The 144,179-nt window shown below is 46.2% G+C and overlaps 1 protein-coding gene across 1 annotated transcript; it reads right to left on the reverse strand.

Moving 5' to 3' along the window:
• Positions 1-140,132: 140,132 nt before the first annotated feature.
• FAM43A (family with sequence similarity 43 member A) lies at positions 140,133-141,309 on the reverse strand. Its single transcript, XM_040428328.1, has one exon. The coding sequence runs from the start codon at positions 141,282-141,284 to the stop codon at positions 140,133-140,135; it is 1,152 nt and encodes a 383-aa protein (XP_040284262.1). The 5' UTR covers positions 141,285-141,309.
• Between the last annotated feature and the right edge of the window lie 2,870 nt (positions 141,310-144,179).

The raw sequence follows: 144,179 nt of genomic DNA on the forward strand, positions 1-144,179 counted from the left end.
CTTTTATTTTAAAAGCCTGCCCCGTATGAGGATGATGAAACTCAGGACCCTTGATAATGTGAACATTGAAGACAGTGGAGACAAAAGGAATGTACCCTTCTTCACTGTCCTGTATATTGGGCAGACTAGATGGGCCAAATGGTTCTTATCTGCCGACACATTCTATGTTTCTATGTCCTCAATGTGCTCTGTCTAAGTGTTTCACCTTTGCCACCCAGATCGGCATACACCAGTTTGTCCCTAAAACTGGGGTTCCTTTTGTTACAAATCAAGGGGGGATTTTAAAACTCCTCAGGATAGGCCTTGGTCATTACTGGCTAATCCCTCAGGCTGATGTTAAAAACTGAGACTTTAGCCAATGTATTCCAGTCAGGAACACAACAGAGCCCCTTTGCACCACCGTCAAGGTATCTCAGTGTGGCATGCGTCCTACCAGTAGACTACCTATGGTGTGTGAACACAGTCTGAGAGGTGCTAAGATACAACTTGCATCCAAGCTCCCACATACCTCCATAGTGAAATCACTCCTGTAGTGGGAGAGATGATAAGGCTGCAAGCCCCACCTATAACAGGCCATGTGACACAGGTTACCAGGTGCAACAGAATGCTACCAGCAGTACGCAATGGCGCATTCTAAACATATCAAGAAAAATAACTGAAAGAAAGTGGCCTAAATGGGAGGAAATGCTCAAAAACACCAAACACTGTAGCGCGTTTATAACCGGGGGAGCAATTTCTCTGCATGTTATCCATTGCTAACGGCCACACGGACCACATGCACCACAAAAGCATCCTACACAAGATGGGATAATGTGTGGATGCGAATATAAAAATACATAAATCACTGCGAAACGTGCACCACAATGATATGCAACTGACAACACTGGTTAATTCCTCAAGCTGACGTTAAGAACTGAGACTTTAGCCAATGAATTCCTGTCAGGAACACAACGGAGCCCTTTTGTACCACTGTCAAGGGCTCCGATGTGTTCCTGACAGGAATACATTGGCTAAAGTCTCAGTTCTTAACATCAGCTTGAGGGATTAGCCAGTGTTGTCAGTTGCATATCATTGTGGTGCCCCTTTTCTCAGTGATTTATGTATTCTTATATTCGCATCCACACATTATCCAATCTTGTGTAGGATTCTTTTGTGGTGCATGTGGTCCGCTGCCGACATCCTCCATTGTATGCATTTTTGCTGGGGATTGCCTCCCCCGGTTATGAACACGCTACAGTATTTGGGTTTTTTGAGCATTTCCTCCCATTCATGCCACTTTATTTCAGTTATTTTTCTTGGTCAATATATGCCAATGCCTCCTAACCACATTGTCAATTCCCGTATTGAAAGGGTGGAATTTGTGTACATGTGCTATTCTCTGTTTATCCCCTGATTCCCTGATACGCGGGGATTGCTTGTACCAAAATGGACTCAGCATACCCCCTCTCAACAAACCTTTTAGTCATCTCATCCAATCTAAAGTCCTGTCTCACGGGATCTGAGACCACACGTTTGACCCTCTGAAATTGAGATTTAGGTATAGCTTTCTTGCACGAGGGGGGGATGGGCACTGGTGTAATGAAGGATGCTGTTTCTGTTTGCCGAAACGTGTCAATATTTTATATATATTGCAAGAAGATGAAATAAATGAATACATTTTGAAGTGATATTGTTGCTATACAACTATATAATGTACGGCGCTGTGCTTGGAAAACACGGAGAAGGCCGCAGAGCTCACAGGAGCACCAATGTCTTCTCAAACAGCTGATCGACAGGTGTCCCGGGTGTGGAACCCCCACCCATCAGATACTTATGGCCTATCCTGAGGATAGGTCATCCATTGTAAAATCTTGGAAAACACTTTTAATTAACTCCAATAGATTCAAATTTGTCCTGGTCATGTGATTACACAAAAGTACCGTATACAACTTATTACAAAAATACAGCTTTGATGGTGCCTGTACACAATCAGGTATGATCAGGTTCTGCTTAGGTTTTTGACAGAGTTTTGGAAGATAAAATTGTTCAATAGATGAATTCAAAAAAGAGAAGTGGAACATTTTCATTAATATTTATACCTTCAAAACTGCATGAAAAAATCTGAACAAAACCTATCCTTCTAGCAAGGAGCCTAGCTAAAGGCTCGAGGGCCCTGGTGCAAGAGTTCAGCTTAGGCCCCCTTCCCTCAGTGCTTTGTAGTGAGGGTCAGGAAAGCACATAGTCTTTGTGCTGCCCGAGGCAAAAATTGAAATGGTACATCCCCCCCTCATAGCTAAATTCTTGACCTAACCCCTTCCCTCCAGACAGTGGTGTAACTTCATCAGCATGCACTTTCTATAATACTGGTGTCTTCTTATGCACCACATGGGTTTTTGCGCCCCTCAGACTCCAGGGCCCAGTAGCAACTGCTACCTCTGCACCCCCTATAGCTACGCCCCTGCTTCAAGCATGTAAACATCATTGGTTGCACTACTAAAATCTCATACTAGAAAGATGTAACAAGACCAGCAGTGACATGCCATTTCTCTAATATGACAAAGGTTGCAGATATGTAACACCCCAGAGTGGTGTTACCACTTCTGTACCTTGCTACTGTCTTTATTGGTCTAACCTCATGCCATCTTATGCATTTACAGAATTCCAGGTCCTCCACACTGTGCATTTCTAATGTTATGTAACTGTTTATGTAATGTGCCTTGTTCACCAGCAGGTGGCAGCAAACACGGCAGAGCTATACTTAGATAGAATGAATTGGAAGGTTCCATTCTAACCCCCCACCCCCCTCTGGAGAGAGTCCTACTTCTTGCAGGAAGGTTGGGGCAGAAGTTCTAGTCAGTCTAGCTTACCCCCTGCTAGGGGAAAGGTGTGTAGGGGCACGTCTCTGCTGGCCATGGAGGCCAAAGCTTGAAGCCTCAGGAGCCAGGAGGAAAGTTCCCTGGCATAACCTAGAGTCAGACTACAAAATGAAGTGCAGCATACAAAATAAGCTGAGTTATACAGCCAGCCTTTCAGTACAGCAGAGTCAGAGAGAAACAGATATAGCACAGTGGAGTTTGCCTGCCAGTTTCATGCTAAGGCTTGCTGGAAGACAAAGCCTGTAAACCATTCTGGAGAACGTTTATGCGAAGTAAAGCTGCCATTGAACTTCATCTCAAGGTCTGGACTCAAGTTATTCTTTTATCCCTCAATTATTCCCCCCTATTTGTTGCTTTGGAGCCAAAGCCTGGGGTCCAGCGGTATCCAGGTAGGAGCACCATGACACACATAAAGAGCCATTTTAGGCCGTAACATACCACTCTGCATTTCCTACACCTGGGACGCGTTATATAGAGGGCCGTGGGGAAGCCCCTTGCAGATAGGTCCCCTTTAAGTCCTGTAAATTGTGAGATTAGGCCATCATGGACTAAACAGTTTTTCCAGCACATCCCACATATTTATCATTTATCATGTAGAGAAAGTTAATACAAGCCACTTATTAATGTATTTGGATTGTCCATATTGCTTCTTTTGCTGGCTTCATTAATTTTTCCATTACATTATACACTGCTCATCTCCATAGTTATGACCAACCTGCAATCCATCAGCAGTGGTCGTGCTTGCACACTATAGAAAATAATCTCCAGCCTATGTGCGCTCTTATGGTCCCAGCCTTCAGAGAGGCCAGTGTTTTTTCCTATAGTGTGCAAGCACGGCCACTGATGCTGGATTGCAAGTGTATAATGTGATGGAAAAAGGAGTCTAGCCAGCAAAAGAGGCAATATGGACAATCACAATACATTAGTAAGTGGCTCGTATTAACTTTCTCTACATGATAAATTCCACTTGCAGAAGTGAGACAACCCCTTTAACCTCTTTCAGATCCTGCCATTTTTCACCTTCATGACACTGCCAAATTTAGCAAATTTGACATGTTACTTTATATAGTAATAACTTCAGAATGCTTTTACTTATCCAACTGAGGGCTCATGCACACGACCATGTGCTGGCCGGGCCTGTATTGTGGCCCACAAACAGTGGGTCTGCAAAATACGGGCCCCGTCCGTTTTTGCACTGCATCACGGATATGGACTCATTCACACGTTCGTGTGTATTAGCCCTGATTCTGAGAATGCTTTTTCGTACTTCATGTTGGGCTACCTTCACACGAACGTATTTTGTTTCTGTGTCCATTCCGTGTTTTTTTTTTTGCGGATAGGATGCAGACCCATTCATTGCAATGGGTCCGGAAAAAATGCTATCCATATCCATATGTCCATTCCATAGACCCGCAAAAAAAATCCAAAAGTGCTATCCATATCCATATGTCCATTCCATAGACCCGCAAAAAAAATAGAACATGTCCTATTCTTGTCCATTTTGTGGACAAGGAGAGGCATTGTTACAATGGATCCGCAAAAAAACGGATGCCATAGGGACATCATCCGTTTTTTTTGCGGATCCGCAATTTGCAGACCGCAAAACACATACGGTCGTGTGAATGTAGCCCAAGTGGTAAATTGCAGTCAGTGGGGGACATTTATCAATAATGGTGTAAATTTCAACAAAAAATACTAATGTTACAAATCAAAAGTGGTGCGCACCACTTTAAACTTGATTATCCGCCTATTTCTCTCAATTTGCGGCATTTTAATGCCAATAGCACTAAAATGCAACTTTTTTAAACTGAAAGGTGCCATTTCAGCCAACTCCCCTGCCAGAAGGCACTTGCAACTTTTGATACATATTTGTGACTTTTCCAGTGGAAAATATTTGTCTCAGACTCTGGATGTTTTTGTTATTGTTTTGTTTTTGTTGAATTTACTGAGAAAACCCTGCTGTTTAGCTCATTTATATTTGATAAAAATAAACGCATCCTGTTTTACTACTTAGGCTACTTTCACACTTCCGTTCAGAGCGGGTCCGTCTGATGTTTCCTCAGACGGATCCGCTCCTATAATGCAGACGTTTGTATCCGTTCAGAACGGATCTGTCTGCATTATAACTTAGAAAAATTTCTAAGTGTGAAAGTAGCCTGAACGGATCCGTCCAGACTTTACATTGAAAGTCAATGGGGGACGGATCCGTTTGAAGATTGAGCCATATAGTGTCATCTTCGAACGGATCCGTCCCCATTGACTTACAGTGTAAGTCTGGACGGATCCGCTTGCCTCCGCACGGCCAGGCGGACACCCGAACGCTGCAAGCAGCGTTCAGGGGTCCGCTTGCTGAGCGGAGCGGAGGCTGAACGCCGCCAGACTGATGCATTCTGAGCGAATCCGCGTCCACTCAGAATGCATTAGGGCTGGACGGATGCGTTCGGGGCCGCTTGTGAGCCCCTTCAAACGGAGCTCACGAGCGGACACCCGAACGCAGGTGTGAAAGTACCCTTACCTATCACTTGTTCCCACAATGAGTTGGTTTTCTTTTCATAAATGCCACTTTTTGACAATAGTCTCATCTTTATGCCATAAATAATATACAACTTTTTACATCACATAAGTTAGCTTAATTGTCCACAACAACTTGAGCCATTTCTGCTGATAAGAGGATGATAAAGGAGGTGTAATCATTGGTGGACTGGCCATAGACCCTACAGGGGTCCATTTGGCCACCTGATCCCTCCTCACCTCTGCTGGCTGGGTACATAATACTGGGGTCATTATTCGAGGAAGTCCAGGCAGCATGCTGAAGGTAGCATTGGCTTGGTGTTGTGGCCCACATTTCACCTTCTAATCCGCCTGCACCATATCCATATTAGAGACAACTGGAAGAGGACAGAACATGGCAGCTATTGATGGCCAACCCAGAGGGACAGCTTCTGGGGATAAATTTTGTGCTACACTGTGATATTTCGTTCTGTGGGATGGTATTCTGGCTGCACTAGGGTATCACTGACCATGCCTACTTGTATTGTCCCCATCTACTTGTGCTGGCCCACTTTCTGTCAATCTGGACCCACCTACAACATTGGAGCCACTTTTTAGGTTTTTTTCCAGGGCCACTTTAGGTTTCCAGTCCACCCCTGGGTGTAATATATGCCAATTTGATAGCCCCACCCACTTTGACATTTATAACTCATTTCTGGCGTGATGCATTCTTTATGGTGAAAATTCTGGAGAAAACAGATATATTTGGCGCAAATCAAAGTGCCATTCTTTTTGGCGCATTGTAAGCCATAATTCTGGTGCAACTTGCTTAGTAAATGTCCCCCAATATGTTTTACCTTTTACCTTTAATTTATAAAACAAATCCAAATCTTACAGATTTGGAAAAAATCACTGTTTTCTAAATTTGAATTTCTCTACTTTTAAGATAGATGGTGATACCTTATAAAATAGTTATTAATAGTTTTTTTCAATTTTCACTCAATGTCTTCCCAGGGCCATAACATTTCTATTCACGTAGCCATATGAGGGCTTGTTTTTTTCAGGACAAGTTGTACTTTCTGATGGCACAATTTAATATTGTTTACGATGTAGTGGGGCGCTGGAAAAAATTCCAAATGGGGTCAAATCGGAAAAAAAAAGCAATTTTACCACAGTTTTATGGGTTTTGTTTTTACGGCGTTCCCTATGCAGTAAAACTGACTTGTCACTTTCCTTCTACAGGTCAGTACGATTATGATGATACCACTTTTGTGTAGTTTTTCTTGTTTTTTAATGCTGAAAAAAAATTAAAACCTTGAAAAAAATAGTTTTTTTTTCATCTCTATATTCTGACCTATAACTTTTTTGTAGTTATGTGTACGGAGCAGTGTAGGGCTCATGTTTTTCCTGGCAATATGTTCTTTTCATTGATACCATTTTGGGCAGTGTAGGACTTTTGATCACTTTTTATTCAATTTTTTTTGTGGGAGTTGAAGTGACCAAAAAGGTTACGTGATTTGAATTTTTATATATTTTTATTTATTTTTTATTTAAAAAAATTAGGTTTTTTTTATACTTTTTTTATAGCTGCCATAGGGAACTTTAACAAGCAACCATCAGATTGCTTCTCTCATAGACCCCAATGCATTAACATTGGAGTCTATGAGGATTACACTGCACTCCTATGGAGTTCTGCCAGCCATTGATCATTCAGGAACACCGAGGCTGCCGCACTCACAATCTGACTCCCTGATCCCCGCTAGGGGGAGCCGGTGCACACCCAGAAGCACACGTTTGATCATAGCATCTGAGGGGTTAAATGTACAGTACAGACCAAAAGTTTGGACACACCTTCTCATGCAAAGAGTTTTCTTTATTTTCATGACTATGAAAATTGTAGATTCACACTGAAGGCATCAAAACTATGAATTAACACATGTGGAATTATATACATAACAAACAAGTGTGAAACAACTGAAAATATGTCGTATTCTAGGTTTTTCAAAGTAGCCACTTTTTGCTTTGATTACTGCTTTGCACACTCTTGGCATTCTCTTGATGAGCTTCAAGAGGTAGTCCCCTGAAATGGTTTTCACTTCACAAGTGTGCCCTGTCAAGTTTAATAAGTACGATTTCTTGCCTTATAAATGGGGTTGCGTTGAGGAGAAGTCAGGTGGATACACAGCTGATAGTCCTACTGAATAGACTGTTAGAATTGGTATTATGGCAAGAAAAAAGCAGCTAAGTAAAGAAAAACGAGTGGCCATCATTACTTTAAGAAATGAAGGTCAGTCAGTCAGCCGAAAAATTGGGAAAACTTTGAAAGTAAGGGCTATTTGACCATGAAAGAGAGTGATGGGGTGCTGCGCCAGATGACCTGGCCTCCACAGTCACCGGACCTGAACCCAATCGAGATGTACCGCAGAGTGAAGGCAAAAGGGCCAACAAGTGCTAAGCATGAAGCTCATCAAGAGAATGCCAAGAGTGTGCAAAGCAGTAATCAAAGCAAATAGTTTTGATGCCTTCATAGTCATGAAAATAAAGAAAACTCTTTGAATGAGAAGGTGTGTCCAAACTTTTGGTCTGTACTGTATGTGATTGCTGTTATCATACATTAGCCTCGGGTGTCTGCTGTTTAAATCTTGGGCACTCTACCACACACCTTTCAAATTTGAAGTTTGTGTAAAAATGCAGAATGACACTTTTTTTGTAGAAGTAATCCCCCCAAAAGATCTTAAAGCCCTATTTTGCATCTTTTCAAAGCCAGAATTCTGGAGTACATGGCTTGATAAATTTATTAGCTTCACCTCTCAATATTCAATATTTTTAATGTTGTGACTGATCAGTGTGTATTATTTATATATATATATATATATATATATATATATATATATATATATATATCCATAGAAAAGGTCAGGCAGCACTCCTCCTCATGCAGCTGTAGCTTTAAGGTGCCCGCGGTGGTCCCCCGATACAGGACGATGAAACAACAAAAGAAAATCCGCAGCACTCCTTGAAGTAAAAAACGTGTAGTTTTATTCACACATGTCGAAAAATAGACAACGTTTTGGTTCTCTCACAGAACCTTTCTCAAGTCAAGTGAACATAAAGTGCATACGTGCATATATAAATACATCTCCACATTGTTACCAATTAGTTCATCAACCAATCAAACAACAGTGCACTCCCCTCCTCGGATAAGCTACAATTCATAAAATTAACTCCACATGTTAACATAGATGCCGAGGACTCAGTATGGTTATTCATATTTCAAATCGTGATAATTCATCAACATGATAAGTGTATACAAGTGCATAAAGTAAAGTGCATTGTGCAATAAAAAACTTAAGTGCAGTAATACCTTGCTGGGAGTTTCTGTATAGGAATAGAAGGAGAAGGCGTCTTAACTTCTGTGGAGGCACGCCACTCTTCCGCGTCTATTCCTCCTCAGTGCGCATGTGTCAGTCCTTCCCCCCTTGTGAAGCAGTACATAACCACCATGCGTCATCCATAGGGGGAGACCCAGCGTCGTGACGTCCGATCGACTGTGCCAGCGTCCAACACGCACGTCATACGTGCGCCCGTGCGCCGCAGCAGTAGACAGCGCCACGTCACAAGTCTATTCAGCCATTTTACAAACGGGCACTCATTTGGACAATACCTTGCGCTTCTATTTCTTCTATTCCCTATTACCAGAGACTATCACTCATCTCAGGTAAACGCCTGAATTAAAAATTCAAACAATACATATCTGAAAACACATCGCATATTCACGTAAATTGATCCCTGTAGCTTCCCTTGGGTTCACCCCATACAGCATGCATAATACATCAGAGCATAAGCACTACGGAGGGGTATTAACTGACCATTCCTCCTGTCACCCTAAATTCGACATTTAACCCTTTGGGTTTCAGAGTATCAAGCCTAAAAATCCACCTGAGTTCAGTTTTCTTTAAAACGTTTAATCGATCACCTCCTCTATCTAATGGTTTTACATGATCCAAGATCATAAATCTAAATGGGTGAGAAATAAAGATACAAGTGATGACGTTAACTCTAGCCAGTCTGGAACTTTTTTAGGAACACGTGTTGCTATGGGAGACGCCCCACCAGAAGGGGAGGTCTCAGACACAGAAGATCTGGGAAAAACCAGAGCACAAAGATTAATGAGGATCAACAACTCCAGACAGATGAATACAACAAAGAAGAAGTAGAGTCAAATGTAGTGGTAAACATTTCATCTTATACACTGACTGAGCATGAATTGAAGGTATTGAACAAAGGATTGTCCTTTTGCCCACAGGCTAAGCCCGATTGGTTTCAGTTGGAACTAGACTTGAACCGCCTCTTCAGGAATCTCAAACTGAGGGTGTGGTTCGACTCTGGTTCCTCTGTGGCCACAAATACTAATGAGGTCAATACACCAGATGGTGGAATGACCTTGAAACAATTTGGTTTGCATTTAAAAAGTGATTTTGTTCCTATGGTAAATTCACATGCCCTAGAGTGTTTTATCGAGGCAGTTAAGAGAGATGTAGCCCTGTTGAGAAACAAAACCAAATCTGACGCACTTGTAAAACCAAATATCACGGCACAGGAAATGTCTGCTTTAGAGAGTTTGTCCAGGAACCCCGATCTCACCATCAAGCCTGCGGACAAGGGTGGTGGGATCGTGGTTATGGACACCTCGCAGTATATAAAAGAGATACAGAGGCAATTGGAAGAACCTGGTGTCTATGAACCATTGGTCAGGGACCCCAGATTCGACATTGCTAGGAAAATTGAAGCACAGTTGAATACAGCGATACATAATGGCGTCATTGATGTGCAGTTCAAGGAGTTCTTGGTGGTGAAGTCTCCAGTTATACCCACTATATATGTATTACCCAAAATACACAAAAGGCTGATTGACCCTCCGGGACGGCCAATAATTTCAGGCAGGAATTCGATTTTTTCTAATATTAATATCTTCCTAGATAAAATTTTGAGGGAGTATGCTATGGGTGCTAAATCATACATCAGGGACACTGGAGACTTCATCACCAGGATCAAAGGGATGCAGGTTCCGAAGAGGGCGATTTTGGCATCTTTTGACATTGTGTCATTATACACCTCGATTAGTCACGGAAAGGGTTTGGCGGCTGTAGCGGATATGCTGGGACAATCAGAGTATTCCGCTCCAGTTCGCCAGTTTGTACTGACACTGTTGGAGCTGTCTCTGAGGAACAATTATTTCATGTTCCAGGGACAGTTTTATTTGCAGACGATGGGCGTGGCGATGGGGTCCAATGCCGCGCCCACGTATGCGAATATTTTTGTGCGGTCATTTGAGGAGCGTCTTGTCTATGTATCTCCCCACTTCAACCAGGTTTTGACGTGGTGGAGGTACATAGAAGATATCTTCCTCATTTGGTCCGGCACCATGGAGCAGCTGATGGACTTTGATGTATTTTTGAACTCCCTTGATCGGGAGATCCAATTTACGTTAACGGCATCGGTTGACCGGGTGCAGTATTTGGATACGCAGGTGTACATTAAGGATGACCAAATACATATGGATTTGAATATTAAGTCCACTGATAAAAACACATTATTGCATTTTGCTAGTGGACATCCAAGAAGGATGGTAAATTCCTTACCGTTTAGCCAAATGCTTAGAGTACGGAGAATAGTGGATAAAGATGAGAATATGAATTTGGCATTGACTAACATGGAACAATCCTTCATAAACAGGGGTTACCCTAGAAAGTTAGTGAAAAAACATGCTGACAGAGCAAGAAAAATCCCTAGAGAGGAGTTGTTAACCTTAAAAAATAGACAGGCTGGCGACAGATTACCTTTTGTGTCGTCATATAATGAGTTGAGTCCAAATATTGAAAGGATAGTGAGGCCCCATTGGGGGCAACTAAGTAGTGGTCACCCCAGTATAGCCGCCTTTAAAAATCCGCCCATGATGGCATATAAAAGAGCAGGGAACATTAGGGATAAGGTTGTACACTCTAGACTGCCCGAAAAGGGTCAGTTTAAACAGATGTATTTGAAGACAAGGCGCACAGGCTCTTTCCCGTGTCTGGGATGTGTGAACTGTAAACTGATGGACAAAGGATCGGTGTTCGCACATCTAGACACAGGGAAAGTCTTTAACATAAGACATTATCTCACTTGTGATTCGTCATGGGTGATATATGTTTTGTGGTGCCCTTGCAAAAAGCTCTATGTGGGTGAAACCACATGTGACATGAAAACCAGGTTGAATAACCATAGACAGTCCATTAGAAATAAAAGAAGAGATTTGCCCGTGTCAAAACACCATAAGGAAAATGACCTGAGATTTATGATCTTGGATCATGTAAAACCATTAGATAGAGGAGGTGATCGATTAAACATTTTAAAGAAAACTGAACTCAGGTGGATTTTTAGGCTTGATACTCTGAAACCCAAAGGGTTAAATGTCGAATTTAGGGTGACAGGAGGAATGGTCAGTTAATACCCCTCCGTAGTGCTTATGCTCTGATGTATTATGCATGCTGTATGGGGTTATCCCAATGGAAGCTACAGGGATCAATTTACGTGAATATGCGTTGTGTTTTCAGATATGTATTGTTTGAATTTTTAATTCAGGCGTTTACCTGAGCTGAGTGATAGTCTCTGGTAATAGGGAATAGAAGAAATAGAAGCGCAAGGTATTGTTCTAATGAGTGCCCGTTTGTAAAATGGCTGAATAGACTTGTGACGTGGCGCGGTCGACTGCTGCGGCGCACGGGCGCACGTATGACGTGCGTGTTGGACGCTGGCACAGTCGATCGGACGTCACGACGCTGGGTCTCCCCCTATGGATGACGCATGGTGGTTATGTACTGCGTCACAAGAAGGGAAGGACTGACACATGCGCACTGAGGAGGAATAGACGCGGAAGAGTGGCGTGCCTCCACAGAAGTTAAGACACCTTCTCCTTCTATTCCTATACAGAAACTCCCAGCAAGGTATTACTGTACTTAAGTTTTTTATTGCACCATGCACTTTACTTTATGCACTTGTATACACTTATCATGTTGATGAATTATCACGATTGGAAAAATGAATAACCATACTGAGTCCTCGGCATCTATGTTAACATGTGGAGTTAATTTTATGAATTGTAGCTTCTATGTTAACATGTGGAGTTAATTTTATGAATTGTAGCTTATCCGAGGAGGGGAGTGCACTGTTGTTTGATTGGTTGATGAACTAATTGGTAACAATGTGGAGATGTATTTATATATGCACGTATGCACTTTATGTTCACTTGACTTGAGAAAGGTTCTGTGAGAGAACCGAAACGTTGTCTATTTTTCGACATGTGTGAATAAAACTACACGTTTTTTACTTCAAGGAGTGCTGCGGATTTTCTTTTGATATATATATATATATATATATATATATATATATATACATACACACACGGTGGATATAAAAAGTCTACACACCCCTGTTAAAATGTCAGGTTTCTGTGATGTAAAAAAATTAGACAAAGATAAATCATTTCAGAACTTTTTCCACCTTTAATGTGACCTATAAACTATACAACTCAATTGAAAAACAAACTGAAATCTTTTAGGTGGAGGGAAGAAAACAAGAAAAACTAAAATAATGTGGTTGCATAAGTGTGCACACCCTCTTATACCTGGGGATGTAGCTGTGTTCAGAATTAAGCAATCACATTCAAAATCATGTTAAATAGGAGTCAGCATACACCTGCCATCATTTAACCACCTCCGGACCGCCTAACGCACAGACGCGTCTGGAAGGTGGTTGATTCATTCCTCCTGGACGCGCCGGCGCGTCATCTCGCGAGACGCGAGATTTCCTGTGAACGCGCGCACACAGGCACGGAAGGTAAGCGAGTGGATCTCCAGCCTGCCAGCGGCGATCGTTCGCTGGCAGGCTGGAGATGTGATTTTTTTTTAACCCCTAACAGGTATATTAGACGCTGTTATGATAATAGCGTCTAATATACCTGCTACCTGGTCCTCTGGTGGTCCCTTTTGTTTGGATCGACCACCAGAGGACACAGGCAGCTCAGTAAAGTAGCACCAAACACCACTACACTACACTACACCCCCCCCCGTCACTTATTAACCCCTTATGAACCACTGATCACCCCTGATCACCCCATATAGACTCCCTGATCACCCCCCTGTCATTGATCACCCCCCTGTCATTGATCACCCCCCTGTAAGGCTCCATTTAGAGGTCCGTATGAATTTTACGGATCCACTGATAGATGGATCGGATCCGCAAAACCCATACGGACGTCTGAATGGAGCCTTACAGGGGAGTGATCAATGACGGAGGTGATCACCCCATATAGACTCCCTGATCACCCCCCTGTCATTGATCACCCCCCTGTCATTGATCACCCCCCTGTAAGGCTCCATTCAGACGTCCGTATGAATTTTACGGATCCACTGATAGATGGATCGGATCCGCAAAACACATACGGACGTCTGAATGGAGCCTTACAGGGGAGTGATCAATGACGGAGGTGATCACCCCATATAGACTCCCTGATCACCCCCCTGTCATTGATCACCCCCCTGTAAGGCTGCATTTAGATGTCCGTATGATTTTTACGGATCCACTGATACATGGATCGGATCCGCAAAACACATACGGACATCTGAATGGAGCCTTACAGGGGGTGATCACCCCATATAGACTCCCTGATCACCCCCCTGTCATTGATCACCCCCTGTCATTGATCACCCCCCTGTAAGGCTCCATTCAGACATTTCTTTGGCCCAAGTTAGCGGAAATTATTTTATTTTTTTCTTACAAAGTCTCATATTCCACTAACTTGTGTCAAAAAATAAAATCTCACATGAACTCACCATACCCCTCACGGAATCCAAATGCGTAAAAAGTTGTCTTTTGCCGAGATATTTCTCTTACCCAGCATGAGTATATGTAAAAAGACACCCCAAAACACATTGCCCAACTTCTCCTGAATACGGTGATACCACATGTGTGACACTTTTTTGCAGCCTAGGTGGGCAAAGGGGCCCACATTCCAAAGAGCACCTTTAGGATTTCACAGGTCATTTACCTACTTACCACACATTAGGGCCCCTGGAAAATGCCAGGGCAGTATAACTACCCCACAAGTGACCCAATTTTGGAAAGAAGACACCCCAAGGTATTCCGTGAGGGGCATGGCGAGTTCCTAGAATTTTATATTTTTTGTCACAAGTTAGCGGAAAATGATGATTTTATTATTTATTTATTTTTTCCTTACAAAGTCTCATATTCCACTAACTTGTGACAAAAAATAAAAACTTCCATGAACTCACTATGCCCATCACGAAATACCTTTGTGTGTCTTCTTTCCAAAATGGGGTCACTTGTGGGGTAGTTATACTGCCCTGGCATTTTAGGGGCCGAATGCGTGAGAAGTGGCTTATCTGTAAAAAAATGGCCGGTGAAATCCGAAAGGTGCTCTTTGGAATGTGGGGCCCTTTGCCCACCTAGGCTGCAAAAAAGTGTCACACATGTGGTATCGCTGTACTCAGGAGAAATTAGGCAATGTGTTTTGGGGTGTCATTTTACATATACCCATGCTGGGTGAGAGAAATATCTTGGCAAAAGACAACTTTTCCCATTTTTTTATACAAAGTTGGCATTTGACCAAGATATTTATCTCACCCAGCATGGGTATATGTAAAATGACACCCCAAAACACATTGCCCAACTTCTCCTGAGTACGGAGATACCACATGTGTGACACTTTTTTGCAGTCTAGGTGGGCAAAGGGGCCCACATTCCAAAGAGCACCTTTAGGATTTCACAGGTCATTTACCTACTTACTACACATTAGGGCCCCTGGAAAATGCCAGGTCAGTATAACTACCCCACAAGTGACCCCATTTTGGAAATAAGACACCCTAAGGTATTCCGTGAGGGGCATGGCGAGTTCCTAGAATTTTATATTTTTTGTCACAAGTTAGCAGAAAATGATGATTTTTTTTATTTTATTTTTTTCCTTACAAAGTCTCATATTCCACTAACTTGTGACAAAAAATAAAAACTTCCATGAACTCACTATGCCCATCATGAAATACCTTGGGGTGTCTTCTTTCCAAAATGGGGTCACTTGTGGGGTAGTTATACTGCCCTGGCATTTTAGGGGCCGAATGCGTGAGAAGTGGTTTGAAATCAAAATCTGTAAAAAATGGCTGGTGAAATCCGAAAGGTGCTCTTTGGAATGTGGGCCCCTTTGCCCACCTAGGCTGCAAAAAAGTGTCACACATGTGGTATCGCTGTACTCAGGAGAAGTTGGGCAATGTGTTTTGGGGTGTCATTTTACATATACCCATGCTGGGTGAGAGAAATATCTTGGCAAAAGACAACTTTTCCCATTTTTTTATACAAAGTTGGCATTTGACCAAGATATTTATCTCACCCAGCATGAGTATATGTAAAATGACACCCCAAAACACATTGCCCAACTTTCCTGAGTACGGAGATACCACATGTGTGACACTTTTTTGCAGCCTAGGTGGGCAAAGGGGCCCACATTCCAAAGAGCACCTTTCGGATTTCACCGGCCATTTTTTACAGATTTTGATTTCAAACTACTTACCACACATTTGGGCCCCTAGAATGCCAGGGCAGTATAACTACCCCACAAGTGACCCCATTTTAGAAAGAAGACACCCCAAGGTATTCGCTGATGGGCATAGTGAGTTCATAGAAGTTTTTATTTTTTGTCACAAGTTAGTGGAATATGAGACTTTGTAAGAAAAAAAAAAAATCATCATTTTCCGCTGACTTGTGACAAAAAATAAAAAGTTCTATGAACTCACTATGCCCATCAGCGAATACCTTAGGGTGTCTACTTTCCGAAATGGGGTCATTTGTGGGGTGTTTGTACTGTCTGGCCATTGTAGAACCTCAGGAAACATGACAGGTGCTCAGAAAGTCAGAGCTGCTTCAAAAAGCGGAAATTCACATTTTTGTACCATAGTTTGTAAACGCTATAACTTTTACCCAAACCATTTTTTTTTTACCCAAACATTTTTTTTTATCAAAGACATGTAGAACAATAAATTTAGAGAAAAATTTATATATGGATGTGTTTTTTTTTTGCAAAATTTTACAACTGAAAGTGAAAAATGTCATTTTTTTGCAAAAAAATCGTTAAATTTCGATTAATAACAAAAAAAGTAAAAATGTCAGCAGCAATGAAATACCACCAAATGAAAGCTCTATTAGTGAGAAGAAAAGGAGGTAAAATTCATTTGGGTGGTAAGTTGCATGACCGAGCAATAAACGGTCAGAGTAGTGTAGGTCAGAAGTGTAAAAAGTGGCCTGGTCATTAAGGGTGTTTAAGCTAAGGGGGCTGAGGTGGTTAAAGTCCCTCTGATTAACCCCAAATAAAGTTCAGCTGCTCTAGTTGGTCTTTCCTGAAATTTTCTTAGTCGCATCCCACAGCAAGAGCCATGGTCCACAGAGAGCTTCCAAAGCATCAGAGGGATCTCATTGTTAAAAGGTATCAGTCAGGAGAAGGGTACAAAAGAATTTCCAAGGCATTAGATATACCATGGAACACAGTGAAGACAGTCATCATTGTGTGGAGAAAATATGGCACAACAGTGACATTACCAAGAAAATTGATGAAAAGACAAGAAGAAAACTGGTTTGGGAGACTACCAAGAGGCCTACAGCAACATTAAAGGAGCTGCTGGAATATCTGGCAAGTACTGGCTGTGTGGTACATGTGACAAAAATCTCCCATATTCTTCATATGTCTGGGCTATGGGGTAGAGTGGCAAGACGAAAGCCTTTTCTTACGAAGAAAAACATCCAAGCCAGGCTATATTTTGCAAAAACACATCTGAAGTCTCCCAAAAGCATGTGGGAAAAGGTGTTATGGTCTGATGAAACCAAGGTTGACCTTTTTGGCCATAATTCCAAAAGATATGTTTGGCGCAAAAACACTGCACATCACAAAAAGAACACCATACCCACAGTGAAGCATGGTGGTGGCAGCATCATGCTTTGGGGCTGTTTTTCTTCAGCTGGAACTGGGGCCTTAGTTAAGCTAAAGGGAATAATGAACAGTTCCAAATACAAGTCAATATTGGCACAAAACCTTCAGGCTTCTGCTAGAAAGCTGAACATGAAGAGCAACTTCATCTTTCAGCATGACAACGACCCAAAGCATGCATCCAAATCAACAAAGGAATGGCTTCACCAGAAGAAGATTAAAGTTTTGGAATGGCCCAGCCAGAGCCCAGACCTGAATCCGATTGAAAATCTGTGGGGTGATCTGAAGAGGGCTGTGCACAGGAGATGCCCTTGCAATCTGACAGATTTAGAGTGTTTTTGCAAAGAAGAGTGGGCAAATCTTGCCAAGTCAAAATGTGCCATGCTGATAGACTCAAAAAGACTGAGTGCTGTAATAAAATTAAAAGGTGCTTCAACAAAGTATTACTGTAACGGTGTGCACACGTATGCAACCATATTATTTTATTTTTTAATTTTTTCTTCCCTCCACATAAAAGATTTCAGTTTGCTTTTCAATTGAGTGGTACAGTTTATGGGTCACATTCAAGGTAGAAAAAGTTCTGAAATGATTTATCTTTGTCTTATTTTTTTACATCACAGAAACCTGACAATTTAACCGGGGTGTGCAGACTTTTTATCCACTATATATATATATATTATCAACAGATGGCTGTAAATTATCATTCCTTGTATAAAATATAATGCTATTGCTGATTTATGTCTTTTAGTCTAAGCTGGCATATTGTTTGTTCTGCTTCAGTAAGAAAAGAACCAATAAAAAAGAAAAACTATAAACCTGTAAGAGCAACTGGCTACATAACCATAAAAGTATCAAAATACAATATTCTGTGAGGAAACTAGAAGACAAAACCCATTTTCTCAAAGCACATAATGTACTAATAATACAAAATACTGAAGATTTCTCACAAAACAGTGAAAGGACAAAAAATGATGACTGTGGGTAAAATAGACTTCTCACTCTGAATGCAAAACTGCAGCACAGTATCTTTTGGAAGGTTATTGCAGAGCTTTTGCTGTTTCATTTCTGCCTTAACATGTTCTCACATTCTATTTTAGCAACTTAGTAGAAGTGAAAACGCCCAAAACCTCAAATCTGCTGTCTATGGAAATAGAGGATGATAAAAACACAGCAGTCTGTTAGATCTCTACTGCCAAACAGCCCTATATATGGGTGTAATAACCTTATATCATATGAAAGGATGAAGAAAATGTCTGACAATTACACAAAAAGATAACAAGAAACGGAACTTCTACTTTTCTGCCAGACCATTGACATAAGATTGACTCTTGAAGTGAAACACTTCTATTTAGTTTAAAATAGTTTTAGAAAATTGGACAAAGAAATATTACAAATTGTAGGACTGCAAGACCAAATGAACCCTGTCCAGGGGGTGGTTAAGAAGACAGCGGCTAAGTATACAGTCTATCATGAACAACAGAAAGACATTAAACTAAAAATAAAAACAATAATAACATTGGTCCCAATGAAAAAGACATAAAATTATGTAGCATTGTCAATTATCCCAAAAGATAATGGAAAAACGTAAGTCATGTTTCGGCCTCCATCAGCCCAGATGGGATCTAGCACTCCCCTACTTCATAATGCAACATAAGCTATCCTATGCAAGGAATGGGAGGAGGAAAGCCAATGCTGCCATAGTTTCATATAGGCATCCATCGTATCATTTTGAATTGCGGTAATTCTCTCATAGATGGCCATTCTATCCATTCTTTGTATGACTTTGGAGATATTAAGCGTATTAGTACGCCATTTTGGAGCTATACGAATATGAGCGGCTAACAAAAGGAATTGTGCCAGTTTAAATGGAGCATGTCTCAATCCCAACGGTCTTTCCCCAAGCTGGTAATTTGTAGAATGATGTACCCAGTATATCCGCTATGACAGAACATATGTTAGTCGAGATTGTGCTAACAATAAGACAGGCCCACCAGATATGGTACATCGATCCAATAAAATCACATCCTTGAAAACAGAGACCGAGGGGTAAAAAAGATGTAACCACTCACAAACTATGTAGGTCCTGTGGAGAACTTTAAGTGATGTTTCAACCAATGAGACCTGCCAACATCCCCTACTGATAGTCTCACAGCAAGTATGCCATTTGAAAAAAGGCAGTGTACAATGTATATCCTCCTCCCACTTATTCATAAAAAGGTAGCTTATGTTTACTTATTGGAGTATTTAGTAAGTTATATATTCGAGACACCAATCCCACCCTTTCAAATAGAATGAAACGCTCAAAAGGAGAGGACTGAACATCCAGAGGTGCCCTGTACGTGGTCTGCCAAAATGATAGGATTTGCAATAATATTTGGTTTATAATTGTTCGGAGGACAATAACTTCCCCCTACTAAGAAAATAATGTAGGCGTGTGAGACCTTTGGAAGACCACCAGGAGTAGGCCCTGGTATCCATACCCGGAGGAAAGTCCGGATTATGCAGTAAAGGGATAAGGGGGGGGGGGGGTCGCTTAGATTGCAGTCCAAACTTAAAATGTGCTGATCTCTACATCTGGATAGCATAAAAGGTCAGGAAGGCCTTAGTTTTAAGGTCAGTTGGAAGTGAGTCTGAGCCCCAAAATAACATGGGACAAATGAAAGGGGCTATTAGGGAAGACTCTATATTCACACATACAGGAGGTGAGTGAAGACTATGAATAAGGAGCAACTGTGTGAAACGCTTCTATTTAGACTTTGAGTGACTCTCAAAGTCTAAACAGATAAAGGAAGGCAGACCGAAATAAGGCCCTATGTATAGCACTGCATTATGTTTTTACTTGATATGATAGATATTATAAGAGAATTACAAAAAAGATCAAAATATCATGTCTGCTCAACCCAGGGCCACCTTCAGCAGCTAAAAATTGTTTAATAAAGAGGTTCTCTACTTTTACTTAGCTATACTTATGGTAAATATGGTTAGAAATTATATACTATGGACACCCTTGGGGAATTTTTTTTATTGTTGCATTCTACTTATCTTAGGCTACAAATCCTTTTTCCAATGGGTCTTTAGTAAAAAATTCAACACAGTTTGTTTTCTACAGTTTCACTGCATCTGCAGGCTGTTGTTTCTCTGTCTCAGTGTATTCTTTCAGCTCGATCTGTAGCTCTTATCTCTAGTTTCATGACAGCTCATAGAGAGTCAACCTATGTTCTTATCAAACTGAAAGGGGTATTCTGGTTAGACCAAGTTATCCCCTACCCTCAGGATTCGGGATAAATATTAGATCTGTGGGAGTCCTACCTCTGGGAACCCCCAGCGCTGTACTCGGCTATCTCTGGAACTCCCATAGAAATTAATGGAGTGGCCATGCACAACCGGCTGCTGCGTTCCTTTCAGGGGGGCTGGAGGGCATACGGTGCCCCATTCTTGTGATTGGTGGGAGTCCCAGCTGTAGGATCCCCACCGATTTAATAGTTATCTAACCGGAATACCCCTTTAAATGAGTGCTTATGAGCTGTCAGGAGTGAAGGGATAAGATCTACACATGGAACATGCAAATCAAAGAGAGGGAAAAGCAACAGTCTGTAGGAGCATTGAAACTGAAGGCTGTAAAAGGCAAATTTGTAAATTTGAAATAAGGACCAATTGGTAAAATTATTTTAGCCCAAGATAAGTAGAATGAAATAATAAAAGAAAACTACCTTCAAAGGTGTCTGTAGATTTTAAGTCCTTTGTAGCATACTTTCCTCTGGCAATGTGCCAATGTTGACTTAAAAGGATATTTCAATATAAGCAAGTAAAGCTTATTTTTTGTACAATGAAATGTTAAATATTTTTCCAATACACTTTCTGTATTAAATCCTCTTGGTTTTCAAGATCTCTGCTTGCAGTCATTGAACATGAACCTTCCTAGTTTACTTCCAGTTGGTAGTGGTCATGTGATAGGTGCAAGATTGTTTCTCAGGCATAGCTTTAATAGCTAGTTAATACAATAACAAGTTCTCGGCTCAGTATCACACTAGGTAACCTTTCAAATACATGCATTTTAAAATTCTATATGAAAATGTTTAGTACCAGTATATAGCAGAAATCTAAATTAATCACATAATACCACCAGGTATGTGCATGGGCTTTATACTAAGAGATAACAGCCTTTATAATAATGTAACATCCAGACTGGAAAGTTGCATACAAGTAAGAAGTATCTGAAAAATTGACCATAAGGCATCATATCCAGGTCTGAATAATTTTCTGATTGGACTCTTTGATAACTGTAGTGTAACTCCAGCAAGCCAGGCACCTGGGGGTCTGTGCTTGCCCGTTTCAATGGAGCGGTGGTCATACATGGGCGCTGCAGCTCCATTCAGTTCTATGGGGCTGCCAGAGATAGCCAAGCAATTGTACTTGGCTATTTTCCGCAGTTCTATAGAACAAAATAGTGCAGTAGACACTCTGCTCTGTTTAAATGAAGAGCACGGCCCCTATTATCATGATTAACGGGGACTTAATCGGTCAGACCCCCGCCGATCAGATACTTATCCCCTATCCTGTAGATACAGGATATGTTGTCATAATGGAACAACCTCTTTAATCTGTAAAGAATCTTTAAGTTTAGACATCTGAGACAAAACCTTCCTTCCTACTTCCTGGTTTTAGGTGAAAAAAAACCATATAAAAATTGCAAAATGTGAACGTGCCTAAGGGCAAGTTTTTTAACATGGATTTCGGCCCCTATACCAAGCCAAAATCCATAGGAGAACTGCTTGCATTCCTCCTCCCATTGTAACTGTACTGCGATTCTTACATCAGTGGACTTTTTTAGGACACCTCGATGAGTATCTACAAGGGTATTGCCCCACTGAATGTAGCACTCAAACTACAAATCTACAGGGTGCCGAGGGTCAGCCCTAAATTTCTACCACAGATTTTTCCAATGTGTAATTTCCGCCATGTGAACTCGCCCTTATCCTACCAAGACAGCGCAGAATAGTCTGATTCTGACAAGTATCTGTTTAAACATTTTCCTTACCTAGAGGGGATGCAGAGTACATACTATTCAGCTGCACTTGCTCGCTATCCATCATTTTTATCTGGAATGCCGTGCAAGCCCTGTACACAAAACATGTGTGAAATTGCATGAGGATGTACGAAACACAGAATCTGTACTTAGGGAATCAGTCTTGGGAAAGTAGACTAAAAATTCAAAGCATTTAGCCCCAGGGATTTGTTTGCAAGATTTCAGGATCGAGCAGAAGAATGTTACTTACTTTTGTTAAACTACTGTTTGGGAAATATTCATGTGCTTGCTGCCGTGGTGTTGGAGAATTTAAGCTCTCATAAGTTATATTACTGCACGGAAACACGTCTGATGTCATGTCGTTATGTTGGTGCTTTGTGCCCGCTGGTGTCCAGTTATCTGGGACAGGCATTGGTGTCATATTACTCGGTTGGCATCTGCATTAGTGTGACCTCTGTGTCCCACGCTGCATTAGTGTGACCTCTGTGTCCCATGTGTGTGCATTAGTGAGACTTTCCCCTGCAGCACTGCAGGGGTTAATGCCCTTTCTGATACTGTTCTCAGCAGCTTGATTAATTATCTAATCAACTCACCTCCTATATAGCTGTTCTTTGCCTGTGCAATTAGGGCTATGTGCAGCACGCCAGACCTGCAGGGTATTGCGAAGTGAGGTCACGGTTATGGGCAATCGAGGGTTGCTCACTATTTGAAGGAGAACCCTGGGCAGGCATGCGGCAGTGAATGGGAGGTAGACACAAGTTCCTCTGGGGCACACTCAGTATGTAGAGACCTGGCCTGATGTTGTGTGAGGTGCCCTAGATGTTACAGGTGTTTAGAGTGCCTGAAGCAAGGTCCCTCTTGAATTTCGTGACGCCAGTGCCTGTAACGGTGGCACACCGGTTTCGGCAGCAATAAGTGAGGTACACAGGTGGTATAGTGAACCAAACGTTGCTTTACTTAAAACAGTGCAACTTTATACATCAAGATGGTAATGCAGTCCCTTATATCGAATGCTTCACAAGCAGGCTTATTTCACAAGATGGCAGGTATTAATCATGCAAGATACATGGAGGGAAATCAACAACACACTCAGAATCAGGTTGTACCTTCTCCTCAGAAATAGTGTACACTGTTCTTTAGAACTCCTGTCTGGTTTCAATCGCAAGGCCCGGATGCCTAAATGCTGGCTTATATCCTTGGTTTCAATAATCTTCCTCCAGTATTGGCACTTGCTTTGCTTTATAGATCCTCTGCTCATCAGGGTACTTATCTGACTGGTAATATCCTTACTTGGCTTGAGGGTAACTGCAGGTTTCTCCCAGGAGGTCCTGTCCTACTACTGGGGTGACTTCTGAGCTAACTGAGGCTCACTTGGACTACAGGCAGGCTAGGGTTCTTCACTAGCCTCCTGGTCATAGCTAGCAGCCAGGGCTATCAAGCTGCATGTCAGGAGGAGGCCCTCAGCATATCTCTGGCTGGTGCCTTCTCACTTCTGTCTCCACAGACTCCTGACTATGAACTCCCTCCTCCCTGTCTGGGCCTGGACATTTATACTAGGGGCTCCCTATCTCCCTCTAGTGTCTGGGATGTCTAACTACACCCTAATAGGCCTGCTTACACATAACACAGGGGAAACATTGCATATAAAAACACATAGAAAATACATTAAATGCATAGTTAAATATAAGATCACTGTCCCTTGTGAGTAGAAGTAACACGCTAACCAATTGACCCTTGTGCAGTGCCCACGCCTACCTAGTGGGACACTACATACCCCCACGCTATAACGTTGCCCGTCCTCGGCGCAACATGAAGGGGCCCTGCCCAGCTGGATACTGCACCTGAAAAAGAGAAATAATGCAAAGCAGGAAAATACATCTACATTTGCAAAAATACATAATATGTATACATCAGGCAGTTCCACTGGCTTAGGAACAAGTAACGGTGAAAAGGGGCGTCGTTCTCTTCTCTTAGGATAATGTAAGGGAACAGGGGCGCTGACCTGGTGCAGCATATCAATAATACCAGGATAGTCCATTATAATATTTCAAGTGCAAATTGTCCATAATAGAACAGTAGAACAATGCAAAACAATTAAAAGTTCTTGGAGGCTCAAAGAACAAACATGAGTCCGTACCCAGGTTCCTTTCTTCTTTATAGCAAGGGCAGAAGTACTAGATCACAGAGGCTCGCATACAGTGGAGTCCATCTCTGGGCACATTTCTTTAAAGTAGCAATATCTCAGAGGCTCATGTGCAGTTGAGTCTATCTCTGGGCGCATTTCCTTGAAATTAGGTTGTACAATAAAATAACAGCACATAAAAATAGCCCACATTATTCCAATGGCATTATATAAAAATAAGTGCTGCAATACCCTTAACCAACCTGAAAAGGGGATTAAAAAGGGTTAAAGGTGCAACATAAACATAGGCACAACTTGGCTCAATTATTGAAGAAGCAGGCAGGAGGTCCTGTAAACACACATGGCTTTGATGCAATTTTTTATTTCAGTGGGCGACCATACCACTGAGCCGTGGGTAACTGGCAGCAGCAAACAAAGGACCAAAACAAAGGACTCCTGTCCTGGAAGGGTTAAATCCTTTTGAAGTAATCCCTTGGCAAAAAGGAAATCAAATCAATGGCCTAGCAGGCCAATTCACAGGGGCATGTCAGATTCGCTGGACATCACAGTGGTGCTCCCTGGCTCTGCTTGCAGATGGGGCCTGTAGTAAGCATCCACAGGCGGATGTGCCCACAACACGGTATTGGGGGGCAACTGTAGCATAAATGGCCCCAAGATAGGTATTGGCCCCATAGGCCTAGGGGTAATCACAGTTGGGGACCGAATCGGTCCAGGCATAACAATTGTAGGCTGTGCTGGCCTAGGTACCGCTGCTGCAAGCGGTTCAGCGGATTCCTGGACAACTGGCTCTACACGTCGGTGCACAGTATAAGAGGGCCTCCTTGGGGGCCTCAACGCAGCTGCAGGTACAAAGGGTGGCTGAACGGCAGGGACAGGTACCCTTACCTCTGACCCAGCGACGTCCGAGTACTGAAGGCGGACCTCTTCCTTCCTAGGTGGCGTCCGGATTCTGGCGGTGGCAAGCTGGCGCAGTCCTCGCAGCTGTTCCTCCAGGCGGACAATCTGGTCATCCTGGCTCTCGGACTCGGGATCGCTGTCTTCCGGAGCTTCCGCTGGTACAGGTAGGGGAGTCGCATCCTGCGCAGCTGCTGCAGGTTCAGGTGACGCATCTGGTCTTTTACCCTTTCGGATGTTGTCCAGGGTCACGTGGAATCTTTCCAGGTTCTCCAACTCCTTTATAGTCTTCTCCCGGCGAGGCAGCTCAGGGGACGGATAGGGGCTCATCCATTTCTCTACTACCGTTGGCTGCCAGAATACATTCGGGCCAATGAAAGAGCCCCGCTCTTGAAACGCATGATGGGCCGGTTCTGGAGAGCGCGCTGGTTCGCGCTCGCAGCCAGTATAGTCCTCATCAGCTTCCCAGTCCTCCGGTTCTTCCTTGGGACGGGTCACGGCAGTGGCATATGGGCCTCGCAGGCCCTCGGCAGGGGTGAACTCCACTTCTTCTCCCTCGCGGAGGTTGTGCATGCGCTCAGGGAGGTAACTCCGCTTGACGGACCTCCGATTCACATACAAGTCTCTGCCGGTAGTGTAATCTTGGATAAAACCGTAGCCACGGTCCTTGTCAAATGCCACAACCAACCCCTTTCTCCTTTCCAGGCGGGGTTGGGTGTCAGTGTGGCGCTAATGAACGGTCTTTGCCAGTTCCTCATAGTATATCTTCGTCTTGGTCGTTTTCTTGATGGCGGCCTCCCGTATCTCTGTCATCAATGCTGACCACTTGAATGAGGGCTGGAAAAAGTCTCTCCAGGAGCCATAGTAGTTCTCCGGTTGCGTCCTCGGTGGCGGGCAGGCGGGTTTCTCCGGTCCTGGAGAGTAGGCCGGTGGAGCGTCCTCTTGCTCTACACCAATAACATCCATTTTCAACAGATCAGGCGCGGACATCCCAGCAGAGCAGTCTTCACTCTTCAACATGCTCGATCCTTCTCTGGAGAGCGACAGGGTGGCGCCAATAATTTCAGACAGATCCTCCTATTGCACTGGGAGGCCGCCCCCCAGGTACTCCAGTATGGGGGAGGCGGAGTCCATTTCTGCAGACATGCAAATGTCCAGACAGGGCGGTGGCGCCGACAGATAGCCTTTCCCGCACTTTTCAGCAAAAAGGCGCCAATTTTTACCGCCAATTTAGTATGAAGATGACGCAGCAGTAAATCCAAGCAAGCTAAGCGGCCATCTTTAAGCAAAACGCTGTCTATTCACGGACAGCAAGCGGTGGCTTTACAACAGTAAAACAGTCCATGCAATATAATCTTCACACCGCAAATTATCATAGTTCTTTGGCCCAGCAATTTTTCAATAAAGCATTTAGGGCTTGGTCACTTTAAGGCATATAGTAGCACACAGTTCTTGTATCCGCAATGGCGCAGGAATGTCTGTTATCCTGTTCGTGACGCCAATTTATGCAGCACGCCAGGCCTGCAGGGTATTGCGAAGTGAGGTCACGGTTATGGGCAATCGAGGGTTGCTCACTATTTGAAGGAGAACCCTGGGCAGGCATGCGGCAGTGAATGGGAGGTAGACACAAGTTCCTCTGGGGCACACTCGGTATGTAGAGACCTGGCCTGATGTTGTGTGAGGTGCCCTGGATGTTGCAGGTGTTTAGAGTGCCTGAAGCAAGGTCCCACTTGAGTTTCGTGACGCCAGTGCCTGTAACGGTGGCACACCTGTTTCAGCAGCAATAAGTGAGGTACACAGGTGGTATAGTGAACCAAACGTTGCTTTACTTAAAACAGTGCAACTTTATACATCAAGATGGTAATGCAGCCCCTTATATCGAATGCTTCACAAGCAGGCTTATTTCACAAGATGGCAGGTATTAATCATGCAAGATACATGGAGGGAAATCAACAACACACTCAGAATCAGGTTGTACCTTCTCCTCAGAAATAGTGTACACTGTTCTTTAGAACTCCTGTCTGGTTTCAATCCCAAGGCCCGGATGCCTAAATGCTGGCTTATATCCCTGGTTCAAATAATCTTCCTCCAGTATTGGCACTTGCTTTGCTTTATAGATCCTCTGCTCATCAGGGTACTTATCTGACTGGTAATATCCTTACTTGGCTTGAGGGTAACTGCAGGTTTCTCCCAGGAGGTCCTGTCCTACTACTGGGGTGACTTCTGAGCTAACTGAGGCTTACTTGGACTACAGGCAGGCTAGGGTTCTTCACTAGCCTCCTGGTCATAGCTAGCAGCCAGGGCTATCAAGCTGCATGTCAGGAGGAGGCCCTCAGCATATCTCTGGCTGGTGCCTTCTCACTTCTGTCTCCACAGACTCCTGACTATGAACTCCCACCTCCCTGTCTGGGCCTGAACATTTATACTATGGGCTCTCTATCTCCCTCTAGTGTCTGGGATGTCTAACTACACCCTAATAGGCCTGCTTACACATAACACAGGGGAAACATTGCATATAAAAACACATAGAAAATACATTAAATGCATAGTTAAATATAAGATCACTGTCCCTTATGAGTAGAAGTAACACGCTAACCAATTGACCCTTGTGTAGTGCCCACGCCTACCTAGTGGGACACTACATATGTACTGTAGATCTAGAATTAGGTCCTTCTAGCTAGCTAGAGCCTGTACAAGAGCTATTTTCCATGTTTGTTTCTGTGTATCTACCGCTGCCTGTCTCCTGGATCCTGTACTTCTACCACCTGCCTTGACTTTTGGAGTGTTTCACCGACTTGCATGAACTCTGCCAGTCCTGACCTTTGCCTGTTTCTTGACTTCATGTATTGCCTTATCCCTCTATTCTAAGAGGTACAGATGTAGTGGAGTTAATACACATGCTTTATGAGACGTGTTATCTAGACTAAATGCGTTAAGCAAACACCTTCAATTGCTTTTCAATGGCTTTTGTTTCAAGATAACGCGATGACTTAAGAAATTTGAGTTAAGGGTTTGTGTGTTAACCCTGCTACATCTGTAGCAGCCTGGTGGCTTCCCTGCAGCAAAGACCAGATACCTGTATAGGAGTTAAAAGGTATAAAATAGGGGACCACCAGGATAACGTCATCAGGACTATCCCAAAGTCAAACCGGTTGGTTGGCACTGTGGTTCCACAACAACACACCTGAACTGAATTTCACAAAAGTGGTGAAATTCCACATACGATGCATAGAATAATGAGTATGGACCTGTACATTGATGAATGTTGTCAGTTATGCTTTTTAGTGAGTATGGCCAGTTTTAGACAAGTGAGTTCTCTGCAAGAAACACACTTCAAGTTCTTTATCTTAGAAGCTGGATAAAAAAACAACCTTGGACAGTATACAATGGGCAAAAACATATTAGGACAAATGAAAATAATGATAGCACCCAATCCATCACATGACATATAAAAGTGGTGTCCAATGGACCCCATTGATAATGCAGTCTATCAGGTTGAAGTCACGTGAGACTGCATTTTTACCGGACAAAAACAGCACAGCATGTGTAGTGCCCTGGAGCAAGGATACTTTAGAGCAGGGGTACTCAACTAGTTTTATTAAAGGTCCACATACCTGGGTCTGCAGTCAGGTGAAGGTCCGAGCTGAACGCCAACAGTAAAGATGCCATGCGATCATGTGATCCATGCGCGTGGGGCGCTCTGACGTTATAGTGGAGCGCCCCGGGTAAGTCCCAGAATTAGTAATGGCCACATTAGTGCCCCAGTAAGAATAATGCCCCCAGTAAGAATAATGCACCCATTAGTGCCCCCAGTAAGAGTATTGCCCCCATTAGTGCCCCCCTTCTCTGCTTTTGCAAAAAAATAAAATAAAATTTGCATTCACCTGGCTGCGGTGAACATTCGCTGCTGACTGCAAGCTCAGGACCGGTGCTCCAACGTGATGGCGTCTTGTAGGTCCTGTCCTGAGCTTCTAGTCAGCAGGGAGTGTTCTCCACAGCGTGAGCAAATGGAGGTGGAGGTACCGTAATTTTATTAATTTTTTTACTAGCACAAGTAGCGGTGGAGGTAACGGCTGTACTAATGGGCGTTCCATGATGGAAGCGCTCATTAGTAAGGGTACTTTCACACTTGCAGAAGGACGGATCCGACAGGCTGCTCACCCTGTCAGATCCATCTTGCCACTACTTCGCCGTGCCGCTGCACTGTGCCCATCGACTATAATGGGGATGGGGCAGAGCTACGGCGCAGCACGGTGAGAGGCCGCCAGACTAAAAGTACTACATGTCCGACTTTTTCGTCTGGCGGCCTCAGGCCGTGCACTGCCATGCTGCACCGTAGCTCCACTCCCGCTATAGTCAATGGGGAGTGGCAGTCCGGCGAAATAGCGGCAGGACGGATCTGACAGGGTGAACAGCCTGTCGGATCCGTCCTGCCGCAAGTGTGAAAGTACCCTAACAGTCCTTACAGGAAAATTCTGGCACCGGCAAGGGAACTAAAATACCAGCCTTGCTGGTGAACTACTGGCCGGGTGGCAACCCAAGCCACAGAACAGACATATGATAGTTTTGTTCCGCATCCAATTCCCATTATTGGGGGATTGGATGCGGCCCCTTAATTACAATGGGTCCCCCAAGAGATGCAGACAGCACACTGTGTGCTGTCTGCATCTTTTTCCGCTCCATTGAAACTAAGGGGTCCGCATCCAATGCCCCAATAATGGGAATTGGATGCGGAACAAAACTATCATGGTTTGATGGGGCTTTATCACTTTATTTAATCAGGTTACCTAAAGAAGATGGCCCAGGGGAGATGGGAACATGACACTGGAGTCAGTGACGTGTTCCCGCCTCTCTGTAGCCCTCTCCACGCACCCCTTACTTTCCAAATGTGACATTTATTTCATTGGTGGCAGTGGTGATGTTCCTCCCCTCTCCAGCAGCACGTAAGTGTCCTTTGGAGCTTGAAGCTCCCTTATGTGCTGCCGCTGCTGCGGGGGAGGAGGGACCTGTGAGCGCGCTGAGGGAGAAAGCGCTGGTGCCTGCCTGTGGAGGGAGCCGTCTCTCACTGCGCCCCTGGGAAGGAGGAAGTTTGCCGGTAAGCTCCGCCTCCTGCACGTACCAGAGTGTGCAGGAGGAGGAGCGCTATATGTGGAGGGAGCCGTCTCTCACTGCGCCCCTGGGAAGGAGGAAGTGCGCCGGTAAGCTCCGCCTCTTGCACGTACCAGAGTGTGCAGGAGGAGGAGCGCTATATGTGGAGGGAGCCGGCCTGTCTCACTGCGCTCTGGGACAGGAGGAAGTGCGCCGGTAAGCTCCTCCTCCTGCACGGCACAGTGTGCAGGAGATAGTGATGGGAAGTTCGGATCTTTTAGGTGAATCGGTTCATTTGAATCAGCTCATTCGGATCAGAATCGGATCTTCGGTTCACTTGGCGAGTCAGACTGCTGAGCTGACTCGCAAGTGAACTGAAGACTCTAGGTGCCGGTGCGCATGCGCAGCTGCTGACTCAGTCAGTGACACTGCAGTGAGTCGGCTCTTCAGCTCTCTGAAGTTGAACTCGTCTCTGATTAGTATTGAGTGAGTCAGGAAGAGTGATTTTTTTATAGTAAAGGGAAGCTGAGGCTGACGTTGGACAGGCGGACAGGAGGAAGCTGTCACTGTGGTGTGCAATGTGAATTGTTGTCTGTTGTGCATTGTTCCCCACAGTGACAACAGTCTGACACTGACAGTAGTACAACGAACCAAGTGATGTGAAATGTGAATGCACAGGGAAAACTGTGTGCTGAACTGTGTCATCTGTCCCTTCTCTTATCTCTCTGCTCCTGTCCCTTAATCTTATCACTGCTGCAACAAGAGCCGACAGCCTCAGTGTAACCTGTTCTACAGTCTGACAGCCTCAGTGTAACCTGTTCTACAGTCTGACTCCCGGCTCTTCTAACTCAATGAATCGAATGAGTCACTAACTGAGTCGGATCTTTAGGTTCTTGTGACTCATTCCATTCATTTAGACTCCCTGACCCTGCACTACTCCGAGGACTCGAGTCAGAGCTGCTAGTGTGCTGTGCTGGCCTCGCCCCCTCAGCTCTGGTCGGTGATTGGTTGGTGGGCGGGGAAGGGTGGGGCTGGCAGAAGCAGCTTCCACTCTAAGATCATATTACTGACTCCTCCCAGTCCCGCCCTCAGGCTCCTGCTGCCAGCGTGAAGTGAGCTGAGCGTCTCTGTCAGCATTGCTGTGTGCTGTGACTGAGCTGAGCCGGTTCAAACGGATCGGATCACTCTGAACTGAATCGATTGGAGGAGCGCTCTGAAGGATGGCCGGGGTCCGGACAACTGGCGGCCGCGGTCCGTATTTGGACCGCGGTCCGCCAGTTGAGTACCCCTGCTTTAGAGCCTGGACGTGTGTGGACATTTGCCTCTATTGCTGCTATGCAAAGCCATCAACTCACTACTTTAGTGCACTTCAACGGGTTAAAGGCTCATTTAGATGAGTAGATAATCATTACGATATGAACACTAGCGATTCATGGTGGACGATCATGTAATGTAAATGTATGTAGCGAGCGACTGAACGATTGTACTTAAAACGCTTGTGAAATCATTGATGCGAACCAGTAACCTATTGTTTCTTGTTAATAAGTTGCGGCAATGTAAATGTGCATCGTGTGACCTTTCGCTGATGACTAGACCTGTCTGAACACACTCAACGATCATCATTGAAGGGAGTATATCGAATATGAACTAATTTGTACATGATACTACCTGCATGTAAATGCTTGTTATCATTGGAGTTTTGTCGGTAGGTCACTCGTGTCGTTAAGCGCCTGAACGGTCTAAATGAGTCTTAACAGTAACCCTTCTTGATAATTGCCTGCTCCTTTGGGAAATCTAAATGCACCTTAAAGAGGACCTTTCACTTGTATACAAACTAAAAACCATCTATATCAGTGGGCAGAGCGGCGCCCAGGGGTCCCCCTGCACTTACTAGTATGTCTGGGCGCCGCTCCATTCGCCCGGTATAGGCTCCGGTGTCTGCGCTCACTGGACTGATTTTTTGTATGAGGCGTGTCCCTTGCTGCAGCGCTGGCCAATCGCAGCGCACAGCTCATAGCCAGGCTAGTAAGTGCAGGGGGACCCCTGGGCGCCGCTCTGCCCACTGATATAGATGGTTTTTAGTTTGTATACAAGTGAAAGGTCCTCTTTAACTTGCAGTCTGATTTATCCCGTTGTTGGCATTTATACTGTTTGATACTGTTAAATTGCATTTTATATGATATAGTCTGTTCATTTGCACTGAATTGGGGAAAGGGTTAATGCACAGCAAGTTCAGACTCAAGGCTGTATTACACAGCCCAATGTGGCAGATGATTGTCGGGAGGGAAGCACTTCATCCCAGCAATCACCTGCTCGCTATTGGAGAAGACAGCTGCTATTACATACAGAGATCTTCTCCGCAGCATGGAGATGAGCGATCGCTATGCCATCGCTTGTCCCCATGCCGTACAGTGGTTTACCGGTGACAGATCACTATTAAACACCACAATCTGCCGCCTGCAAACAATAATTTTTCAAAGTGTCAAAAGATTTGGATTGCTCGATGATTGGGCATTTGCTCGATCATCGAGAAATCGGCGGCAGTTTTATACTGCTAGATAGTCGCTAACGAGCATTTATGCAAAGGCTCGTTAGCGATTACGGTATCTACCAAAAAATTTAGCACATGTAATACAGGCTTAAGAGACTTTGGGAATTTTTAGCCTGTTCACTGAGAAGCTTGTAATTCTCCACTGCTGTCATAAGGAACTATGCAGAGCTGAGTTTTGGATGGAAAAGCCAGACCAAGTGAACTTTCGACTGTCTCAGACTATTTACAACTGAAAACGATTTGGTCATTCCCACTGACTTGCATTGAGGCCCCATACAAATCTAAGAGGGCCATAAACTGAAACATTGTTTTTATTAGGCCAGGGGTCTAGCGCAAGAGAGGCAGCTGGGGTGCAAAGGTTTGGGGGGTGCACCCGCCGGGCAGTTGTTTGCTTATCTCCGTTGCTCCCCAGCAGCCACACATTGTGCTGCTTTCTGTGTGGGAGGAGTGTTGAGGTAATCAGCCTTCTTCACAGCCAGCAGCGCGATGTGTGTGTGACTGCGTCTGCTGCTGGGGAAGGATGTGTCTGCAAACCGTGGATCCGCAAAAAACGAAAGCCGCCCGTGTTGCCTTCCGCAATTTGCGGAACGGAACGGGTGCTGGCAATATAAATGCCTATTCTTGTCCGCAAAGCGCGGACAAGAATAGGACATGTTATATATTTTTAACGGGGCCGCGGAACGGAGCCGCGGATGCGGACAGCACACGGAGTGCTGTCCGCTTCTTTTGCGACCCCATTGAAGTGAATGGGTCCGTATTCGAGCCGCCGTTTTGGCGGCTCGGATGCGGACCCAAACAACGGTCGTGTGCATGAGGCCTTAGTCAAGCTTTAGGTCTCTTTCACACGAGCATTATGGATTGTGTCAGGATCTGTTCAGGAAAAAAAAAATGATGCTTTTGCACACAAGTTCAGTCAGTTTTATCTGTGAATGCATTCAGTGTTTCGTTTTTTTCTGCGTGGGTGCAATCAGTTTTCGATGCATGAAAAAAACCTGAAGAATAGCAATCTACATGTTCTAGCAACCATCAGTGAAAAACGCATTGCATCCGGATGCAATCCGTTTTTCACTTAAGCCCCATCCACTTCTATGGAACCACAGCAGCGTGAAAAACGCAGAATATAGAACATGCTGAGATTTTTCCTGATTGCAGAAATATTGCGTGAAAATGACGCTGATGTGCACAGACCCATTAAAATGCATGCGTCAGGATTCAGTCTGGATGCTATGCGTTTGCCCACGCATCGCACGCAAGAGGCCTTAAACTAAGTGGTTCTTTAAGCTAAAGCTACTGAGATATTATTCCTTTGGGTGGAAAAGTTGTTTCCTACTGTTTGCCTGTTTCATATCTATATTGACTCAGACTGCCCCGCGCTACATCTGACGACGAGACATGCAGTATGCAGATAACCAGAATGCTCACAGAGATAATGTGTAATAGTAATGGAAAAAAACTAAAGGGATTCTTTATATGCTGCTTCAGTAATGTTTGAGTTTCCTACTCTAATGTTCACTATGTAATACAGATAATGATGTAATATTCTAGATAACGTGAATAAGCAGTCGTTTCCCAAACTCCCTGCTTGTGATTTCCTAGAAATCAAGTCTAGTTAATAGTTAATAGTCTGCATTAAATACAGGTCATCTTATTAAAGGAGTACTGTCCTGCCTGATCTGGGGCATGGAGAGTAGCAACTGCATGCCCAGTAAGGCCTCGTTCGCACTTCAGTGTTTGGTCAGTGATTTGTGAGCCAAAACCAGGTGCTGCTCTAAACACAGAACAGGTGCAGATCTTTCCTTATACCTTATGTCTGTGGAGGCTCCACTCCTGGTTTTAGCTCACAAATCACTGATGGAAATCACTGACCAAACACTGAAGTGTGAACAAGGCCTAAGTAAGGGTACTTTCACACTTGCGTTGTTTGATTCCGGCAGGCAGTTCCGTTGCCTGATCAGGCAAACTGTATGCAAACGCATTATTACAAGAAAATTTAGACTGGCATATTCTTATTCATAATCATAGTCATGGATGCACATCCATAAGGCAAACATAATAAATAAAAAAATAATGGCTGCACACGCATATAAGCAGTAAAGCTGAGAAATGGGGATCATTCTAAATTCAAGTGGTACCATACCTACTATACTACATTACTATACTACATTATCAGGGCAGTGAAGGAACCAGCTACATTTGTACTTTGCTGAGAAGCCCCAGGCAGATGGGCGTGTGCTCAGTCTAAAAGAGGCGCCACCCTCAGATAAATATTACAAGAACATTTACCCTGGGTTCAGACCTGAGCGTTCGCGATGGAGCGCTCTGTATGCGCGATTGTACCGGCGTTTACAATCGCGCATACAGAGACAAGCGAACGCCCATTGTCGCGCGTTCCCGAAAGTCTATGTACGGGAACGCGCGACAAAACGCCCCAAAGAAGCTCAAGAACTTTTTGGAGCGTCGGGCGTTTTACAGCGCGATCGTACGCGCTGTAAAACGCCCAGGTGAGAACCATTCCCATAGGGAAGCATTGGTTTCTCCTTGTTGAGCGTTTTACAGCGCGTAGGACAGCGCTGTAAAACGCGCAAGTGTGAACTTAGGGTTAGGCATATTCTTATTCATAATCATAGTCATGGGTGCACATCCATAAGGCAAACATAATAAATAAAAAAAATATGGTTCCTTCACTGCCCTGATAATGTGGACTTGGATAAGTGCAAGAGAGGCGGTATATTAGTGATAGGGACCCGTCCGCGGAAGCCAACTTGACGCCTGGTGGATGGGCCCGACACAAGTTTGATCAAAATGTGCGCTAAGAGCTTCCATTGATCCAAATAGTAGGTATAGTACCACTTGAATTTAGAATGATCCCCATTTCTCAGCTTTACTGCTTATATGTGTGTGCATCCATTTTATTTTTATTTTTTTTATTTGTATGCAAACGCATGTCATTTTTTCTGACTGATCAGGCATTATTCAGACTGATCAGGATCCTGACCAGTCAGAAAATGCATTGCAATACCGGATCAAATTTTCCAGTGTCATCAGGCAAAATGGATCCGGTATTAATTTTTTTCACATTTTTAAAGGTCTGCGCATGCGCAGACCGGAATACCGGATCCGTCAATGCGGCAATTTGAATGTATGCATGCACGATGTTCACTGGTCACTGGACAAAGCCGTTGTGTCTATCCACACCCGATGTCAGATCATGTAGGAGAGTGCTCTGCACAAACCATTAAGGCCCCTTTTACAAGGGGCGAGTATTCCGCGCGGATGCGATGCGTGAGTTGAACGCATTGCACCCGCACTGAATACGACCCATTCATTTCTATGGGGCTGTGCACACGAGCGGTGATTTTCACGCATCACTTGTGCGTTGCGTGAAAATCGCAGCATGATCCTCTTTGTGCGTTTTTCACGTAACGCAGGCCCCATAGAAATGAATTGGGTTGCGTGAAAATCGCAAGCATCCGCAAGCAAGTGCGGATGCGGTGCGATTTTCGCGCACGGTTGCTAGGAGACGATCGGGATGGGGACCCGATCATTATTATTTTCCCTTATAACATGGTTATAAGGGAAAATAATAGCATTCTGAATACAGAATGCATAGTACAATAGGGCTGGAGGGGTTAAAAAAAATAAAAAAATAATTAAACTCACCTTAGTCCACTTGAATCCGCAGCCCGGCTTCTCTTCTGTCTCCTTCTTTGCTGATTGCAGGAAAAGGACCTGTGGTGACGTCACTCCGGTCATCACATGATCCATCACATGATCTTTTACCATGGTGATGGATCATGTGATGGACCATGTGATGACCGGAGTGACGTCACCACAGGTCCTTTTCCTGCAATCATCAAAGAAGGAGACAGAAGAGATGCCTGCTGTGTGATCAAGTGGACTAAGGTGAGTTTAATTATTTTGTTATTTTTTTTAACCCCTCCAGCCCTATTTTATTATGCATTCTGTATTCAGAATGCTATTATTTTCCCTTATAACCATGTTATAAGGGAAAATAATATAATCTACAGAACACCGATCCAAAGCCCGAACTTCTGTGAAGAAGTTTGGGTTTGGGTACCAAACATGCGCGATTTTTCTCAAGCGAATGCAAAAAGCATTACAATGTTTTGCACTCGCGCAGAAAAATCGCGCATGTTCCCACAACGCACCCGCACCTTTTCCCGCAACGCCCGTGAGAAAGAGGCCTAAGGAGGACCTGTCATCTCTCCTGACATGTTTGTTTCAGTCACAACTTGCATCCCCATTTAATAATAACCTGTAGTATATATTCTTATGATGCTATGATCTGCCATTCTACGCTGAAACCCACGTCCAAAATTCTCAGTCTGAATATAACCTTACTAGCGGTTTGCAATGACTAACCAATCAGTGCTGCCAGTGTCAGACTGTGCAGGGAAACACCCCCAATGGTAACACCCATCTCGACCTTCATTGAAAACTGCTAGCAATTTATTCATAATGTCTAGCAGGAATAATAAAGGAATGGCATATTCTACAGACATAAAAATGGATGCTCCAGAATTGTTATTACAAGGGGAATGCAAATTGTTACTAAAACAAACATGTCTGGAGAGGTTACAAGTCCTCTTTAAAGGGGTTGTCTGGGTTCAGAGCTGAACCCGGACATACCCATAATTTCACCCAGGCAGCCCCACTGATATGAGCATCAGAACATTTCATGCTCCAATGAGGAGAGCAGAATCGCGCAGGGCAAAAGCTTTTTTTGGAGATCCGGTGACGTACTGGGTTCTCCATGGGAAAAGCTAGGTGGAGGTTTCCGCTTAGCAGTAAGCCCAGTGAAGTCACCGGCACCGATGTGCCTGTAAAATGGCTAGGACACCATGAGCCCGCCCATCAGTGCATGAAATGCTCCAATGCTCATATCAGGAGGGCTGACTGGGTGAAAATGGAGATATGTCCGGGTTCAGCTCTGAACCCAAACAACCCCTTTAAAGGGAACCTGTCACCTGGATTTTTTGTATAGAGCTGAGGACATGGGTTGCTAGATGGCCGCTAGCACATCCGCAATACCCAGTCCCCATAGCTCTGTGTGCTTTTATTGTGTAAAAAAACTGATTTGATACATATGCAAATTAACCTGAGATGAGTCCTGTCCCTTACTCATCTCAGGCACAGGACTCATCTCAGGGTAATTTGCATATGTATCAAATCGGTTTTTTTACACAATAAAAGCACACAGAGCTATGGGGACTGGGTATTGCGGATGTGCTAGCGGCCATCTAGCAACCCATGTCCTCAGCTCTATGCACAAAATCCCGGTGACAGGTTCCCTTTAAGGGTGCAGCCAGGTTCATGTTCAGGTTTCCTAATGCAGTTTTGGAAGCAAAAACCATGAGTGCATTCAAAAAAGAGGAGGTCGTATCTGTCCTTAAGGCCTCATGCACACGGCCGTGTTCCACGGCCAAAAGCGGTCCATGGCAACCCGGTCGGGATTCCTTCTGACAGCAGGAGCGCACGGCGTCATTGGTTGCTATGACGCCGTGCGCTTCATGCCGCCGCTGCTGTACAGTGATACACTGGTATGATCTATACGAGTGTATCACTGTACAGCAGCGGCGGCATTAAGCGCACGGCGTCATAGCAACCAATGACGCCGTGCGCTCCTGCTGTCAGAAGGAATCCCGGCCGGATTACCACGGACCGCTCTCGGCCGCGGAACACGGCCTCGTGCATGAGGCCTTATACTGTACTTTCTAGCTTCCAGTGCATCAGGAAACCTGACCGCGTGGCCGTACCCTAAGGGCCCTTGCAGACGAGTGAGTCCGCAGCGCAACTCCCGACCTTGACTCCTAGCGCTGCCGGGGGTCACATAGCATTATATGGATTTATGATGCTATGTAACCCTTAGGCCTCTTTCACACGGGCATGTCCGGATTAGGTCCGGATGCGTCCCGGTGTATTGCGGCAAACCCGCACGAGTAGGAACGCAATTGCAGTCAGTTTTGACTGCAATTGCGTTCCGATGTTCATTTTTTATCGCGCGGGTGCAATGTGTTTTGCACGCGCGTGATAAAAAACCGACTGTGGTACCCAGACCCGAACTTCTTTACAGAAGTTCAGGTTTGGGTTAGTTGTAGTGTAGATTGTATTATTTCCCCTTATAACATGGTTATAAGGGAAAATAATAGCATTCTGAATACAGAATGCATAGTACAATAGGCTGGAGGGGTTAAAAAAAAAAAATATAATAATTGAACTCACCTTAATCCACTTGTTCGCGCAGCCGGCATCTCTTCTGTCTTCATCTGTGAGCAATAGGACCTTTGATGACGTCACTGTGTTCATCACATGGTCCATCACATGATCCATCACCATGGTGATGGATCATGTAATGAGCGTAGTGACGTCCTCAAAGGTCCTATTGCTCACAGCACAGATGAAGACAGAAGAGATGCCGGCTGCGCGAACAAGTGGATTAAGGTGAGTTAAATAGTTTTTTATTTTTTTTTAACCCCTCCAGCCCTATTGTACTATGCATTCTGTATTCAGAATGCTATTATTTCCCCTTATAACCATGTTATAAGGTGAAATAATAATGATCAGGTCCCCATCCCGATCGTCACCTAGCAACCGTGCGTGAAAATCGCACCGCATCCGCACTTGCTTGCGGATGCTTGCGATTTTCATGCAACCCCATTAATTTCTATGGGGCCTGCGTTACGTGAAAAACGCACAAAGAGGAGCATGCTGCGATTTTCACGCAACGCACAAGTGATGCACAGCCCCTCGTGTGCACAGCCCCATAGAAATAAATGGGTCCGGATTCAGGGCGGGTGCAATGCGTTCAACTCACGCATCGCATCCGCGCGGAATACTCGCCCGTGTGAAAGGGGCCTTACAGTTCTGGAATGTATTGTATATACCGTAACTGACAGCATTATGTTAGTGTTATCCAATACATTCCAGAACTGTAAGGGTTACATAGCATCATAAATCAATATAATGCTACGTGACCCCCGGCAGCGCTAGGGAGTTCAGTCCGGGAGCTGCGCTCGTCTGCAAGGGGCCTAAGAGGTTCTGTTACATGCAGTTATATTGTGACATGTAAGTGATTGTCCTCCACCACCATTATACAGTGGGATGCGAAAGTTTGGGCAACCTTGTTAATCGTCATGATTTTCCTGTATAAATCGTTGGTTGTTACGATAAAAAATGTCAGTTAAATATATCATATAGGAGACACACACAGTGATATTTGAGAAGTGAAAGGAAGTTTATTGGATTTACAGAAAGTGTGCTATAATTGTTTACACAAAATTAGGCAGGTGCATAAATTTGGGCACTGTTGTCATTTTATTGATTCCAAAACCTTTAGAACTAATTATTGGAACTCAAATTGGCTTGGTAAGCTCAGTGACCCCTGACCTACAGTACATACACAGGTGAATCCAATTATGAGAAAGAGTATTTAAGGGGGTCAATTGTAAGTTTCCCTCCTCTTTTAATTTTCTCTGAAGAGTAGCAACATGGGGGTCTCAAAACAACTCTCAAATGACCTGAAGACAAAGATTGTTCACCATCATGGTTTAGGGGAAGGACACAGAAAGCTGTCTCTGAGATTTCAGCTGTCTGTTTCTACAGTTAGGAACATATTGAGGAAATGGAAGACCACAGGCTCAGTTCAAGTTAAGGCTCGAAGTGGCAGACCAAGAAAAATCTCGGCTAGACAGAAGCGTCGAATGGTGAGAACAGTTAGAGTCAACCCATAGACCAGCACCAAAGACCTACAACATCATCTTGCTGCAGATGGAGTCACTGTGCATCGTTCAACCATTCGGCGCACTGTACACAAGGAGATGCTGTATGCGAGAGTGATGCAGAGGAAGCCATTTCTCCGCCCACAGCACAAAAAGTGCCGCTTGAGGTGGGCTAAAGCACATTTGGAATAAGGTGCTGTGGACTGATGAAACTAAAATTGAGTTATTTGGCCATAACAAGGGGCGTTATGCATGGAGGAAAAAGAACACAGCATTCCAAGAAAAACACCTGCTACCTACAGTAAAATATGGTGGTGGTTCCATCATGCTGTGGGGCTGTGTGGCCAGTGCAGGGACTGGGAATCTTGTCAAAGTTGAAGGACGCATGGATTCCACTGAGTATCAGCAGATTCTGGAGACCAATGTCCAGGAATCAGTGACAAAGCTGAAGCTGCGCCGTGGCTGGATCTTTCAACAAGACAACGACCCTAAAGACTGCTCAAAATCCGCTAAGGCATTTATGCAGAGGAACAAGTGCAACGTTCTGGAATGGCCATCTCAGTCCCCAGACCTGAATATAATTGAAAATCTGTGGTGTGACTTAAAGAGAGCTGTCCATGCTCGGAAGCCATCAAACCTGAATGAACTAAAGATGTTTTGTAAAGAGGAATGGTTCAAAATACCTTCAACCAGAATCCAGACTGTCATTGGAACCTACAGGAAGCGTTTAGAGGCTGTAATTTCTGCAAAGGAGGATCTACTAAATATTGATTTCATTTCTTTTTTGTGGTGCCCAAATTTATGCACCTGCCTAATTTTGTTTAAACAATTATAGCACACTTTCTGTAAATCCAATAAACTTCATTTCACTTCTCAAATATCACTGTGTGTGTCTCCTATATGATATATTTAACTGACATTTTTTATCGTAACAATCAAAGATTTATACAGGAAAATCAAGACGATTAACAAGGTTGCCCAAACTTTCGCATCCCACTGTATTTCTTATGAATATGTCAAGACCACACCGTTCCCATTGCTTGTCATGGATATAAAAAATATGATTCCTCATCATTTTCCTGTCCAAACAGTATAATAATTGTTATAATTGTCATTGTCAATATATATTGACAACTGGGTGTTACCAGTTAGGGGTGTGTCCCTGCATACTTTTACACAGTCCAATCACTGCCGCCAGTGCCAGACTGTTGACACCAGGGATCAGCAACCTTCGGCACTTCAGCTGCTGTAAAACTACAATTCCCAGTATGCACACTTACTTGGCTGTTCTTGTAACTCTCATACAATTGAAAGGAGGATTCTGGGAGTTGTAGTTTCCGAACAGTTGGAGTGCCGGAGGTTGCTGACTCCTGGTGTAGAAGCACGTCCCTTTGACAAGATGAATGGTAACATTCAGTGCAGGGACATAGCTATAGGGAAAGCAGCTGCTTTAGGGCCCAAACCTAGAAGGAGGACTAAAAGATTTAATTGTCAGGACCCCCTCAACAGTGTTATACAATGATATTATATACAGTGACACTGAAGGAAACGGACAGAGCGGCAGTCGGGCCTTGTCTGAGAAAGCGACCTTGACTAGCCTTAGGAGTGGGGTTTGCACATGAGTTGGAGTTGCGAACAAGTTGCTGGGGGAAGAGGGCCCATTCAGAAATTTGCTGTGGAACCCAGTCATTTCTAGTTATGCCACTGATCCAGAATGAATTTATTCATTGATATCTAGGAGGAATAACAGAGGAACAACACAAACGTGCAATGAATGAACAGTGTGGAACAGACGGAATAGCTTTACAAGCTGCTGCTGTACTGTCAGTGAGTTAAAGGATGGAAGATACCCAGGCAATAAACCACCCATCTACCTTATCGCCCCTTCCTGTTCCCCAATTAACACACAGAGACATCTTCTTGGGAAAAGAGCCTTCTCGGCCAATTTATTCAACAACATTAATTATCACTTCACAGAAAATACGTAATAACACGCATAACATATCAATTACCATAACAATTATCATAACATCTGAACCATTGAATAGGATCCTAGAAGGCAACAGGTAAGCTGTGTTCTCCACCATTCACCTCCACATGTAATATCGCCTTACCCTCGGCCGCGGTCACCGACCCGAGAGCACCGAATACTCCAACTGTAATTAGTCTCCCCTGTAGGCCCATCTGCCCACAGGAGCCCCATGCACAAGCTTACCGAACCTCCTGAGATGCACACTCCACCTTGGCATGCACCTCTTAAACCTATCATTGCCTTCCAGGACCCTCCATTACCACGCCACGAACGACCATAGGAGAAACCTCACCTATGGGAGTCCTGCCACACCCGAAAAGCCGTCTCCAGACCCTCCTGAATCCCTAAGGCCCACATGTCAATACCCACCTCATTCAGGTGAACACCATCAGACCTAAGGAACTAAAGCGATGCCGCCTCCAGCTCCCGGTGCCGCACCACAATTCCACCATGGCGCCTCACAAAACGTCCAACCTCCCTATTAAGTTTAGCCCGGGCCTTATTAAGCCGGTCAACCGACCTCGCAAAACGCCAGGCTCTCCGAGCCACAACCTCGGACCAAACCACCAACACACCCGGAACATCCGACCACAAACACAAAAGATCCAGCTTCATATCACGAATCACCTCCCTAGTACTGCGAACACCCAGGTCATTCCCCCCAACGTGCAACACAACAATATCAGGTGACCTATCTAACGAAACTGAAGCATGAAATTCCGGGAGCACCCTACCCCACAACAGGCCCCGTATGCCGATCCAGCGCACTTGCATGTCAGCCGGGTCGAACCCCAACTGCCGTCCGTTCCTCCGCACGTCCGCCCGCAATGCTCCCCAGTACACGTAGGAGTGTCCGAAGATCCAAGCCATACAAGCCGACCCTGTAAACACATAAAGTTAAAACCTAACTCACCAATCAGCGTAATAAAATACTGTATAGACAACCGAACATTGCTCCCCTTGGCACTCACAACATGTGAGTATGAACATACGACTGATAACACCTAGATTCCCACCGGCCAACACGTTTAATGGCCTCCTCCCCCAGGCCCCATCTGGCCGCCTCTGTTGCCGCCCCAATCATAAAAGAATGGGACGCAAAATCCTGAACCGGGTAACCCGCTGCGAACAAACACTTCCGAAAAACTGCAACAAACTGATACCTTGACAACGCCGACCCATCTGCATGCATCAACAACGAAACCACCAACAACTCCTCCACACACCTGACCGGGCACAAGACCGACCCAACCAAAGGGCGCAATATAATAACCACCCCTTTGCCCTCCTGATCCGTCTTAGACCTACGCAATACGCAACGCAAACCTCCCCCAGAAAAACACACATCCTGCCTCAACAAACCTTCCCCACACAACCGATTTCCCGACACCAGTTCCGACACCCTGAATGCCCTGAAAAAGGCCAAGGAAAAAGTAGCCCTAAACAAACAAACCTCATAAGGCGTCAAACACACCACACCAACCATCTCCCACAACGACTGCAACACTGCCCACGAAACCGACCTACGTGTGTCTGGCCGCGCGGCACTACGCCTATAACCCTTCAAAGCTTGCCTAACCAGAAAGCAGTTAGACACATCCATGAGACCCTGCAACCGCAACCAAAAATTGACGGCCGCCACTCGCTTGGAAACCACCGAAACAGACACCCCCGAACTATAAGACAAACCTATAAAATATACCAACAACATCTGAAAATCCTCCACTACCTCACAACCCCCCACCTGATCCAACAACTGCTCCCACTGGGACCACACTGAAGAATACGCCAACCACGTACTCCTACTCACGGACCGGCGAATCAACTCAGAGGAGACCCCAAGGCCACGTTCCAGAGCCACTGAGGACATGATAGACCCGTTTCGTCCGCATCCGGCACCAGCCCGCGAAAACGATCCCACTGAAAGCGAGAAAGTGAATCAGCAATGTCGTTATCCACACCCGGAACATGCACAGCCACAAAACAGGCATTCAACCGCAAGCCACTAAGCACTAAATGGCGAAGCAAGCGCAACACCGGGGGCGAATTAGCAGACTGACTGTTAATCGCCTGAACCACCCCCATGTTGTCACAGCAAAATCTCACTCTTTTATTCCTGAGCACGTCCCCCCACAACTCAACAGACAAAATGATCGGAAACAATGCCAACAAAACCAGATTCCTCAAAAAACCTGCCTCCACCCAAACCTCCGGCCAGGCACCAGCGATCCACTGCCCCCGGCAAAAGGCCCCGTAACCACAAGACCCCGACGCATCCGTACACAATTCCAAATCAAAACTGGACACAGGCGCCTCCATCCACACCGAACGCCCATTAAATTCCTCCAGAAAACGCTCCCACACCAACAGGTCATCCCGAACCTCAGATGATAACCGCAAAAAATGGAAGGGCCTCCGCACCCCAGCCGTCGCCATGGCCAAGCGCCTGCAGAACACCCGGCCCATTGGCAGAATTCTGCATGCAAAATTCAACTTCGCTAGAACCGACTGCACACGCTGCAACTGCACCTTTTTCACCCTCCTTAAAAAGGCAATATCCTCACGCAAGTCCGCCACCTTCTCCTCCGGCAACCGACACTCCATGGCCACACTATCTATCACTATACCCAAAAACTTAACAGACGTCGCCGGGCCCTCCGTCTTTTCCGGTGCCAACGGGACACCCAAACGACCAGCTATGCTCTCCATCGTGTGAAGTAACACCGAGCAAACTCGCGACCCAGCAGGTCCCAGAAACAAAAAGTCGTCAAGATAATGTAAAACAGAAGTCCAACCCGCCTCCTGCTCCACCACCCACTCCAAAAAGGAAGCAAACTTCTCAAACAAAGAACATGAAATTGCACAACCCATCGGCAGACAACAATCAACATAAAAACTGCCTTCCCACTTAAACCCCAACAAATGCAAACTGTCCGGATGAATGGGTAACAAACGAAAAGCGGCCTCTATATCCGTCTTCGCCAACAAAGCCCCTTTTCCAAAACGACGCACCCACCGAACCGCCTCATCAAATGAAGTATACGAAACCGAACAAAGCTCCTCAGCAATACCATCATTAACAGAACTACCCTCAGGAAACGACAAGTGGTGTATGAGCCTAAACTTGCCCGCCTCCTTTTTTGGGACCAAACCCAACGGTGACACCCACAAACCTGACAACGGGGATTCCGCAAATGGGCCAGCGACCCGCCCCGCCGCGATCTCCTTACCAATCTTCTCCGCTACCACGTCCGGCCTACGCAAAGCCGACGTCAAGTTACAGGGAGCCACAACCGGGCTGACCGAAAAACACGGGATCCGAAAACCATCCCTGAAACCAACAAACAACAAAGCCGCTGCAGCCCTATCTGGGTACCTCTCTAACCACGGCAACATCTCTTCCACCTTCACTGGCGTCGCCCCTCTTCTGCGCCCCATCAACTCCTTTTCCTCACCCCCGCTTGAAACACCGTGACAGACTGTGCGCCCCACCGCATCCGGAACACTCGTGCTTGAACCGACAGTCGGCGAGGTATCTGCAATAACCCTCATTGAACTGCCAACAGCAACCCTTCTTTTGCCCAACACCAGGTTCGGACGCCGAGGGACCCCCGGCTGCCCCACGGAAGGACTGATGCCCCACCTTCGGAGCCGCCATAAGCCGCATCCAAAGACCGATATCTTTGTGATCCCAGCGAATACTCGCCCGGACCGCCTTCCGCTGACGAAACTGCTCGTCGTACCTCAACCATGCCACACCCCCATACGTCCTATAGGCCTTTACCAATGGCATCCATGTAAACGAAAAGCGTGGAACAGTGCTCTGGCGCTTTTTCTCCCACCACACTTGCCAGAATGGCAAAAGCCTGCAGCCAATTCAAATACGTCCGCGGTATCAACCGATACCGCCGCTTCTCCTCCAATTCCTTTTTGGACTCATCAGGCCTAACCCTATCCAAACTAAACTTTTCCAACTGAAGCAAAGAGAATATCTCCACATACTCGTCCTTCCAGATCTTCTCTTTAACCTCCGCCTTCAAATGAGCCCCCAGCGGCCCCTCAAAACAGACGTAGACCTCGCCCTTAGCTGCGTCCGCCAACCGCACCTCGTCCCCGACTTTTCCTTTCTCCCCAACACCGACCGACACATCCCCAGTCCCCGGCGCCTCCACATCCGCCCCAACGCTACTCGAGCCAACCCCGCCAGACTGACACCTCGTAACACCGGACACCTCTGGAGCCCATACCACCGCAGGTGACTCCCGCACACCCGACCCCAACCTAGACAAAAGCGACACCATCCCCTCTAGCAATTCCTGCGCCAACCCCTGGCCCTGCAAAACCCCCCCCCCCCCCCCACGGATTGCTCAACAGGAGCCCGTTGCTGACCCGAAGGCCCCTCACCTGACCGGCCCTGAGGTATCCGCCCAGCAGCACGGTCCGCCCGGACACTCCCGCCATCGATGGTCCGCTCAGCTGCGCTGCCGCCGGACCGGCTCCATCCTCGTCCATCCGCCCGTCGTCAGCTCCAGAGTCGTCCTCCACTTCCGCCCGCTGTCCAGGCCCGCCGACAGGCGGCCGCCGTCTCTCGTTGCCCCCGGCAACCGATGTAAACCGCCTCCGTCCAGGCTCACCGGCAGGGGAACCGGCAGCCGCATCCGAAATACCTCCATCACTGCAGTCGTCCAGTACTGCAGCATCTCCTAGTCCAGCTCCTACAGCAACCTCGGCCTCCTGAACAAATCCAGCTGCAGTACCGGGGACAGCCACAGGTGTCGCTGCCGCGCTCCGCCCGCTCCTCTGCAGTCTCACTGAAGAACGCCGCCGGCCCTGCTACAAGGGCCGCGGCGCAACACGCACCACTGCTGACCTCACTCCAGGATCCAGGCCCCCACCGGAAGGCTGTGGGGCCGCACGCTCCTCTCCCCGCCGTGGTCGACTCGCCGCCCGCTCCTCAGGTAAGGGCCGACGCCTGGCTCGCTCCCCGTCCGACAAGGCCACAAGGGGAGACGCCGCACCTGCATAGCTCTTCCCACGCCGTGAATAGGACGAGGCGACGGGCACAGCCCGGTCCTCTCCCGCTGGTGCCCGGCGCCGACCAGGATTCCTCCCGCTGCGGCGGCGAGGCGCAGGGCTCACAGCCCTCACCGCCCGCAACGAAGGGTCCCTGCTGGGGCTCCTTAAGCGCCGCCGCACCCGTGGGGTAGCCTCAGGGCTCAGCCTCTCTGGGGGCACAGACCTCCTAGCCCTAGGGAGTGGCGGCCGGTGTGGGAACCGGACCCGCCAATACAGCTTGCAGACTCTGCTGCAACCAATCGGCCCCATGTCTCTCCGCCGCTGCCTTCACCGCATCCAATAAAACGTCCAAAGACTCCATAACTCCCAGCAAAAAATCCTTCCAAACCTTAAAACCTTCCTGCTTCTTCACAAGCTCCTGACTGATAAACTCCGCCCCCCATTCCCTTCATATACTCCCCGGGAAAATAGTTGACCGAGACCCCTCCCCACGACCTAACCTTAACCCTCAGCTGCCTGAACTTCCCCCCAAGTCAAAGAGCACTAAGCCCAGGCTGCACCCAGCTCCGTTGCTCCCAGGAATAAGGGCTCATTCAGACGGCTGTATGTTTTGTTCCGCACCCGTTCCGCATTTTTGCATTTTCGATTCATTTCAATAGGGGCGCAAAATATGCGGACAGCGTGCCTTTTTCCGTTCCGCGGCCCCGCAAAAAACATAGAGCATGTCCTATTCTTGTCCACAATTGCGGACAAGAATAGGCATTTTCTATGAGAGTGATGGCCATTTGCGGATCGCAAATTGCGGAATGCAAACGGGCCGGTATCCGTGTTTTGCGGATCAGCAACTTGCGGACCGCAAAACACATACGGCCGTCTGAATTAGCCCTTATTAGAGTGAAATAGGCTGCAGAATAAAGTTGGTGGTGCAGACGAAATAAAAGTGTTGGACTATAAAGAACCAGTATGTTCAGACTAATTACTATTTTATAAAAATTATTTAAATCCAGCAAAATCAATAGACATTAATGTAATGGGGGTAGGTATATAACAGAATATCCAGCGTTGAAACAAAAAACCCCTTAAAAATACAAATACTTTATTGGTATGCGTTAAAAAGGATCCCATAAGGGTCCACTAGATAATTACTAGTAGGTGTACACACAAGAAAAAATTGACCAATAGCCACATCCAGAAAAGAAAAATATATACCTGGGGTATGGGAAGTTATATCCCTAAATCTACCCCTATCCTATAAACCTCAGCCCAGGGAAGGCTCCTGATGGTGGAGGCCCCCTGTCCGCGTACCTATACTGCTACCCCTAACTGTACCCTAAAGGGGTGTCGCAGAGATGGCAGACAGTTCAAACCAGGTATGAGATATGGATATTAAATTACCAGCTATAAAGGTGGACTGGATGGGAAAAGAAACAAAAAAGAGACACAGAACATAGTACAGACAGACACAAAAATACACTTAATCAGGGATGACGATGTAGTCATACACCTCTGTCACCTCGACGCGTTTCACCCACGTAGATACTGTGGGATCATCAGGAGGTGTAGTTATATAGTGAATCTATACAATATTAGTGACTCAATGAATACCGGTACAAAACCGGGTCACACAGGAACAGTGCTCCAAGATATATGCCGGCTGAAAAGTCAGTTCGCAAGCACGCACACTGGAGATCAACGCTCTACGCATATATAGATAAATCAAAAGTGGGGATAAATTTGAGAATACTTATGCCTGATTCAGACTCCATCCAATACAGACAATATCATCCACGTCCTGTATCAGGCAAAAGACAATCATAAACCGCAATGAGTGTCGATATCCAGACATCTAGATGTATATACAATTACTAATGATTGCAGACTTACGGTTCTGTGGATGGGGTGGACCCAGTTAGTCAGTTCTCTGTCAGTCCCCTGTCATGATTATTCAACAGAACCCAAACTGTGAATAAGGTTTATCATCAGATATAGGCAATGATACAGCCTCTGATCAGTTAAGAAAGATGCTATACTCACATGTTGGAGTCTCCCCCTATGTTCTGTATCCCCCTGGTAGGCGATTCACATATAAGTGTGCAGGCTGTATTTAAATAGCCCGCCGCATTCTGCTGCTGATGAGATGATTGCCTTCCACCTAGATCCAATATCCTGCCGTTGGAACGCATATGCGTTCCAACAACCGGAAGTCCCGCATCCTTAAGGCAGGGCTAAGTGCTGAGAACGGGCGCCGCCCCCTACAGATACTGGAACGCAAATGCGTTCCAGGAAGCGACTTCCCAGGTGCAGGGCTGAATGGTTAGGTCAGTACCGCCCCTTCCAGGTGCTGGAACGCAAATGCGTTCCAAGGAGCGACTTCCAAGGGGCAGGGTCCTATGAGGTAAGTCAGCGCCGCCCTTCCCGATATTGTAACGCGAACGCGCCCCAAAGGGCGACATCCAGCCTCCCTCAGATCAATCAAGGTGCAGTACACTCCATATAATGTGCTCCTCCATTACAGCCATCCACATCATTACTGCCATATAGAGGAGGGCAGAATGGAGCAATAGCTATGCACTTATACAGTGCCTTACAGTAACAGCAGGTATATATTTTTCTTTTCTGGATGTGGCTATTGGTCAATTTTTTCTTGTGTGTACACCTACTAGTAATTATCTAGTGGACCCTTATGGGATCCTTTTTAACGCATACCAATAAAGTATTTGTATTTTTAAGGGGTTTTTTGTTTCAACGCTGGATATTCTGTTATATACCTACCCCCATTACATTAATGTCTATTGATTTTGCTGGATTTAAATAATTTCCATTGTTATGGCTAATTTTCTCAGTGGTACATTCTTCACTGAAGCTCTTATCAGTGAGGCTAAAGAAATTTTTTCGGATAGGGCTGTCCCGGGCCTGGTCGCATCTACCTCATGTAAACAGGTTTTTCATGAACTTTACACCAGATACAAGGACAACATCAAATCCTGGTGGGAAATCAAAACCATCGAAAGCTACTTGGAACATAAAATAGTTCCTCGGGGCCTTCGCCACCAGGTGAAACCAGCTGACCGTATTACATCAGCGGAATTGCTAGTCAAATGGGAGGAAGAACTTACTAGGAGTTCTCTTAGCCTGATGACCATCCTTTTAGAGGAAGAGAAGGCATTATTTGAGCGTACCACCGTTAAACTACAGGAGCAGATTGAACTAGCCCTTACTTTAAAAGGGGACCCTGATTTCAGTAGACGGGAGTCTTCCTTACAGACTCTGGTGGAAAGATTCCAACATCTACTGAAGGACAGGAAACATAGACAATTTGTCCGTGATTTAACAGAATTTAGGGAGAATAGAGCGTATAAACAATCTACCTCTAACAATCCCCCCATAGTCTCCGATATCTCTTCCTCTGACATTGAGTCATCGGACACTGAACCTCAATATCGTAACTACGGTAGAGGTAGATATTCTGGTAATCGAAGGCGTGGTGGGAGGAGATGGCCACATGGAGGGGGCGGGAGACGAGGGGCACCGCGGGGGTCTCAATACCAGGCGATGCCTCCGCCTCCACTATTATCTCCCTCTTCATGTTTGCCATCTCTTTCTCAATCTGTGCCCTCTTTTTTAGAGAAGGCCCAGGCTCCGTACCAACTACGGGAGCGGACCCGCACAGACAAGGCATAGCGGATGGGCTGCAAATTATTAATCTTACCTCCCGTACCTTGACTAATGAGGAAACTGAGGTCTTGAAGAAAGGTTTGTCATTTGTGCCGACCACGAACTTCTGCCTCTTCAGTTGGACCAAGGACCTACATCTATTTGGTAGGCGCCTGAAGTGGCAGAAGTTTTTCAAACAAGCCAATAAACAGACCTGTGACAGTTTGGGACTTGATGTGTCTGATTATGCCGACTTTCAGATATTGATGGATCTTGAGGAGGAGAGTAGAAAGAACCCGGGACATGGTCCATATACGGACCTCAGACCAAAAAGCAAAAGGATGCCGCCCCCACATAACTATGAATGCATAGAGATTTTTTTGCAGATGGTAATATCGGATCTAGAAAGACTTGAGAACGTACGGCCCACAAAATATAATCTATCACGGGTGGAGATGTCTGCACTCCAGTCGTTGGAACGTGACAAGTCTATAATTATAAAGCCCTCCGACAAAGGGGGAAATCTGGTGATCCTGGACCAATCCATGTATGTACAGATGTGCATGGATCTGCTTAAAGATAGGGGGGGTTATGGCACATTAGCATCCAACCCTACCATCTGTTTTAGGGCCGACCTTAAAAGTATATTGGATGAGGGCATCTGCAAAAAAGTTATATCACCTGCGGAATATGACTTCCTCCTCCCGTCGTTTCCATGCACTGCCACATTCTATGGGCTTCCCAAGGTCCACAAGGGCACTAAACCACTAAAGGGCAGACCGATTATTTCAGGGGTCGACTCACTCAGTCAAAACAGTGGCATTTATATCGATCGTGTCCTGAGTCAGTTCGTCGTGTCCCTACCTGCGTACACTAGGGACACGATGGACTTTCTCAATAAAATTGATTCCATCAATCTGGACCCGGGATGTCTCCTTGCGAGCATTGACGTGGAGTCCCTTTATAGCTCCATACCGCATGATAAAGGGCTCCATGCTGTTGAATATTTTTTGGCAACCAGGGGGACATTCTGTAGGGAACATAGTGCCTTCGTACTCAGGCTTCTAAAATTCGTCTTGACCCATAATTATTTTTTATTCAATGGGCGGTTCTTCCACCAGCTCAGGGGGACGGCAATGGGGAGCCCTTGTGCCCCCTCTTATGCCAACCTCTTCCTGGGCTGGTGGGAGGACACCCATATCTTTCCAGACCAGAACACGTGGTGGACAGACAAAATCGTTGTCTGGACACGGTACATCGACGACGTGTTTCTGGTCTGGAGAGGTGGGTCGGTTGAGTTCGGCAGGTTCATCACTGAGATTAATGAAAATAATGTGGGCCTTCGGTTTACATCCGAGATTGATCCAAAAACAATTGCCTTTTTGGATGTGCGTGTCACGATTGAGGGTGACAGGCTCACTGCCAACATGTACAGGAAGACGACCGCCACCAATTCTCTCCTGCACTGGGATAGCCACCACCCGGCTCCCCTCAAACGAGGGATACCAAGGGGGCAATATCTCCGTGCACGGAGGAATTGCTCAGATAACCATGCATTTTTTGAGGAAGCTAGGAAATTACAATCAAGGTTCAAAGAGAGAGGTTATCCGCAGACATCCCTTAACCTGGCCTTTAAGCATGCAGTGGCACAGGATCGTACTACATTACTGGTCCCGAAACCGAGAAATACGGACAGAGTGCAATCACCTCGCATTGTCTCTACGTATGATTCGGCCAATCGGGAGGTTATGGGGATACTGAATAGGTACTGGCCCATTTTGCGGATGGACCAGGACCTATCGGGTATCCTAACGGAAAAACCAAGTGTCTGCTACAGACGGGGCAAAAGCCTCAAAGACCGTTTGGTCCATAGCCATCACACTTCCCCCATTAGGGAGGGCACTTGGTTGGACCGAAAACCCCGAGGCATGTTTAAATGCGGATCCTGTAAAGCATGCAAATATGTCTCTACGGCTAAAACTATAACATGCACAGCCACAGGCCAGGTCTTTGAGATCAGGGACTTCTGCAGCTGCCGTAGCAAAGGGGCCATATACATCTGCCAATGTCCTTGCCCTAAAGACTATATAGGGAAGACGATAAGGGAACTACGCAGAAGAATCTGTGAGCATGCTAATGATGTCATCAATAAAAAAGTTACTCCTGTAGCCTCTCACATAAATGATGTGCATGGGGGGGACCCTCTTTGTCTAAAATTCTCCATTTTGGAGCTCGTACCACCGTCACCCAGAGGTGGGAACTGGGACAATAAAATCCTGCAGAAAGAATGTGTGTGGATACACCGATTTCGATCCCAAGCACCCATTGGTATCAATGAAAGGCTGACATTCAGTTGCTTTTTATGAAATCCCTATGAAATGCTACTATGTTCGTGATATCCCTATTCCGTTTCTATAAGCCCAGTCTTCAGTGACCTTGGGAATGTACTGAAAATTAGACCACATGCGTAAAGCATGGAATATAATGTTTTATCAAATTGGACTCTAGTGATTGATCATCTGATCACTGTCCTGAGGTAACCATGTATCTTGGCTACTCTCTTCTAGGATGTATACATTAAAATTATTTGTGAAATATGCCGGCATGTATGTTTTGATGATACCCGCATTATGAGAACATCTTAATTATATATGCATTCTGCTGCTGTTACTGTAAGGCACTGTATAAGTGCATAGCTATTGCTCCATTCTGCCCTCCTCTATATGGCAGTAATGATGTGGATGGCTGTAATGGAGGAGCACATTATATGGAGTGTACTGCACCTTGATTGATCTGAGGGAGGCTGGATGTCGCCCTTTGGGGCGCGTTCGCGTTACAATATCGGGAAGGGCGGCGCTGACTTACCTCATAGGACCCTGCCCCTTGGAAGTCGCTCCTTGGAACGCATTTGCGTTCCAGCACCTGGAAGGGGCGGTACTGACCTAACCATTCAGCCCTGCACCTGGGAAGTCGCTTCCTGGAACGCATTTGCGTTCCAGTATCTGTAGGGGGCGGCGCCCGTTCTCAGCACTTAGCCCTGCCTTAAGGATGCGGGACTTCCGGTTGTTGGAACGCATATGCGTTCCAACGGCAGGATATTGGATCTAGGTGGAAGGCAATCATCTCATCAGCAGCAGAATGCGGCGGGCTATTTAAATACAGCCTGCACACTTATATGTGAATCGCCTACCAGGGGGATACAGAACATAGGGGGAGACTCCAACATGTGAGTATAGCATCTTTCTTAACTGATCAGAGGCTGTATCATTGCCTATATCTGATGATAAACCTTATTCACAGTTTGGGTTCTGTTGAATAATCATGACAGGGGACTGACAGAGAACTGACTAACTGGGTCCACCCCATCCACAGAACCGTAAGTCTGCAATCATTAGTAATTGTATATACATCTAGATGTCTGGATATCGACACTCATTGCGGTTTATGATTGTCTTTTGCCTGATACAGGACGTGGATGATATTGTCTGTATTGGATGGAGTCTGAATCAGGCATAAGTATTCTCAAATTTATCCCCACTTTTGATTTATCTATATATGCGTAGAGCGTTGATCTCCAGTGTGCGTGCTTGCGAACTGACTTTTCAGCCGGCATATATCTTGGAGCACTGTTCCTGTGTGACCCGGTTTTGTACCGGTATTCATTGAGTCACTAATATTGTATAGATTCACTATATAACTACACCTCCTGATGATCCCACAGTATCTACGTGGGTGAAACGCGTCGAGGTGACAGAGGTGTATGACTACATCGTCATCCCTGATTAAGTGTATTTTTGTGTCTGTCTGTACTATGTTCTGTGTCTCTTTTTTGTTTCTTTTCCCATCCAGTCCACCTTTATAGCTGGTAATTTAATATCCATATCTCATACCTGGTTTGAACTGTCTGCCATCTCTGCGACACCCCTTTAGGGTACAGTTAGGGGTAGCAGTATAGGTACGCGGACAGGGGGCCTCCACCATCAGGAGCCTTCCCTGGGCTGAGGTTTATAGGATAGGGGTAGATTTAGGGATATAACTTCCCATACCCCAGGTATATATTTTTCTTTTCTGGATGTGGCTATTGGTCAATTTTTTCTTGTGTGTACACCTACTAGTAATTATCTAGTGGACCCTTATGGGATCCTTTTTAACGCATACCAATAAAGTATTTGTATTTTTAAGGGGTTTTTTGTTTCAACGCTGGATATTCTTTTTTTTAATTACTATTTTATCTTAATAAGCATGTGGGAGGGTCAAGGATTGCATTCCTCTGACAAAGCTTTCCAGCTTACTGTAACTCCCATCATTTATCACATAGACACACTATTCTTAGAGTCATGTTTGTTTTAGTATATATTGTACATACAAATATCACTATTCCCGTCTACACAGTCTCGCCAAATTTAGAATTGCCCATTGTCCTAAAGTCTTTTCAGACAGACACATTTCTTTCCAAGCGTCTTGTTGCATGAATCCAAGAAAAACAATGTGTAATTGTTCTAGACCTAGAGGGTATGAGTGTAATACTAGCTGCTGAGACTACTGCAAGCCCAGTCAGATCTCTGTCCTTCTGCGGTCACTTCTTTTCTCCTGCCATGTTCCCTTATAACAATCAGCCTGGAAGCAGAGAAACCTGGCCAGATATGACTGCGCAGCCACTAGTAATAACATTTCAGAGGAGTAGCCAAGCTTTCTAAAAGCTCAGATTACTGCAAACTGTGTCATTGTCTATGCAGATCATATCTGCTTCAACCTCTGCTATATTTTGGATTTAAAAATAAATGCAGTTACTTGAGAACACAGTAGCCCAGATTTACTAATGTGTCTGCGCCAAAAATCTGTCTAAAAAAGTGGACCAAATTGACACAATTTGGCGCATCTATTTTTTTAAGGGTTTGTGCAGCATTAGTACACTGCTCAAAAAAAATAAAGGGAACACAAAAATAACACATCCTAGATCTGAGTTAATTAAAAATTCTTCTGAAATACTTTGTTCTTTACATAGTTGAATGTGCTGACAACAAAATCACACAAAAATAAAAAAAATGGAAATCAAATTTTTCAACCCATGGAGGTCTGGATTTGGAGTCACACTCAAAATTAAAGTGGAAAAACACACTACAGGCTGATCCAACTTTGATGTAATGTCCTTAAAACAAGTCAAAATGAGGCTCAGTAGTGTGTGTGGCCTCCACGTGCCTGTATGACCTCCTTACAATGCCTGTGCATGCTCCTGATGAGGTGGCGGACGGTCTCCTGAGGGATCTCCTCCCAGACCTGGACTAAAGCATCTGCCAACTCCTGGACAGTCTGTGGTGCAACGTGACGTTGGTGGATAGAGCGAGACATGATGTCCCAGATGTGCTCAATTGGATTCAGGTCTGGGGAACGGGCGGGCCAGTCCATAGCATCAATGCCTTCGTCTTGCAGGAACTGCTGACACACTCCAGCCACATGAGGTCTAGCATTGTCTTGCATTAGGAGGAACCCAGGGCCAACCGCACCAGCAATGGTCTCACAAGGGGTCTGAGGATCTCATCTCGGTACCTAATGGCAGTCAGGCTACCTCTGGCGAGCACATGGAGGGCTGTGCGGCCCTCCAAAGAAATGCCACCTCACACCATTACTGACCCAATGCCAAACCGGTCATGCTGGAGGATGTTGCAGGCAGCAGAACGTTCTCCACGGCGTGTCCAGACTCTGTCACGTCTGTCACATGTGCTCAGTGTGAACCTGCTTTCATCTGTGAAGAGCACAGGGCGCCAGTGGGGAATTTGCCAATCTTGGTGTTTTCTGGCAAATGCCAAACGTCCTGCACGGTGTTGGGCTGTAAGTACAAACCCCACCTGTGGACGTCGGGCCCTCATATGACCCTCATGGAGTCTGTTTCTGACCGTTTGAGCAGACACATGCACATTTGTGGCCTGCTGGAGGTCATTTTGCGGGGCTCTGGCAGTGCTCCTTCTGTTCCTCCTTGCACAAAGGCGGAGGTAGCGGTCCTGCTGCTGGGTTGTTGCCCTCCTACGGCCTCCTCCACGTCTCCTGATGTACTGGCCTGTCTCCTGGTAGCGCCTCCATGCTCTGGACACTACGCTGACAGACACAGCAAACCTTCTTGCCACAGCTCGCATTGATGTGCCATCCTGGATAAGCTGCACTACCTGAGCCACTTGTGTGGGTTGTAGACTCCGTCTCATGCTACCACTAGAGTGAAAGCACCGCCAGCATTCAAAAGTGACCAAAACATCAACCAGGAAGCATAGGAACTGAGAAGTGGTCTGTTGTCACCACCTGCAGAACCATTCCTTTATTGGGGGTGTCTTGCTAATTGCCTATAATTTCCACCTGTTGTCTATCCCATTTGCACAACAGCATGTGAAATTGATTGTCACTCAGTGTTGCTTCCTAAGTGGACAGTTTGATTTCACAGAAGTGTGATTGACTTGGAGTTACATTGTGTTGTTTAAGTGTTCCCTTTATTTTTTTGAGCAGTGTATATTGATGACCTATCTTCAGGATAAGTCATTAATAGCAAATCAGTGGGGGTCTGACTCCCAGAACCCCCGCCTATCAGCCGTTTGAAGAGGCAGTGGCGCTTGTGCGAGTGCTGGAGCCTCTTCACTATTTAACTACACGCTGTCTAATTTTTAGCGGCAGTGCAATGCAACTGCTCGTCTGATTTTTTCCTGAGATGCTTGACTAGGGGCGGGGCTTGGTGTGAAAGGGGTGTGGCTTTATGGGAAAGGGGCAGGGCCTAAGATGTTCCATTGAGCGCCAAAGTTCCGTCAGAATTCTGGTGTAAAAATCAGTCTCAAAGTAAGCCAAGCAATAGTTGATACATAGAGAAAATGGATCCAAACAAGGTATCTGTGGATCACTACAGCTGGGTAATTAGGATAAGGTGCTCTTGGTCTATGTGACCCACCCAGTCACAAAAAGCAGAAGTACAAAGAAAATAGTAAGACCAGGCACTCAAATATGGAGTCAAAAGTGAGAACAATTTAATAGAGATTTTGCCCGAATGGCAGTATATCAGTTAAAATCAATACAATATATCAATGCAATAAAATAAAGCAGCATATAAATAAATAGATCGTATTTACACAGCAGCCTATAGATAAGGCCTCTTTCACACTTGCGTTGTCCGGATCCGGCGTGTACTCCACTTGCCGGAATTACACGCCGGATCCGGAAAAACGCAAGTGTACTGAAAGCATTTGAAGACGGATCCGTCTTCAAAATGCTTTCAGTGTTACTATGGCACCCAGGACGCTATTAAAGTCCTGGTTGCCATAGTAGGAGCGGGGAGCGGGGGAGCGGTATACTTACAGTCCGCGCGGCTCCCGGGGCGCTCCAGAATGACGTCAGAGCGCCCCATGCGCATGGATGACGTGCCATGCGATCACGTGATCCATGCGCTTGGGGCGCCCTGAAGTCACTCTGGAGCGCCCCGGGAGCCGCACGGACGGTAAGTATGCTGCTCCCCCGCTCCCCCCTACACTTTACCATGGCTGCCAGGACTTTAGCGTCCCGGTGCAAGGTATAGACCATACGCGTTTCGGGGTTACTTAGATGACCCCTTCCTCAGTGGTAACCTTGAGATGTTTCCCCATATTCTTTTATATAAAATCATGGTAAATGACAAAGTCCGAACCGGAATCACATAATCCCCAAAGAGGCATGGAAGACCCGGATTTCCCAATAGTGTGATTCCTTTGCGTCTGCTGTGCGGTTTTTTTCCCTTATGCGTTTTTTTTTTTTCGGAAATTGCGTTTTATACACCATTGCAGCTTAAATACATTATAAATAGCATTCAATGTAAAAGTTAATTAAAAACAAGCTAATATTTCATAATAAAACCAATATTTCATAATAAAACCCAGCAACCTCCATAAAATATAATTATCAATCCAGCATAGGCATCACTTTACTGATATCACGGTCAGTATTTATATCCTGCAACGTGTATAGTACAATATTTTACGCACATATGTATAACATGTCACATGCAACATCATATACGGCACATAGAGAAAGCTCATTGGCAAAAAGGAGACCAGATGTCAAAGGGCGCCCAATCACAGGAAGCCAAATAGCTCCCAGTCTGCATTTAACCCATTTGGGACCAAGGAACCAAAATCAAATATAAACTTGGATTCCATTCTTGACATCTTTTTTATCAAATCGCCACCTCTCCAATCTGGTGTCACAATTGTCAAGGCTGTATAAATTAGGCCCGTAGGGTCTTTGTTATGGCATAACTTAAAATGCTTTGAGACAGTATGATTCTCATAACCTCTACGTATGTTGGCTACATGTTCTGAGATCCTCTTTTTTAGGCATCTCTTGGTGCGGCCAACATACTGTTTTTTGCAGGGGCACGTTAACAAATAAATGACATTTTTGCTATTACATGTCAAGAAAGTTTTAATCTCATGTGAGTAGCCATTACTAGTTGAAAAAACTTTCATCGTCTTCCTGGAGAAATTTGTTATTTTACAATTAGAACAGGATTTGCACCTGAAGAAACCTTCAAAGCACAGCCAGTGATTGTCACTTCCTTTATTAGGTATTTTTACCGTAGGTGCTACTTTTAAACCTAAATTATTTGCATGTGTGCAAATCCTGTTCTAATTGTAAAATAAAAAAAATTCTCCAGGAAGACGATTAAAGTTTTATCAACTAGTAATGGCTACTCACATGAGATTAAAACTTTCTTGACATGTAATAGCAAAAATGTCATTTATTTGTTAACGTGCCCCTGCAAAAAACAGTATGTTGGCCGCACCAAGAGATGCCTAAAAAAGAGGATCTCAGAACATGTAGCCAACATACGTAGAGGTTATGAGAATCATACTGTCTCAAAGCATTTTAAGTTATGCCATAACAAAAACCCTACGGGCCTAATTTATACAGCCTTGACAAATGTGACACCAGATTGGAGAGGTGGCGATTTGATAAAAAAAGATGTCAAGAATGGAATCCAAGTTTATATTTGATTTTGGTTCCTTGGTCCCAAATGGGTTAAATGCAGACTGGGAGCTATTTGGCTTCCTGTGATTGGGCGCCCTTTGACATCTGGTCTCCCTTTTGCCAATGAGCTTTCTCTATGTGCCGTATATGATGTTGCATGTGACATGTTATACATATGTGCGTAAAATATTGTACTATACACGTTGCAGGATATAAATACTGACCGTGATATCAGTAGAGTGATGCCTATGCTGGATTGATAATTACATTTTATGGAGGTTGCTGGGTTTTATTATGAAATATTGGTTTTATTATGAAATATTAGCTTGTTTTTAATCAAATTTTACATTGAATGCTATTTATAATGTATTTAAGCAGCAATGGTGTATAAAACGCAATTTCCGAAAAAACCTGCATAAGTGAAAAAAAAACGCACAGCAGACGCATAAGAATCACACTATTGGGAAATCCGGGTCTTCCATGCCTCTTTGGGGATGATGTGATTCCGGTTCGGACTTTGACATTTACCATGATTTTATATAAAAGAATATGGGGAAACATCTCAAGGTTACCACTGAGGAAGGGGTCATCTAAGTAACCCTGAAACGCGTATGGTCTATACCTTGCACTGGCATGCTGGGACAGTAGTTCCCCTGGACTTTGGAGCTGAACGGCTGTGTTAAAGGGCTTCTATCACCCCACTAAACTGTTTTTTTTTTTTGGGTTAGTTATAATCCCTATACTGCGATTTATCCATCCATACTGTAATTAATCATTTTGGTTCAGCAGATTATGTTAAAAACGTACTTTTAAAATATGCAAATTTTCTTGCTACCAGCAAGTAGGGCGGCTTGATTGACAGGGCCAGCGGACTGGATCTTTCTTTGCTGGCCCTGTTTGCATTCAAAATCTGGCGCCTGCGCCGTACCTGTCTTCAGTCGGCGCAGGCGCACTGAGATGCAGACGCTCGCTCGGCCGCTCCATCCTCAATGCGCCTGCGCCGATGACGTCACATCTACACCCGGCGCAGGCGCATTGAGGAAGGAGCGGCCGAGCGAGCGTCCTCCTCTCAGTGCGCCTGCGCCGACTGAAGACAGGTACGGCGCAGGCGCCAGATTTTGAATGCAAACAGGGCCAGCAGAGAAAGATCCCGTCCGCTGGCCCTGTCAATCAACATGCGGAGGGGGCGTCTTTAGGATAGGAGGATGCGGTTGCTACCAGCAAGTAGCCGCCCTACTTGCTGGTAGCAAGGTAATTTGCATATTTTAAAAGTACGTTTTTAACATAATCTGCTGAACCAAAATGATTAATTACAGTATGTATGCATAAATCGCAGTATAGGGATTATAAGTAACCAAAAAAAAAAAAACTGTTTAGTGGGGTGACAGAAGCCCTTTAAGGACCGGCGAGCACTGGAGGAATCCCCGCGTAAGAAGCTCCGATCATACGAAACATAAAGGAGCCACGTGAACGGATATCCAGTTGGCGTCTGGTCTACTGCGAATATTCTAAATTCGGATAAGCAAAAGAGGACACCGGTTCGATCTAGGTAAAAATCGACACAGTTGCGTGAACAGGTGGGACGCCACCTCGATATATTATCGCACTGTGTCTTTGTGACTTTCCAAAAGTGTTTCCGATACCTGCTAATGCTCTGCTGATTGTCGGTGGGAGCAACACATAGGACTGATCACCCTATTGGAGTTATATGCGATTATACGATTAGTAACATCTATTAGAAAGAGGAATTGCGGTTTTTTTCATATCTGCTCTTTTTTTATATCTACGCCCTTTATATCTACGCTTCTGATGAATATGACTCTGGTCTGATACGCTACATCGATCGCTTTTATTTATCTATATGCTGCTGTGTATATACGATCTATTTATTTATATGCTGCTTTATTTTATTGCATTGATATATTGTATTGTTTTTAACTGATATACTGGCATTTCCGGCAAAATCTCTAATAAATTGTTCTCACTTTTGACTCCATATTTGAGTGCCTGGTCTTACTATTTTCTTTGTACATAGAGAAAATTGTCTATCCTTGCTCCAGATTTCTCATCCAGAATGAGCCCCTGTGATAAATCTGGTGCAGGTCTAGACAGCTGGTCTAAGCTTAAAGTTAGTAAACTGGCCTAGAATATCACAACATTCATCACGGGTGACTGATCGCTGAGACAGGACAAAAGAGGTCTCATCTTGCACGCAATATAATGGCTAGGTACAGGATCTGAGTTGATAGCCCTTCCTCTCTTCCTAAAGTTATATGCAGTCAGTTTAGTGCACATGCGTGTTGTGTGCATCTCTGTAACTATATGTAAGCACAAAAGGCCACATTTACTAAAACTGACATGTCTTATACCAGTCTAAATTAAGGAGGTAGTTAGATTAAGCCCATTCAAAACAGGCTACACATATATACACATGTAAGTGGTATACGTGGCTCCCCACACAAGGATAAGGTCGAAGGATAAGGCCCTTTTCACACGGGCGAGATTTCCGCGCGGGTGCAATGCGTTCACCTCACGCATTGCACCCGCACTGAATCCGGACCCATTCATTTCTATGGGGCTGTGCACATGAGAGGTGGTTTTCACGCATCACTTCTTTATTGTGCGTTTTTCACGCAACGCAGGCCCCATAGAAGTGAATGCGGCTGCGTGAAAATCGCAAGCATCCGCAAGCAAGTGAGGATGCGGTGCGATTTTCACACACAGTTGCTAGGAGACGATCGGGATGGGGACCCGATCATTATTATTTTCCCTTATAACATGGTTATGAGGGAAAATAATAGCATTCTTAATACAGAATGCATAGTACAATAGGGCTGGAGGGGTTAAAAAAAATTAAAAATAATTTAACTCACCTTAATCCACTTGATCGCGCAGCCCGACTTCTCTTCTGTCTTCATCTTTGCTGTGCATAGGAAAAGGACCTGTGGTGACATCACTGCGCTCATCACATGGTCCGTCACATGATCCATCACCATGGTAAAAGATCATGTGATGGACCATGTGATGAGCGCAGTGACATCATCAAAGGTCCTATTCCTGTGCACAGCGAAGAAGAAGACAGAACAGAAGCCGGGCTGCGCGATCAAGTGGATTAAGGTGAGTTAAATTATTATTATTATTTTTTTAACCTCTCCAGCCCTATTGTACTATGCATTCTGTATTAAGAATGTTATTATTTTCCTTTATAACCATGTTATAAGGAAAAATAATACAATCTACAGAACACCTAACCCAAACCTGAACTTCTGTGAAGAAGTCTGGGTTCGGGTCTGAGTACCAAACATGCCGATTTTTCTCACGCACTTGCATTACAATGTTTTGCACCCACGCGGAAAAAACGCAAACATGGAACGCAATTGCAGTGAAAACTGACTTGTTTTAGTGTCAAAATCGCACCATTTTCCATGAACGCACCCGGAACGCATCCGGCCACAATCCGCAACGCCCGTGTGAAAGGGGCCTAAGGGGGATTCAGTTGTAACTTAAGATCAGTGGGGGAGATTTATCAAATTGGTATAAAGTAGAACTGGCTTAGTTGCGCATAGCAACCAATCAGATTTCACCTTTCATTTTCCAAAGGAGCTGTGAAAAATGAAAGGTGGAATCTGATTGGTTGCTATGGGTAACTAAGCCAATTCTACTTTACACCAGTTTGATAAATCTCCCCCAATGGCTTTACTGCTCTCTCATGGAGCAATGAGTTTGGCTTGTTATACAGTTCTTACAAGAGGCAACTAGCCTAAAGGGGTTCTCTGGGAATTATTTAAAATAACCGCTAGCAACCTGTTCTAGAATGTGATTAAAACGGGTTTCGCCTGGCTGCTGAGCTGTGTGGGAGGAAAAGGGCCTCACTTTGTTACATTGCACTCTGACAGCCTGCAGTATAGTAGTCAGTGTTAGGCTGGGTTCTCACGGGCGTTGCGGGAAAAGATGCGGGTGCGTTGCGGGAACATGCGCGATTTTTCCCCGCGAGCGCAAAGCGTTTTAATGCGTTTTGCACGCGCGTGAGAAAAATCGGCATGTTTGGTACCCAGACCCGAACCCGGACTTCTTCACAGAAGTTCTGGTTTGGGTTAGGTATTCTGTAGATTTTATTATTTTCCCTTATAACATGGTTATAAGGGAAAATAATAGCATTCTTCATACAGAATGCTTACTAAAATAGTGATGGAGGGGTTAAAAAATAATTACCCCTCCAGCCCTATTTTACTAAGCATTCTGTATTAAGAATGCTATTATTTTCCCTTATAACCATGTTATAAGGGAAAATAATAATGATCGGGTCCCCCATCCCGATCATCTCCTAGCAACCATGCGTGAAAATCGCACCGCATCCGCACTTGCTTGCGGATGCTTGCGATTTTCACGCAGCCCCATTCACTTCTATGGGGCCTGCGTTGCGTGAAAAACGCACAATATAGAGCATGCTGCGATTTTCACGCAACGCACAAGTGATGCGTAAAAATCACCACTTATGTGCACAGCCCCATAGAAATGAATGGGTCCGGATTCAGTGCGGGTGCAATGCGTTCTACTCACGCATTGCACCCGCGCGGAAATGTCGCCCCCGTGTGAAAGAGGCCTTACTGTCAGGCTGCTCAGCCATGACGGCAAAGGGTTGCATCATTGCTATCTATTGTAGAGCAGAGTTTCTGCTCTACAATGGATCATAATTAAGATGTCATGTATTATATATGCTGTCAGGCTAAGCATCTTGACAGTAACACTCACCACTGTACTGCAGACCGCCAGAGCACAGTGTAACATAGTGAGCCTCCTCCTCCCCCCCACAAAGCCTGGCAGTCAGCCAGAACCCGTTTTCTTCACATTCTAGAACATTTGGCTAGTGGCGATTTTAAATTATCCCCGAAGAACCTCGTCACGAGGGACAAGATTAATGGTTACAACCGTCTCTCTTTGAGACCTCGAAAGGCAACAGGCTTGATGAACACACAATCTCATTCAAGAGAATCTTATGGTGTCCTAACTGCAGGCAGCATAAACTAGTGACAGATCCCCTTAGCAAAATGCTGGGTCACTTTATTTCATTTCCTCAGCTGTTTTTCTTAAATCTTGTACTGAACATCTCCATCCAGGGGCGTTGCTAGGGTCTCAAAAGATCCGGGGACCAAGCCCCAATGCATATGGCCCAAATCTCTAAGTCGACCAATCGCCGACCCCCCAACCCCCGCAGACACTAGCACTGAAGACTTCAACTTCTCTCAGCCGCCTCGTCTCTGCAGAGTGTGACACATGGACATCTTAGCTTCCTCACTTTTCTGTACCCCCAAATACTATCCAGAAGAAAAACGAGTGCTATACAGATAATCTTCCCCATAGTAATAGTGCTCCTCATAGTCCCACCAATAGTAATTCCCTTCTAGAATGCCCTCATTAGTAATACTGCCCCCTACAGTGCCCCCAACAGTGATAGTGCTCCCCAAGAGTGCCCCCATTCATAGAAGAGCCCTCCACTATTAATAATGCCCTTACAGAGCCCCCAGTAGAAATAATTATTTTGTCAAGGACAGATCTAGATTTCCCTCCAAAAAGAGGGAAAAAGAGGGGGGTGGAGAGAAGCGCACAATAGGGTAATATTGTTTACACAAACAAATAAATATAGTGTGATTTATCCACACTCACCTTGTAGTGTTGTGCTTAGATAGGCACAACTCTACTGTAAACTTGGTAATAGTAAGGTCTTTTATGCAGGGATGCAGCCGCAGATGGTTTGTTCTTTTCGGTGGGGTGTCCACTCCCCCAAAAAAGAAATTTCAATATAAAAGAAGAAGGAAGGTTTCTGCCTCGGCGCAAAGTCACTGGAGAAGACAATCTTGGTGCAAGAGTAATTCTTGGTTTTAATAGAAACAACGCGTTTCGGGGATTACAGACTCCCCTTCATCAGGTTTCATAATGCCAGTAGAAATAAGGCCCCCCTATTGTTCCCCCAGTGGTAATAAAGCTCTCTACAGACCCCTCAGTAGTATTAAGGCATCCCATAGTGCTCTTAGTAGAAATAATGCGGATCCCTACTAGAGAGCCCCCAGTAGTAATAAGAACGCCTAATGTCCCCTGGATCACCATCTCTCCTGCCCCCTCCAATATACAGTCCCACATAAATAACATCATCCGTCCCCAGCCGCCTTCAACATACAGTCCCATATAAATAACATCACCCCTCAATATTCAGTCCCATGTAAATAACATCTCTCCCTCCCCCAGACACCTTCAACATACAGTCCCATGTAAATAAAATCACCCCCTCCTCAGCCACCTCCAACATGCAGTCCCATGTAAATAATATTATCCCTCAACACTCAGTCCCATGTAAATAATATCACTCCCTCCCACAGCTGCCTTCAACATACAGTCCCATGTAAATAACATCACCCTGCCCCAGCCACCTCCAACTTTAAGTCCAATGTAAATAACATCACTCCACCCCACTTTCCCATGTAAATAAATTCCCTCCCTTCAGCCCAAACATACAGTCCCAGTTAAATAACTAAAACTCCCAACATTGCTCTCATACTGAGTAATCTACCCCTTCACTTACCTCTCCTCATGTAGCAGACCTCACCACAGCTTCTTCCCAGGGCTTCTCTTCACTGCTGAGCTGTCCTCTCCTGCACTGGTCACATGATGGTGACATCATCGCAGGTCCTTTTCAGCTACTGCACTTAAAACTGATCACATGGACTCTGATGTAACCACAGGTCCTTCAGCTCTTGCAGGGCGTTAGATTCAATTGTATTGCGATCCTGAGAATGGCAATACAGTTGTATCTAGCTGGCAGGCAGGACATTCGGGGCCTGGGACAAAACATTAGGGGCCCAGGCCCGAATGTTTTAACCTAGCAACGCCCCTGCTCCATCGCATGTCGATGGGCCCTGATATTCATGAGGTCCTGGCTCTCTCTGCCTCCTGTTGCTAATTAGAGTAGGAAGAAACTGTCAGGCAGATGGTAGAGAAAGCTGGGAGCTCAGGAATATCAGGACTCATTTGCATACGCTGGAGCTGATAGGACTTATGAGTTATGATTGATTTCCTTTAAGTGGCAACTGGCTTCCCACATAGTACCCTGAAGTCTCCCTCTTAGTGTCAGCAAAGAAGATGGCTGATGCTGCTTGTTACAGGCCACTCTCCTCATGGCATCCACTGCATCAGGGCCGGCGCCACCCATAAGCAGAGTAGGCCACTGTGTAGAGCGCACTCTTGCTGGGGGCGCCGGCGCTCTGGAGTCTGGCCGCCAGTGGCGTTGCGAGGTGGGTGCAGTGGGTGCGGGCCACACCGGGTGACACCAGTCTGATGGGGTGTCACCCGCCGGACCCAAGTTCCCCACACCACTGGCACCCGCCCCCTTGTACTTGTGTCGCTTATCTGATTCTGTACTTGCCGACTGCGTGGGTATGAGTTCAGTCACTTCGGCGCGCAATCCCGCGAGACCCGTGACCTCCCGAGGTGGGTCTCGCGGGATCACGCGCCGCAGGACCGGATTGCACGCTGAAGACACTGAACTTAACTGAACTCATGCTCATGCAGCCGGCAAGTACAGACTGTACAGGATTAGCGACACACGACGGGGAAGGGGGGGGGCAAACTACATAATGAAGGGCAGTCTAGCGGCAAAATTAACTTATGTGGGGGCAAAATTACTTAGTGGGGGGCAAAATTACTTAGTGCGGGGACAAATTACTTAGTGGGGGGGAAATTACATAGTGGGGGGAAACAACATAATGTGGGGCAGCGTGGGGGCAAATTAATGTGAGGCAGTGTGGGGGCAAATTACATACTGTGGGGCAGTGTGGGGGGCAAATTACTTAATGTGAGGGACAAATTACATAATGTGGGGCAGTGTGGGGGCAAATTACTTAATGTGGGGCAGTGTGGGGGCAAATTACATAATGTGAGGCAGTGTGGGGGCAAAAATACTTAATGTGGGGCAGTGTTGGGGACAAATTACATAATGTGGGGCAGTGTGGGGGGCAAATTACATAATGTGGGGCAGTGTAGGGGGCAAATTACTTAATGTGGGGCAGTGTAGGGGGCAAATTACATAATGTGGGGCAGTGTGGGGGCAAATTACATAATGTGAGGCAGTGGGGGGGCAAATTACATAATGTGAGGCAGTGTGGGGGGCAAATTATATAATGTGAGGCAGTGTGGGGGGCAAAATTAAATGTTTAAATGTCCCAAGTTTAAATGTCCCAATTCACAAAAAGTTATAATTAATTACCGTATTTTTCGCCCTATAAGACGCACCTGCCCATAAGACGCACCTAGGTTTTTTAGGAGGAAAATAAGAAAACAAATATTTTGAACCAAAAGGTGTGCTTTTGGTGGGTTTTGAACTAATAATGGTCTGTGGATGACACTATTATGGGGGATCTGTGGATGGCACTGTTATGGGGCATCTGTGGATGGCACTGTTATGGGGGCATCTGTGGATGGCACTATTATGGGGGCATCTGTGGATGGCACTATTATGGGGGCATCTGTGGATGGCACTGTTATAGGGGCATCTGTGGATGGCACTGTTATGGGGGCAACTGTGGATGGCACTGTTATGGGGGCATCTGTGGATGGCACTGTTATGGGGGCATCTGTGGGTGGCACTATTATGGGGGCATCTGTGCGTGGCACTGTTATGGGGGCATCTGTGGGGGCACTGTTATGGGGGCATCTGTGGGTGGCACTGTTATGGGGGCGTATGTGGATGGCACTGTTATGGGGGCATATGTGGATGGCACTGTTATGGGGGCATATGTGGATGGCACTGTTATGGGGGATCATTGTGGGGGCATCTGTGGATGACACATATATAGCATCTTATCTTATGTGTCATCCACAGATTCCCCCCCATAACAGTGTCCCTGTGTAGTGAATGGGGGCCAGCATCTGTTTCTGTAATGGCAGCAGGGCCCGATGCCTGCTTCATTCATAAAGTGGGCGGAGCAGGCGCGTGACGTAGTGAGCGCCCACCCGGTCTCCTGACTGCCAATAAGTTAGTAGTAAGTAGTTCAGCGCTAGATTTAAGATGATTGGAATACTTTAACAATACCCACAAGTTAGATATGATTACCGTATACTACAGTGAGCGGGGCCCGGTGTAGTAGAATACAGTGACTGCACCGGGCCCCGCTGCCATTACAGAAACAGATGCCGGCCCCCAGCCCCTCCTCCCTCTCAGCCTATTCACCGGACGGTCACAGCATTCGCCCCCATAAGATGCACTGCTATTTTTCCCCCACTTTTGCGAAAAATACGGTACTTCTCTACTGTAAGAATAAAGGCCAATGCATGCAGTGCGTCACGTTACCGCAAAACGAACACGTTAAGTGACCATGAAGAAGCATGCTTTTCATATGCTTCACTATATGGCACGCAACGCACAGTTAAGGAGCAGCAATACTTATACTTTCCATTGTGTTGTGTTTCGCTGTTACAGGGAACGGAACGCAACGCCCATGGTTAACCTAGCCTCTCACTGATAACTGATTAAGTAAATATGTTTTTTGCAGGACTAGAGACACTTGTATAACTGAAGGGAATGGATAGTCAATAGTTCAAGACTGAAGCTGTAAACCATTTTAAAAACTGCTGTCATTCAGCTAAGGCTATAAAAACTTGTAAACTCAGATTGTTAGCTTAAACTTTAAACATGACTATGGGCAGGGCCGGTGCAAGGATTTTTGCCACCCTAGGCAAGATAAAAATTGCCGCCGCCCCCCCCCCTTATCAGATGATCTGCCCATATCATGACATCACATATGTTCCACCCCTTTCTCAGCTTTTAAGTTAAAAGAACTGCTATGTTTCCCTTAGGGTTAATCCAGCTTCTTGTAGCTGTCTCTTTTTGCGGAACGGAATTTCGGACCCATACATTTCTATGGGATCCGCAATTCCGATCCTGAAAAAAATAGAACATGTCCTATTCTTCCCTGTCTCCATGCTGGATGAGGCATTGGTGTACATTTTGGCCAAAGCGTAATAAGCCACTCACCACGTCAAGGTGGACTTTGTGTGGCTGTCATGGCCCATGAACAGGTAGGAACTAGTGTTAGGGACCACTCAATAGAGGCGACCTTGACGTGGTGAGTGGCTTATTACGCTTTGGCCAAAATGTACACCAATGCCTCATCCAGCATGGAGACAGGGCAGAATGCTGGATGAAGAGTGCTATCACATTTGTATTTTCCGTTTGTAAATGTATTTCGCCATAGTGATGTGCACCTACATACAGGTTGTGCTGACTCAATCCCCCACATTTTTTCTTTGTAGTATATATTGGAGGCGTGGCGATCTCCTTGGAGTCATGCACACCTGACCAGTCAATCTGTCCTGGAGGCTGGTTTTAAAGTCAGTATAAAACTGAGTCTGCATATATAGCACCTACCAGTAGCCATTTGGCTCCAGAAGAAGTATATAGTGGGCTCAGCATGCATGTTGGTACTTGCATCCCTGGATCTGATGAAAGCTGTAATGGCACCGGACGGGGTTAAAAGCAGAGTGTGCTTGGCGTGCATGCTGACCTGCATTCCCTGGACTTTGTGTGGCTGTCATGGCCCATGAACAGGTAGGAACTAGTGTTAGGGACCACTCAATAGAGGCGACCTTGACGTGGTGAGTGGCTTATTATGCTTTGGCCAAAATGTACACCAATGCCTCATCCAGCATGGAGACAGGGCAGAATGCTGGATGAAGAGTGCTATCACATTTGTATTTTCCGTTTGTATATGTATTTCGCCATAGTGATGTGCACCTACATACAGGTTGTGCTGACTCAATACCCCACATTTTTTCTTTGTAGTATATATTGGAGGCGTGGCGATCTCCTTGGTGTCATGCACACCTGACCAGTCAATCTGTCCGGGAGGCTGGTTTTAAAGTCAGTATAAAACTGAGTCTGCTTATATAGAACCCTTACCAGTAGCCATTTGGCTCCAGAAGAAGTATATGGTGGGCTCAGCGTGCATGTTGGTACTTGCATCCCTGGATCCGATGAAAGCTGTAATGGCACCGGACAGGGTTAAAAGCAGAGTGTGCTTGGCGTGCATGCTGACCTGCATTCCCTGGACTTTGTGTGGCTGTCATGGCCCATGAACAGGTAGGAACTAGTGTTAGGGACCACTCAATAGAGGTGACCTTGACGTGGTGAGTGGCTTATTACGCTTTGGCCAAAATGTACACCAATGCCTCATCCAGCATGGAGACAGGGCAGAATGCTGAATGAAGAGTGCTATCACATTTGTATTTTCCATTTGTATATGTCCTATTCTTGTCCGCAATAGCGGACAAGAATAGGCATATTCTCTTAGTGCCCGCAAAATGCGGAACGCACATTGCTGCTGTCCGTGTTTTGTGGATCTGCAAAACACACATGGATGTGTGAATTGACCCTAAATGTGAGGTAAATTAGTCTCCAATGTAGTATTAATAACTAAACAATTACATAATAAACATATTGCATTGTCTACTTACCACCAGGACAATAAGATGATCTGGTCTCTGGCTGCAGTCTGGCTCTTGGTCTGGCTCTGGGGACTCCCTTGTCACTCTCTTCTCCCCCCCCCCCCCTCCCTTGTCCCTCTCATTCCAGCCCCCCCTCCCTTGTCACTCATTTTACCCCCCCTCCCTTGTCACTCTCATTTCACCCTCCCCTCCCTTGTCACTCTCATTCCAGCCCCCCCCCCCCCCTTGTCACTCTCATTTTTAAGTGAGCACTTCCTGTCAGTCCGGCCGGGTACAGGAAACAAAAGCTCCTGTACCGCGGACCGAACAGAGCTCGGCCACGGACAGCACAGAGCAGACACAGAATGACAGCGAGCGCAGGCAGGCTGCGCAGCACTGAGCCGGCGGCCGGAGATTCTTTAGAGCGGCAAGCGCTCCGCCGCTCAGGAGGCGCAGCATGAGGGGCGCCGCCGGCCGGCCGAATTTATATAACCAACTTATTTTTATTTATTTTTTTTACACTGTAACGGGCGCCCCCTGCTAAATGGCGCCCTAGGCGACTGCCTAAGTCGTCTTACTGGTGGCGCCGGCCCTGACTATGGGATTCTACTAGGGAAATCATGTTTTAAAATAAATGCCCCTTCCTGGATCCTCCCACTGCTATATCTTCAGCAGAAGATCAGCACACAAAGGAGAAGGCAACAGCTTCCTAGCCAGTAGTTCTGTGGTAATGACATGTATGTTGCCTTTCTTTCCTTCAAGGAATGTATAAAACACATTTGCATATTAAATACAGAGGAGTCGGAGTCGGGGAGTTGGAAGTACCAAAAACCGAGGAGTGGGAGTCGGACCATTTATCTACCGACTCCACAGCCCTGGTAAGTGGCACTGTTTACTTAATTATGCCCTGACTCAGCAGCAGGAATTAGCTTTCCCCTCTGAGGGAGCATCTAGCTAGATTGCATCAGCCATTTCAGTTTGGCTCTGCCTGGCCTGGCATTCAGGGCAAATGCTAGTTCAACTCCAGGAGAAACATCATTCCTATTGAGAGAACAATCCCTGACGGAAAACTGGAGAAGACATTCATAGATTGTCCAGGGCTGTTTATGCTAGCATGGGCTTTGCTGTTTAAGGCCAATATAGACTTTGATGCTTGCAGAAGGAATAACAGTCAACTGCACCTTTCACACTTATATAAATGGGTTGACCGACCATTTGCAGGATTTGCAACCCACCGTGGGACTGCAATACTTATTTTGGAGAGTTCTGCACATCCACAATCATCTTGGAAAGGTTGCAAAGGGTTAAGAAGAAGCTCATTGACTACTACTCCTATTTATACTTCTTGCAGTTTGCCTACTTACAGCAATGAGACTGCACTGTGACTTGCCTGGTAACTGTGTTTTGATACCGTTGGATGTACTACAACTTCCATTCTGAACTTTAGTAAAGAGAGACGTTTATCTTTTACAACTGGCCTGTTTACTGACTCCAGCATCATATGCCGGCCACTGCACCTACAGTCAGGTCCATAAATATTGGGACATAGACACAATTCTAAAATTTTTGTCTCTATACACCGGCACAATGGATTTGAAATGAAACGAACAAGATGTGCTTTAACTGCAGACTGTCTGCTTTAATTTGAGGGTATTTACATCCAAATCAGGTGAACGGTGCAGGAATTACAACAGTTTGCATATCTGCCTCCCACTTGTTAGGGGACCAAAAGTAATGGGACATAATAATAATCATAAATTAAACTTTCACTTTTTAATACTTTATGGCAAATCCTTTGCAGTCAATTACAGCCTGAAGTCAGGAACGCATAGACATCACCAGACGCTGGGTTTCATCCCTGGTGATGCTCTGCCAGGCCTCTACTGCTACTGTCTTTAGTTCCTGCTTGTTCTTGGGGCATTTTCCCTTCAGTTTTGTCTTCAGCAAGTGAAATGCATGCTCAATCGGATTCAGGTCAGGTGATTGACTTGGCCATTGCATAACATTCCACTTCTTTCCCTTAAAATACTCTTTGGTTGCTTTTGCAGTATGCTTTGGGTCATTGTCCATCTGCACTATAAAGCGCCGTCCAATGAGTCCTGAAGCATTTGGCTGAATATGAGCAGATAATATTGCCCGAAACACTTCAGAATTCATACTGCTGCTTTTGTCAGCAGTCACATCATCAATAAATACAAGAGAACCAGTTCCATTAGCGGCCATACATGCCTACGCCATGACACTACCAACACCATGCTTCACTGATGAGGTGGTATGCTTAGGATCATTAGCAGTTCCTTTCCTTCTCCATACTCTTCTCTTCCCATCACTCTGGTACAAGTTGATCTTGGTCTCATCCGTCCATAGGATGTTGTTCCAGAACTGTGAAGGCTTTTTTAGATGTTGTTTGGCAAACTCTAATCTGGCCTTCATGTTTTTGAAGCTCACCAATGGTTTACATCTTGTGGTGAACCCTCTGTATTCACTCTGGTGAAGTCTTCTCTTGATTGTTGACTTTGACACACATACACCTACCTCCTGGAGAGTGTTCTTGATCTGGCCAACTGTTGTGAAGGGTGTTTTCTTCACCAGGGAAAGAATTCTTTGGTCATCCACCACAGTTGTTTTCCGTGGTCTTCCGGGTCTTTTGGTGTTGCTGAGCTCACCTGTGCGTTCCTTCTTTTTAAGAATGTTCCAAACAGGGTTTTTGACCACGCCTAATGTTTTTGCTATCTCTCTGATGGGTTTGTTTTGTTTTTTTCAGCCTAAAGATGGCTTGCTTCACTGATAGTGACAGCTCTTTGGATCTCATCTTGAGAGTTGACAGGAACATATTCCAAATGCAAATAGCAGACTTGAAATGAATTCTGGACCTTTTATCTGCTCATTGTAATTGGGATAATGAGGGAATAACACATACCTGGCCATGGAACTGCTGAGAAGCCAATTGTCCCATTACTTTTGGTCCCTTAACAAGTGGGAGGCACATATGCAAACTGTTTTAATTCCTACACCGTTCACCTGATTTTGATGTAAATACCTTCAAATTAAAGCTGACAGTCTGCAGTTAAAGCACATATAGTTCGTTTCATTTCAAATCCATTGTGGGGGTGTATAGAGCCAAAAATTTTAGAATTGTGTCAATGTCGCAATATTTATGGACCTGACTGTACATGCCCTGTCTTGTATGCATATAAAACGTTACCACCAAGGGCACCACAATTACCATTCGGCAGGAGCCCCAATATTAGGGTATGCCCCGAGGGAAGAAAGGGTGTGCCCTTCTATCACTGCCCTGGCCCTAGGGAGCATCAGTGTAAGGATTACCATTGTGAATAATTACTACAGCCAGAGTCACTACCACTCCCATCCTCTACTGTACTCTTTTGGGGCTTGGGGCATACAGTCATAGCCAAAAGTTTGGAGAATTACATAAATATTGGAAATTGGAAAAGTTGCTGCTTAAGTTTTTATAGTAGCAATTTGCATATACTCCAGAATGTTATGAAGAGGGATCAGATGAATTGCATAGTCCTTCTTTGCCATTAAAATTAACTTAATCCCAAAAAAAACATTCCACTGCATTTCATTGCTGTCATTAAAGGACCTGCTGAGATCATTTCAGTAATCGTCTTGTTAACTCAGGTGAGAATGTTGACGAGCACAAGGCTGGAGATCATTATGTCACGTTGATTGGGTTAAAATGGCAGACTTGACATGTTAAAAGGAGGGTGATGCTTGAAATCATTGTTCTTCCATTGTTAACCATGGTGACCTGCAAAGAAACGTGTGCAGCCATCATTGCATTGCATAAAAATGGCTTCACAGGCAAGGATATTGTGGCTACTAAGATTGCACCTCAATCAACAATTTATAGGATCATCAAGAACTTCAAGGAAAGAGGTTCAATTCTTGTTAAGAAGGCTTCACGGCGTCCAAGAAAGTCCGGCAAGCGCCAGGATAGTTTCCTAAAGAGGATTCAGCTGCGGGATCGGAGTGCCACCAGTGCAGAGCTTGCTCAGGAATGGCAGCAGGCAGGTGTGAGTGCATCTGCACGCACAGTGAGGCGAAGATTTTTTGGAAGATGGCCTGGTGTCAAGAAGGGCAGCAAAGAAGCCACTTCTCTCCAAGAAAAACATCAGGGACAGATTGATCTTCTGCAGAAAGTATGGTGAATGGACTGCTGAGGACTGGGGCAAAGTCATATTCTCCGATGAAGCCTCTTTCCGATTGTTTGGGGCATCTGGAAAAAGGCTTGTCCGGAGAAGAAAAGGTGAGCGCTACCATCAGTCCTGTGTCATGCCAACAGTAAAGCATCCTGCGACCATTCATGTGTGGGGTTGCTTCTCATCCAAGGGAGTGGGCTCACTCACAATTTTGCCCAAAAACACAGCCATGAATAAAGAATGGTACCAAAACACCCTCCAACAGCAACTTCTTCCAACAATCCAACAACAGTTTGGTGAAGAACAATGCATTTTCCAGCACGATGGAGCACCATGCCATAAAGCAAAAGTGATAACTAAGTGGCTCGGGGACCAAAACGTTGACATTTTGGGTCCATGGCCTGGAAACTCCCCAGATCTTAATCCCATTGAGAACTTGTGGTCAATCCTCAAGAGGCGGGTGGACAAACAAAAACCCACTAATTCTGACAAACTCCAAGAAGTGATTATGAAAGAATGGGTTGCTATCAGTCAGGAATTGGCCCAGAAGTTGATTGAGAGCATGCCCAGTCGAATTGCAGAGGTCCTGAAAAAGAAGGGCCAACACTGCAAATACTGACTCTTTGCATAAATGTCATGTAATTGTCGATAAAGGCTTTGAAACGTATGAAGTGCGTGTAATTATATTTCACTACATCACAGAAACAACTGAAACAAAGATCTAAAAGCAGTTTAGCAGCAAACTTTGTGAAAACTAATATTTTTGTCATTTTCAAAACTTTTGGCCACGACTGTATAGTTACAGTTAAAAGCCACACTGAACCTCTATTAGGCTACATTCACACAACCGTACGAATGAGTCCGCATCCTTTCCGCAATTTTGCGGAATGGGTGTGGACCCATTCATTTCAATGGGGCCGCAAAAGATGCGGACAGCACAGAGCTTTGGGATGCTTGGGTGCTCTACAGAGCACCAGAGCACAATGAAAGTCAATGGGAGAACCAGAGCATTAAACCAGGCACCCCCTGCTCTGAAGAGGGGAGGGTGCCTGGTTCACAGGAAAAGGTCAGAAATGGATGGAAACACCACCGAAATGGTTCGGGAACAGCATGGGGAGGATGCCTGGATGCATCTTGTCCGAGTAGTACGCCACTTTTACAGACTGACAATAATACGCACAAAACCGAAGATAAAATCGATTTTAGAGGAAAAATTGTTAGGAAACATTCTTTCCTGTATATTTACTTGTATATAAAGTGCAAGTGCTGCCAAAAATTACAAGGAAGAGTCACTCCGATACAACCTGTATATCACATAAAGAAGGGCCTCATTCACATTGTGGTACAATTGTTCAGGTAGTGGGACTCCTACACTCATAAAGCCTATGCACTAAGTGAAAGGGCTGCCAAAAATGAAACGGCACTCCAATACACCCTTTATTACACATACAGGAGGGCATCATACACACCCTTGAAAAATTATGATTGATGGCCTGCTGGTGACCCTCAAAAACATTAGGAGCAAGGGCCTGCTGGTGACCCTCTAAAACATTAAGGGCGAGGACCTGCTGCTGATCTGACCCTCTAAAACATTAGGGGCGAGGGCCTGCTGCTGATCTGCCCATTTAAAACATTAGTGGCGAGGGCCTGCTGCTGATCTGACCATCTAAGGGCTCTTTCACACTTGCGTTGTTGTGTTCCGGCATAGAGTTCCGTCGTCGGGGCTCTATGCCGGAAGAATCCTGATCAGGATTATCCCAATGCATTCAGAATGGAGAGAAATCCGTTCAGGATGCATCAGGATGCCTTCAGTTCCGGAACGCAGCATGCTGCGCTTTTTGCTCCGGCCAAAAATCCTGAACACTTGCCGCAAGGCCGGATCCGGAATTAATGCCCATTGAAAGGCATTAATCCGGATCCGGCCTTAAGCTAAACGTCATTTCGGCGCATTACCGGATCCGACGTTTAACTTTTTCTGAATGGTTACCATGGCTTCCAGGACGCTAAAGTCCTGTTTGCCATGGTAAAGTGTAGTGGGGAGCGGGGGAGCAGTATACTTACCGTCCGTGCGGCTCCCGGGGCGCTTCAGAGTGACGTCAGGGCACCCCACGTGCATGGATGACGTGTCGCATGGATCACATCATCCATGTGCATGGGGCGCTCTGACGTCATTCTGGAGCGCCCCGGGAGCCGCACGGACTGTAAGTATACTGCTCCCCCGCTCCCCACTACTACTATGGCAGCCAGGACTTTAATAGCGTCCTGGGTGCCATAGTCACACTGAACGCATTTTGAAGACGGATCCGTCTTCAAATGCTTTCAGTTCACTTGCGTTGTTACGGATCCGGCGGGCACCTCCGGCAAATGGAGTGCACGACGGATCTGGACAACGCAAGTGTGAAAGAGGCCTAAGGGTACTTTTACACTAGTGTTTTTCTTTTCCGGCGCTGAGTTCCATCCTAGGGGTTCAAATCCGGAAAAGAACTAATCAGTTTTATCCCCATGCATTCTGAATAGAGAGCAATCCGTTCAGGATGCATCAGGATGTCTTCAGTTCAGTCTTTTTGACTGATCAGATTTTTCAGAAAACCGTAGCATGTTGTATTTTTACCTCCGGCCAAAAATCCGGAACACTTTGACTGAACGCCGGATCCGGCTTTTTTCCCATTGACTTGCATTAATGCCGGATCCAGCACCGTGTGTTCCTTCAAACCGGATCCGGCTTTTGCATGTTAAACCTGAAAAATGTGAAAAAAAAAGTTAAAGTCCATAAATTGCGGATCCGTTTTTTCCAATGCATTTTTTCATTGTGATCAAAATCCTGATCAGGATTTAAATGTAATCCGTTTTCACGTGTTTTTCCGGATCCGGCGGGCAGTTCCGGCGGTGGAATTGCACGCCGGATTCAAACAACGCTAGTGTGAAAGTAGCCTAAAACATTATGGGCAAGGGCTTGCTGGTGACCCTCTAAAACATTAGGGGTGAGGGTCTGCTGCTGAGGTAACCCTCTAAAACAGGGGTGCACAACGTTTCCTGGTTGGGGGCCACATTGCCAGAATGAACCAATGACGAGGGCCGAAATTTAAATTTAAAGGTGTATTAACAACTGAAATATTGTACTTATGGCATATTGAACACACATTATATACCATTAATGTCTAGTTACACTTCAAGGACTCCCATCTAATGGCAGAAATACATGTAAGCAGCCACAAGACATATACATACATGTCTGTTACCAAATGGTTGGGGGCCGCACAGAATGGTATCAAGGGCCGCATGTGGCCCCCGGGCCGCAGGTTGTGCGCCCCTGCTCTAAAACATTAGGAGCAAGTGCAGCCTAATAAGCATGTTGATATGATGGAGGAGGATGAGAAAAGGAAGATTGAACCATGTACCCTTTTTTGTGGTGGAAGAGGTGCATGGGAATACAGTGTATTCAATACACGATAAAAGCCACATTTAAAGTGCCTTTATGTTCAGCCGCTTTCCTCTGGTGGAGTAGAGAAGTCAGGGGAAATCCAGGCCTTGTTCATTTTAATAAGAGTCAACCTGTCAGCATTTTCAGTTGACAGGCGGATGCGCTTATCAGATATTATGCCCCCAGCAGCACTAAATACCCACTCTGACAAAACGCTGGCGGCAGGGCAGACCAACACCTTCAAGGCGTAGAGCGCCAGTTCATGCCACGTGTCCAGCTTGGACACCCAATAGTTGTAAGGCACAACGGGATCACTGAGGATGCTGACACGGTCTGCTATGTACTCCTTCACCATCTTCCAAAACTTTTCCCTCCTTGTGACACTAGGCTACGCATCAGAGTGAGGGTCCTGGCGGGGTGTCATGAAACTGTCCCAGGCCTTGGAGAGTGTTGCCCTGCCTCTGTTGGAACTGCTGTGTGTTCCCCTCGTCTCCCCTCCTCGGTTGCCCAAGAAACTACGTACTCTGCCGCCAGCAGTTTTTCCACAAGGACCTTCTGGTTTTGCACTATTTTGCTCGTCCTCTCCACCAGAGGAATGAGAGATGAGAAGTTCTCTTTGTAGCGGGGGTCGAGAAGGGTGAACAACCAGTAATCGGTGTTGGCCAAAATGCACATAACACGAGGGTCACAGGAAAGGCAGCATAACATAAAGTCAGCCATGTGTGCCAGAGTCCCAACAGAGAATACTTTGCTGTCCTCATCAGGAGGATGACTCTCAATCTCCTCATCCTCTTCCTCCTCTTCGGTCCATCCATGCTGAACAGTTGGAATAAACCTGCTATGGGTACTACCCTTTGTAGCGGAGGCAACTGTCTCCTGCTCCTCCTCCTCCTCCTTCTCCTCATCATCATCCAATTCACGCTGAAAAGACGAATTGAGGGTGGTCTGGCTATCACCCTGTGTACTGTCTTCCCCTATTTTCACCTCTTCCACATGCAAAGTGTCCACCATCATTGTGAGCAGCGAGCATTTCAGTAGACACAGAAGTAGGATGGTTACGCTGATAATAGCAGCATCGCCGCTCAACATCTGTGTTGATTCCTCAAAGTTGCATAAAACCTCACAGAGGTCAGACATCCATGCCCACTCGTCGCTTGTGAAGAGCGGAAGCTGACTGGAAAGGTGACGACCATGTTGCAGCTGGTATTCCATTACTGCCCTCTTCTGCTCACAAAGCCTGGCCAACATGTGTAACGTGGAGTTCCAGCATGTGCTCACGTCGCACAACAGTCGGTTAGCTGGCAATTTCAAGCGCTGCTGCAGCGTTGCCAGACCGGCGGCAGCTGTAGATGACTTTTGGAAATGGGCACACACGCCGCGCACCTTCACCAGTAGCTCAGGCAAATTGGGGTAGGTTTTGAAAAACCGCTGAACCACTAAGTTGAACACGTGGGCTTGGCATGGCTTGCCGAGCTCTAAAGCTGCCACTAAGTTACAGCCATTATCAGACAGGTTGAGTGGCGAGAGCCACAGCTCAGTCTGGTCCCTTATCCACTGCCACAGCTCTGCGGCGGTGTGCTGTTTGTCACCTAAGCAAATTAGTTTCAGCACGGCCTGTTGCCGCTTCCCCACTGCAGTGCTACACTGCTTCCAGCTACTGACTGATAGCTGATGTCACCGCCAGTTCTGTGAGAAGGTCTGGCAGACGTCCTTCTCTACCTCTTGCATGACTTTCTTTGTTTTGGTTTCACTTTGTCATCTCCTTTCCTTCTCCCAGGTATCACCTATTTAGACTAATCGTCTTCCTTTATATTCCCTCCCATACTGCCTCACTTTGCGGTTTATACTACTTCCTGGATGAAGTGTTCACTGCTGGAGGCTGCTGATGCTGTTTGCTCAGATAAGTCTTTTAATGTATTGTGTTTCCTTGCTGGTTTGATTCTAGGTGACCCTGACTCCGTCCGTATTAAGTTCAGGTGTCACACAGTCATAGGTACGTGGGCATGTAATCGTCTACCATTGAGACCCTTGCATGGGCATAGCAGTCAGGGAGAGCTCTTAGGGTTTTATAGGGCTCACCTATATGCTCCTTAGTTTGGGATCAAGCCAGTCGGACGATTATTCATAAGTTCCAGCTATCTGCAACATCACCTGTGATATTATAAACCACTGTAACCGTCTTAAGCATGGATCCGGTTTCAGCCTTGATTGAACGCATGCAAGGTCTTTCGCTGGAGGTAACATATCTCCGTAAAACTGTGTCTCAGTTTCAGGTGACCGGTTCTGCTGGCATTCATGGAGTTTGTTCCGAGCCTAAGATCTCGCTTCCAGATACGTTCTCCAGGGGTAGTGAGAATTTTGTTCGCTTTAGAGAGGCTTGCAAACTCCATTTTCTCCTACTTCCCCATTCATCTGGTGATGAGGAGCAGAGGGTAGGGATCATCATCTCGCTGCTCAGGGATAAGGCTCAGTCTTGGGCCTTTCTGCTGCCAGTGGGGGCATGGCCCCTCCGATCGGTGGATGAATTTTTTGCAGCCCTGGGGCAGATATACGATGACCCGGATCGTATTGCTCTGGCTGAATCTAAACTGCGTCTTTTATGCCAGGGTAAACAGTCCGCAGAGATATATTGTTCTGAATTTCGGAGATGGGCAGCTGATACTGGTTGGAATGATGCTGCACTCCGAAGTCAATTTTTCCATGGCCTTTCGGAAAGATTGAAAGATGCATTTGCTTTTCATGAGAGACCAGCCTCGTTAGAATCTGCCATGTCACTAGCTGTTCGTATTGACAGGTGTCTTAGAGAGAGGAGACTACTCCTTCCTGTCATATTCAGCCCAAGGACAGTGGGGCTGTCTCATTCAGTGCGCAGGGGTCTCAGTCTCTCTCAATCCCCTCTGAGGAGGAAGCCATGCATCTGGGTTTGCTTGCCTCTGATAGTAGAGTATTCAGCTCTCAGAGGAGGGTTTGTTTCTGTTTTGGGGGTATAAATCATTTGGCTAATGTTTGCCCCTGTAGGATATTTATGGAGTTTTCTGAGGGTAATAAAAAAAAAAAAAAAAAAAAACCCTCTAAAAACTTTCCATTTGCTACTATTGGCAAGGTTGATGCGGAAATTTTAGGTTTGCCGTTTGCTTGTAGTTCCCGTTTTCTCCTACCTGCTAGCGCTAGACAGCAAGAACATTGTTTGTGAGATTTTTGTAGATAGTGGAGCAGCTGTCAATCTCATTGATAATCAATTTGCAATAACGCATGGTTTCCAGGTATGCACTTTGGAAAAGGATATACCTGTTTAGGCTATCGATTCCGCTCCACTTTCTCAAAGATCGTTAAAGGGCATAGTTCACAATATCCGTTTGACTGTGGGTGACGCTCATGTTGAGGATATGTCATGTTTCGTCCTAAGCGGATTACCTACTCCTCTAGTGTTGGGGCTACCCTGGATCACTAAACATAACCCCACCATTGATTGGCAAGCAAGGCAAATAAATGGTTGAAATGAGTTTTGCAGAGAGAATTGCCTCATGGCGTCTCTTTCAGAGGTTTCTACCAAGACTGTACCATCTTTTCTCTCAGAATTTTCTGATGTGTTTTCCGAGAGTCGTGTCCAGGAGTTGCCCCCTCACCGGGAGTATGACTGCCCTATTAATCTCATCCCAGGCGCCAAGCTGCCAAAATCACGTTTATACAATCTCTCCCAACCTGAAAGAGTCGCTATGTGTACTTATATCTCTGAGAGCCTGAGAAAGGGACACATCCGACCCTCGAAGTCACCTGTTGCCGCTGGTTTTTTTTTTTAAGAAAAAAGATGGTTCTTTAAGACCTTGTCTGGATTTCAGGGAGCTGAACCGTATCACTATTCGTGACCCATATCCGCTTCCTCTGATCCCGGACCTGTTTAACCAGAATATTGGGGCTACAGTTTTTTCTAAGTTGGATTTAAGAGGGGCATACAACCTAGTCAGGGTCAGGGAAGCGGACGAATGGAAGACGGCCTTCAATACCCCTGAGGGTCATTTCGAGAATTTGGTTATGCCCTTTGGTTTGATGAATCCTCCGGCCGTCTTCCGACATTTTGTGAACAGCATTTTTTATCATTTAATGGGGAAATTTGTTCTGGTGTATCTAGATGACATTTTGATTCTTTCTCCTGATTTCAATACTCATTGGGACCACCTACGTCAGGTCTTGCTGATTCAGCAGGAGAATAAATTGTACGCTAAACTGGAAAAATGTGTGTTTGCGGTTCCGGAGATTCAATTTCTTGGTTTTCTTCTGTCCGCTTCTGGTTTTCGCATGGACCCTGAGAAGGTCCGCGCTGTGCTTGATTGGGAGCTTCCTGAGAATCAGAAGGCGCTGATGCGGTTTTTGGGTTTTGCCAATTATTACAGAAAGTTAATTTTGAATTATTCCTCTGTTGTTAAGCCACTCACTGATATGACTAAAAAGGGGGTAGATTTTTCCTCGTGGTCGGTAGATGCGCTTAAAGCCTTTTCTAGTATCAAAGAGAGTTTTGCTTCCGCTCCCATTTTGATACAACCTGATGTCTCTCTACCTTTTATTGTTGAGGTGAACGCTTCTGAGGTGGGTGTGGGTGCGGTCTTATCTCAGGGTCCCTCTCCTGCCAAATGGCGACCGTGTACCTTTTTCTCAAGGAAACTCTCCTCTGCAGAGAGAAATTACAATGTGGGAGATAGGGAGTTGTTGGCCATCAAATTAGCTTCTGAGGAATGGCGCCATTGGTTAGAGGGAGCCAGACACCCTATTACCGTGTTTACCGACCATAAGAATCTGGCCTACTTGGAATCGGCCAAGCGTCTGAACCCGAGACAGGCTAGATGGTCTTTGTTCTTTTCTAGGTTTAATTCTGTTGTCACGTTCCGCCCTGCGGTTAAAAATGTGAAGGCGGATGCCCTGTCACGTTCTTTTCCAGGAGGGGGGAACTTTGAAGACCCGGGTTCCATTTTGGCTGAAGGGGTGTTCGTCTCTGCTCTTTATCCTGATTTGGAGGTTCAGGCAGCCCAGGCAGAGGCTCCTGATCTTTGTCCTCCTGGGAGGTTGTTTGTGCCTCTCGCTTTACGACACAAGGTTTTTAAGGAGCACCACGATACTGTCCTTGCTGGGCACCCGGGGAGTAGAGCCACAGTGGATCTCATTGCTCGGAGATTCTGGTGGCCGGCTCTTCATAAGACGGTTGAGGGTTTTGTGGCAGCCTGCGAGACCTGCGCTCGTGCCAAGGTCCCTCATTCACGGCCATCGGGTTCTCTCCTCCCGTTACCCATTCCTTCGAGTCCTTGGACGCATCTGTCCATGGACTTCATTACGGACCTGCCTCATTCTTCGGGGAAGACTGTGATTCTGGTGGTAGTGGACCGTTTTAGCAAAATGGCGCATTTCATTCCCTTTCCTGGGTTACCCAATGCTAAGACATTTGTGCAAGCGTTTGTTGATCACATTGTTAAATTGCATGGCATTCCTTCAGACATTGTTTCTGATAGGGGCACGCAATTTGTTTCCAGATTCTGGAAGGCCTTCTGTTCTCGCTTAGGGATTCGGTTGTCGTTCTCTTCTGCTTTTCACCCGCAGTCGAATGGTCAGACCGAAGGAGTCAATCAGAATCTGGAGACATATCTGCGCTGTTTTGTGGCGGAGAATCAGGAGGATTGGTATTCTTTTTTGTCCCTTGCTGAGTTTGCTTTAAATAACCGTCGCCAGGAGTCCTCTGATAAGTCACCATTTTTTGGTGCATATAGGTTTCATCCGCAGTTTGGGACATTCTCTGGAGAGGGGTCTTCTTGTTTACCTGATGAGGAGAGATTTTCCTCGTCTTTGTCATTTATTTGGCAAAAGATTCAGGGTAATCTGAAGAGGATGAGTGAGAGATACAGTCCTGATCAAAAGTTTAAGACCACTTGAAAAATGGCAAAAAATCATATTTTACATTGTTGGATCTTAACAAGGTTCCAAGTAGAGCTTCAACATGCAACAAGAAGAAATGAGAGTGAGACCAAAAAAAATTTGAGCATTCAATTAATTGAAAATAACGATTAAACTGAAACAGGCTGTTTTTCAGCTGATCCAAATTTTAGGACCACATATCTTTAAAAGGCCAAATCTGTGCAAAGATGTGGATTCATTGTCATTTTCTGTCAGGTAGTCACACATTGAGATGGCAAAGGCAAAAAAACTCTCCCTTTTTGAACGTGGTCGGGTTGTTGAACTGCATAAGCAGGGTCTCTCACAGCGCGCCATCGCTGCTGAGGTGGGACACAGTAAGACAGTCATTTGGAATTTCTTAAATGATCCTGAGGGTTATGGAACAAAAAAGTCAAGTCACGGAAAACCCAAAAAAATTTCATCAGCACTGAGCCGGAGGATCCAATTGGCTGTCCGTCAAGACACTGGACGATTCTCGACCCAAATTAAGGCACTTACTGGTGCTGACTGCAGCCCCATAACCATCAGACGGCATCTGAGACTGAAGGGCTTCAAAAACAAAAAACGTCTTCAAAGACCTCGTCTCCTTGAACGCCACAGAACTGCTCGTTTGGACTTTGCAAGAGAGCACCAAACATGGGACATTCAAAGGTGGAAGAAAGTTTTATTCTCTGATGAGAAAAACCTTTAACCTTGATGGTCCTGATGGTTTCCAACGTTAATGGCATGACAAGCAAATCCCACCTGAGATGTTTTCTACGCGCTACAGTGGAGGGGGCGCCATAATGGTCTGGGGTGCTTTTTCCTTCAGTGGAACAAAGGAGCTTTAGGAAGTGCAGGGGCTTAAAATGTCCGCTGGCTATGTCCAGATGTTTCAGAGAGCATTCCTCATGACTGAGGGCCCTCGTCTGTGTGGTAACGACTGGGTTTTTCAACAGGACAACACTACAGTACACAATGCCCGCAGGACAAGGGACTTCTTCCAGGAGAATAACATCACTCTTTTGGCCCATCCTGCGTGTTCCTCTGATCTAAATCCAATTGAGAACCTTTGGGGATGGATGGCAAGGGAAGTTTACAAAAATGGACAACAGTTCCAGACAGTAGATGGCCTTCGTGCGGCCGTCTTCACCACTTGGAGAAATGTTCCCACTCACCTCATGGAAACGCTTGCATCAAGCATGCCGAAACGAATTTTGGAAGTGATAAACAATAACGGCGGAGCTACTCATTACTGAGTTCATGTTTGGAAGTTGGATTTCTGTTTTGGGGGGGTTTAGTTTTTTTTTTGAGGTGTGGTCCTGACTCCTAAACTTTTGATCAGCTGAAAAACAGCCTGTTTCAGTTTATTTGTTGTTTTCATTAAATTGCATGCTCAAAAAATGTTTTGTCTCACTCCCATTTCTTCTTGTTGCATGTTGAAGCTCTATTTGGAACCTTGTTAAGATCCAGCCATGCTAAATATGATTTTTTTGCCATTTTTCAAGTGGTCTTAAACTTTTGATCAGGACTGTATAAGCGTATGGCGGATAAGAGACGTGTGCCTGGTCCGGACCTGAATGTGGGCGATCTGGTGTGGTTGTCTACAAAGAATATCAAACTGAAGGTTCCCTCCTGGAAGTTGGGTCCTAAGTTTATTGGGCCTTACAAGATCTTGTCCGTCATCAATCCCGTTGCCTTCCGTCTTGCTCTTCCTCAGACTTGGAAGATTCATAATGTTTTTCACAGGTCCCTATTAAAACCTTATGTCCAACCCACTGTACCCTCCTCTTTGCCTCCTCCTCCGATTTTTGTTGATGGTAATCTTGAAATTCAGGTCTCTAGGATTGTGGATTCTCGCATTATCTGCGGTTCTCTCCAGTACCTCGTTCATTGGGAGGGTTATGGTCCTGAGGAGTGGATGTGGGTCCCAGTGGCGGACATTAAGGCCACTCGTCTCATCAGGGCTTTCCATAGGTCTCATCCTGAGAAGGTGGGCTCTGAGTGTCCGGAGTCCACTCGTAGAGGGAGGGGTACGGTCACCGCCAGTTCTGTGTGAAGGTCTGGCAGATGTCCTTCTCTATCTCTTGCATGACTTTCTTTGTTTTGGTTTAACTTTGTCATCTCCTTTCCTTCTCCCAGGTGTCACCTATTTATATTCCCTCCCATACTGCCTCACTTTGCGGTTTATACTACTTCCTGGATGAAGTGTTCACTGCTGGAGGCTGCTGCTTCTGTTTGCTCAGATAAGTCTTTTAATGTATTGTGTTTCCTTGCTGGCTTGATTCTAGGTGACCCTGACTCTGTCCGTATTAAGTGCAGGGAGCCGGTGGTCGTGTCCGCTCACTATTATAGGGTTTTCAGGTGTCACACAGTCATAGGTACGTGGGCATGCAATCGTCTACCATTGAGACCCTTGCATGGGCATAGCAGTCAGGGAGAGCTCTTAGGGTTTTATAGGGCTTACCTATATGCTCCTTAGTTTGGGATCAAGCCAGTCGGACGTTTATTCATAAGTTCCAGCTATCTGCAAAATCACCCGTGACAGCTGACTGGTGCTGCAAGATGAGAATTCAGAGGTGGAAGTGGAGGAGGAGGTGGAGAAGGGGGGGTTGCAGCCACTAATGTAGGTGGTGGCGGAAATCCTGATGGAAGTAGAGCCCGCATTCCTTGGCGTCGGTAGCACCTGTGTCATCCCAGGGTACGACTCGCTTCCGGACCTCCACAACGTTCACCCAGTGTGCCGTCAGGGAAATGTAGCATCCCTGGCCAAAAGCACTTGTCCATGTGTCAGTCGTTAAGTGGACCTTCCCAATAACTGCGTTGGTCAGGGCACAGGTGATGTTACGGGACACATGCTGGTGTAAGGCGGGGACGGCACACTGGGAAAAAAAGTGGCGGCTGAAGACTGAGTACTGAGGGACCGCCGTCGCCATCAGGCTGCGGAAAGCCTCAGTGTCCACAAGCCTAAATGGCAATATTTCCAGGGCCAGCAATTTGCAAAGGTGCGCATTTAGTGCTATGGCCTGTGGGTGGCTGGGTATTTGCACTTTTGTTCAAAGGCCTGGGGTATAGACATCTGTACGCTGCGCTGGGACACAGAAGTGGATGTGCTAGCTGATGGTGCTTGCAAAGGTCCAGGTGCATGGCAGGAGGCATCCGGGCTTAAGTCTTGGACAGGGGATTGGCCAGCACGTAACACAGGGGAAGAGGAGACAGTGCTGTGACCCCCAGACACTGATTGTGGATCCAGGCCAAAAAAACTATTCCTGTCCCTACACTATCTGTCCCTTCTGCTGCAGCTCTTTTTGACTAAGACTGAGCCGACACCGATGACTGTAATGCCAATAACCATCATTGCTACGGCATTACATTGAGTGCCAGTACCTCCCCGCACGTTTATTGGCTGCGAAGCAGCCAACAAACGTGCGGGGAGGAGACTCAAGCATCGCGCTCGAACACCGCGATGTGCCAAGCATCGCGATGCTCGAGTCAAAATGATTTTTGGACAAGCATGCTCACCCAACACTAGTCCGCATCTGATTCACAAAAAATGCGGATCGGATACGGACCAAAAATACGGTCATGTGAATGGGCCCTAAGTGTGATAAAAAACATACAAAAGATATCACATATTGGTACTACAGTGTTATACTGCTACTACTACTAATAATTATTATACTAGTATTATTATGAGGCCTGTCTTCATAGGCTGCAGATCAGGAAAGGGGTTGTAATTGACTGAGGTAAATAGGCATGTAGGTGCAGTAATAGTGCCTATATTCCTTGCCACCATGCTTTCCTATGTACCTATATGACGCTTGCCTTGTTATGCTGCAGTTCAGGAAAGGGGGTGTATTATACTGAGCTAAATAGACTGGATTTTCATTTAAGACTCTAGTAAAGCTGGGTGGCAACCTATATTGGTGCTTAACAGTGCCTGTATTCCTTGCCACCCAGCTTTCTCAGACACTAAAATAAGCTAAAAAGAAAAATTGCTCAAAGACTTACTTGGGAGATGTTTTCATTAATAAACCACAATGTACAGTCATGAGAAAAAGAAAGTATACTCTCCTTGAAGGTGTTAAGGGATTTAATTAAAAAAATAGTCCTTGGGAGCTCCATGCAATGCTCAAACAAATTGCAAAAAACAAGGCCTGGTAACTGAGATGCTACAGGCCTCAGTTAGCAAGTTAAATGTTCAAGTTTATGAAAGTGCTATTGGAAAAAAGACAGAAGTATGGCTTGTTTGGAAGAGTTCCCAGGAGAAAGCATCTTGTTTCTAAAAAAGAACATGGCAGCATGGCTTTAAGTTTGTAAAACTGCATTTGAACAAACCACAAGACTTCTGGAAAAATATTAATAGGACAGATGAGACCAAAATGGAGATGTTTGGCCATAATGTACAGCACCATGTTTGGTGAAAACCAAACACAGCATATCAGTACAAACATCTCATACCAACTGTCAAAATTGTTGGTATAGGGGAGATGACTTGGGCTTGTTTAGCACCCACAGGACCTGGGCACCTGCAGTCATTAATTTGATTATGAACTCCTCTACTTCTCTGTATATCAAAGTATTCTAGAGTCAAATGTGAAGCCATCTATCCAACATCTAAAGCTTGGTCAAAACTTGGTCTTGCAACAGGACATTGATCTCAAGCACACCAGCAAATCTACTGTACAACAGAATGGCTGAAAAAAATGAATCAAGGTGTTGCAATTGCCGAGTCAAAGTTCATACCTCAACCCAATTGAAATACTGTGGCGGACCTTAAGAGGGCATAAATTCATGGGGTGCACATAGTTTTTCACACATGGCATTTACATTTTTGCTTCATTTTTGTTGAGTTAATAATAAAACAATGGAATCTCTTGTGTGCCGTTCATCCAAGGTTGTATTTATCTACAAACCGGATTCCAAAAAAGTTGGGACACTATACAAATGGTGAATAAAAACTGAATGCAATGATGTGGAGGTGCCAACTTCTAATATTTTATTCAGAATAGAACATAAATCACGGAACAAAAGTTTAAACTGAGAAAATGTACCATTTTAAAAGAAAAATATGTTGAATCAGAATTTCATGGTGTCAACAAATCCCCAAAATGTTGGGACAAGGCCATTTTCACCACTTTGTGGCATCTCCCCTTCTTCTTACAACACTCAACAGACGTCTGGGGACCGAGGAGACCAGTTTCTCAAGTTTTTCAAATTGTCTAATACAGGCCTCTAACTGTTCAATCGTCTTGGGCCTTCTTTGTTGCACCTTCCTCTTTATGATGCGCCAAATGTTCTCTATAGGTGAAAGATCTGGACTGCAGACTGGCCATTTCAGTCTCCGGATCCCGGATCCTTCTCCTACGGATCCTTCTCCTACGCAGCCATGATGTTGTGATTGATGCAGAATGTGGTCTGGCATTATCTTGTTGAAAAATGCAGGGTCTTCCCTGAAAGAGATGACGTCTGGATGGGAGCATATGTTGTTCTAGAACCTGAATATATTTTTCTGCATTGATGGTGCCTTTCCAGACATGCAAGCTGCCCATGCCACACGCACTTATGCAACCCCATACCATCAGAGATGCAGGCTTCTGAACTGAGCGTTGATAACAACTTGGGTTGTCCTTGTCCTCTTTGGTCCGGATGACATGGCGTCCCAGATTTCCAAAAAGAACTTCGAATCGTGACTCGTCTGACCACAGAACAGTCTTCCATTTTGCCACACTCCATTTTAAATGATCCCTTGCCCAGGGAAAACACCTGAGCTTGTGGATCTTGCTTAGAAATGGCTTCTTCTTTGCACTGTAGAGTGTCAGCTGGCAACGGCGGATGGCACGGTGGATTGTGTTCACTGACAATGGTTTCTGGAAGTATTCCTGAGCCCATTCTGTGATTTACTTTACAGTAGCATTCCTGTTTGTGGTGCAGTGTCGTTTAAGGGCCCGGAGATCACGGGCATCCAGTATGGTTTTACGGCCTTGACCCTTACGCACAGAGATTGTTCCAGATTCTCTGAATCTTCGGATGATGTTATGCACAGTTGATGAGGATAGATGCAAAGTCTTTGCAATTTTTCGCTGGGTAACACCTTTCTGATATTGCTCCACTATCTTTCTGCGCAACATTGTGGGAATTGGTGATCCTCTACCCATCTTGGCTTCTGAGAGACACTGCCACTCTGAGAAGCTCTTTTTATACCCAATCATGTTGCCAATTGACCTAATTAGTGTTAATTGGTCTTCCAGCTCTTCGTTATGCTCAAATTTACTTTTTCCAGCCTCTTATTGCTACTTGTCCCAACTTTTTGGGGATTTGTTGACACCGTGAAAATTGGAATCAACGTATTTTTCCTTTAAAATGATACATTTACTCGGATTAAACGTTTGATCTGTCATCTACGTTCTATTACAAATAAAATATTGACATTTGCCATCTCCACATCATTGCATTCAGTTTTTATTCACAATTTGTTTAGTGTCCCAACTTTTTTGGAATCCGGTTTGTAATTAACAGAATTCAAAGAGGGGGTACTTAGTTTTCTCATGAAAATACATACTGCAGTGCAGAACCTGCTAGCACTTTGAATCAGAAAAGACCATAAAACTACCTGAACACACCAGCACCAGCTACACCTCAGTGACTCGGCTCTGCTCATCTGCCGATGCCTAGATACCCCGAGGAATGTGAAATGGAGAAGAAGCTGAGAAGATGAGGTGAGGTGCTCTCATATATAACAGTTACTGACTAAACTTTTACAGTGAAACTGCACACGGTGGATGTGCACTGCTGGAATTTTTGTATGCTATTGGACATTTCTGGTGTCATAGGTAGGAGATGCACCTGGATGGGACCATTCTGGCTCCTTTACTTCTATGGTGTCTAGGACCAGGGAAACTACAGAAGGCAATAAAGAGTAAATCCCCCTAATAAGAGTTACCACCCTGCTTGCAGCTCTTCCCTGGCAAGGTGACTGAGAACCTTCACTAATATGTTTCCTGGATCTTCTGCTACTACTGCACTGGGTCCAAACTGTGCATCAGGAACAACCAGGGTAAGGATATTGTTTTTGCAGATGCACAAAACTTTCTGAAGCTAACATATGGACACTTGCTGATCTGCCCTTTAGCAGTAGCTACATCTGCTATGGCGGTAGTTCTGCCTCTGTGTGTGACAGACAGTTGGCTGCCAAGGCCCTGCCCCTCTCCTATCCAGCTGCTGACGGATCTTTAAACAGTTATTTAGCAGCAGGTAAAAAAATCCAAATGAATTATTTATTTTCTCTGTATAGTCTCGCCCACTCCTTTCTGATGCCCTAGGCCAGGGATGGCCAACCTGAGGCTCTCCAGATGTTGCAAAACTACAACTCCCAGCATGTCCAGACTGCCAACTGCTATCAGCCTACAGCAGGGCATGGTGGGAATTGTAGTTTTACAACAGCTGGAGAGCCACAGGTTGGCCATGCCTGCCCTAGGCACAGGCCCTTATACAGCACTAAAAGTACTGAAAGACAAGCTACCTGTGAGTTTACTATTTGTGCAATCCGTTCTAAGTGACGGCACACAACTGGACAGCAATTCCTTCTTACCCAAGTGAAGGGGCCTTAACCAAATGGGAAAAGAGTAGTGAGACAGGAAGAGGTGAAACCAGACAGGCAAAACCAGGACCTGATCAAGATCTGAGTATCTGAGGAAAGGGATTTAGGGGTCATTATTTCAGAAGACTTAAAGGTAGGCAGACAATGTCATAGAGCAGCAGGAAATGCTAGAAGAATGATTGGGTGTATAGGGAGAGGCATTACGAGTAGACAGAGGGAGGTGCTCATGCCGCTCTACAGAGCACTAGTGAGACCTCATTTGGAGTATTGTGCTCAGTACTGAAGACCATATCTCCAGAAGGATATTGATACTTTGGAGAGAGTTCAGAGAAGAGCTACTAAACTGGTACTTGGATTGCATGATAAAACTTACCAGGAAAGATTAAAGGACCTTAACATGTATAGCTTGGAAGAAAGACGAGACAGAGGGGATATGATAGAAACTTTTGAATACATAAAGGGAATCAACAAGGTAAAAGAGGAGAGAATATTTAAAAGAAGAAAAACTGCTACAAGAGGACATAGTTTTAAATTAGAGGGGCAAAGGTTTAAAAGTAATATCAGGAAGTATTACTTTACTGAGAGAGTAGTGGATGCATGGAATAGCCTTTTTGCAGAAGTGGTAGCTGCAAATACAGTGAAGGAGTTTAAGCATGCATGGGATAGGTATAAGGCCATCCTTCATATAAGATAGGGCCAGGGGCTATTCATAGTATTCAGTATATTGGGCAGACTAGATGGGCCAAATGGTTCTTATCTGCAGACACATTCTATGTTTCTATGTATGTTTCTATTCAAAATCAGATACAAATCCACAGCAGAGCTGCCTGTTTAAATAGCCTGCCTCAGGAGGCATTTGATGCCGACACAGAGCCTGATTGGTCCAGCGAATTAGTAGCTCGAGCAGCCCCAGCATCAGGGGGACGGGGGAAGAAACATGAAACACGCGTTGGGACTGGTGTTTGTGGTGCCTACTGGGTCTGTATATCTGTATTCCTCTGTTGTGGCTTTGTTTCCTATGCTATCTGCATTTTATAAAGTAGATGAAAGCATTATATATGGACAAAGTCCTCACTCTGATATGATAATATCTGAGACACTAAGTCAATATATTTTGATCAAAACACATCTAAGCCCGCCTACCAAGCGCCAAGGTGGTCTCAGGTCAGGCGGGTCCTACGCTAAACCTACCTAAGCCATTGGGCTTCTATGTTCAGGAGCGCAGACGCCGCACATATGCTGTGCTGCTCCTAGTCACCTCCATAGGCATGAAGCAACCAATGGGAGGAGGAGTAAGCACACCCATATGTACCACCTAATCAAGGCGCTCTATTGGATAGGAAGGGCAAAAGTGCAGAGGAATGCTACTCCCAAGATAAAATAGGTGCGCATTCACACTTGAAGGTGCCACTCCCTCAAGCAAATACTACAGACAAAAAATTCCACAGAAAAAACTAAGATAAAAACATCCTGCACGATATGATATACAAATGTGCGAATGTCCCTGGCCATATTATTGAAGAAAACCACAGAAATAAGATAATAATGCACTTAGTAAAGTAGATGCAAGCATTATATATGGACAAAGTGCATCTACTTTACTAAGTGCATTATTATCTTATTTCTGTGGTTTTCTTCAATAATATGGCCAGGGACATCCGCACATTTGTATATCATATTGTGCAGGATGTTTTTATCTTAGTTTTTTCTGTGGAATTTTTTGTCTGTAGTATTTGCTTGAGGGAGTGGCACCTTCAAGTGTGAATGCGCACCTATTTTATCTTGGGAGTAGCATTCCTCTGCACTTTTGCCCTTCCTATCCAATAGAGCGCCTTGATTAGGTGGTACATATAGGTGTGCTTACTCCTCCTCCCATTGGTTGCTTCATGCACATGGAGGTGACTAGGAGCAGCACACCATATGTGCGGCGTCTGCGCTCCTGAACATAGAAGCCCAATGGCTTAGGTAGGTTTAGCGTAGGACCCACCTGACCTGAGACCACCTTGGCGCTTGGTAGGCGGGCTTAGATGTGTTTTGATCAAAATATATTGACTAAGTGTCTCAGATATTATCATATCAGAGTGAGGACTTTGTCCATATATAATGCTTGCATCTACTTTACTAAGTGCATTATTATCTTATTTCTGTGGTTTTCTTCAATAATATGGCCAGGGACATCCGCACATTTGTATATCATATCGTGCAGGATGTTTTTATCTTAGTTTTTTCTGTGGAATTTTTTATCTGCATTTTATGGTGCATCTGTATTGGTCTAGCTGTGTTATTTTTGACCCTAGTAGGTGCCTTGTCATGTTGTGTTTTTTGTCTTTACCAAATATGCGTGATTTTTACTTATAATGTATAATAAAGCAGAAGCCTCCATATTGTGTACGGTTTCGCCGCGGGAGCGCAGACAGGTAAGTGCTTGACACTAAATGTAAATGAATGATTAAAGTAAACTTAAGAAACCTGCGCACAGTTTTTGTCAGTGAGCAGGATTTTCTGTGCACTCTGAAACAATTTTCTAAAAATCTTGTAGAGAACCTCTTCCTATTCTCTTCCATTTTCGCTAAGGGGCAGGGTTTGGCTTTGCTAATCTTCTGCAACGTACAGAGCAGTGTGGGTGTGATCATACCGCAGCCAGTTTTCTCACAGACAGAAACTGATTTTTAACAGGATGGTACAGTAGATCTCCAGGGACACATACAGAAATATCATTTATACATTCAGCACAGTTATGGTTGCATTTTGAGGATAGGATCAAAGAAAAGAAGGATTTTTAAGGAGAAATTAATATGTTTTGTGTATTTTAATGTTCCTCAAAATTAACTGCACTCCATCTCTATTACCAGTAATGTTATCTGATAACCTACACAACAGGTAGAACAACAAGGGACTGTATAACAGCTCAGACAGTAGCAGTCATTCCGGTGCACTCTTGGGATCACTGAACTTCTTTGGATCTGCCTCATTAACATGCTTATACCTCATTACTATTTTAGAGGGGTTTTCCAGGTCTTCTATATTGATAACCTATCCTCAAGACAGGTCATCACTTTCCGATTGGTGAGGGTCTGATTCCTGGCACCCTCATCGATCAGATGTTTGAAGAGGTCACAGTGCTCTGGTTAGCACAGTGGCTTCTTCCTAGGCCAGTGACCTCACTTGGTCATGTGGCCAAGTTGCAGCTTAGTCCCATTCAAGTGACGCTTCATGCCGAGGCATAGAGAGCTTTTGTAAAGCAGTGGTTACCAATCTGTGGCACGTTTGAGAAATTGCCACAACAACCACAGGCTATCAGGGAATGCCAGGAGTTGTACCTTCTAGCAGCTGGACAGCCACAAACCACTGCATTACTGTTTACCAGAGAAGACAATCCAAAGTTGAATGTCCTTGTATGGGAGGTATTTGGATACGACTTCATTGTTAATTGAGTTGTGCTGGGAAACCAGAGACATATACAGTATATGATTATACCGAAAGAAAACCAAAACTGGTACATCGTATGTTATCTTCTGAATACCTGCAAACTCCCAGGTCAACCCAATAATATCTCAACGTGTAGATCTTTGTAAGTTCCTGATAAATAGGTATAACGCAGTAAATGTGAGACTAAGGCCTCATGCACACGACCGTTCTGTTTTTTGCGGTCCACAAACCGCGGATCCGCAAAAAACGGAAGCCACCTGTGTGCCTTCCACAATTTGGGGAACGGTCAGCCCATTGTAGACATGCCTATTCTTGTCCACAAAACAGACAAGAATAGGACATGCTATATTTTTTTTGCGGGCCTCAGAATGGAGCAAGTTGAAGTGAAAAACTGTGGCTCGGATGCGGACCCAAAAAACAGTCGTGTGCATGAGGCCTAAGGCATCATACAAATGCCATATAGCAGACTACCCCAAAACGCACTACCAGACTAAACTTTTGCCTACGTATAGTGTCTTGACGTGAGTTTGTTCACCCAGCTTGACATTAGAATGTCTCATTAGTTCATTCAGACACATAATGTATGTGATTATTTGGGGTTAGGCTAGCTTGAATAGCCGGTTTGCCAGGATGACAACAGTCACTTTGCTAAAGAATACCTAAAATAAGTAAATACATTCAGCTTATTGGAAACGCTGAGTAAAATTTCATACTTTAGTCTAACATACTAAGTATAATGTTGAGGTAAGGTATTTTATTTGTTAAAAGAATTTTCCAGGACTTTATCATTAGGTACCAATATCTGTAATAATAATTAATTCAAAACTTAATTTAGTGTGAAATATCAACGATTTTAAAAAAAATGCCAAAAATCCCTTTTTTTCTATATTTGCATCTGGAATTTTTTTTTTTACAAATTACACAGTAACTTATATGTACTACTTAACACCACTGGATAAAAAAGCAATGTACTGAATAAAATCAGTTATGGCTATGTGATACAGTGAGAGGTTTGCTATGGGAAAACTGGTATTTTCCTCCCAGCATGTGCTGCTGGGCTGATTTACAGCCAGGTGAGGTCAAATACGGGACCAGATTTCAAATGCAGGTCTGGGGTTTGGCAGCACCTGTGCAGCGTACTCAAGTTGTGTGTAATAGAGTTTCTGGGTGTAGTAGTGCAATGACACTAACCTGAGACGGCTGACTCTCTGCATAGGCAGGTGATGGTAGAAATTGTTTGTGACGCCAGTGCCAATTAAACGGTGGCACGCCGTTTGCGGATAGCAGGAATAAATTGAGGAACACGTGGTATTAAAACAGAACTCCAACTTTAGTAGTTTTCATGCAGAGACAATATTGGAATCGCAGTTCCTTGGCATACAGTCGATTTTGCAATACGGTTGATGCAGGCAATTACAGATTTAGCAAGGGGATTACAGAGTGTTGAACACAGGACTTGCAGTACAGGAGCTTGCACTCTATTTCTGTCTGATCCTGGAATATAGCAATTCTTCACCAAGGCCCAATAACCTAGTTCTGGCTTTATATCCTTGACTATAGCTTTAGAAAGTACCTCCTCTGTTATTTTTAGTACCTCTTGCTTCTCTGCACTTTGCCTCGGTCTCTCTCAGCTTCCTGAGGCTCTTTAGCTAAGATATTCCTGTTTCTGCATATGGGAATTCAGGAGGGAATCTTCTCCTGGACAGCAGGCTTCAGGCCTGGACTTGTCTCTGACATTGTCTAATCTCCAACTGTAGATTACAGACACTAGACTCCGTCTCTCTTTTCCCTTCCCTGACTGGGCCTTATATAGACTAGGGCTCCCTAGCTCCCTCTAGTGACTAGAAGCTGGAATGACACCCCTAGCAGGCCTGTACATGCAAGTGTCATAGTAACAGGGAAACACATAGCATTGCATTACATGACATTTTATAAAACTGACATATACCAACTTCTCCATAACTAAGGAGGGACGACAGCAGACCAAGTGACACTTTTGTAGTGACGGGCATTACAGTCCCCGTACACTACATACCCCACTGCTTTAAGCTGAGTACGACCTCGTACTCCATCATGGGTCACCCAACTGGAATCTCTACCTGAAATAGAAAATAGAGACATGCAGGCATACATACATGTAATTCATCTGCATTTACATTTACATCAGGTCCAATTGGCAAAGGTGAAGGGTAGTGACAAGGGGCGTCGTTCTCTTCTCTCAGGATAATGAATGGAACGGGGGCGCTGACCTGGCACAGCGTAACATTAAAACCAGGATAGTCCATGACAATGAATAAGTCCATAATAGAACAGCACAATAGATAAAACAGTATAAAAACGGAACTACCCAGAAGTTTCCTGTGGGTGTATCACAGGCAAGGGCTCACGTGGAGGAGTCCATTCTTGCACACAAATGTCAAGTAAGGTATTGCCAGTGGCAACTGTTTGGGAGGAGACACCACCAGAATAATCAAAGTCTCCTAAACGGACTGGCGGGCGTCCCCTGGTCATCCGGGTAGACCTTCTCAAAACAGGGGTCTCCTCTTCCCTTAGCAACGAGGTAGAAGAGAGAGGAGCAACAGGAGGGTCCCCATCAGGGAGATCTTGGTCAGGAACAACTGGAACAACTGGAACAATTAGATCCACTAGAGGGGGAACTGGATCCGAGGCATCTTGAACCAGCTCTTCCGGAGGTGAAGTTACAGTAGGTGCCGGAGCAGGCACCAGCAAGTTCAACCAAGGTGTCAGAAGCCAATGCATGGGATCAGCGTCATACCTCAGGTTGCTAACAGCCTGCATAGGATCCTCGGGCTGTATTGCTGACTCTGACACAGGATATTCAGATCCAGAACACTCGGCACTAGGTTCTGGTGTCAGGCAGAGCTTTAACCGGTTTCGGTGTACAATTTGGGATCCCTTGTCTTCCCGGGTGATCTCATAAGTGTGAGTTCCAACATTTGGGATTGCAGTGACAACATAGGGACTTCGCTCCCATTTACTGTCCAATTTACTGGTACGGCGGTTATTCTTTAACCATACCACAGCCCCTATTGTCAAGGGTTCTGCATGGGCTGCTTGATCATAGTCTCTCTGCTGTCGGTCCCTAGCATAGTCCATACGCTCCTGAACAATGGCTTTGGCTGTATTCAATCGCCTTTGATGTTCAGCAACCCAGTCGGTGTTAGGTAATGGGTTAATGCAATCAGGTACGTGTATGTCCAATGAATGGTCAGCAGGCAATGTCCCTTGGCGCCCAAACATCAAGTAAAAAGGGGTATACCCGGTGGAACAATGTATGGTATGATTGTATGTGAACATGAGCTGTGGCAACAGACTGGGCCAATCTCCTCTGTTCTCAGGAGGCACGGCCCTCAGCATCTCTATCAAGGTCTGATTCATTTTTTCACATAATCCGTTACCTTGAGGATGGTAGGCCGTTGTCCGGATCTTCTTACAGTTGTGTAAGCAGCACAGTTCATGGAACAGATGGGACTCAAAAGCAGGTCCTTGATCGGTGAGGATCTTTTCCGGACATCCATAGGGCAGGAGGAAGTGCTTCCAGAACATTTCTGCTGTAGTCTTGGCTGTCTGGTCTCTCACAGGCACTGCTACAACAAACTTTGTGAAATGGTCAATAATAGTCATGGCATAAGCATACCCTGAGCGACTAGGCTCCAGTTTCACATGGTCGATGGCGACAAGTTCAAGAGGACGGGTACTTACAATGGGTCTCAGTGGTGCCCTCTGATCATGGTGCTCACTTCGTTTTAAGGCACAGGCTACACACTCCCGACACCACTTCTCCATGTCTTCTCTCATGCCCACCCAGTAAAACCGCTGGCGGATAGTAGCCTCAGTCTTTTGGACCCCAAAGTGACCGGATTGATTGTGGTACATCTCCAACACCATACCTGCATCTCGTCGGGGTATGAGAATCTGGTGCACTCTCTCGTTGGACACTGGGTCTAGGCTTCTCCGTAGCAATAGGCCCTTTTGGATGAAGAGTTGATGGCGCTGTCTCCACAGTTTGATGAGCTCAGGATCTGCACTCTTACGCCGAATCCTCTCAGGGGCTCTGCCACTAGTAATGAAGTCCAACAACTCACCCAGCACTCTACTTTCAGACTGTAGTCTCACCCACCTTTCTTTTTTAGGATCAGGCCTACTGGAGGGTGAAGGAACTGCAGCTCTGTTATTGGTAGCTCGAGCCTGATCCTGTTGAGCAAATTTGTTATAGAAAGCCGGCATCTCTACATCTTCCCAAGCATCTCGCACATCATCAGGAGCTGTCTCTGTGGGAAGCCTGGATAAAGCATCAGCATTATCATTAGTACGTCCAGCACGATACTTTACAGAGAAATTATAGTTGGCAAGGCGAGAGGCCCATCTCTGCTCCAAGGCCCCCAATTTAGCTGTATTTAGATGTGCCAGAGGGTTATTGTCAGTGAATGCAATGAACGGGGTGGCGGCTGGATAATCCTTGAATTTTTCTGTCACCGCCCACACTAATGCCAGGAACTCTAGTTTGAAGGAACTATAATTCTGGTCATTTTTCTCAGCTCCTTTCAGGGAGCGGCTTGCATATGCTATCACTCTCTCTTTTCCCTCTTGGATCTGGGCTAACACCGCTCCCAGGCCTCGCTTGCTAGCATCAGTATACAGATGGAAGGGCTTGCTGTAGTCTGGATAACCTAACACAGGAGGCTCGGTCAGTTTCTTTTTTAGCAATTGGAACGCTATCTCCCTTTCCTCATTCCACTCAATGGGCACAGGAGTTCTAGGACTTTTCTTGGGTTGCCCCCTCAAGAGTTCCTGGATAGGATCAGCTATTTGAGCAAAATGGGGGATAAAACGTCTATAGTAGCCGGCAAAACCAAGGAAACTCCTCACCTCTTTGACGGTAGTAGGAACCGGCCAATTACGGACAGCTGCTAATCTATCAGGGTCAGGTTGCACTCCCTCTCCGCTTACTACATGCCCCAGGTATCTTACTGCAGGTTTGAGCAGGTGACACTTGGATGGCTTTACCTTCAAGCCATATTTGATAAGGATTTCAAATACGTCTGCCAAATGTTTCAGATGGTCTTCATATGTTTTTGAGTACACAATGACGTCATCTAGATACAGCAGCACTGTTTCGAAGTTTTTGTGACCCAAACACTGTTCCATTAGTCTCTGGAAAGTTCCTGGGGCATTACATAGCCCGAACGGCATACAATTGAATTCAAACAGGCCCATGGGAGTAGTGAAAGCAGTCTTTTCCCTATCGTCAGGGGCCATGGGTACTTGCCAGTAGCCGCTGGTCAAGTCCAATGTGGAGAAATAGGCAGAAGAGCCCAGAGCAGTTAGTGACTCCTCAATGCGGGGCAGTGGGTATGCATCTTTGTGGGTTATTTGATTAATTTTCCTATAATCCACACAGAAACGGATACTACCGTCCTTCTTCTTTACAAGAACCAGGGGTGCAGCCCACGGACTACGGCTGTCCCGGATCACATTAGAGTCTTTCATCTCTTGGATCATTTCCTTTACAGTCTGATATGAAGAAGGTGGTAAGGGTCTGTATCTCTCCTTGATAGGAGGATGAGAGCCAGTAGGTATGGTGTGTTGTATGGCACTCACCTACCCATAATCAGTAGCATGCTTACTGAACGCCTGGTGGTACTCTTTGACCAGCTGTAGGATCCCTTCTTGTTGATGTTGGGGGGTAGTCTCGTCCCCCACATGGAGCTCTTCCCACCAGGGCACTTGTGGCTGGGTCACCGGCGAACATCCGCTGTCTGCAGCTGGCGGCTTCTCTGTCACTGGAAGACGAATGATGTCTTGGAAGGACACCTGGGACAGCTGGGCAACACGGCAATGCTTAGTAAGCGCAACAGGATGATCACTCAGGTTAATCAGATGGACAGGTACTTTACCTTGGGAGACGGTCACCAGGCACTTGGCAGCTCTCACATAAGGGTAATCCTCCATCTGGATTGGTTCCACCAGGGCTGGATAATCTCGGCCTTGGACTCCCAGGACAGCACGACACCATAAAAGAGTTTGAGAATTAGGAGGCAAAGTCACAGGCTTAATATCACTAATCCTGGCAGTACAAATTTCTCCTTTCCCATTAGCAAACCTCTGCTGGGCACTTAACACGGTAATAGTCTTTTGAATCACCCTTCTGGATGCAGAGGAAGCAGTGGGCAAAGTCTGATGTAATACAGCAAGTATTTCTGAATAACAGTTTTTGAAGACATTGGTGCCTAGAATGACAGGATGTCCTCCTCTGTCACCGGCCTGTACTACGATCACTCCCTGTTGAGGCAGGGTTACTTCTCCCACCTGCAGGGTGGGTTCCCAGTATCCATGAATCTTTACTGGTTTGCCATTGCTGGCGATAATTTCCACCCAGGATTCAGGCGGTTGGGTCAACTGGTTGGTGTCCCAGAACCTTTCAAATGCAGGCAGCTGAATAGTAGTGACCTGAGACGAAGTATCTAATAGGGCTTCAAAGGGGATCCCGTTGATCTCTATATTGATTTTAGGATGGGATCCTACATAACGTGGGATCCAATTTGGATCCTCTGGACCTAGTGTTCTACCTCCCGAGGGGTGGTCCTCAGCCTCAGGGGTTGCCCGTTTAACTGCCAGCACGTGGATTCTGTGTGTCCCAGCTTTTTGCAGTATGTACACACGGGCTTCTTGCGACCTCTATTACGCCTCCCAGGATCCCTGGGGTGAGTCTCTTGATATGGAGGTGGGAACGGCCTAGGAGGTGGCAGGAATTCTTCTTCTGTCATTATGGGTTTTTCCCATTCCTCTATTTTTCTGCACACTCTCTCTAGACTTTTAGTGAGGTGATTTACTTGCTCTGTCAGCATGGCAATAGTATCGGTAGCTGACACTTGAACAGCTTGGCCGGCCTCAGCTCGGTTAGTGATAAGCGGTTTTGGCCTGCAGGCTAGTGACTCAGGTGGGGTGCTCAACTCAGGAGATACTGCGGACCCCAGAATTTTTATAGCCAGTTCTTTAAAGTCCAGAAAGGTACTGTTAGGGTGCTGGGCGGACAGCATCTTTAATTGGGTCCTTATTTGTTCACTAGACACCCCGTTGATAAATTGTTCTCTCAGGGTCTGGTCCTGGTTATCAGCCTCTTTGGGATCTATCTGAATTACAGCCCCTAAAGCCTCCTGAAGTGATAGGGCATAGTCACGGAGGGACTCACCGGACTTCTGTTTCTTGCCAAAGAAATGCATCTTTATCTCTGAGGCAGTCCTAGTTTCAAAAGTGGCCCTGAGGCGGGTGAATATCTGTTCTAGAGTACTCCGCTCAGTAGCAGGCCAGGATAATACCTCCCTGCGGGCAGCTCCCTCCAGCTGCGCTAGCAGGATTTCCATTTGCTGGTCGGCATTTATAGGGTACAATCGGAATAGTGCCAGCAACTTTTCTTTAAAGTCCCTTAGGGTATGGGTCTCTCCCCTGTAGCGAGGGAACCATGGGGCCCCGAAATAGTAAGGCATGGTAAAGGGCATCATGCTGGGGGCTGTAGGATGATTAGGAGCCGCGAACTCTCCCGGGGCCGGCTGCTCAGGCACTCCTGGCTTTGACATGGTAGTCTATTGAGAGGTGGCCACTGGCGACTAAAGGGGCCGGAACACTCCCCTTCCCTCCGGTTACAAGTGCTTACCGGTATCGCCGGGCTTGCGCAGGCCAAGTCTCGCGAGATTCCGGACGTCCTGAGCACCCGACGACGTAGAAGAAGCAGGGCCGCGGCGGTGCGATGATGAAGAGGGGCGGGATTCTCTGTGTCCTTGCAGGGATCCGCCCACGAAGGTCCTCGGTAGCGCGGGAAACTTTACTCCAGGTGGCCGGTGGCCATCTTTAGCAAAACGCTGTCCATTCACTGACAGCAAGCATGATTGTAAAAAGTCCACAAAACCACACTCCAATGTGGCGATTTTCTTCCTCTTGGTAGCGCAACACTGCACAGCGCTTTTTAGAGGTTTTAGGAACACTTTGGGTATATTTTTCAGTCCACAAAGTCCATTTTAAATAAACAGGCAATTTGTCACTTTGGTCACAGGGCAACTGTATAAGGCACAAAGTTCACGCTTCTTGCACTATAAAGCGTGCGTATCCTGTTCGTGACGCCAAAAGAGAGGTGCAGCGTACTCAAGTTGTGTGTAATAGAGTTTCTGGGTGTAGTAGTGCAATGACACTAACCTGAGACGGCTGACTCTCTGCATAGGCAGGTGATGGTAGAAATTGTTCGTGACGCCAGTGCCAATTAAACGGTGGCACGCCGTTTGCGGATAGCAGGAATAAATTGAGGAACACGTGGTATTAAAACAGAACTCCAACTTTAGTAGTTTTCATGCAGAGACAATATTGGAATCGCAGTTCCTTGGCATACAGTCGATTTTGCAATACGGTTGATGCAGGCAATTACAGATTTAGCAAGGGGATTACAGAGTGTTGAACACAGGACTTGCAGTACAGTAGCTTGCACTCTATTTCTGTCTGATCCTGGAATATAGCAATTCTTCACCAAGGCCCAATAACCTAGTTCTGGCTTTATATCCTTGACTATAGCTTTAGAAAGTACCTCCTCTGTTATTTTTAGTACCTCTTGCTTCTCTGCACTTTGCCTCGGTCTCTCTCAGCTTCCTGAGGCTCTTTAGCTAAGATATTCCTGTTTCTGCATATGGGAATTCAGGAGGGAATCTTCTCCTGGACAGCCTGCTTCAGGCCTGGACTTGTCTCTGACATTGTCTAATCTCCAACTGTAGATTACAGACACTAGACTCCGTCTCTCTTTTCCCTTCCCTGACTGGGCCTTATATAGACTAGGGCTCCCTAGCTCCCTCTAGTGACTAGAAGCTGGAATGACACCCCTAGCAGGCCTGTTGTCATGGTCTTACCTGCTTGCTGCTCTCCTTCGTTTGACATGTGCTGGCGGCCATCTTGGGTCCTGGGTTTCTTGTAGCCTTCCACCCTGCGGCTCCTCCTTCCCCTGGGAGGAGCTGGATGCCTAGCTCATATATATAGGAGGTCTGTGGCTTCAGTTCCTTGCTTGGTCCTCTTGTGTTCACATGCTTCTAAGACTGCTGCTGCTTCTGGTTCCTGATCCTGGCTTCGTCTGACTACCCTGCTGGTTCCTGATCCTGGCTTCGTCTGACTACCCTGCTGGTTCCTGATCCTGGCTTCGTCTGACTACCCTGCTGGTTCCTGATCCTGGCTTCGTCTGACTACCCTTCTGGTTCCTGACCTCTGGCTTCGCAAAGACTCTGCTCGGTTTCACCATCCGTTTGGACTTTTGCTTTACAGCTTTATTTTCAATAAAGCCTTCTTATTTTCACTTATCTCTTGTTGTACGTCTGGTTCATGGTTCCGTGACATTAGGACCAAGCCATGAATTCTGACGGTACAGGGCCATCCTCGCTACCCACGCTGGTTGCCAGACTTGATCAGCAGGATCACCTGTTGGGTCGGTTCGCTGTGGCGTTGCAAACCCTGCTTGAACGCACGGCTCATTTCGCTCCCGTTGCCGATGGGTCGGTTGTCGCTCCTGGGCTCGCTCCTACTGCCGCTCCGGTTGTTGCGCCAGAGTCTACCCCGACACCTGTTGTTGCGCCTGCGGTGTTTCGGGGTATGACCGGTTCTGCCCCTCTTCCACAGCGCTTTGGGGGAGAGCCAACTCAGTGCCGAGGTTTCCTTAACCAGGTGGGCATTTATTTCGAGTTGCTGCCACATGCCTTTCCTACTGAGAGATCAAAGGTGGGCTTCTTGATCTCGCTGCTCTCGGACAAGGCCTTGGCCTGGGCCAGCCCTTTATGGGAGAACAACAATCCGGTGGTTGCCGAGTTTTCCGGTTTTGTTGCTTCTCTTCGGAAGGTATTCGATGTGCCGGCTCGTGCTGCCTCTGCTGCGAAGCTCCTTATGTCCATCAGACAGGGTTCACGATCCGTAGCTGAATACGCCATTGAGTTTCGTACCCTGGCAGCAGAGGTGGGCTGGAATAATGAGGCTCTGGTCGCTGCTTTCTCTCATGGTCTCTCGGATGCCTTGAAGGATGAGGTTGCAGTTAAGGACCTACCAGTTGAGCTCGAGTCTCTTATTTCTTTCCTGATTTTGATTGACACCAGACTCAGGGAGAGACCTTCCTTTAAGGAGAACCTGCGGAGGTCTTCTAACAGATTGGTGCCTACGTTTGCTGTCCCACCCGTGCCTCCCTCTCCTCCCACGCCTCCTGGGGATGACTTGTCTGGGGGTGAACCCATGCAGCTGGGGTTTGCTCGCCTGTCCGAGGGGGAGAGGGCACTCCGGAGACGCGAGGGCCGATGCATGTACTGTGGTCTCGGTGGGCATTTTCGGTTGGCATGTCCGAACCGTCCGGGAAACGCTCGTACCCTGAGATCCTGTCGGGGGCAGATCTTGGGTGGAGTCTTCTCGTCCCCGGTTTCCCGTGTTGACAAACCACTGATCACTGTTGTCCTCTCCTGGGTCGGGGGCTCGGTGACGACCCAGGCGTTGGTGGACTCTGGTGCTGGTGGTTTGTTCATTGATAGTGTGTTCGCTGCCGCCAATTCCATTCCTCTGCAGGCTCGAGGTTCCCCACTGGCTCTTGAGGCGATAGACGGCAGACCCCTTCTGCCGCCACACGTGACTCATGAGACCCTTCCAGTGGGGATAGCCATTGGTGCCGTTCACAGAGAGTCGGTCTGCCTCCAGGTTATTTCGTCTCCACACTACTCGGTGGTCTTGGGGTACCCCTGGCTCCAGAAGCATAATCCGACTTTCGATTGGAGATCGGTCGAGATCCTCTCGTGGTCACCGCAGTGTGGGGCTAGTTGCATCCATGGGTCTGTCAAGTTGCTGTGTACTTCCTCGGACTCTCTGTTGCCTCCTGAATACGAGGAGTACCGGGATGTATTCGATAAGGTGCGCGCGGTTGCCCTACCTCCGCACCGCCCATACGATTGTGCCATAGAGTTACAATCTGGTGCCGTTCCTCCTCGTGGCAAAGTCTATCCACTGTCGGTAGCGGAGAATGAGGCCATGGAGGAGTACGTGAGGGAGGCGCTTTCACGCGGACACATTCGCAAATCTTCGTCCCCGGCAGGGGCTGGATTTTTCTTTGTGAAAAAGAAGGGCGGTGAGTTGAGGCCTTGCATCGATTACAGGGGTCTCAATCGCATCACGATCAAGAACGCTTACCCGATACCCTTGATTTCCGAGCTGTTCGATCGCCTTAAAGGGGCCACGGTCTTTACCAAACTCGACCTGAGGGCGGCATATAACCTGGTAAGGATCAAGGCGGGCGATGAGTGGAAGACCGCGTTTAACACCAGGACCGGTCATTACGAATCCTTGGTTATGCCCTTTGGGTTGTGCAATGCGCCCGCAGTCTTTCAGGAATTCATCAACGATGTTTTCCGTGACCTGTTGCAGCAGTGTGTGGTAGTCTATTTGGATGACATCTTGGTATATTCTGAATCCATGGAGGCCCACATTCTGGATGTCAGACGAGTGTTGCAACGGTTACGAGAGAACAAGCTGTTCGGTAAGCTTGAGAAATGCGAATTTCACCGATCCCAGGTAACCTTCTTAGGTTACATCATTTCCGCTGAGGGGTTCTCCATGGATCCTGAGAAGGTTTCGGCTGTCTTACAGTGGCCCCAGCCCAGTGGTCTTCGTTCCCTGCAGCGCTTTTTGGGCTTCGCCAATTATTATCGGAAGTTCATCAGGGACTTTTCCATGCTGGCCAAGCCTCTCACGGATCTGACCAGGAAGGGCAGTAATTCCCAGGTCTGGCCGCTCGAGGCCATCCGAGCTTTTGAGGCCCTAAAGTCCGCCTTTGTGTCGGCTCCGATTCTGTCGCATCCCAACCCTGGGTTGCCCTTTGTCCTCGAGGTGGACGCGTCTGAGACGGGAGTAGGCGCCCTTCTGTCTCAGCGTAGAACACCAGAGGGTCCTCTGCTTCCTTGTGGGTTTTACTCCCGGAAACTGTCTTCCGCGGAGTGCAACTATCAGATTGGTGACAGGGAGTTATTGGCCATCGTGCAGGCCCTTAAAGAATGGAGGCACTTGCTCGAGGGTTCGGTGGTTCCGGTTCTCATCCTGACGGACCACAAGAATCTGACCTACCTTTCTGAGGCCAAGAGATTGACACCACGTCAGGCCAGATGGGCTCTGTTCTTGTCACGTTTTAATTACGTGGTCTCCTACCTACCCGGTTCCAAGAACATCAGGGCGGATGCCTTATCACGGCAGTACTCCGAGCTGTCCAGGGAGGAGTCGATTCCGACTTCGGTCATACCTCCGAATCAGATCCTGGCCGCCATTCGCACCAGCCTGACCTCTCCCCTGGGTGAGCAGATTTTGGCGGCTCAATCTGGTGCTCCCTCTGGGAGACCCAACGGCAGATGTTTTGTGCCTGAGGAGTTGCGCACTCGGTTGTTGCGAACCTACCATAACTCCAAGACCGCGGGGCATCCTGGAAAGAATCAGCTGTCCTGGGCTGTTTCACGTCTGTTCTGGTGGCCTTCCCTACGTTCCGACATCGCCGCATATGTAGCGGCATGCTCCGTTTGTGCCCAGAGTAAGTCCCCTCGGCACCTTCCGTTGGGCCTTCTGCAACCCATAGCCACCGGGGAGCGCCCATGGTCACACCTGGGGATGGATTTCATTGTGGACCTCCCTGCATCCCGAGGCCATACGGTCATTCTCATGATTGTGGATCGGTTTTCCAAAATGTGCCACTGTGTTCCTCTCAAGAAGTTACCCTCTGCACAAGAGTTGGCCACGATTTTTGCCTGGGAGGTCTTCCGGTTGCACGGTTTGCCTAAGGAGATTGTGTCGGATCGGGGGAGTCAGTTTGTGTCCAGGTTCTGGCGCGCCTTTTGCTCCCAGTTGGGGATTCATCTCTCCTTCTCCTCGGCCTACCACCCTCAGTCCAATGGGGCCGCAGAACGATCCAATCAGGCCTTGGAGCAATTCCTTCGTTGCTATGTCTCCGATTACCAAGACAATTGGGTTGACCTCCTGCCTTGGGCTGAGTTTGCCAGGAACACGGCGGTGAACTCTTCCTCTGGGACGTCTCCCTTCATGGCCAATTATGGGTTCCAACCTGCCGTGTTACCGGAGGTATTCTCTCCCCAGGATATTCCGGCTGTGGAGGATCACCTTTCCGTCCTACGTGCTTCTTGGGTACAGATCCAGAAGTCCCTTGAGGTCTCTGCGCAGCGCCAGAGATTCCAGGCTGATCGCAGACGAGCGCCTGCTCCTTCCTACCAGGTCGGAGACCGTGTATGGTTGTCCACCCGCAACCTCAACCTTCGAGTGCCCACTCCCAAGCTGGCGCCTCGCTTTGTTGGTCCCTTCCGAGTGCTTCGCAGGGTAAACCCGGTAGCCTATGCCCTTGCGCTTCCTCCTGGCATGCGGATCTCCAACGTGTTTCATGTCTCCCTGTTGAAGCCACTGGTGTGTAATCGTTTCACTTCCTCGGTTCCTCGGCCTCGTCCGGTCCAAGTGGGCAATCGTGAGGAATATGAGGTGAGCAATATCCTGGACTCACGCCTGGTCCGCGGTCGGTTGCAGTTTTTGGTCCATTGGCGTGGTTATGGTCCAGAGGAGCGTTCCTGGGTTCCCTCCGCAGATGTCCATGCTCCTGCCTTGCTCCGAGCCTTCCACGCACGCTTCCCTCAGAAACCGTTTTGTGCTCCGCGGAGGAGGGGCCCTTGAGGGGGAGGTACTGTCATGGTCTTACCTGCTTGCTGCTCTCCTTCGTTTGACATGTGCTGGCGGCCATCTTGGGTCCTGGGTTTCTTGTAGCCTTCCACCCTGCGGCTCCTCCTTCCCCTGGGAGGAGCTGGATGCCTAGCTCATATATATAGGAGGTCTGTGGCTTCAGTTCCTTGCTTGGTCCTCTTGTGTTCACATGCTTCTAAGACTGCTGCTGCTTCTGGTTCCTGATCCTGGCTTCGTCTGACTACCCTGCTGGTTCCTGATCCTGGCTTCGTCTGACTACCCTGCTGGTTCCTGATCCTGGCTTCGTCTGACTACCCTGCTGGTTCCTGATCCTGGCTTCGTCTGACTACCCTTCTGGTTCCTGACCTCTGGCTTCGCAAAGACTCTGCTCGGTTTCACCATCCGTTTGGACTTTTGCTTTACAGCTTTATTTTCAATAAAGCCTTCTTATTTTCACTTATCTCTTGTTGTACGTCTGGTTCATGGTTCCGTGACACCTGTACATGCAAGTGTCATAGTAACAGGGAAACACATAGCATTGCATTACATGACATTTTATAAAACTGACATATACCAACTTCTCCATAACTAAGGAGGGACGACAGCACACCAAGTGACACTTTTGTAGTGACGGGCATTACAGTCCCCGTACACTACACCTGGCTGTCCTTAAAGCGAACCTTTCACCTGGATTTCACTTAATAAACTATCACCAGTACCTTATAGATTATCCTCATTGTGTTCCCATACAGTCTTGTGCCGCTTTCCTGGGATGTATATTCATGAAAAAAACGACTTATAAAGTACTCCTCTCCAGCTCCTGAAGTCACGGTAGAAGTCAAGGGGGTAGCCCTTCTCTCACTCCAGGCTGTAACTCCCCTGCCCTAACCCCGCCTCTAAGCAGTGTAACTGACACCCGGCTCAGTCGCCGGGAATGCGCTTGTACAGGCGGCGCATGCGCCGTCGGCCTCAGTAGCAGCGCGATCCCGTCTATCACGCGGACTCAAGTGCGATCCTGTAACTGAATCGCGCGCGCGCCTGAGGAACAGAAGACAGGCAGGCATCGGGGACGGACGGCGCATGCGCGATTCAGTTACAGATAGACGGGATCGCGCTGCTACTGAGGCCGACGGCGCATGCGCCGCCTGTACAAGCGCGGTCTCGGCGACTGAGCCGGGTGTCAGTTACACTACTTAGAGGAGGGGTTAGGGCAGGGGAGTTACAGCCCGGAGTGAGGGAAGGGCTACCCCCTTGACTTCTACCGTGACTTCAGGAGCTGGAGAGGAGTACTTTATAAGTCGTTTTTGTCATGAATATACATCCCAGGAAAGCGGCACAAGACTGTATGGGAACACAATGAGGATAATCTATAAGGTACTGGTGATAGTTTATTAAGGGAAATCCAGGTGAAAGGTTCGCTTTAAATAGGCAGCTGGGCTCAGAAACCAGGTCTCTGTGTTGGGATCTGGGAGCCTTGTGTCTGGATGAAGGCTTGCTACCTGTTTGGCATAAAAACAGGTTGGTGCTGCTATCAGCAAGGACTCTTTGAGGCAGAATTGCTGCATGGTGTGAATTACCACCAACACCTTAAGGTGACTTTTTGTTTGTATGACTGTTTGTTTTGTCACTTGCCTAAAGTGTGAATAAAACACTAAACTGTTTGATCCAAAGAACTTGTCGTTGCCTCTATACTGCGTCCGGTAATCCTGTCTACCACAGCGAGTCCCCACAAATTAAAATGCAAAGGCAAAAACAAAAAAAATGAATCTGGTTTATTTCACAAATCAGAAAAATTAAATATCTGGAGTAATGCATCTTATTATTTTAATTCTATCAATGCAATGCAATTCTCTCTTTCACTTACTTATCTGCAGCACTTCAAATTCTCTGGGTGGGCAGCAACTCACCATGTGATAGTCAAGCACTTGCATTTAGCTTCATTTTTTTTATTTGCCCATGCTTTATTATTTGAGACCATTTCAATGTTTTCCAACTAGTCACTGGATAGTTACCTGTGACAATACACATTATATACAGTTGCAAGAAAAAGTATGTGAACCCTTTGGAATGATATGGATTTCTGCACAAATTGGTCATAAAATGTGATCAGATCTTCATCTAAGTCACAACAATAGACAATCACAGTCTGCTTAAACTAATAACACACAAAGAATCAAATGTTACCATGTTTTTATTGAACACACCATGTAAACATTCACAGTGCAGGTGGAAAAAGTATGTGAACCCTTGAATTTAATAACTGGTTGAACCTCCTTTGGCAGCAATAACTTCAACCAAACGTTTCCTGTAGTTGCAGATCAGACGTGCAAAACGGTAGTAATTCTTGACCATTCCTCTTTACAGAACTGTTTCAGTTCAGTTCAGCAATATTCTTGGGATGTCTGGTGTGAATCGCTTTCTTGAGGTCATGCCACAGCATCTTAATCGGGTTGAGGTCAGGACTCTGAGCCACTCCAGAAGGCGGATTTTCTTCTGTTTAAGCCATTCTGTTGTTTATTTACTTCTATGCTTTGGGTCGTTGTCCTGTAGTAACACCCATCTTCAGCTGGTGGACAGATGGCCTTAAGTTCTCCTGCAAAATGTCTTGATAAACTTAGGAATTCATTTTTCCTTCGATGATAGCAATCCGTCCAGGCCCTGACGCAGCAAAGCAGCCCCAAACCATGATGCCCCCACCACCATACTTCACAGTTGGGATGAGGTTTTGATGTTGGTGTGCTGTCCCTCTTTTTCTCCACACATAGTGTTGTGTGTTTCTTCCAAACAACTCAACTTTGGTTTCATCTGTCCACAGAATATTTTGCCAGTACTGCTGTGGAGCATCCAGGTGCTCTTGTGCAAACTGTAAACATGCAGCAATGTTTTTTTGGACAGCAGTGGCTTCCTCTGTGGTATCCTCCCAAGAAATCCATTCTTGTTTAGTGTTTTATGTATCGTAGATTCGCTAACAGGGATGTTAGCATATGCCAGAGACTTTTGTAAGTCTTTAGCTGACACTCTAGGATTCTTCTTCACCTCATTGAGCAGTCTGCGCTGTGCTCTTGCAGTCATCTTTACAGGACAGCCACTCCTAGGGAGAGTAGCAGCAGTGCTGAACTTTCTCCATTTATAGACAATTTGTCTTACCGTGGACTAATGAACAGCAAGGCTTTTGGAGATCCTTTTATAACCCTTTCCAGCTTTATGCAAGTCAACAATTCTTAATCGTAGGTCTTCTGAGAGCTCTTTTGTGTGAGGCATCATTCACATCAGGCAATGCTTCTTCTGAAAAGCAAACCCAGAACTGGTGTGTGTTTTTTATAGGGCAGGGCAGCTGTAACCAACACCTCCAATCTCATCTCATTGATTGGACTCCAGTTGGCTGACACCTCACTCCAATTAGCTCTTGAAGATGTCATTAGTCTAGGGGTTCACATACTTTTTCCACCTGCACTGTGAATGATTACATGGTGCGTTCAATAAAAACATGGTAACATTTAATTCTTTGTGTGTTATTAGTTTAAGCAGACTGTGATTGTCTATTGTTGTGACTTAGATGAAGATCAGATCACATTTTATGACCAATTTGTGCAGAAATCCATATCATTCCAAAGGGTTCACATACTTTTTCTTGCAACTGGTATATGTGGAAGACCTCATGTGACTTCTGGCATGACTTTTGAAGCATGTTACATTATCTCACTATTTCTTCTGACATAAATATGCATACATGGCTGATTAGATTATGCATGTGTACTGAATAATTTGAAAATACATCAATTTCATGTATATGTTGAGTTTTGGCTAATGAACCACCCACGCTCACAGGGGCCTTTTTCTGTGGCACACAGTAATACTGCCTGAGTAATGAGCCCTTAGTGCTCTCTCACAGTAATAATGCCCCCTCTATGCCCCCACGCAGTATGATGCCCTTTAGTGCCTCCCCTCAAGGAAACAGTGGCTCTTAAAATAATTATTCGCAATTCAGGAACACATATAACAGCCAAGACAAGTGGTGTTAATGGGGCTGCATGTCTCCCATAAATGAGATTGAGACCACAGGACCACGGAACTGCTGTCAAGCCGAGCAGCAAGCAGCGATAGCCCAGCATCCTACACAGATACGGGGGAAGAAGGAAGCTGGATTCAGCACCACCCTGGAATAAATTTCAGGATGCAGGTATTGGGCGCCACTACATTGTGCACGTCATGACACATTATAATGTTTTTGTCAGTGGTGTAACTAGAAATGACTGTGCCCCACAACAAATTTTTGAACAAGCCCCTTTCCCCCAGCCACTTTTTTTGCAACTCCTACACCCCTGGCCTTTGTCCATCCTAAGCTCCGAAGACGGCTCTTTGCTCCAGCATTGTATTTCACTGTGTCTACAACCTGAGGATGCATATACAGCTGGAAGTGTTGCTAGTCAGCCCAGGTCCCCTGAGACCAAAGGCCACTACAGCTTCTACCGTGGTAGTTGAACCACTAGCACCATTCACCCAACAGACCTTCAGAATACTGTGGAGCTTTAGTAGGATACTATAGTATATAGTCTTCTCCACTATTAGACTATGCCACTGAAAGCTATACAGTGTACCAGTGGCATATGTCAGAAGCAGTCATTGAAGGTATAGTTAGGGATACCTCCAAAGTACATTGCAAACACTGTTTGACTAGACCCTAATGTATATGAATATTGTACAGAGATACATCAGCTTGGGGCTTTCCAATTTGCAAAATTTTATGAACTTTATGTGATCCACATTTTACCATATTGTTTTACTTCCATTTCAAAGCTGAACTATTATTTTTAAGAACTGACTTCCTGTGAGAATTAGATGTCCATGGAAGAGGTGCTACAATATATATTAAAAAGATTTTTCGGAAGAGAATGAAATTCAACACATTTCAGGATGTTCCCCAAGTAACAATAGTCCAGGTCCCCCTTTCATTTTAGGCTTCATGCACATGACCTTATCCGTTTTGCTGTCCACAAATGATAGATCTGCAAAATATGCATATGGTCCGTGTGCAGTCCGCATTTTGCGGACATATTCTATATTTTTGCTGTATGGACATACGGATGCGGAAAGGACATGGATGATCTGTGTGCTTTCCACATCCATATGTCTGTTCCGCAAAAAGATAGAATGTCCTACACTTGGCCACGAAATGTAGAACACAGACCCTTTGAAGTCAATGAGTCTGCAAAAAATACGGATGCATCATGGATGGTATACGTATTTTGCGGAACTTATTCACACACTCATTTGCAGTGTGTATCGGAAGTATATGTCGAGAGCATTTTCTGGCGTATACACGTGACAGAAAGTCTGTCTAACATGATCTGACATCACCTGGGAGGCTTTGCCGCAAGATTAGATTTCTCAGTTAGGGCTCATGCACACGAACATGGCTTGGTTCCGCATCCAAGCTGCATGCTCCGTTCCATGGGCCCACAAAAATTATAGATCATGTCCTATTCTTGTTCATTTTGCAGACAAGAATAGGCATTTCTATAATAGGCCGCCCGTTCCGTAATTGCGGAAGGCACAAGGGCAGCAGCCGTGTTTTGCGGATCTGCAATTTGCGGACCCACAAAACACGGCACGTTCGTGTGCATGAGCCCTAAGTTTGTGCAAAATACAACAGTATTTGAATTAAAATAGTAACCTTATTTTTTATGGTTTGCATAAAAATAAGGCCTCATTCACACGACCGTATTTTCCATCCATCTGCTATACACATTTTTTGTGGCTTGTACAAGGACCCATTCATTTCTATGGGTCCACACAAAAAACACACAAAAAAACACAGCACATGGATGACACTTATTCATCCATTTGTCCGTTCTGCAAATTATAGAATATGTCCTATTTTTCTCCATTTTGTGGACAAGAATTGTCATTTCTGGTGATTGGAGTGAGAAAAATGTGGATTGCACACGGAAGATATCCGCATATTGCAGATCAGTGATTTGCAGACCGCAATGCGGTCGCGTGCATGAGGCTTATAAAATGCATTACTCGGGATTAAAAGACTGAATTTTCACAAGAAAGATATGTTTTTTTGGGGGGCGGCTACCTTACGTGGTGGTATGTTTACTTTGAAACAAATTTCTGAAGTGACTAGCTTAACCCCGCTGTCAAAGCTGAGGACCAGAATACTGTAAAAAATGTGATATGAGATGTCTTTATAGTTGTGGAGGGGGGGGCCCAGACTTTCAACATAGCCCAGGGCCCATAGTACCCTTAATCCACAACTGCCTGTAGGGCTTCCATAGTTATCACAAGAAATCCTATTCAATTTCATAACTGGGTAAATATTCCCCCAAAAATATGTCCTTAACAGCTGGACACGTTATGCTGCTCATAGCCCCCAATTTCCCCATTTTTGCAGGGACAGGCTATTTTTACAGGGTGTAGCCTACCATCATTTCTATTAAACTATCCCACTTTTGAGTCATATGCACTGTATATACCACACCTATATTGGGACACTCAGGACAAACCACGATGGAAATGTGTGATCTACTTAGATGAACTCTCACACCCTGAGCATTAGAATAGTATTCTCATATCAAAGCCTCAGTAAAGTTGGCTATACACTGTCCAATTGTTGGGCTAATTATAGGCAACAGTATGAACACTCATGAACGTGTAAAGGTGCCGTCAATCACCCAATATCCCCGCACAACACTCATTCATCAGGTGAAACAATTATTTATGAGGACACCTCAATTATCGGTCCTGGGCAGCAGGTCGTGCGGTGTAAACAGCGACCTGCTGCCCAGGAACAATTAATCTGTATGGGGATGAGTGATAGCAGTAGCCATCCCTTGTCCTCATATAGTGGAGGTGATCGCTGCATGTAAATGCTGCTCTTCACCTCCACTGACGAGCAGACATTTGCTGAGAAGAAACATTTCCTACCCAACAATTGCTTGTTTCATTGGTCAAGTAGCTGTGTGTTTAGCTGATCTATGCTTGACGGGGGTATTGGCTACTTGCCGGTCGACCCCTTTTCTCATCCTCTCATGCCCCTAAAGACATCCCCCCAACTACCTGCACCTCTTTTCTAATACATTCCCCCCAAACATCCCCATACCCCCCTTTACCTTTAATAAATATTCGGACACCAGGCTGGAATAAATCGGCCACAGCAGCCGTTTTTATTAACAAACAACATAAAATATAAATAACCATATAAAATAACCATGACAATAATCAATTCCTATCAAGGGGAGGTCCTTGAAGCTCCAAATAACTGGACTACTCCACCAGAGTGCCATCTTGCCTCCAGCCATTGCCCACCAGCTCGGAAGCACCGCTGAATGGCCCCTCCTTCAATTTTGCCACCACTGGGAGTCCAGCCCCAACCACGGAGCCCTCCCATCATCCTCACCAGTGAATAAACCAACTTCAAGGACCTCCCCCCGCCACTAACGCACAGACTTGACGCCTTAAGTCTGCGCGGCCCTCCATACACCTAATGCCGTTTCAATACCGTCCTGCAAGGCCAAACTCCACATGTCTAACCCGACCGCATTTAACTGTACTCCATCCGACCTCCAAAAGCCCCCAACTCCCTTCTCCAGCTCTTTATGCCTCACCGCTACTGCCCCATTCCTGGCCATAAAACGCCCCATTGCCCTGTTCAGTTTTACTCTAGCCCTATTCACCCCCTCCACTGATCTAGCCTCTCTCCAGACCATCCTCGGAACAATGTCCGACCATACCATAACTAACTGTGGAAACAAAGCCCATAGCCATAGCAAATCGAACTTCATGTCGTGCAGCAGCTCCCGCAATGGACGTGCCGCCAAATCATTGCCGCCAACATGCAGCACAAGAACATCCAGAGCCCTGTCCAACCTAACAAAACGATGGAACTCGGGGAAGACCCCACTCCAGACCATGCCTCTACGCCCCAGCCACCTTACCACCACCTCAGACCGTGGGAATCCCCACTGCTTAGCGTCTGGCCGAACCGCTGCCCGGACAGCCCCCCAAAAGACATAAGAATGCCCCAAGATCAACACCAGAGCCGGTACCGCACCTGCAACGAGAAAAACAAAAAATACCAAAATACAACTGCTATTAACAACAATCCCACTGGTGATACCCTTGTATTCCCGGGCCCTTTAAATTACAAGCGATTCAAACGAACATAAGACCTGAACCGAACCGACTCCCATTGCCCAATCCGTTTAATAATCTCATTGCCCAGCCCTCAACGAGCTGCCTCCGTTGCTGCCCCGATCCTAAACGAATGGCTAGAGTACCCCGCCCGTCCTAGCCCTAAGCGCTCTAAACATTTCAAAAAAACTGCCGCAAACTGAAAACAGGACAAAAAGGACCCATCGGCATGCACTAATAACGGTCCAATCCCCTTTTCCGTATCCACCCTAAACTCGCGCAAACATTGCACCGGACACATTCCGCAACCTGGAACACCGAACAGTACTACCCTCCTCCCCCTTCCTATCACACCCGTCTTAGACCGCTGAATAACGAATTCCACCCTGTCAATAAACAAATTAACATCCCCCTAAACAGCCCCCCCACCTGACTAACTGTCGGACAAACCAACTCCCCTAAACGTAAAGCCCCAAAAAAGGCCAGAGAAAACGCCAATCTAAACAACCTTTCTTCCCAAAATGAACTACAAACCCCCTTTAACTGTCCACCTAACCCCAACAGCAGTTCAAACGACACTGGCCTCCTGCTGTACACCCTGGCCCCCAACCCTTTATAGCCCTCGCTACTAAAAAGGACTTAGTAAAGTCTGTAATTTTTCTCAATTTAAAACCAAACGCAAACCCAGCTATGCAGCCATTAATTTTTGCCACTGACCACCCGTCTTCCCTACAATGCCCAACACACAGCAACAGTGGAACTTCAAGATCCCCGTTTCCAACACCCAGCCTACTACACCATTCTTCCCAGTACTCCCATGCCTTAACATATGTCACCCACGTACTGGGCGCCAATGATGCCTGAACAAGCCCAGCTACGGTCCCTCCAAAAGTTCCCACAGACAGCTCGGGCATTCCCTCTCGAACTCTTCCGCCTCCGGGGCCAGCTGCCGGAAACAATCCCACTGTGAACGAGAGAGAGCGTCAGCGACAGTGTTGTCTACCCCCGGCACATGCACAGCCATCACCCAAGCGTTGATCGACAAACACTCCAAAACCAGCCTCTGCAGCAGCCGTACCACTAAATGCGACGAGGCCGACAACCCATTTGTCGCCTGAACCACCCCCAAGTTATCACAGTGGAATCGAACCTTCTTATCCCTGAAACAGTCCCCCACAACAAAACAGCCACCACAATGGGAAACAGCTCCAACAGCGCTAAATTGTTTAGCCAGCCCCTCTCCGCCCAACTCCCCGGCCATTTTCCAACACAACATCGCCCCCCCAATAAAAAACAAAACCGCCACCCCCGCCGCGTCTAAAAACAGCTCACAGTCGAACGAGTTCACCACATCACCAATAAATAGCGAGCGACCGTTGTACTACTCCAAAAAGGAACTCCAAACATGCAAGTCCGCTCTCGATTCACTACCCAAGCAAATGTAGTGATGTGGTGAAACAACGCCCGCCGTCGCCCCCGCTAATCTTCTACAAAAAACTCTCCCCATGGGCATAATACGGCACACAAAATTGAGTTTTCCTAGAAGTGACTGAAGCTCGCGCAATTTCAACTTCCTTAAACACGCCGCCCTCCCCACCCCCCTTTTTAGATCCTCTAACTTGTCTTCCAGTAATCTACCCATCCCAAAACACCCCAACAAATGCAAACACTGGCAGTAACCTAAAAGCCGCCTCGATGTCCGTCTTCGCTAGCAGAGTCCCCCTCCCAAACTTCTTAACCCACGCCACTGCCGCATTAAATGAGGTATAGACCACGGAACACAAGGTCGGATCGATACCATCATTGACCGATGTACCCTTTGGAAAAGACAGGTGGTGAATAAGCCAAAACTTATTCGCCTCCTTCTTCGGAACCACCCCCAGCGGAGACACTCGCAAATTTGAAAAATGGCGGATCCACAAACGGGCCCACCATTCTGCCTAACACAACTTCCTTACTAAGCTTCTCTGCCACCACATCCTGATGCTCTCTAGCCGACCTCAAGTTCTTCTACAACAGCACCGCCTCCCTGGGAACAAATGGAATCCAAAAGCCACACCAAAAAAAACCCTGCAACAACGCTACCCTTTCTTTATCCAGATACCTATCTAGGAACGGCTCCATCCTTTCCAAACGTACCGGTGTCTCCCCCTTTGCTATTGCTATTCCCCCCCCCCCTCCTTGTCTGTTACCCTTAAAGCACCGCACCGCTGCATGAGATCCCCCACATGTGGAGAAATCATGCTTAAATTTGCACTTAGCTCCAAATTTACAGCTCCCATCATTGGAAGAGAAGCACAGGCCCTATGCGGACGCAACGGCGACACTGGATTGCCCCGCCACTTCCGGGTTCCCCCTGAAAGGACTGCCCTGATCTAATGGGCGCCATCACCTTCAGCCACAAAGCTATATCTTTGTGGTCCCACCTCATCTCCGGGCGTACCGCTTTTCTCTGCCTAAACTGCTCGTCGTATCGCAGCCATGCTATCCCCCCATATACCCTATATACCTCCCCGATCGCGTCCAGATAGCAAAACAATGCCGAACAGCATTCCGGCACCTTCTCCCTTATAACACTCGCCAATATCGCGAACGCCTGCAGCCAGTTCTGAAAGGTCCGCAGTATAAAGCGATATCTACGCTTCTCCTCCTCCTCTTTCTTGCCCTCATCCTTCCGTAACCTATCCAGGTTAAACTTCTCAAGCGGGAGCAAAGAAAAAATCTCCACATACTCCCCCCTCCAAATACGCTCCCTAACCTCATGCTTCAAATGAGCCCCCAACGGACCCTCAAAGCAGACATATACCTCCCCTCTTGCTTTATCGTCCAACTGAACCGTTTCCTCGTCCGCCACCCCACCCGCCTGCGTTTGCACCGACGCCACATAACTCCCGGACACTACACTACCACCCTGCCCATTACTAGACCCCCCGTCACCCCCCATCACCCCCCATGTTGGTAACGGGGACAGCCCCCCCATACCCCAATTCGCTAATAAGCCCGCCAATCCCCCCAACAACTGTCCTAATCCCCTACCCAAATCCGCCACCTCCCCCGCTACCCGCGCTAAGGATCCCCAAGAAATCTCACCTGGCTGCCTGGGTGCTGTGACCCCATCAGCCGAAGATCCTGAGTCCAGATGTCCGGTCCTCTGCGCTGCTCCTCTGGCTTCAAACCCGACTTCATTCAGGCGCTGTCCCCTGGCTGCGCTCCTGCCAGGGACGTTAATGGACAGGACAGAGGGGGTGGAGCTTCTCCCTGGCTGCAGGCTGAAGGATGGTGATGCGGGCCTGCTGCACATCTCCCCTGGCACCACAGCAGCCCCGTGACTCTCGGCGACTTGATCACGCTGGGGGGGAACCTTCCTCCCCAGGACAAGGTAAGGTGCCCGCCGATCCTGGTCCCGCATCCCTGCCGCATTCGAATTAAGTAGGTGACTGGGCCCGGCCACCTCGTGGGCTCCGCCTGCAGGCCTGATTCCTCCCACGCGGGGGAGTACGGGAGGAGGCTTTCCCCACCGGCCCCCGGCGTGGAGGGTCCTTGGAAGGGCTCCAAAGTCGGCGCTGAGCCCCTGGGGGGGGGGGGAGGACTGTGGGCTAAAACACGCCGGCGGCCTGGGACACCGAGGGCTGAGGCGGTGTAGAGGCCTCAGCCACCCCCCTGACGATCTGCTGCAGCTGCTCCTGGACCCAGCCGGGACCCCGAACCTCCACAGCCTCCCGCAGTCGTCTGATGATGTCCTCCAGCTGCTCCATCAGTAAGTCTTAGCGTGGGCTCCTGATAGGGTGACCACATTTCCAAACTGCCATTCAGGGACACCCGCCCCGGCCCCCCCGCACCCATGTCCACTCCCCAAAAAATATGATTTTTGATACTTTTTTTAAAAAATTAAGTCACTTAGTGATCAGTTGATGCTACTGTGCCCCATCAGATGCTGCCAGTGTGCCAATCAGTTGATGCTACTGTGCCCCATCAGATGCTGCCAGTGTGCCAATCAGTTGATGCTACTGTGCCCCATCAGATGCTGCCAGTGTGCCGATCAATTGATGCTACTGTGCCCCATCAGATGCTGCCAGTGTGCCGATCAATTGATGCTACTGTGCCCCATCAGATGCTGCCAGTGTGCCCATGAATTGTCGCAAACTGTGCCTCATCAGATGCTGCCAGTGTGCCTATCAATTGCCGCTACTGTGCCCATCAGATCAGATGCTGCTAGTGTGTCAATTAATTGTCACTACTGTGCCCCATCAAATGCTGCCAGTGTGCTAATGAATTGTCGCTACTGTGCCCCCATCAGATGCTGCCAGTGTGCCCATGAATTGTCGCTACTGTGCCCCATCAAATGCCAGTGTGCCCATAAATTGTTGCTAGGCACAGTAGCAACAATTCATGGGCACACTGGCATTTGATGGGGCACAGTAGTGACAATTTACGTGCACACTGGCATTTGATGGGGCACAGTAGCGACAATTCATGGGAACACTGGCAGCATCTGATGGGGGCACAGTAGCGACAATTCATTAGCACACTGGCAGCATCTGATGGGGGGCACAGTAGCGACAATTCATGGGCACACTGGCATTTGATGGGGCACAGTCCATCAAATGCCAGTGTGCCCATGAATTGTCGCTACTGTGCCCCCATCAGATGCTGCCAGTGTGCCCAACTGCCCATGAATTGTCGCTATTGTGCCCCATCAAATGCCAGTGTGCCCATAAATTGTCGCTACTGTGCGCCATCAAATGCCAGTGTGCCCATAGATTGTCGCTACTGTGCCCCATCAGATGCTGCCACCCAGTGTCAATTGCCCCTATTTGCTCACCTTTTGGAGTCATATAATGGAGATGGAGTGACTGTCTCCTCGTCTGGTCACTGGTGGTGGTGGAGCAGGGCAGGGCAGTCTTGCGCCGGTGTTCTTCCAGTCAGGACTCGAGGAGGCACTGGCGTCTGGCAGCCGGTGGGACACGTGGTCACCCTATCTCACCAGCTTGGTAGCTCTGTAGGGGCCCGGGCCTATGATGCGGTGCTCCATGTCCCCGGCCCGGTCGCCTCTCCCCGGTGTTGCTGTGTCTCCAGGAGACGGGCACAGTTTGAATCTTGTACCTGAGCGACGGCGGCCGCCTATTGGCTTTGGAGACACCACGTGACGTCTCTGGGGAGTGAAGGAGGAGGCGGCGGGGGCGGCGCAGGGTTTTCTTCTTCTCACTTGCTGGGGCAGCTGCGTGCAGTGTGCAGGGTGTGGAGTCGGAGCCGCAGAGAGAGCGGGACATGGTGACGTCACTGGTTGCTACACGCCAAGCAGGGCAGCCGTAGCAACCAGTGATTTAGGATGAATTAATTACAACAGCACTGCGGCAGCAGCGGCAGTGAATGTTGCAGACTGGCAGGCAGTTGATTCCGGGACTCTCTATTGTCCCGGTTTGAAGGCTCCCGGGACACGGGACAAAAACGTAAATTACGGGACGATCCCAGGCAAACCGGGACACGTGGTCACCCTAGCTCCTGAACACTCTTGCTTCCACATAAAATGGCACCCTTCTTCTCCCTGTCTCCTTCTTTTAACACCCTAACCCCCACCCCTAAGCTCAAATTAACCTATCCCTATCCCCCTAATCTCTCTGGACCGCCCCCTTTTTCTAACTAACCTATCACCACCTCCAGGGGTCTCCCTGACCCAACCCCCCGTCATGCCGGCCTCCCCTAAGCTTTGCTCCCAGTCCGGCCATAACTATATTCTAGTAATCTGTCTGGCAGCTGTTGAGCTAAGGGATTATGGTAATTTGGTGTCATAGTTTGTTATATAATTGAAGGAAATCCCGTGCACCCTGCCAGCGGGTGCAGATAAGTCCTTAAAGCTCCTGGGCTAAGCTAGATGGATGTGAGTAAATATCCAGAACCCAGTCTGTGTGGACAGTGAAATGCACTGAACTGTTAAAGCTATCAACAACTGATACACTATTAGTCATTACTACCGCTTTACTAAGATCTTCAGTGGTAGCATATAGGACAAGACGGTAAAGGCTCCAAGTTGGAAGGGGTTAAATCATACTAGGCAGATGTTAGCTGGTTGTCAGAAACCATTTGTATTGGCTCTGGATTTACATCGCATTAATCTGTTAATAAAGAGTAATGCAATCCTCTGTTTTAGCAGATGTACTTTATGTTGAAAATAGACTTCAAGATGAAAGCACAGGGTTAGGCCTCAGGCACACGACCGTATGTATTTTGAGGTCCGCAAAAAACGGATCCGCAAAAAATATGGATGATGTCCGTGTGCAGTGGAACGGAACAGCTGGCCCCTAATAGAACAGTCCTATCGTTGTCCGTAATGCAGACAATAAATAAGACATGTTCTATTTTTTTGCGGAATGAAAATACGGACATACGGAAATGGAATGCACACGGAGTAACTTCAGTTTTTTTTTGCGGACCCATTGAAATGAATGGTTCCGTATACGGTCCGCAAAAAAAACAATGGACACAGAAAGAAAATACGTTCCTGTGCATGAGCCCTTAACTAAAAGGTACCAGTGAGGTTAAGAATACAGACATCGCCGCGTGTGAAAACACCCGTACTATTAAAATATAAAAATATTTATACTATACAGCAAGCTGCAAAAAGGAAAAAAAAATTCAAAATGGGCAATTGGCAGTTTTTTGGTCACTTTGCCCCCCACAAAATTTTTTATAAAAAGTCCTACACACCCGAAAATTATATCAATAAAGGCTACAGATCATGCCGCCATAAATGAGCCCTCATACAACTCTGTACGCATAAAAATAAAAAAGTTATGGTTTTATTAAATTTTTCCATATTAAAATGCAAGAAAAACTATACAAATGTGTCACCATTGTAATTGTACTACTGCCCTCTAGAATGAATGTAACAGGTCAGTTTTACCATAGGAAATGCTGTAAAAAAACTAAACCCATAAAACTGTGGCGGTATTGCATTTCTTTTATAATTCCACCCCATTTGGAATTTTTTTCTGCTTCCCATTACATTGTATGCCACCGTAAATAGTGCGTTTAGAAGGTACAACTTGTCCCGCAAAAAACAAGCCTTCATATGGCTATGTAAATCGAAAAATAAAAAAGTTATGACTTTGGGAAGGATGGAAGTAAAAACTGAAATGAAAAAATGGAGCGGGTGCAGTGGAGGTCATTTTTAAGGGGGGCACTGTGGAGGCCACTGTTAAGGGAGCAGGGACCTGTGGAGGTTACTATCAAGGGGGTGTATGTGCTGGGGAGCTCACTGTTAAAGGCCTGGGGTGCTGTGGAGCCCTGTATTAAGGGGGCATGATGCTGTGGAGGTCACAGTTAAGGGGGTGGGGTGCTGTGGAGGTCACTGTTAAGGGGGCAGGATGCTATGGAGGTCACTATCAAGAGGGTGGGGTGCTGTGGAGGTCACAGTTAAAGGGCTGGGGTGCTGTGGAGGTCATTGTTAAGGGGTGGGGTGCTGTGGAGGTCACTGTTAATGGGGCATGGTGTTGTGGAGCTCACAGTTAAGGGTCTCGGGTTATGTGGAGGTCACTGTTAAGGGGGTGGGGCACTGTGGAGGTAATTGTTAATGGGGCGGGTGCTGTGGATGTCACTGTTAAGGCAAAGAGAGCACTAATTAGAGAAGCAGCCAAGAGGCCCATGGTCACTCTGGGGGAGCTGTAGAGATCCGCAGCTCAGGTGGGAGAATCTATCCACAGGACAACTATTAGTAATGTACTCAACAAATCTGCCCTTTTCTGAAAGCAAGCAATAATAAGTCCCATTTGCAGTTTGCCCAAAGACATGTAGGGGACAAAGTAAACATGAAGTAGGTGCTCTGGTCAGATGAGACCAAAATTAAACTTTTTGGCCTAAATGGAAAACGCTATGTGTGGTAGAAAACTAACACTGTACTTCAACCTGAACAGACCATACCAACCGTAAAACATGGTGGTGGCAGCATCATGCTGTAGGGATGCTTTAATCAGCAGGGACAGGGAAGCTGGTCAGAGTTCATAGCCAGATGGATGGAGCTAAATACTAGGGCAATCCTGGAGGAAAACCTGCTAGAGGCTGCCAAAGACTTGAGACTGGGGTGGAGGCTCACCTTCCAGCAGGACAACAAACCTAAACATATGCCCAGAGCTACAATGGAATGGTTTAGATCAAAGCATATTCATGTGTTAGAATGGTCCAAAGTCCAGACCTAAATCCCATTGAGAATCTGTGACAAGACTTGAAACTTGCTGTTCACAGATGCTCTCCATCTAATCTGAATGAGCTTGAACTATTTGGCAAAGAAGAATAGGCAAAAATTTCAGCCTCTAGATGTGCATAGCTAGTAGAGACATACCCCAAAAGACTTGCACCTGTAATTGCAGTGAAAGTATTGCCACGGGGGGCTGAATACAAATGCACACCACACTTTCCATATTTTTATTTATAAAAAATTTTTAATGTATCATTTTCTTTTCACTTCACACATACTTGCTACTTTGTGTTGGTCTATCAAATAAATTCCCAATGAAATACATTTAAGCTTGTGGGTGTAACGTCACAAAATGTGGAAAACTTCAAGGGGTATGAATGCTTTTTCAAGGTACTATATAAGACCTTAGCAATACTCTGGCATACCACTATTTGAACTGACTAAATGTGAGTATGTTAAAATATTTTATTTGAGGCCCCACTTCAAATTTTGCCCAGGGCCACATATTGTCTAAAACAGGGGCGTTGCTAGGGTCTCAAACGATCTGGGGCCCAAGCCCCAATGAATATGGCCCAGTTCTCTAAGTCTTGACTTTGACTAGAGTATGACACACAGACATCTTAGCTTCCTCACTTTTCTATCATCATCTCCAAACCTGGAGTCCCAACTGTGTTATCCTGCTGCTCCCTGTGTCCCCCAATAACCCCAAATACTATCCTGAAGAAAAAATAGTGCCCCTATAGAAATAGTGCTCCTCATAGTCCCACCAATAGTAATTGCCTTCTAGAATGCCCACATTAGTAATACTGTCCTCTACAGTGCCCCCAACCATGATAACACTCCCCAAGAGTGCCCCCATTAGTAATACTTCCCCCTACAGTGCCCCCAACCGTGATAACGCTCCCCAAGAGTGCCTCCATTAGTAGAAGAGCCCTCCAGTATTAATAATACCCTCACAGAGCCCCCAGTAGAAATAAGTCCCCCTATTGTTCCCCCAGTGGTAATAAAGCTCTCTACAGACCCCTCAGTAGTAATAAGGCCCACCATAGTGCTCTTAGATAAAATAAGGCGGATCTATAAGTCCCTCCTATAGAGTCCCCAAGAGTAATAAGACTGCCTATGTCCCCTGGATTTATAATACCCCTACAGTGCCCCCAGTATTTATACTGCCCGCTACTGTTAGAATTCTCACCCTGAAGTGCCCCCAGTATTTATAATTCCCCCTGCAGTTATAGTCCTCCTTCCACCACACAGTCCCTTGTAAAAATAACATCACACCATCTCTCCTCCCCCCTCCAAATTACAGTCCTATGTAAACGTCACTTCCCTCCATTCAGCCCCTCCAATATATAGTCCCATGTAAATAACACTATTTCCCTCCCTCTGCCATAGAGTCCCATGTAAATAACATCACACCATCTCCCCAGCCCCCTCCAATATACAGTCCCATGTAGATAACATCCCTCTCTATCTACAGCCCCCCCCTCCCCAGCCGCCTTCAACATATAGTCCTATGTAAATAATGTCACCTCCTCCCCAGCCTCCTCCAACATGCAATCCCATGTAAACATCACCCCCTTAACATTCAGTCCCATGTAAATAACATCACTCCCTCCCCTAGCCACCTTCAACATACAGTCCCATGTAAATAACATCAATCCCTCCCACAGCGCCATCAACATACAGTCCCATGTAAATAGCATCATCCTGCCCCAGCCCCCTCCAACATTCAGTCCCATGTAAATAACATCACTCCATCCCACAGCCGCCATCAACATACAGTCCCATGTAAATAACATCACTCCCTCCCACACCCCCCTCCAACATATAGTCCCATGTAAATAACATCACTCCCAGAGCTGCCATCAACATACAGTCCCATGTAAATAACATGACCCCTCACCAGTAGGGTGGCCAAATGTCCGGTTTTAGGCCGGACAGTCCGGTTTTTAGAATCCTGGTCCTCTGTCCGGTACAAGGCCAGGACGGACGGCCAGAAGACCTCCTTTTTTGTTGTTAGACGGCGGGTCCGCTCACTTGGTCACTTTAAGGAGGCAGGGCCCGGCCACGGCAGCAGCATGTTTGGATCTGCGTGCTTGCGTGACGTCAACGTCATATCAGCGCGCGGGCTGCAGCTGCACCGGCCACAACTCCCAGCATTGCTCTGCCTCTCCCTTCACTTACCTCTCGTCATGTAGCAGACATCACCACAGCTTCTTCCCCCAGGACTTCTGGGCTTCACTGCTGTCCTCTCCTGCACTGGTCACATGATGGTGACATCATGGCAGGTCTTTCTCAACCACTGCCTTCTGCACTGATCACATGACCTGTGATGTCACCACAGGTCCTTCAGCTCTTCCAGTGCATTTGATTCAATTGTATTGCCGTCCTGAGGATAGCAATACAGTTGTATCTAGCTGGCAGGCAGTACATTCGGGGCCTGGGACAAAACATCAGGGGCCCAAGCCCCGATTGTTTTAAACCTAGCAAAGCCCCTGGTCTAAAACCAGCCTTGCCTCCAGCTGTTAAGACTAGGAGAAGTCTCATCCAGTCAAATGTTTCTCATACAGAGGAAAAAGCAGTAGTACATGGTAGTTAAGCTCCAAAAGGTTGGCTCTCCAGGCTCATGGAGAGTGCACACAAGTGAGGGCCCCCTTCCATGATGTTTATATATCTTAATAGGGGATATGGATAGGGGTTGTCTTTCTGAGACAATTCCTTTAAAGGATTCCTTTAAGGGTTTTTCAGGATCGCAAAGTAACAACAAATAAACATTTACCTTGTATAAATGTTAGAATCTGTTCAAATTAGCATCATGACTTCCATCATTAACAAAGCCATGACAGCTTTGACTTTCCCATTTTAATGGATGCCATTTATGTTAATGACTTTTTGTATCCTGGCAAAAGACCTTTGAAGTGGTTATACAGTGTTATAATATTGATGACCTATCCTCAAGGTAGGTCATCAATATCAGATCTGCAGGGTCCGGCCCAATATCAGATCTGCGAGGGTCTGACTCCTGACACGCCCGATAATCGGCGGTTTGAAAGGGTTGCAGCACTGTTTACCTGGAAGCAGAGCTTGCACGAGTGCCACAACCCAGTCAAACAGCCAATTGTCGGAATGCCGAGAGTCGGACCCTGCAGATCTGATTGATGAACTATATTGAGAGTAATAATAGCAATAAAGGACTGGCACTAACAAATGGTAATCTTGCATAAATTGTTTATTGCCACATGATTGTGACGTGTTTTCGCTCAAGCTTGAGCCTTCTTCAGACAGTTGAACTGTCTGAAGAAGGCTAAAGCTTCAGCCGAAATGCGTCACAATCATGTGGCAATAAATAATTTATGCAAGATTACCATTAGTGAGTGCCAGTCCTTTACTGCTATTAATTTAACGGGGCGCCTTCCCTAGGACACATGCACCACGCCGCTACCGCCGGAGTGCCGACTGAAATACATAGAAACTATATTAAGAATAAGTCATCAATATTACGCCACTGCACAACCCCTTTAAGGTCTAGATTTACACACAGTGTTGTATAGCATTTTTTGCAGTATCTTTGTAGGCATTTTTAATAGATTTTTTTTTTGCTAAAATTGTGGCTAGATATTACTTTAAAGTTGCAAATAGCTGAAAATTCTACACACCAGTGTTTTTCTTGTTGGAGCTTGCAATTTATTTATTTTTTTCAAAGTGCTGCATGCTCTGGGTATGGTGCTTTCCTGGCATTTTTATCATAAGCTTCTCTATAGAACTTGAAAAATGCATGTTACGAATTTAAGATCAATCAAAAAGATTAGTGGTTTTTATAGCAATTAAAACGTGAATGCTCAAAATAGCTTCAACCTCCATATTTCATTATTGTTGAAGATGACCAACAAAGAACATATGAAAAACCTCCAAGAGTAATAAAAAGGAATAATGGCCTGCCGAAGTCCTGTGATTTCTTTTAGTGCAGTCCTCAGCTTTGTATAGGAACAGGGGTTTATAAATAACCTATTCCCAAAGCACATCCAGTACAGGGCTATTGTGAAGAAACAGTTTCTCCAGCCACAGGAAGAAAACTCCTGGAAGTATGACGCTAATTAAAGACCACAGAAAACAGAACAGCCAAATGCGCACCTTAAGCCAAAACCAGAGTACATTTAGCACCTTTCTGTGTTCCTGAGGTCAGCTTCAGATTATCCTATGACCAGGTTAACAAGACAGATGTACAGTGCAAGTATAGATTTAAAGTATAACTGTAGTTTGGGCTTATTTTTTTATATGGTATAGAGAAAGGGATATTAATCATTTTTGCCGCAAGTGTGAAAGTAGCCTTATCCGACAGTATAAAAAGCCCCCCAATATGCCAGGCCCCCCACACTGAATATACATACCCCACTCCTGGTTCCTGCACCGCCGCTGCTGCTTCTCCCTGTACGTGGATGAAAACATCTGGTCTCGGGGGAGGCAATAGCAGGCGGGGACGCAGATATGCCTCGTCTCCGCCTGCCATTGGCTGCTCGTCCCCGTCACCGGATGTTTTCATCCTCACACAGGGAGAAGCAGCAGCGGTGGTGCAGGAACCAGGAGCGGCGCAGGGAGCGGAGTAAGTATATTAAGTGTGAGCGGCCAGGCATCTGGTTGTCAATCACAGGTGAGGGCTGTATTATTTGCCTCACCTGTGGTTGCCGCTGGCAACATTATTTATGTGGCAGCATAGCAGCCTGAGCTGTATCGTAGCAGCTAGCTATGTTGTGCATGCGGTTGCACCTGGCAACCTCTCTTTATAGTTCAGTTCACCTGCCATATCCATAGGACTGTTTGTGTTCCCCTTTTCCCTGCAGCTTGGCCAGTGAGACTCCTGTTCCTCCGTGTCCAGAAGGAACAAGTCGTCTTACCCTGCTCCTAGTTTAGGGCCGTCCTGAGGGCTAGCAGGGACTACAAGGTTCCGGAGCATGAGCCCTCCTACCATCAAGGTCGGCTCATGCAGCTAGGAGTCAGGGTCAGATTAGGGATGCGATTAGGAGGTGACCTGCTCCCTAAATCTGTCCTCCTGGTCGAGCAGCGACCACCATCTTCGATCATCGCACGGCTGAGGGTTTTCCCCATCCTCAGCCGTGACAGAGAGCTACACATTAAAACTGGTGATAATTATAAGTCAAATCCATGCCAGCTCATACCGGACACAAGGACCAAAGGCAGACCCTTCACAGATATACACTGACCGTCTTGTCACAGAAGTGTCACCGACGTACCGAGACATACGAACGTCCCCGCAACAGTGGGTGACAGAAGATCTGTGAGACTGGCAACACATGGTTTGATCTGACAGTTTTCCCTGTGGATCAATAGGCGTCTGTGTTGTTTCTGGTACTGGCCACACCTCTAACCTCCAGGTGTTGCTATTGTGGTCATTTACCTTTCCTTATTTATAGTTGCTTCTCCCACAATGCTGTGCGGTTTATAGCTTCAGTGGTATCTGTGGTCTGCTGGCGTTTGGTTCTCAGCTGAGTTCTTTTTGCTGCCAAAGCTACTGGACAGTTAAGCGCTTCCTTTTCCTTTTGCATTTTTGTTTTGGTTTATCGGTGTGTTGTTTTTTCCCTGCCCTTTGTTGTAGGCCTGAGGGAGACTCCTGTTAGTCCTTCCTTTCTGGAGGAACAGGTAGTCTCAGTCCTGTCACTATCGCCAGGGTCTCCCTCTCACACACGGGCATGACAGGAAGTCATTACGGACATGGGAATAAGGCCTAAAGACTACTAGCGGCCACAAGATTGAAATTATTCACAATTCTATTGTTGGTTCACTCCTGCTTGAAAAGAAATTGATTCTGATAATCCACCCTATAAAGGTTGATAACAAATGGCAAATTTGTTGCAGAAATGCATCTGAAAATCAGTTCCATTTATCTGAATGGGGTTATTTTGGCAGTAAGGAGATGGAGTTCTGCACAGCAATTTCTGTCACGTGTCAATATACCCTTAAAGGTATAGTACTACTTTTCAATATAAAGTGTGGGAATACAAGGGAAGATTCTACTAATCCTATTGATGCCGTAAACCTAGACAGGCTATATTATATTTATACAACTATTGGTTGGATTTGTAGGAGACCCAATTCTATTTCAGAAATGTGGTGCAATTTTGACACAAAATGCTGTATCTTAGGCCCACTAAGCCGCTTCCCTTTTCGGTTGAGCCACACCCCCTTGGCGGGCTAGGCACAGAAGAGTTCTCTTAAATGGATGTGCCAAGTTGGGGCAGTTTAAGGCAACATCTAGGTGCCACTCACATGAGCAAAACGGTCCAGTGTCTATTCACTTCTCCAAGACCTGTTATGGCAGTGGCCTGCTCCCATGTTCCGGTGGCACGGACTCACTCGCCTTACTCTCCATCTTTTCGGCGGGCCCGTCCACCAAACTAGCTTTCCGTTTCTCTTACGCAAGCGAAGGCCTGTTTTTTTGCTGGCAATGCCTCTTACTGCCCATAGGGCGCACGCTCTCGCTGGTTCTTAAAGGGCCAATGCACATGAAAATCTTCCCCAGCAAATGGCTGACTACTTTGGAGCACTTAAAGCGGTTGTGCCACAAATTTTCTACAGTTTTCAAATTAGCACCTGGATGTAAATACTTTTGTAACTGCATGTAAAAAAATGATTATAGCTAGTCAAATGGAAGGAGAGTTTCATCCTTCAACTGCCACTAGCTGCAGCGGACAGGACATGCCCTCTCAGAAAGGGCATGCCACCCTAAACTTGAAATAACTCTAGCAGAACAATTGGAGCAATGAATGGGGAGATCAGAGCTGGTTTTAACTTTGTTAGAAAGAGGTTGTCATGTACTAGCTTATCTATGATTTTCATTTTTTTATATTAATAATGAGATAACCCCTTTAAGGCATGTTCCCCTGTGGGAAGGTGCCTGAGCAATACTGCTATCTTGCTAGTGTCTTGCAAAGATGTGCTGTTTCTTCGTCCGCCTGTATATCGACCTCTGCTTGTTTCCCCAGATTTGCCCCTTTGCTACCCCACCTCTGCCTGATCTCCTTTCTGACCCTGAGTCGCCTGCCATGACCTTGGACTGGATATCAGATCACAAAACTCTGTCTGCCCTGACCTCAGCCTATCTTGACTCTGCTTTTGCCTGATCCCTTAGTGTTCCACACCAGTGTCTCTTGACCCCTGGACTCAGCAGGCACTGAACAGAGACAACTCCAACAGGTAACAGCCTGGTGGTTCCCCTGCAGTGGAGGCTAAATCCCTGTATAGGGGTTAAAGGGTAAAGACCAGAGGGGCCACTTAGATAACACCCTTAGGGCTGTTTCACACGAGCGGATGCCGTGCGTGGCATCCGCTCCGTGAAAGAGTGCCAAGACCCGATGCAGACTGCAGAGGTACGGAGCATTAACATGATTGATAATGCTCCGTGCCTTTCTGTGATCTCTTTACTACGAAATCACAGTGACAACTTTATCTCACTGTGATTTCGTAGTAAAGAGGTCACAGAAAGGCACGGAGCATTATCAATCATGTTAATGCTCCGTGCTTCTGCAGTCTGCATCGGGTCTTGGCACTCTTTCACGGAGCGGATGCCACGCACGGCATCCGCTCGTGTGAAACAGCCCTTAGGCCTCATTCAAACATCCACGTCCGTGATGACATCAGTGACAAAATGGCGAGTGGTTCAGCAGTGAAGATCAGTGTTTGGTCCGTGTGTCCGATTGTTGCCCCCTATGTATCATCTGTATTCCTTGGGCACCGCTAGGCTGAAAAGTTATTTCAAGAGTATCTCCTCGCAATGCCAGGCATGCGGTGTTGTACTACATGGTGTTATTTTATCTCTTTAATATTGTCTGTCTGAAGCTAAAGTGCTGGATTGCTTCGTCTTGCATGTTCACTTGCTCCGCTCCAGGTTTTCAGGGCAACTAGAGGAGGTGAGCTGACCCTTCTTTGGAGCATGTCCTAGCAAAGATCTGTAAAACATGGATGCCATCTGTGTTGTGTGTTTTTTTTTTTTTTCACAGGCCCATAGAAGAATAGAACATTGCTCCTTGATCAGTGAAGGTCCGACACCCCCACCCCACCGATCAGCTGTTCCTTGCAGCCTCTAGCACTGGAACTAGAACTTCTCCGTTCAAAGTGTAGAGGCTGTACCTGGTTGCTGCACCTCAGTTCCCATTCACTTTAATAGGAGCTGAGCTGCAGCAACCCAGCACGACCAATACACTTTGTACTGAGCTTTTATTTCTTTTTTTTCTTGCTCCTGAGACTGCAGGAACACCTGACCAGTGGGGGTGTGGGGTTTCATCAATGGGGTGTGTAGGTCATCAATATCAGGAGCCTGGAAAACCCCTCTAAGGCCCATTTCACACGAGCGAGTTTTCCGCACTGGTGCAATGCGTGACGTGAACGCATAGCATCAAACCGCATTGCACCCGCGCGGAAAAAAAAAAACAGAACAAATGAATGCAATCGCAGACAAAACTGACTGAACTTGCTTGCAAAATGGTGCGAGTTTCACTGAATGCGTCCAGAGCCAATCAGTCACGCTCGTGTGAAAGAGGGCTAAGGCCCCTTGCAGACCAGCGTTCCTCCCGCAGCGAGTCCGCATCGCAGAACCCGGCCTGACCTCCCAGCACTGATGGGAGTCACATAGCATTATATTGATTTATGATGCTATGTAACCCTTAGGCCCCTTTCACACGGGCGAGTATTCCGCGCGGGTGCAATGCGTGAGTTGAACGCATTGCACCTGCACTGAATCCGGACCCATTCATTTCTATGGGGCTGTGCACATGAGCGGTGATTTTCACGCATCACTTGTGCGTTGCGTGAAAATCGCAGCATGCTCTATATTCTGCGTTTTTCACGCAACGCAGGCCCCATAGAAGTGAATAGGGCCGCGTGAAAATCGCAAGCAAGTGCGGATGCGGTGCGATTTTCACGCATGGTTGCTAGGAGACCTGATCTGTATTATTTTCCCTTATAACATGGTTATAAGGGAAAATAATAGCATTCTGAATACAGAATGCAAAGTAAAATAGTGATGGAGGGGTTAAAAATAAAATTAACTCACCGAGTCCACTTGATCGCGTAGTTGCGGATCTCTGTCTTCTGTAATGTTGAGCTGCCGGCTAAGGACCTGTGGTGACGTCACATCACATGATCCAATAACATGGTCCCTCACCATGGTGATGAACCATGTGATGAGCACAGTGACGTCATCAAAAGGTCCTATTCCTGTGCACAGCAAAGAAGAAGACAGAAGAGAAGCCGGGCTGCGCGATCAAGTGGATTAAGGAGAGTTAAATTATTTTTTTTAATTTTTTTTTAACCCCTCCAGCCCTATTGTACTATGCATTCTGTATTAAGAATGTATTATTTTCCCTTATAATCATGTTATAAGGGAAAATAGCAATCTACAGAATACCTAACCCAAACTTATGTGAAGAAGTTCGGGTTTGGGTACCAAACATGCTGATTTTTCTCACGCGCGTGCAAAACACATTACAATGTTTTGTACTCGCGCGGAAAAATCGTGCATGTTCCCGCAACGCCCATGTGAAACCAGCCTTACAGTTCTGGAATGTATTGGATAAGGCTACTTTCACACCTACGTTAGGTCGATCCGACTTGTATCTGCACAGATCCGCACCTATAATGCAAACGATTGTATCCGTTCAGAACAGATCCGTTTACATTATGAAGAACAAAGTCAAAACTGATCCGTCCTGACTTACATTGAAAGTCAATGGGGGACGGATCCGTTTACAATTGCACCATATTGAGTCAGTGAAAACGGATCAGTCCTTATTGACTTACATTGTAAGTCAGGACGGATCCGATTGGCTCCGCATCGTCAGGCGGACATCAAAACACTGCAAGCAGCATTTTGGTGTCCGCCTCCAGAGCGGAATGGAGGCGAAACGGAGCCAAACTGATGCATGCTGAACGGATCCTTATCCATTCAGAATGCATTGGGGCTGAACTGATCCGTTTTGAACCTTTTGTGAGATCCCTGAAACGGATCTCACAAACGGAATTCAAAACGCCAGTGTGAAAGTACCCTAACACTGGCAGCCTTAGAACTTTTTCACCCTAACAAGCAGTTTCTCTCTCATAACTATGAGTGGTATGAAATCCCAACAGGGTCATTCATGACAATGAGCCATGTTTTTACTCAGAAATGCAGAAGATTTTCAGAGAAAACATATCAACCACTCAGTCCAGCCTCCATTGCATAACCTGCTCTTGACAGTCTCCTTTTAGACACTCTTTATAAATCTCCATATACTGTTAAGGGCTTATTCAGACGACTGCGGCGTGTTTTGCAGTCCGCAAATTTTCGGATCCGCAAAACATGGATGCCGCCCGTGTGCGTTCTGCAATTTGAGGAATGGAACGGGCAGCCCATTATAGAAATGCCTATTCCTTCCGCAAAACACAACGGATGCTGTCCGCATCTTTTGCAGCCGCATTGAAATGAATGGGTCCGCATCAGTTTCCATAAAATTGCGGCCATGTCAATAAGCCCTAAAAGTGAGCCTGAAACAGGTCTTCCCTTATGCACACGAACGTATTTTGTTTCCGTGTCAGTTTCGGGTTTTTTTGTGGATAGGATGCAGACCCGATCATTTCAATGTAGCACACCATGTTCCATTCCATAGCCCCGTAAAAAAAATAAAAAAAAGAACATGTCCTATTCTTGTCCGTTTTAGGCATTGTTACAATGGATCCGTAGAAAAATAAAAATGGTTGCTAAGAGATGTTGTTTGTAAACTTCAGTTTTTTTTATCGCGCGCGTGCAAAACGCATTAAATCGCATTGCACCCGCGTGATAAAAACTGAACGCAATCCCAAACAAAACTGCGGTTCCCGCAAGGGACACGCTTATTTGAAAGAGCCCTAAAAATCATGTGCAAACCTAGTGGAACAGATGGCAGATATGCCATAGGACATGCTGTGAGCTGTGTGATCAGATATTCAGGCATGCAATAAAAAAATTCTTAAATTATTTCCTTTTATTTCTTTTTTCAGGTGTGCAAACAAACATCGTAACAGTGATGTCCTTTAAAAAATAACAAAGAAAAAAATAACTATATACACAACATATGTACAAGTGACCAACCACAGATTTGTCTTTTGCACAGCAAAGATAACATTTAGAATTGTGTGACCATTATGTACAAAATATATACGTATTTACATCTCTGAAACACTGGAAAAGTACTTCACGACAGTGCAAGTATTACAAAAACCATCATGGAATGTAATGACATCGAAGTATCCCAGTGGGCGGTGTGTAAACATACAAGCGGACCAACCCTCCATTCCACGGTGGAGTTTTGGCAGGTGGGTGACTGAGGTATGATGGAAGAAAAATACCTATTTGGCAGGCAAGTGAAAACTGTGAACGAGGTTGTTAAAATAGGTCTCGTCAGGAGGATCAACCCTATTAAAAGGGAACTAATCACCATGAAAATGCAGTATAATCTGCAGGCAGCATGTTATGGAGCAGGAGGAGCTGAGCAGATTTGTGGGAGAAGATTCAGTATAACTTGTATTTCAGTCATTTATATCCATGCTGATTCTGAGCTTTGACGTCCAGGAGGCGGCCTTATGGGTGATTGACAGCCTTCCTTCCATGATGGTGTACACAGAGAGAGGTGTCAATCACAGATAGGACCGCCTCCTGGACTGCAAAGCCCAGAATCAGCACGGATGTAAATGGAAAAATTAAAAAGGTCACCGAATCTTTTCCCATAAATCAATCTGCTCAGCTCCTCCTGCTCTACGACATGTTCAACCTGACCAAGTTCCCTTTAAAGCAGACGTAGGGTTGATCCTGGTGATTAAAACGCTACCAGTCTTGTGAAAATCAGCTGTGTCCTTCCTGAGGAAAATAGGTTATATACTGTATATATATTAGATTATATTTATTTTATGCAAATGAGATCAGTGAACCAAGGGGTGTGTCCTAGCCCCCTCAAATTCCCAGTGCTGGCCACACCCCTTGGTACACTGAAGCCCTCATCTGCATATGAAATATTTGAGTCTTTTTTTTCCCCCCTCAGGAAAGTCGTAACTGGTTTTCTCAAGACATGCATCATTTTGTTCAGCAGGATCAACCCTAATAGGCAGTATGGTTTAATAGTGTGGATCCTGCTAATAGGTGCTATTTAACAGGAGGGGGGGGGGGTTTAAAATCTGTGGCATGCGACCTTCAGTGCCACTTGGAATACCTTGGTGCCTGCCACTAAACCAGTCATCCCCAGAGAGGCTGCATCTCCCAGAAGAGGTCATCTTTCAAGACGTAAAATGCACAGAATTCACCCAAACGTAGCAGAGCCAAGACTGGCATTTATATTTTATGATGTGTACTAAGCTTTTGCCCATTGGCTTGGGCTAGGAGTGACGACACACTTCGCTCTGCTATTTTTAAAGTGCCAGCGTTGTAAATGCAGCTTTTTGGTATCGCCAAGACGTCCTTTTAACGAGGAATGGCTCTTAATTGTTAAATAACCAAACACAACCTCAGAATGGCAAGGCTGGCACGCTAGAAGTGGCCTGTTGTGCGGCACTTGTGTTCTGGAAGTAACCATCTGATGCCATATACTGGTGGCCTGGGTGCCGCTGCAGAGACGTGCGATGCCATCATTGGACTGCGCAATGTCGAATTAGTGTACCTGGTACCAGAGCAGACTGGCAATATATCTGTGCCTCACCCCACCCTAATGACATGTGCAAACATTGCCCGGGCCAGAACAAAAGAGGAAGTGGAAAGAGACATAAGGGACCTGGGTCCAGCCGTGCCAGCTCTGCACCTGGGTACAGACCCCTTCCATAATACATACTGATAGATACCACTCCTGGACCATCTATGGCCGTGGAGCGTCACCATGGTGGACTTTATCTGGCCTTTAGGCGAATTTGGGAATTATCGTTAATATGCAATAATAGGCATAAGCTGAAAGTCTCCCGGGTTCCGCTTTGCCATGACCCAAATCCAGCAAGACGGAAACCTCCGGGGTTCTTCTTTACATTGGACATTCATTACCTGCCGTCATCTATATGAGCAAATACTCTAATAAATATTACAGGGGAAGGAGGGGGGGGGGGGGGGGGGGGGGGGAGTATCTGCCTATACAAAGGACTGGGTAAAGTTATGTGCCCAGGTAATGGAGGATGGAAGAGCGGGGAGAACCTACGGGTAATACTGATCTGGACATAAGGTGCTAAGAGCTCCCCTCTGACCACCAGGCGGGCAGAGGCATTGCACACAAGTCCCTGACCTGTACTAGGGACATCCCAGCAGAATCAAATAAAGGGTCACCTTCTTAACATTCGAGGGCCCGATCCATGCACGTATTAACCCTTTACAAGCAGACATTGAATACTTAAATAGGCTTCAAACCGACCCCATCCATAGTCAGAGCGGAGTAGGAGACCCCGAGAAGTGGATATTTAACCCCTGCCTTCCCTCACCAGCAGAGGAATAGGAGCGCAGGGTGGGGCGACGTCATAGCCCAGAGCAATGTACAGTGCCTTAACCCCTTCGCGCCCGACAGATGCCCCAGGGCAGCCTCACACCGTCTCCGGCTCTCTGCACTCCTCGAAGCCATTGCTGACGGGCCCCCCGCTGTCGTGGTTGCTCTCTATGGAGGACTCGCTGCCCGTGCTCTCCCCGGACAGCAGCCGGGTCACCCTCAGGTCCGCCCGCAGCGTCTGCAGGTCGTTGCCCAGGCTCATCTCCCCCAGGTCACTGATGAGCTGGGACAGCTCGTGCTTGGCGTCGCGCCCGCCGCCCCCTCCCCCGGTATCCAGCACGTCCTCGCACTCGAAGCTCATGGCCCGCTCCTCTTCCTCCTCGCCCCGCAGGTCCTCGGTGATGGAGCCCAGCTTGGGGGCGCTGCGGCTCCGCTCCACCGGGGGCTTGTAGCAGCACTGGCCGTTCAGCAGCTTTCGGAGAGGGACGAGGGGGATGTTCTGCTCCCCGATCAGCTGCTGCTGCTGGTGCCGGGCGTCCTCCCTCCGCTTCAGTCTCTTGAACTCTGCCAGGGCGTTGGCAGAGGTCTGGTACAGCAGCAGTGCCATGGCTTTGGCTTTCTCCGGCTTGGACACCAGCACGGCGTGGCAGCGCAGCATCACCGCCTTGTGCTTCATCTCGTGCCGGTAGATCCAGGCGAAGATCTTGGGCAGCCGCGGGTCCGCCACGCAGTAGGTGACCCGGTGCAGCAGGTACAGGTGCCCGGGCCGCTTGGCCTTGTCCTCCACATGCACCATGCGGATGCCCTGAGAGCTGACCGTCAGCTTCATCTTGGTGCCGTGCTTGCCCATCTCGCTCTTGCTCCAGATCTTGCACACGGCCAGGTCGGTGCAGCCTTCTCCCTTGGACTGCAGGGTGGTGGCATTGCCCAGGTACAGCACGGTGTAGGTAGGGTCCTCCCCGGTGATCTTGATCTTCTTCCTCTTGGACTTGAACATGCTGCCCACCCTGGTGAGTGCCCCCTCCGGGCAGGACTTGGCGAAGGAGGTGAGGGCGCTGTAGTTGAGGCTCACTGCATAGCCTTTCTGCTTGCTCTGCTTGCAGTCCTCCTCGATCAGATCGAACTTGTTCTTCTTCCAGGGCAGCATCTCGCAGTGTGGACGGGGCTCCGAGCTGTCAGTGGACAGCGGCGGCTCACTGTCATGGCACGGCTCGCCGGTCCTCCTGCTGCCAGCTCTCAGCCTTCCCATTGCAGCCCTCCGAGGCAGAGCGGCGCTACTTATAGCTAGGAAGGAACCATCCGCTCCTACGGAGCAGGGGAGACGAGCAAACAAAGGCCCCGCCTCTTTAACTCATTTCACACCTGGTTGCTACCAGCTTTAGAGGAGCATCTACTATGTAATAAGTCCCTGGAAGCTCACGAATAACTGCTTAACCCTTTGAGGACATGGCAGTTTCCCTTTTTATTTGCATTTCTGTTTTTTTTACTCTCTGCCTTAACCTTTTTATTTTTCAGTTCACATAGCCATATGGGGGCTTGTTTATTTTGTTGGACTTTCTAATGGCACCATTTAATATTGCATACGATGTAGTGAGAAGCAGAAAAAAATTCCAAATGGGGCGGAATTGGGGGAAAAAAACGCGATTGAGCTATAGTTTTATGGGTTTCCATTTTTATGCCGTTCCCTATGCAGTAAAACTGATCTGTTACCTTTATTCTGTAGGTCGATACAATTATAGTGATACCACATTTATATAGGGTTTTCTTGTGTTTTAATACAAAAAAAAAAAAAAACATAACTTTTTTTATAGTCGCTTCTATGATGCTGTGTCAGGCTCATTTTTTGTGGGATAATCTGTACTTTTTATTGATAACTACATTTAGGAGTATGACTTCTTGATCACTTTTTATTTCATATTTTTGGGAGTTCATGCGATGAAAAAACAGCAAATTGGCCATTTTCATTTTTTTTCTCTTCACTATATGGGATAATACATTTATATTTTGATAATATGAGCATTTTGGGTGCGGCAGTTCAAATAATCTTATTTTTATTGTTTATTTTTTATACAAAACCATTGTAACTTGAGCCCACTCTTTGGAACTTTTTGGAAATCCAGTAATTGGTTCTAAAGCCATAAATGTCATCACAGAATAAGAAAAAGTGAAGTTCTAAGAAAAATAAGCCGATAGCTAAGACATTGAGCAAGTCCTTATATGAGTAGATGCTGGAAGCTGTGAATGACTTTTGGGACTTCCCAGGGTCTTGCATAGTACATACGGTACATGTACCAGAAAAATAAAATTAAGCCACCGCTCACCTATTGTCCAAACCCACAGACAGTACAGAACATCTAGTACCACAAAGGAGCTACAAGACAACCAATAAAGGTGCTTCACCAGTGAAATGGCCATGTTATTAGTTGGATCTGGGTCTGAGACTACTTTCAGCTTACGATGGCCCAGAAAAGACCAATGTATGCTGGAAATATTGTATCCTGAGGCCATTGTATCTCACGGGATCACTATAAATATATTTATAGCATTTCAAAAAAAAAAGACAACCTTTTTTTTACATATATTTTAAGTCCTCTTAGGGGACTTTAACCCCTTGAGTCCTGGAGGATTTTTAGTTTTTGCGGTTTTGTGTTTCCTCTCTGCCTTCCTAGAAACATACATTTTTTTATTATGTAGTGGGAAGCTAGAAAAAAATTCCAAATGGGATGAAATTGGAAAAAAACAGTTCTGCCACAGTTTTAGGGGTTTTGTCTCTACAGCACTCCCTATGCGGTAGAATGAATATAGCGATGCCACATTTATATAACTTTTCTTGTGTTTTAATACTGAAAACGTGGTGAGCGCAGTCACTTCAGCGCCAGTCCTGCTGAATGAAGATAGAAGATCCTTCTATCTTCATTCAGCAGGACCTGCGCTGATGTCACCACGTGGATGAGGTGAGTAATTTTTTTATTATTTTTTAATCCTCAAGGGACATTTTACTAAGCATTCTGTATTAAAGAATGTTATTATTTTCCATTATAACCATGCAATCGCAGACAAAACTGACTGAACTTGCTTGCAAAATGGTGCAAGTTTCACTGAACGCATCCAGAGCCAATCCGTCACGCTCGTGTGAAAGAGGCCTAACAGCGGCATGCTATGCAATTTTTTATTTTAAACTAAGCCATGCCTTAGACTCTGCCCAATGCATTTCTGTAAATGCCCAATCCGGCCCATTCCCCTTAGTACCCCCACATAGCAGTTATGCACACTTAATGCCCCCTCACAGCCATTATGCCCACTGTCACGTACCAGGGACCAGACCAGACCACCTTGTCAAGTGACAAGGGATGCCCAAGCCCTTCAGGCCAATTCACCTCACGCCCTCACACGCGGTTACGCCCTGTACCAGGCCGTAACTCGAGCATAAATCGCCACCTGAAGCCTGCAAGCACACCCACGCACTAACACGAAACTTTTGCCGCCACCACCTGCCCGTTATAAGGTCGACAGGACACCTCTGAGTGTTCCACTCGCAAGCAGACACCCACACGATAGCAAGCCTCACAGAAAACAACATACAGCCTCAGACTGCACACACTCTTCATGAAGCTAACAGGTTATTAGGCCCCTTTCACACGGGCGAGTATTCCGCGCGGATGCGATGCGTGAGTTGAATGCATTGCACCCGCACTGAATACCGACCCATTCATTTCTATGGGGCTGTTCACATGAGCGGTGATTTTCACGCATCAGTTATGCGTTGCGTGAAAATCGCAGCATGCTCTATATTCAGCGTTTTACACGCAACGCAGGCCCCATAGAAGTGAATGGGGTTGCGTGAAAATCGCAAGCATCCACAAGCAAGTGCGGATGCGGTGCGATTTTCACGCACGGTTGCTAGGAGACGATCGGGATGGAGACCCGATCATTAGTATTTTCCCTTATAACATGGTTATAAGGGAAAATAATAGCATTCGGAATACAGAATGCATAGTAAAATAGCGCTGGAGGGGTTAAAAAAAAATAATAACAATTTAACTCACCTTAGTCCACTTGCTCGCGCAGCTCGGCATCTCCTTCTGTCTCCTTTGCTGAACAGGACCTGTGGGGACGTCACTCCGGTCATCACATGATCTTTTAC

The sequence above is a fragment of the Bufo bufo genome, chromosome 4 (assembly GCF_905171765.1).
Source record: "Bufo bufo chromosome 4, aBufBuf1.1, whole genome shotgun sequence".
Lineage (NCBI taxonomy): Eukaryota > Metazoa > Chordata > Amphibia > Anura > Bufonidae > Bufo > Bufo bufo.

Bases quoted from the DNA above. Each gene is read 5' to 3' on its own strand.
- FAM43A (XM_040428328.1), bottom strand. From the start codon at position 141,284: ATGGGAAGGCTGAGAGCTGGCAGCAGGAGGACCGGCGAGCCGTGCCAT.